Raw genomic sequence first — 144,179 nt, 5'->3', positions numbered from 1 at the left:
GCCTGCTATTATCACTGACTAGACACACAGCCTGCTATTATCACTGACTAGACACACAGCCTGTAATCATCACTGACTAGACACACAGCCTGTTATCATCACTGACTAGACACACAGCCTGTTATTATCACTGACTAGACACACAGCCTGTTATTATCACTGACTAGACACACAGCCTGCTATTATCACTGACTAGACACACAGCCTGCTATCATCACTGACTAGACACACAGCCTGCTATTATCACTGACTAGACACACAGCCTGCTATTATCACTGACTAGACACACAGCCTGTTATTATCACTGACTAGACACACAGCCTGCTATTATCACTGACTAGACACACAGCCTGCTATCATCACTGACTAGACACACAGCCTGCTATTATCACTGACTAGACACACAGCCTGCTATCATCACTGACTAGACACACAGCCTGTTATTATCACTGACTAGACACACAGCCTGTTATCATCACTGACTAGACACACAGCCTGTTATTATCACTGACTAGACACACAGCCTGCTATTATCACTGACTAGACACACAGCCTGCTATTATCACTGACTAGACACACAGCCTGCTATTATCACTGACTAGACACACAGCCTGGAAGACACACAGCCTGCTATTATCACTGACTAGACACACAGCCTGCTATTATCACTGACTAGACACACAGCCTGTAATCATCACTGACTAGACACACAGCCTGTTATCATCACTGACTAGACACACAGCCTGTTATTATCACTGACTAGACACACAGCCTGTTATTATCACTGACTAGACACACAGCCTGCTATTATCACTGACTAGACACACAGCCTGCTATCATCACTGACTAGACACACAGCCTGCTATTATCACTGACTAGACACACAGCCTGCTATTATCACTGACTAGACACACAGCCTGTTATTATCACTGACTAGACACACAGCCTGCTATTATCACTGACTAGACACACAGCCTGCTATCATCACTGACTAGACACACAGCCTGCTATTATCACTGACTAGACACACAGCCTGCTATTATCACTGACTAGACACACAGCCTGGAAGACACACAGCCTGTTATTATCACTGACTAGGCACACAGCCTGTTATTATCACTGACTAGGCACACAGCCTGTTATTATCACTGACTAGGCACACAGCCTGTTATCATCACTGACTAGACACACAGCCTGTTATCATCACTGACTAGACACACAGCCTGTTATCATCACTGACTAGACACACAGCCTGGAAGACACACAGCCTGTTATCATCACTGACTAGACACACAGCCTGTTATTATCACTGACTAGACACACAGCCTGTTATTATCACTGACTAGACACACAGCCTGCTATTATCACTGACTAGACACACAGCCTGTTATCATCACTGACTAGACACACAGCCTGGAAGACACACAGCCTGTTATCATCACTGACTAGACACACAGCCTGTTATCATCACTGACTAGACACACAGCCTGTTATCATCACTGACTAGACACACAGCCTGCTATTATCACTGACTAGACACACAGCCTGTTATCATCACTGACTAGACACACAGCCTGTTATCATCACTGACTAGACACACAGCCTGTTATCATCACTGACTAGACACACAGCCTGCTATTATCACTGACTAGACACACAGCCTGTTATCATCACTGACTAGACACACAGCCTGTTATTATCACTGACTAGACACACAGCCTGTTATCATCACTGACTAGACACACAGCCTGTTATCATCACTGACTAGACACACAGCCTGGAGGACACACAGCCTGTTATCATCACTGACTAGACACACAGCCTGTTATCATCACTGACTAGACACACAGCCTGTTATTATCACTGACTAGACACACAGCCTGTTATTATCACTGACTAGACACACAGCCTGGAAGACACACAGCCTGTTATCATCACTGACTAGACACACAGCCTGCTATTATCACTGACTAGACACACAGCCTGTTATCATCACTGACTAGACACACAGCCTGTTATTATCACTGACTAGACACACAGCCTGGAAGACACACAGCCTGTTATCATCACTGACTAGACACACAGCCTGCTATTATCACTGACTAGACACACAGCCTGTTATCATCACTGACTAGACACACAGCCTGTTATTATCACTGACTAGACACACAGCCTGGAAGACACACAGCCTGTTATCATCACTGACTAGACACACAGCCTGTTATTATCACTGACTAGACACACAGCCTGGAGGACACACAGCCTGTTATCATCACTGACTAGACACACAGCCTGCTATCATCACTGACTAGACACACAGCCTGTTATTATCACTGACTAGACACACAGCCTGTTATCACCACTGACTAGACACACAGCCTGTTATCATCACTGACTAGACACACAGCCTGTTATTATCACTGACTAGACACACAGCCTGTTATTATCACTGACTAGACACACAGCCTGTTATCACCACTGACTAGACACACAGCCTGTTATCATCACTGACTAGACACACAGCCTGTTATTATCACTGACTAGACACACAGCCTGTTATTATCACTGACTAGACACACAGCCTGTTATTATCACTGACTAGACACACAGCCTGTTATCATCACTGACTAGACACACAGCCTGTTATTATCACTGACTAGACACACAGCCTGTTATCATCACTGACTAGACACACAGCCTGCTATCATCACTGACTAGACACACAGCCTGGAGGACACACAGCCTGTTATTATCACTGACTAGACACACAGCCTGTTATCATCACTGACTAGACACACAGCCTGCTATTATCACTGACTAGACACACAGCCTGTTATCATCACTGACTAGACACACAGCCTGTTATCATCACTGACTAGACACACAGCCTGTTATTATCACTGACTAGACACACAGCCTGTTATCATCACTGACTAGACACACAGCCTGCTATTATCACTGACTAGACACACAGCCTGTTATCATCACTGACTAGACACACAGCCTGTTATCATCACTGACTAGACACACAGCCTGTTATCATCACTGACTAGATACACAGCCTGTTATCATCACTGACTAGACACACAGCCTGTTATCATCACTGACTAGATACACAGCCTGCTATTATCACTGACTAGACACACAGCCTGCTATTATCACTGACTAGACACACAGCCTGGAAGACACACAGCCTGTTATTATCACTGACTAGACACACAGCCTGCTATTATCACTGACTAGACACACAGCCTGTTATTATCACTGACTAGACACACAGCCTGTTATCATCACTGACTAGACACACAGCCTGTTATTATCACTGACTAGACACACAGCCTGTTATCATCACTGACTAGACACACAGCCTGTTATTATCACTGACTAGACACACAGCCTGTTATTATCACTGACTAGACACACAGCCTGTTATCATCACTGACTAGACACACAGCCTGCTATTATCACTGACTAGACACACAGCCTGTTATTATCACTGACTAGACACACAGCCTGTTATCATCACTGACTAGACACACAGCCTGTTATCATCACTGACTAGACACACAGCCTGTTATCATCACTGACTAGACACACAGCCTGTTATCATCACTGACTAGACACACAGCCTGTTATTATCACTGACTAGACACACAGCCTGTTATCATCACTGACTAGACACACAGCCTGTTATCATCACTGACTAGACACACAGCCTGTTATCATCACTGACTAGACACACAGCCTGTTATTATCACTGACTAGACACACAGCCTGTTATCATCACTGACTAGACACACAGCCTGGAAGACACACAGCCTGTTATTATCACTGACTAGACACACAGCCTGGAAGACACACAGCCTGTTATCATCACTGACTAGACACACAGCCTGTTATTATCACTGACTAGACACACAGCCTGTTATCATCACTGACTAGACACACAGCCTGTTATCATCACTGACTAGACACACAGCCTGTTATCATCACTGACTAGACACACAGCCTGTTATCATCACTGACTAGACACACAGCCTGGAAGACACACAGCCTGCTATTATCACTGACTAGACACACAGCCTGCTATTATCACTGACTAGACACACAGCCTGTTATCATCACTGACTAGACACACAGCCTGTTATTATCACTGACTAGACACACAGCCTGTTATCATCACTGACTAGACACACAGCCTGTTATTATCACTGACTAGACACACAGCCTGATATTATCACTGACTAGACACACAGCCTGTTATTATCACTGACTAGACACACAGCCTGGAAGACACACAGCCTGTTATCATCACTGGCTAGACACACAGCCTGGAGGACACACAGCCTGCTATTATCACTGACTAGACACACAGCATGTTATCATCACTGACTAGACACACAGCCTGTTATCATCACTGACTAGACACACAGCCTGTTAGTATCACTGACTAGACACACAGCCTGTTATTATCACTGACTAGACACACAGCATGTTATCATCACTGACTAGACACACAGCCTGTTATCATCACTGACTAGACACACAGCCTGCTATTATCACTGACTAGACACACAGCCTGTTATCATCACTGACTAGACACACAGCCTGTTATCATCACTGACTAGACACACAGCCTGTTATCATCACTGACTAGACACACAGCCTGTTATCATCACTGACTAGACACACAGCCTGTTATCATCACTGACTAGACACACAGCCTGTTATTATCACTGACTAGACACACAGCCTGTTATTATCACTGACTAGACACACAGCCTGTTAGTATCACTGACTAGACACACAGCCTGTTATTATCACTGACTAGACACACAGCCTGTTATCATCACTGACTAGACACACAGCCTGTTATTATCACTGACTAGACACACAGCCTGGAGGACACACAGCCTGCTATTATCACTGACTAGACACACAGCCTGTTATTATCACTGACTAGACACACAGCCTGGAGGACACACAGCCTGTTATTATCACTGACTAGACACACAGCCTGGAGGACACACAGCCTGTTATCATCACTGACTAGACACACAGCCTGTTATTATCACTGACTAGACACACAGCCTGCTATTATCACTGACTAGACACACAGCCTGCTATTATCACTGACTAGACACACAGCCTGTTATCATCACTGACTAGACACACAGCCTGTTATTATCACTGACTAGACACACAGCCTGTTATCATCACTGACTAGACACACAGCCTGCTATTATCACTGACTAGACACACAGCCTGTCATCACTGACTAGACACACAGCCTGTTATCATCACTGACTAGACACACAGCCTGTTATCATCACTGACTAGATACACAGCCTGTCATTATCACAGCCTGCTATTATCACTGACTAGACACACAGCCTGTTATCATCACTGACTAGACACACAGCCTGCTATTATCACTGACTAGACACACAGCCTGTTATCATCACTGACTAGACACACAGCCTGTTATTATCACTGACTAGACACACAGCCTGTTATTATCACTGACTAGACACACAGCCTGTTATTATCACTGACTAGACACACAGCCTGTTATTATCACTGACTAGACACACAGCCTGTTATCATCACTGACTAGACACACAGCCTGTTATCATCACTGACTAGACACACAGCCTGCTATTATCACTGACTAGACACACAGCCTGTTATCATCACTGACTAGACACACAGCCTGCTATTATCACTGACTAGACACACAGCCTGCTATTATCACTGACTAGACACACAGCCTGCTATTATCACTGACTAGACACACAGCCTGTTATCATCACTGACTAGACACACAGCCTGCTATTATCACTGACTAGACACACAGCCTGCTATTATCACTGACTAGACACACAGCCTGTTATTATCACTGACTAGACACACAGCCTGTTATCATCACTGACTAGACACACAGCCTGTTATCATCACTGACTAGACACACAGCCTGTTATCATCACTGACTAGACACACAGCCTGTTATCATCACTGACTAGACACACAGCCTGCTATTATCACTGACTAGACACACAGCCTGTTATCATCACTGACTAGACACACAGCTTGTTATTATCACTGACTAGACACACAGCTTGTTATTATCACTGACTAGACACACAGCCTGTTATTATCACTGACTAGACACACAGCCTGTTATCATCACTGACTAGACACACAGCCTGTTATCATCACTGACTAGACACACAGCCTGCTATTATCACTGACTAGACACACAGCCTGTTATCATCACTGACTAGACACACAGCCTGTTATTATCACTGACTAGACACAGAGCCTGTTATTATCACTGACTAGACACACAGCCTGCTATTATCACTGACTAGACACACAGCCTGTTATCATCACTGACTAGACACACAGCCTGTTATTATCACTGACTAGACACACAGCCTGTTATCATCACTGACTAGACACACAGCCTGTTATTATCACTGACTAGACACACAGCCTGTTATCATCACTGACTAGACACACAGCCTGTTATCATCACTGACTAGACACACAGCCTGCTATTATCACTGACTAGACACACAGCCTGTTATCATCACTGACTAGACACACAGCCTGTTATCATCACTGACTAGACACACAGCCTATTATCATCACTGACTAGACACACAGCCTGTTACCATCACTGACTAGACACACAGCCTGCTATTATCACTGACTAGACACACAGCCTGGAAGACACACAGCCTGTTATCATCACTGACTAGACACACAGCCTGGAGGACACACAGCCTGTTATCATCACTGACTAGACACACAGCCTGTTATTATCACTGACTAGACACACAGCCTGTTATTATCACTGACTAGACACACAGCCTGCTATTATCACTGACTAGACACACAGCCTGCTATTATCACTGACTAGACACACAGCCTGCTATTATCACTGACTAGACACACAGCCTGTTATTACCACTGACTAGACACACAGCCTGTTATTATCACTGACTAGACACACAGCCTGTTATCATCACTGACTAGACACACAGCCTGGAGGACACACAGCCTGTTATCATCACTGACTAGACACACAGCCTGGAGGACACACAGCCTGTTATCATCACTGACTAGACACACAGCCTGTTATCATAACTGACTAGACACACAGCCTGTTATTATCACTGACTAGACACACAGCCTGCTATTATCACTGACTAGACACACAGCCTGTTATCATCACTGACTAGACACACAGCCTGTTATCATCACTGACTAGACACACAGCCTGTTATCATCACTGACTAGACACACAGCCTGTTATCATCACTGACTAGACACACAGCCTATTATCATCACTGACTAGACACACAGCCTGTTACCATCACTGACTAGACACACAGCCTGCTATTATCACTGACTAGACACACAGCCTGGAAGACACACAGCCTGTTATCATCACTGACTAGACACACAGCCTGGAGGACACACAGCCTGTTATCATCACTGACTAGACACACAGCCTGTTATTATCACTGACTAGACACACAGCCTGCTATTATCACTGACTAGACACACAGCCTGCTATTATCACTGACTAGACACACAGCCTGCTATTATCACTGACTAGACACACAGCCTGCTATTACCACTGACTAGACACACAGCCTGTTATTACCACTGACTAGACACACAGCCTGTTATTATCACTGACTAGACACACAGCCTGTTATCATCACTGACTAGACACACAGCCTGTTATTATCCTGTTATTATCACTGACTAGACACACAGCCTAGACACACAGCCTGTTATCATCACTGACTAGACACACAGCCTGTTATCATCACTGACTAGACACACAGCCTGTTATTATCACTGACTAGACACACAGCCTGGAAGACACACAGCCTGCTATTATCACTGACTAGACACACAGCCTGCTATTATCACTGACTAGACACACAGCCTGTTATTATCACTGACTAGACACACAGCCTGCTATTATCACTGACTAGACACACAGCCTGCTATTATCACTGACTAGACACACAGCCTGTTATTATCACTGACTAGACACACAGCCTGCTATCATCACTGACTAGACACACAGCCTGTTATCATCACTGACTAGACACACAGCCTGTTATTATCACTGACTAGACACACAGCCTGGAAGACACACAGCCTGCTATTATCACTGACTAGACACACAGCCTGTTATCATCACTGACTAGACACACAGCCTGTTATCACCACTGACTAGACACACAGCCTGTTATCATCACTGACTAGACACACAGCCTGCTATTATCTCTGACTAGACACACAGCCTGGAAAACACAGCCTGTTATTATCACTGACTAGACACACAGCCTGTTATTATCACTGACTAGACACACAGCCTGGTATTATCACTGACTAGACACACAGCCTGGAGGACACACAGCCTGTTATTATCACTGACTAGACACACAGCCTGTTATTATCACTGACTAGACACACAGCCTGTTATTATCACTGACTAGACACACAGCCTGTTATTATCACTGACTAGACACACAGCCTGGAGGACACACAGCCTGTTATTATCACTGACTAGACACACAGCCTGTTATTATCACTGACTAGACACACAGCCTGTTATCATCACTGACTAGACACACAGCCTGTTATCATCACTGACTAGACACACAGCCTGTTATCATCACTGACTAGACACACAGCCTGTTATCATCACTGACTAGACACACAGCCTGTTATCATCACTGACTAGACACACAGCCTGTTATCATCACTGACTAGACACACAGCCTGTTATCATCACTGACTAGACACACAGCCTGTTATCATCACTGACTAGACACACAGCCTGTTATCATCACTGACTAGACACACAGCCTGTTATCATCACTGACTAGACACACAGCCTGTTATTATCACTGACTAGACACACAGCCTGTTATTATCACTGACTAGACACACAGCCTGTTATTATCACTGACTAGACACACAGCCTGTTATCACTGACTAGACACACAGCCTGTTATCATCACTGACGAGACACACAGCCTGTTATCATCACTGACTAGACACACAGCCTGTTATTATCACTGACTAGACACACAGCCTGTTATTATCACTGACTAGACACACAGCCTGTTATTATCACTGACTAGACACACAGCCTGTTATCATCACTGACTAGACACACAGCCTGCAATTATCACTGACTAGACACACAGCCTGTCATCATCACTGACTAGACACACAGCCTGTTATTATCACTGACTAGACACACAGCCTGTTATTAGACACACAGCCTGTTATTATCACTGACTAGACACACAGCCTGTTATTAGACACACAGCCTGTTATTATCACTGACTAGACACACAGCCTGTCATCATCACTGACTAGACACACAGCCTGCTATTATCACTGACTAGACACACAGCCTGTTATCATCACTGACTAGACACACAGCCTGCTATTATCACTGACTAGACACACAGCCTGGAGGACACACAGCCTGTTATTATCACTGACTAGACACACAGCCTGCTATTATCACTGACTAGACACACAGCCTGCTATTATCACTGACTAGACACACAGCCTGTTATCATCACTGACTAGACACACAGCCTGCTATTATCACTGACTAGACACACAGCCTGTTATCATCACTGACTAGACACACAGCCTGTTATCATCACTGACTAGACACACAGCCTGTTATCATCACTGACTAGACACACAGCCTGGAGGACACACAGCCTGTTATTATCACTGACTAGACACACAGCCTGTTATTATCACTGACTAGACACACAGCCTGTTATTATCACTGACTAGACACACAGCCTGTTATCATCACTGACTAGACACACAGCCTGCTATCATCACTGACTAGACACACAGCCTGTTATTATCACTGACTAGACACACAGCCTGTTATCATCACTGACTAGACACACAGCCTGTTATCATCACTGACTAGACACACAGCCTGTTATTATCACTGACTAGACACACAGCCTGCTATCATCACTGACTAGACACACAGCCTGTTATCATCACTGACTAGACACACAGCCTGTTATTATCACTGACTAGACACACAGCCTGTTATCATCACTGACTAGACACACAGCCTGTTATTATCACTGACTAGACACACAGCCTGCTTTTATCACTGACTAGACACACAGCCTGTTATCATCACTGACTAGACACACAGCCTGCTATTATCACTGACTAGACACACAGCCTGTTATCATCACTGACTAGACACACAGCCTGCTTTTATCACTGACTAGACACACAGCCTGTTATTATCACTGACTAGACACACAGCCTGCTATCATCACTGACTAGACACACAGCCTCTTATCATCACTGACTAGACACACAGCCTGTTATTATCACTGACTAGACACACAGCCTGTTATTATCACTGACTAGACACACAGCCTGTTATCATCACTGACTAGACACACAGCCTGTTATCATCACTGACTAGACACAGCCTGTTATTATCACTGACTAGACACACAGCCTGTTATTATCACTGACTAGACACACAGCCTGGAAGACACACAGCCTGCTATTATCACTGACTAGACACACAGCCTGCTATTATCACTGACTAGACACCCAGCCTGTTATTATCACTGACTAGACACACAGCCTGCTATTATCACTGACTAGACACACAGCCTGTTATCATCTCTGACTAGACACACAGCCTGTTATTATCTCTGACTAGACACACAGCCTGTTATCATCACTGACTAGACACACAGCCTGCTATTATCTCTGACTAGACACACAGCCTGCTATTATCTCTGACTAGACACACAGCCTGCTATTATCTCTGACTAGACACACAGCCTGGTATTATCACTGACTAGACACACAGCCTGGAGGACACACAGCCTGTTATTATCACTGACTAGACACACAGCCTGGTATATCAAAGTCTGTTATTATCACTGACTAGACACACAGCCTGCTATTATCACTGACTAGACACACAGCCTGTTATCATCACTGACTAGACACACAGCCTGTTATCATCACTGACTAGACACACAGCCTGTTATTATCACTGACTAGACACACAGCCTGTTATCATCACTGACTAGACACACAGCCTGCTATTATCACTGACTAGACACACAGCCTGTTATCATCACTGACTAGACACACAGCCTGTTATCATAACTGACTAGACACACAGCCTGTTATTATCACTGACTAGACACACAGCCTGCTATTATCACTGACTAGACACACAGCCTGTTATCATCACTGACTAGACACACAGCCTGTTATCATCACTGACTAGACACACAGCCTGTTATCATCACTGACTAGACACACAGCCTGTTATCATCACTGACTAGACACACAGCCTATTATCATCACTGACTAGACACACAGCCTGTTACCATCACTGACTAGACACACAGCCTGCTATTATCACTGACTAGACACACAGCCTGCTATTATCACTGACTAGACACACAGCCTGTTATTATCACTGACTAGACACACAGCCTGCTATTATCACTGACTAGACACACAGCCTGCTATTATCACTGACTAGACACACAGCCTGTTATTATCACTGACTAGACACACAGCCTGCTATCATCACTGACTAGACACACAGCCTGTTATCATCACTGACTAGACACACAGCCTGTTATTATCACTGACTAGACACACAGCCTGGAAGACACACAGCCTGCTATTATCACTGACTAGACACACAGCCTGCTATTATCACTGACTAGACACACAGCCTGTTATCATCACTGACTAGACACACAGCCTGTTATCATCACTGACTAGACACACAGCCTGGAAGACACACAGCCTGCTATTATCACTGACTAGACACACAGCCTGCTATTATCACTGACTAGACACACAGCCTGTTATCATCTCTGACTAGACACACAGCCTGTTATTATCTCTGACTAGACACACAGCCTGTTATCACCACTGACTAGACACACAGCCTGTTATCATCACTGACTAGACACACAGCCTGCTTATCTATCTCACACAGCCTGGAGGACACACAGCCTGTTACACTGACTAGACACACAGCCTGGATTATCACTGACTAGACACACAGCCTGTTATTATCACTGACTAGACACACAGCCTGTTATTATCACTGACTAGACACACAGCCTGGAAGACACACAGCCTGCTATTATCACTGACTAGACACACAGCCTGTTATTATCACTGACTAGACACACAGCCTGTTATTATCACTGACTAGACACACAGCCTGTTATTATCACTGACTAGACACACAGCCTGTTATCATCACTGACTAGACACACAGCCTGTTATCATCACTGACTAGACACACAGCCTGTTATCATCACTGACTAGACACACAGCCTGTTATCATCACTGACTAGACACACAGCCTGTTATCATCACTGACTAGACACACAGCCTGTTATCATCACTGACTAGACACACAGCCTGTTATCATCACTGACTAGACACACAGCAGCCACTGACTAGACACACAGCCTGTTATCATAGACACACAGCCTGTTATCATCACTGACTAGACACACAGCCTGTTATCATCACTGACTAGACACACAGCCTGTTATCATCACTGACTAGACACACAGCCTGTTATTATCACTGACTAGACACACAGCCTGTTATATTATCACTGACTAGACACACAGCCTGTTATCACTGACTAGACACACAGCCTGTTATCATCACTGACGAGACACACAGCCTGTTATCATCACTGACTAGACACACAGCCTGTTATTATCACTGACTAGACACACAGCCTGTTATTATCACTGACTAGACACACAGCCTGTTATCATCACTGACTAGACACACAGCCTGTTATTATCACTGACTAGACACACAGCCTGCTATTATCACTGACTAGACACACAGCCTGCTATTATCACTGACTAGACACACAGCCTGCTATTATCTCTGACTAGACACACAGCCTGCTATTATCACTGACTAGACACACAGCCTGCTATTATCACTGACTAGACACACAGCCTGTTATCATCACTGACTAGACACACAGCCTGCAATTATCACTGACTAGACACACAGCCTGTCATCATCACTGACTAGACACACAGCCTGTTATTATCACTGACTAGACACACAGCCTGTTATCATCACTGACTAGACACACAGCCTGTTATTAGACACACAGCCTGTTATTATCACTGACTAGACACACAGCCTGTTATTAGACACACAGCCTGTTATTATCACTGACTAGACACACAGCCTGTCATCATCACTGACTAGACACACAGCCTGCTATTATCACTGACTAGACACACAGCCTGTTATCATCACTGACTAGACACACAGCCTGCTATTATCACTGACTAGACACACAGCCTGGAGGACACACAGCCTGTTATTATCACTGACTAGACACACAGCCTGTTATTATCACTGACTAGACACACAGCCTGTTATTATCACTGACTAGACACACAGCCTGTTATTATCACTGACTAGACACACAGCCTGCTATTATCACTGACTAGACACACAGCCTGCTATTATCACTGACTAGACACACAGCCTGTTATCATCACTGACTAGACACACAGCCTGCTATTATCACTGACTAGACACACAGCCTGGAGGACACACAGCCTGTTATTATCACTGACTAGACACACAGCCTGTTATTATCACTGACTAGACACACAGCCTGTTATTATCACTGACTAGACACACAGCCTGTTATCATCACTGACTAGACACACAGCCTGCTATCATCACTGACTAGACACACAGCCTGTTATTATCACTGACTAGACACACAGCCTGTTATCATCACTGACTAGACACACAGCCTGTTATCATCACTGACTAGACACACAGCCTGTTATCATCACTGACTAGACACACAGCCTGTTATCATCACTGACTAGACACACAGCCTGCTATCATCACTGACTAGACACACAGCCTGTTATCATCACTGACTAGACACACAGCCTGTTATTATCACTGACTAGACACACAGCCTGTTATCATCACTGACTAGACACACAGCCTGTTATTATCACTGACTAGACACACAGCCTGCTATTATCACTGACTAGACACACAGCCTGTTATCATCACTGACTAGACACACAGCCTGCTATTATCACTGACTAGACACACAGCCTGTTATCATCACTGACTAGACACACAGCCTGCTATTATCACTGACTAGACACACAGCCTGTTATCATCACTGACTAGACACACAGCCTGCTATTATCACTGACTAGACACACAGCCTGTTATTATCACTGACTAGACACACAGCCTGTTATCATCACTGACTAGACACACAGCCTGCTATTACCACTGACTAGACACACAGCCTGTTATTATCACTGACTAGACACACAGCCTGTTATCATCACTGACTAGACACACAGCCTGGAGGACACACAGCCTGTTATCATCACTGACTAGACACACAGCCTGGAGGACACACAGCCTGTTATCATCACTGACTAGACACACAGCCTGGAGGACACACAGCCTGTTATCATCACTGACTAGACACACAGCCTGTTATCATCACTGACTAGACACACAGCCTGCTATTATCACTGACTAGACACACAGCCTGTTATTATCACTGACTAGACACACAGCCTGTTATTACCACTGACTAGACACACAGCCTGGAGGACACACAGCCTGTTATCATCACTGACTAGACACACAGCCTGGAGGACACACAGCCTGTTATCATCACTGACTAGACACACAGCCTGGAGGACACACAGCCTGTTATCATCACTGACTAGACACACAGCCTGGAGGACACACAGCCTGTTATCATCACTGACTAGACACACAGCCTGGAGGACACACAGCCTGTTATCATCACTGACTAGACACACAGCCTGGAGGACACACAGCCTGTTATCATCACTGACTAGACACACAGCCTGGAGGACACACAGCCTGTTATTATCACTGACTAGACACACAGCCTGTTATCATCACTGACTAGACACACAGCCTGCTATTATCACTGACTAGACACACAGCCTGTTATTATCACTGACTAGACACACAGCCTGCTATCATCACTGACTAGACACACAGCCTCTTATCATCACTGACTAGACACACAGCCTGTTATTATCACTGACTAGACACACAGCCTGTTATTATCACTGACTAGACACACAGCCTGTTATCATCACTGACTAGACACACAGCCTGTTATCATCACTGACTAGACACACAGCCTGTTATTATCACTGACTAGACACACAGCCTGTTATTATCACTGACTAGACACACAGCCTGGAAGACACACAGCCTGCTATTATCACTGACTAGACACACAGCCTGTTATCATCTCTGACTAGACACACAGCCTGTTATTATCTCTGACTAGACACACAGCCTGTTATTACCACTGACTAGACACACAGCCTGTTATCATCACTGACTAGACACACAGCCTGCTATTATCTCTGACTAGACACACAGCCTGCTATTATCTCTGACTAGACACACAGCCTGCTATTATCTCTGACTAGACACACAGCCTGGTATTATCACTGACTAGACACACAGCCTGGAGGACACACAGCCTGTTATTATCACTGACTAGACACACAGCCTGGTATATCAAAGTCTGTTATTATCACTGACTAGACACACAGCCTGCTATTATCACTGACTAGACACACAGCCTGTTATCATCACTGACTAGACACACAGCCTGTTATCATCACTGACTAGACACACAGCCTGTTATCATCACTGACTAGACACACAGCCTGTTATTATCACTGACTAGACACACAGCCTGTTATCATCACTGACTAGACACACAGCCTGCTATTATCACTGACTAGACACACAGCCTGTTATCATCACTGACTAGACACACAGCCTGTTATCATAACTGACTAGACACACAGCCTGTTATTATCACTGACTAGATACACAGCCTGCTATTATCACTGACTAGACACACAGCCTGTTATCATCACTGACTAGACACACAGCCTGTTATCATCACTGACTAGACACACAGCCTGTTATCATCACTGACTAGACACACAGCCTGTTATCATCACTGACTAGACACACAGCCTATTATCATCACTGACTAGACACACAGCCTGTTACCATCACTGACTAGACACACAGCCTGCTATTATCACTGACTAGACACACAGCCTGGAAGACACACAGCCTGTTATCATCACTGACTAGACACACAGCCTGGAGGACACACAGCCTGTTATCATCACTGACTAGACACACAGCCTGTTATTATCACTGACTAGACACACAGCCTGCTATTATCACTGACTAGACACACAGCCTGCTATTATCACTGACTAGACACACAGCCTGTTATTATCACTGACTAGATACACAGCCTGGAAGACACACAGCCTGCTATTATCACTGACTAGACACACAGCCTGTTATCATCACTGACTAGACACACAGCCTGCTATCATCACTGACTAGACACACAGCCTGTTATTATCACTGACTAGACACACAGCCTGCTATCATCACTGACTAGACACACAGCCTGTTATCATCACTGACTAGACACACAGCCTGTTATTATCACTGACTAGACACACAGCCTGTTATCATCACTGACTAGACACACAGCCTGTTATCATCACTGACTAGACACACAGCCTGTTATCATCACTGACTAGACACACAGCCTGTTATCATCACTGACTAGACACACAGCCTGGAGGACACACAGCCTGTTATCATCACTGACTAGACACACAGCCTGTTATCATCACTGACTAGACACACAGCCTGGAAGACACACAGCCTGTTATTATCACTGACTAGACACACAGCCTGTTATCATCACTGACTAGACACACAGCCTGGAAGACACACAGCCTGTTATTATCACTGACTAGACACACAGCCTGTTATCATCACTGACTAGACACACAGCCTGTTATCATCACTGACTAGACACACAGCCTGTTATTATCACTGACTAGACACACAGCCTGTTATCATCACTGACTAGACACACAGCCTGTTATCATCACTGACTAGACACACAGCCTGTTATTATCACTGACTAGACACACAGCCTGTTATCATCACTGACTAGACACACAGCCTGTTATTATCACTGACTAGACACACAGCCTGTTATCATCACTGACTAGACACACAGCCTGCTATTATCACTGACTAGGCACACAGCCTGTTATCATCACTGACTAGACACACAGCCTGTTATTATCACTGACTAGACACACAGCCTGTTATCATCACTGACTAGACACACAGCCTGTTATTATCACTGACTAGACACACAGCCTGTTATCATCACTGACTAGACACACAGCCTGTTATTATCACTGACTAGACACACAGCCTGTTATCATCACTGACTAGACACACAGCCTGTTATCATCACTGACTAGACACACAGCCTGTTATTATCACTGACTAGATACACAGCCTGGAAGACACACAGCCTGTTATCATCACTGACTAGACACACAGCCTGTTATCATCACTGACTAGACACACAGCCTGCTATCATCACTGACTAGACACACAGCCTGTTATCATCACTGACTAGACACACAGCCTGTTATCATCACTGACTAGACACACAGCCTGTTATCATCACTGACTAGACACACAGCCTGTTATTATCACTGACTAGACACACAGCCTGTTATCATCACTGACTAGACACACAGCCTGTTAGTATCACTGACTAGACACACAGCCTGTTATTATCACTGACTAGACACACAGCCTGTTATCATCACTGACTAGACACACAGCCTGTTATTATCACTGACTAGACACACAGCCTGTTATCATCACTGACTAGACACACAGCCTGTTATTAGACACACAGCCTGTTATCATCACTGACTAGACACACAGCCTGTTATTAGACACACAGCCTGTTATCATCACTGACTAGACACACAGCCTGTTATTATCACTGACTAGACACACAGCCTGTTATCATCACTGACTAGACACACAGCCTGTTATTATCACTGACTAGACACACAGCCTGTTATCATCACTGACTAGACACACAGCCTGTTATCATCACTGACTAGACACACAGCCTGTTATTATCACTGACTAGACACACAGCCTGTTATCATCACTGACTAGACACACAGCCTGTTATTATCACTGACTAGATACACAGCCTGGAAGACACACAGCCTGCTATTATCACTGACTAGACACACAGCCTGTTATTATCACTGACTAGACACACAGCCTGTTATTATCACTGACTAGACACACAGCCTGTTATTATCACTGACTAGATACACAGCCTGGAAGACACACAGCCTGTTATTATCACTGACTAGACACACAGCCTGCTATTATCACTGACTAGACACACAGCCTGCTATCATCACTGACTAGACACACAGCCTGTTATTATCACTGACTAGACACACAGCCTGCTATTATCACTGACTAGACACACAGCCTGCTATCATCACTGACTAGACACACAGCCTGTTATCATCACTGACTAGACACACAGCCTGTTATTATCACTGACTAGACACACAGCCTGTTATCATCACTGACTAGACACACAGCCTGCTATCATCACTGACTAGACACACAGCCTGTTATTATCACTGACTAGACACACAGCCTGCTATTATCACTGACTAGACACACAGCCTGCTATCATCACTGACTAGACACACAGCCTGTCATTATCACTGACTAGACACACAGCCTGCTATTATCACTGACTAGACACACAGCCTGTTATTATCACTGACTAGACTAGACACACAGCCTGTTATCATCACTGACTAGACACACAGCCTGTTATCATCACTGACTAGACACACAGCCTGCTATTATCACTGACTAGACACACAGCCTGTTATTATCACTGACTAGACACACAGCCTGCTATTATCACTGACTAGACACACAGCCTGCTATTATCACTGACTAGACACACAGCCTGTTATCATCACTGACTAGACACACAGCCTGTTATCATCACTGACTAGACACACAGCCTGCTATTATCACTGACTAGACACACAGCCTGTTATCATCACTGACTAGACACACAGCCTGCTATTATCACTGACTAGACACACAGCCTGGAAGACACACAGCCTGTTATTATCACTGACTAGACACACAGCCTGTTATTAGACACACAGCCTGTTATTATCACTGACTAGACACACAGCCTGTTATCATCACTGACTAGACACACAGCCTGTTATTATCACTGACTAGACACACAGCCTGTTATTATCACTGACTAGACACACAGCCTGTTATTATCACTGACTAGACACACAGCCTGTTATCATCACTGACTAGACACACAGCCTGTTATCATCACTGACTAGACACACAGCCTGGAAGACACACAGCCTGCTATTATCACTGACTAGACACACAGCCTGCTATTATCACTGACTAGACACACAGCCTGCTATTATCACTGACTAGACACACAGCCTGTTATCATCACTGACTAGACACACAGCCTGTTATCATCACTGACTAGACACACAGCCTGGAAGACACACAGCCTGCTATTATCACTGACTAGACACACAGCCTGCTATTATCACTGACTAGACACACAGCCTGTTATTATCACTGACTAGACACACAGCCTGTTATCATCACTGACTAGACACACAGCCTGTTATCATCACTGACTAGACACACAGCCTGGAAGACACACAGCCTGCTATTATCACTGACTAGACACACAGCCTGCTATTATCACTGACTAGACACACAGCCTGTTATTATCACTGACTAGACACACAGCCTGTTATTATCACTGACTAGACACACAGCCTGTTATCATCACTGACTAGACACACAGCCTGTTATCATCACTGACTAGACACACAGCCTGGAAGACACACAGCCTGTTATTATCACTGACTAGACACACAGCCTGCTATTATCACTGACTAGACACACAGCCTGCTATTATCACTGACTAGACACACAGCCTGTTATTATCACTGACTAGACACACAGCCTGTTATCATCACTGACTAGACACACAGCCTGTTATTATCACTGACTAGACACACAGCCTGCTATCATCACTGACTAGACACACAGCCTGCTATTATCACTGACTAGACACACAGCCTGTTATTATCACTGACTAGACACACAGCCTGTTATCATCACTGACTAGACACACAGCCTGTTATCATCACTGACTAGACACACAGCCTGTTATCATCACTGACTAGACACACAGCCTGCTATTATCACTGACTAGACACACAGCCTGTTATCATCACTGACTAGACACACAGCCTGCTATTATCTCTGACTAGACACACAGCCTGTTATCATCACTGACTAGACACACAGCCTGTTATTATCACTGACTAGACACACAGCCTGTTATCATCACTGACTAGACACACAGCCTGTTATCATCACTGACTAGACACACAGCCTGTTATCATCACTGACTAGACACACAGCCTGCTATTATCACTGACTAGACACACAGCCTGCTATTATCACTGACTAGACACACAGCCTGTTATTATCACTGACTAGACACACAGCCTGTTATCATCACTGACTAGACACACAGCCTGTTATCATCACTGACTAGACACACAGCCTGTTATCATCACTGACTAGACACACAGCCTGTTATCATCACTGACTAGACACACAGCCTGTTATCATCACTGACTAGACACACAGCCTGCTATTATCTCTGACTAGACACACAGCCTGTTATCATCACTGACTAGACACACAGCCAGTTATCATCACTGACGAGACACAGCCTGTTATTATCACTGACTAGACACACAGCCTGTTATCATCACTGACTAGACACACAGCCTGCTATTATCACTGACTAGACACACAGCCTGCTATTATCACTGACTAGACACACAGCCTGTTATCATAACTGACTAGACACACAGCCTGTTATTATCACTGACTAGACACACAGCCTGTTATCATCACTGACTAGACACACAGCCTGCTATTATCACTGACTAGACACACAGCCTGTTATCATCACTGACTAGACACACAGCCTGTTATTATCACTGACTAGACACACAGCCTGTTATTATCACTGACTAGACACACAGCCTGTTATCATCACTGACTAGACACACAGCCTGTTATCATCACTGACTAGACACACAGCCTGGTATTATCACTGACTAGACACACAGCCTGTTATCATCACTGACTAGACACACAGCCTGCTATTATCACTGACTAGACACACAGCCTGTTATCATCACTGACTAGACACACAGCCTGTTATTATCACTGACTAGACACACAGCCTGCTATTATCACTGACTAGACACACAGCCTGCTATCATCACTGACTAGACACACAGCCTGTTATCACCACTGACGAGACACACAGCCTGTTATTACCACTGACTAGACACACAGCCTGTTATCATCACTGACTAGACACACAGCCTGTTATTATCACTGACTAGACACACAGCCTGCTATTACCACTGACTAGACACACAGCCTGTTATCATCACTGACTAGACACACAGCCTGTTATCATCACTGACTAGACACACAGCCTGTTATCATCACTGACTAGACACACAGCCTGTTATCACCACTGACTAGACACACAGCCTGTTATCATCACTGACTAGACACACAGCCTGTTATCATCACTGACTAGACACACAGCCTGGTATTATCACTGACTAGACACACAGCCTGTTATCATCACTGACTAGACACACAGCCTGTTATCATCACTGACTAGACACACAGCCTGCTATCATCACTGACTAGACACACAGCCTGGAAGACACACAGCCTGGTATCATCACTGACTAGACACACAGCCTGTTATCATCACTGACTAGACACACAGCCTGTTATTATCACTGACTAGACACACAGCCTGGTATCATCACTGACTAGACACACAGCCTGTTATCATCACTGACTAGACACACAGCCTGTTATTATCACTGACTAGACACACAGCCTGCTATTATCTCTGACTGCCCCCCCCCCCCATTGGTTTTGGGGACCCCCCGCCCCCCCCCCACCTTGGTTTTGGGGACCACTCCCCCCCTCACCTTAGTTTTGGGGACCACCCCCGCGGTTTCGGGGACCACTCCCACCCCACCTTGATTTTGGGGACCACCCCCCTCACCTTGGTTTTGGGGACCACCCCCCCCCCCCACACCTTGGTTTTGGGACCCCCCCCCACCTCACCTTGGTTTTGGGGACCACCCCCACCCCCCCACCTCACCTTGGTTTTGGGGACCACCCCACCTCACCTTGGTTTTGGGGACCACCCCCAGTCCTAGCCTGGTATCAACGAGGGAGGCAGCAACCTCTGAGAGATAGCCCTGGTTGGGGATCAGGCAGCCACGGCCAAAACAACACGGACAGCACAGCTACACAGAGAAACAGAGGAGGAGGAGGGGGGGTGGGCAGGGGGATGATGAGGAGGAGAGAGAGGACAGAGGGGAGAGGAGGAGGAGAGAGGACAGAGGGAGGAAGGGTAGAGGGTGGGGAGAGTTAAATTAACTGTTAAAATGAATGTAAAAATAGAGAGAGAAAGGGAGGAAAGGAAGAGGAGAGAGGACGAGGGGGAGAGAGGACGAGGGGGAGAGAGGGACGAGGGGGAGAGAGGACGAGGGGGGAGAGAGGACGAGGGGGGAGAGAGGACGAGGGGGGAGAGAGGACGAGGGGGAGAGAGGACGAGGGGGGAGAGAGGACGAGGGGGGAGAGAGGACGAGGGGGAGAGAGGACGAGGGGGGAGAGAGAGGGAAATAGGACATAGTGACAGTTGAGGCGAGAGGAAGAGGAGAGAGGAAGAGGAGGAGAGAGGAAGAGGAGAGGGAAGAGAGGGAAATAGGACATAGGGACAGATGAGGAGAGGAAGAGGAGAGAGGAGAGAGGAGAGACTCAGAGAAAGACAGAGATAGAAACAGACAAGAGCATAGTGTTACCTAGGGACAGACGAGGAGAGGGGAAGAGGAGAGAGGAGACAGAGATAAAGACAGAGATAGACACAGAAACCAGAGCATAGTGAGACCTAGGGACAGACGAGGAGAGAGGAAGAGGAGAGAGGAAGAGGAGGGAGAGAGAACAGTAACAGACAGCGATAGAAACAGACCAGAGCATAGTGAGACCTAGGGACAGACGAGGAGAGAGGAAGAGGAGGGAGAGAGAGGAGAGAGGAGACAGAGATAAAGACAGAGATAGACACAGAAACCAGAACATAGTGAGACCTAGGGACAGATGAGGAGAGAGGAAGAGGAGAGAGGAGACAGAGATAAAGACAGAGATAGTAACAGACCAGAGAACAGTGAAAGACAGAGATAGTAACAGACCAGAGAACAGTGAAAGACAGAGATAGTAACAGACCAGAGATCAGTGAAAGACAGATAGTAACAGACCAGAGAACAGTGAAAGACAGAGATAGTAACAGACCAGAGATCAGTGAAAGACAGAGATAGTAACAGACCAGAGAACAGTGAAAGACAGAGATAGTAACAGACCAGAGAACAGTAAAAGACAGAGATAGTAACAGACCAGAGAAAGACAGAGATAGTAACAGACCAGAGATCAGTGAAAGACAGAGATAGTAACAGACCAGAGAACAGTAAAAGACAGAGATGGTAACAGACCAGAGATCAGTGAAAGACAGAGATAGTAACAGACCAGAGAAAGACAGAGATAGTAACAGACCAGAGAACAGTGAAAGACAGAGATAGTAACAGACCAGAGAACAGTGAAAGACAGAGATAGTAACAGACCAGAGAACAGTAAAAGACAGAGATAGTAACAGACCAGTGAAAGACAGATGGTAACAGACCAGAGAACAGTGAAAGACAGAGATAGTAACAGAACAGTAAAAGACAGAGATAGTAACAGACCAGAGAACAGTGAAAGACAGAGATAGTAACAGACCAGAGAAAGACAGAGATAGTAACAGAACAGTAAAAGACAGAGATAGTAACAGACCAGAGAACAGTGAAAGACAGAGATAGTAACAGACCAGAGAACAGTAAAAGACAGAGATAGTAACAGACGAGAGAACAGTGAAAGACAGAGATAGTAACAGACCAGAGAAAGACAGAGATAGTAACAGACCAGAGAACAGTGAAAGACAGAGATAGTAACAGACCAGAGAACAGTAAAAGACAGAGATAGTAACAGACCAGTGAAAGACAGATAGTAACAGACCAGAGAACAGTAAAAGACAGAGATAGTAACAGACCAGAGAAAGACAGAGATAGTAACAGACCAGAGATCAGTGAAAGACAGAGATAGTAACAGACCAGACAACAGGGAAAGACAGAGATAGTAACAGACCAGAGAAAGACAGAGATAGTAACAGACCAGAGAACAGTGAAAGACAGAGATAGTAACAGACCAGACAACAGGGATACCTTGTGAAAGTATTTGGTCCATTTAGGGTTGAGGTGACCGTAAGGCTCTTCAGACTTTGGTTTGAAAACACCGAGGATTTTCTGGATGGGAAAAAACGGGAATCAACAGTATTTAATAAAGATTTACAGTAACCCAGCCTAGACCCTAATGGAAGAGCTTTACAGTAACCCAGCCTAGACCCTAATGGAAGAGCTTTACAGTAACCCAGCCTAGACCCTAATGGAAGAGCTTTACAGTAACCCAGCCTTGCCTTAATGGAAGAGCTTTACAGTAACCCAGCCTAGACCCTAATGGAAGAGCTTTACAGTAACCCAGTCTAGACCCTAATGGAAGAGCTTTACAGTAACCCAGCCTAGACCCTAAACAAAGAGCTTTACAGTAACCCAGCCTAGACCCTAATGAAAATACTTTACAGTAACCCAGCCTAGACCCTAATGAAAATACTTTACAGTAACCCAGCCTAGACCCTAATGGAAGAGCTTTACAGTAACCCAGCATAGCCCTAATGGAAGAGCATTACAGTAACCCAGCCTCGACCCTAATGAAAATGCTTTACAGTAACCCAGCCTAGACCCTAATGGAAGAGCTTTACAGTAACCCAGCCTAGACCTTAATGGAAGAGCTTTACAGTAACCCAGCCTAGACCCTAATGAAAATGCTTTACAGTAACCCAGCCTAGACCCTAATGGAAGAGCTTTACAGTAACCCAGCCTAGACCCTAATGGAAGAGCTTACAGTAACCCAGCCTAGGCCCTAATGGAAGAGATTTACAGTAACCCAGCCTAGACCCTAATGGAAGAGCTTACAGTAACCCAGCCTAGACCCTAATGGAAGAGCTTTACAGTAACCCAGCCTAGACCCTAATGGAAGAGCTTTACAGTAACCCAGCCTAGACCCTAATGGAAGAGCTTTACAGTAACCCAGTCTAGACCCTAATGAAAGAGCTTTACAGTAACCCAGCCTAGACCCTAATGGAAGAGCTTTACAGTAACCCAGCCTAGACCCTAATGAAAATGCTTTACAGTAACCCAGCCTAGGCCCTAATGGAAGAGCTTTACAGTAACCCAGCCTAGACCCTAATGGAAGAGCTTTACAGTAACCCAGCCTAGACCCTAATGGAAGAGCTTTACAGTAACCCAGCCTAGACCCTAATGGAAGAGCTTTACAGTAACCCAGCCTAGACCCTAATGAAAATGCTTTACAGTAACCCAGCCTAGACCCTAATGGAAGAGCTTTACAGTAACCCAGCCTAGACCCTAATGGAAGAGCTTTACAGTAACCCAGCCTAGACCCTAATGGAAGAGCTTTACAGTAACCCAGCCTAGACCCTAATGGAATAGCTTTACAGTAACCCAGCCTAGGCCCTAATGGAATAGCTTTACAGTAACCCAGCCTAGGCCCTAATGGAAGAGCTTTACAGTAACCCAGCCTAGACCCTAATGGAAGAGCTTTACAGTAACCCAGCCTAGACCCTAATGGAAGGGCTTTACAGTAACCCAGCCTAGACCCTAATGGAAGAGCTTTACAGTAACCCAGCCTAGACCCTAATGGAACAGCTTTACAGTAACCCAGCCTAGACCCTAATGGAAGAGCTTTACAGTAACCCAGCCTAGACCCTAATGGAAGAGCTTTACAGTAACCCAGCCTAGACCCTAATGGAATAGCTTTACAGTAACCCAGCCTAGGCCCTAATGGAATAGCTTTACAGTAACCCAGCCTAGGCCCTAATGGAAGAACTTTACAGTAACCCAGCCTAGACCCTAATGGAAGAGCTTTACAGTAACCCAGCCTAGACCCTAATGGAAGAGCTTTACAGTAACCCAGCCTAGACCCTAATGGAAGAGCTTTACAGTAACCCAGCCTAGACCCTAATGGAAGAGCTTTACAGTAACCCAGCCTAGACCCTAATGGAAGGGCTTTACAGTAACCCAGCCTAGCCCTAATGGAAGAGCTTTACAGTAACCCAGCCTAGACCCTAATGGAAGAGCTTTACAGTAACCCAGCCTTGCCCTAATGGAAGAGCTTTACAGTAACCCGAACAAGACCCTAATGGAAGAGATTTACAGTAAACCGGCCTTGACCCTAATGGAAGAGCTTTACAGTAACCCAGCCTAGACCCTAATGGAAGAGCTTTACAGTAACCCAGCCAAGACCCTAATGGAAGAGCTTTACAGTAACCCAGCCTAGCCCTAATGGAAGAGCTTTACAGTAACCCAGCCTAGACCCTAATGGAAGAGCTTTACAGTAACCCAGCCTAGACCCTAATGGAAGAGCTTTACAGTAACCCAGCCTAGACCCTAATGGAAGAGCTTTACAGTAACCCAGCCTAGACCCTAATGGAAGAGCTTTACAGTAACCCAGCCTAGACCCTAATGGAAGAGCTTTACAGTAACCCAGCCTAGACCCTAATGGAAGAGCTTTACAGTAACCCAGCCTTGCCCTAATGAAAGAGCTTTACAGTAACCCAGCCTAGACCCTAATGGAAGAGCTTTACAGTAACCCGACCTAGACCCTAATGGAAGAAATTTACAGTAAACTGGCCTTGACCCTAATGGAAGAGATTTACAGTAAACCGGCCTTGACCCTAATGGAAGAGATTTACAGTAACCCAGCCTAGACCCTAATGGAAGAGCTTTACAGTAACCCGACCTAGACCCTAATGGAAGAGATTTACAGTAAACCGGCCTCGACCCTAATGGAAGAGCTTTACAGTAACCCAGCCTAGACCCTAATGAAAATGCTTTACAGTAACCCAGCCTAGACCCTAATGGAAGAGCTTTACAGTAACCCAGCCTTGCCCTAATGGAAGAGCTTTACAGTAACCCAGCCTAGACCCTAATGGAAGAGCTTTACAGTAACCCAGCCTAGACCCTAATGGAAGAGCTTTACAGTAACCCAGCCTAGACCCTAATGGAAGAGCTTTACAGTAACCCAGCCTAGACCCTAATGGAAGAGATTTACAGTAACCCAGCCTAGACCCTAATGGAAGAGCTTTACAGTAACCCAGCCTAGACCCTAATGGAAGAGCTTTACAGTAACCCAGCCTAGACCCTAATGGAAGAGCTTTACAGTAACCCAGCCTAGGCCCTAATGGAAGAGATTTACAGTAAACCGGCCTTGACCCTAATGGAAGAGCTTTACAGTAACCCAGCCTAGACCCTAATGGAAGAGATGTACAGTAACCCAGCCTAGACCCTAATGGAAGAGCTTTACAGTAACCCAGCCTAGACCCTAATGGAAGAGCTTTACAGTAACCCAGCCTAGGCCCTAATGGAAGAGATTTACAGTAACCCAGCCTAGACCCTAATGAAAGAGCTTTACAGTAACCCAGCCTAGACCCTAATGGAAGAGCTTTACAGTAACCCAGCCTAGGCCCTAATGGAAGAGCTTTACAGTAACCCAGCCTAGACCCTAATGGAAGAGCTTTACAGTAACCCAGCCTAGGCCCTAATGGAAGAGCTTTACAGTAACCCAGCCTAGACCCTAATGGAAGGGCTTTACAGTAACCCAGCCTAGGCCCTAATGGAAGAGATTTACAGTAAACCGGCCTTGACCCTAATGGAAGAGCTTTACAGTAACCCAGCCTAGACCCTAATGAAAGAGCTTTACAGTAACCCAGCCTAGACCCTAATGGAAGAGCTTTACAGTAACCCAGCCTAGACCCTAATGAAAGAGCTTTACAGTAACCCAGCCTAGACCCTAATGGAAGAGCTTTACAGTAACCCAGCCTAGACCCACATCAGGGCCAGAAAGACAACTCCATCACCTGGCATCACAGACTACAGAGAGACTGAGGACCACATCAGGGCCAGAAAGACAACTCCATCACCTGGCATCACAGACTCCAGAGAGACTGAGGACCACATCAGGGCCAGAAAGACAACTCCATCACCTGGCATCACAGACTACAGAGAGACCGAGGACCACATCAGGGCCAGAAAGACAACTCCATCACCTGGCATCACAGACTACAGAGAGACCGAGGACCACATCAGGGCCAGAAAGACAACTCCATCACCTGGCATCACAGACTACAGAGAGACCAACGACCACATCAGGGCCAGAAAGACAACTCCATCACCATCATGTAGTGCAACTCCAGGAGGTTGCCAGACGCGCCAGTCTCTGCTAGGTTCAACTCCAGCAGGTTGCCAGACGCGCCAGTCTCTGCTAGGTTCAACTCCGTTGTTATAGGAACTTCCTGAAGATGGCTTCCTCCCCATCAACATGTTCATCTACTGTAGTGGTTTCTCTCCATCTGTAGGCCTGTACTAGAACTCAGCTGTTAGCTGTGAAGGCTACAAGATTAAACTTAACCCATGAAACAATAACTTGCTCACGTAGAGAAAGCAGAAGTTAAACCACAGTGGCTCAGAAAAACCAGAAGGACTTCCTGGACATAACGAACAGGAAATGGTTTGTTGTTTAAAAAGGTTAGTGACTGTTAGAACAAAGCCCAGCTAGTAGTGATGAGGGATGACTCTCACCCCCCCCTCCTCCATACCTTCCACCTCACCTCCCCCACCCCCTCCTCCATACCTCCCTCTCCCTCCCCTATACCTTCCACTCCTCCTCCATACCTTCCACCTCATCTCCCCCACCCCCTATACCCCACCATACCTTCCACTCCTCCTCCATACCTTCCACCCCTCCTCCTCCATACCTTCCACCCCTCCTCCTCCATACCTTCCACTCCTCCTCCTCCATACCTTCCACCTCACCTCCTCCACCCCTTCCACCTCACCTAGACCTTCCCCTCACCTCCCCCACCCCTTCCACCTCACCTAGACCTTCCACCTCACCTAGACCTTCCACCTCACCTAGACCTTCCACCTCACCACCCTCCACCATACCTTCCACCTCACCTCCCCCACCCCTTCCACCTCACCTAGACCTTCCACCTCACCTCCCCCACCCCCTCCTCCATACCTTCCACCTCATCTCCACCACCCCTCCTCCTCCATACCTTCCACCTCACCTCCCCTAGACCTTCCACCTCACCTCCCCCACCCCCTATACCCCACCATACCTTCCACTCCTCCTCCATACCTTCCACCCCTCCCCCTCCATACCTTCCACCTCATCTCCACCACCCCTCCTCCTCCATACCTTCCACCTCACCCTCCCCCTCCCCTAGACCTTCCACCTCCCCCACCCCCCTATACCCCCCCCCATACCTTCCACTCCTCCTCCTCCATACCTTCCACCTCACCTATACCTTCCACCCCTCCATACCATCCACCTCACCCTCCCCCCCTCCATACCTTCCACCTCACCCCCCTATACCTTCCACACCCCCCCCACTCCTCACCCCTTTGGAGTCTTTAACGAAGTAACTCCCGCTAGAACCCTGAGAGATTCTCTCTGGGAAGACTCCGCCCTCGATGGCCTGCTCCGCCCTCTGAACGATGTCACCAAACTCTGGGTCACCGGGGAAATGGTTAAAGTCTCCACTACTGTTACCTGAATGGAGGGGAGAGAGAGAGAGAATGTTGACTTGTTTTTCCTTAAAATAGGCCATCGTCATTATATTAAAACAAAATAAACATATGTTTCCCATTACAAATGTATATTTTAACATGCCCTCTCCACAGAGAGACAGAGAGAGTCATGTTTTCTGTACATGTTTTATTGCTTTTATTTCACTTTTGCTTAATATCTAGGTCACTTGTTTTGGCAATGTTAACATATGTTTCCCATGCCAATAAAACCCTTAAAATGAATTGAGAGAGACACAGCGAGAGCAACATGGAGAGAGAAACAGAGAGACAGAGAGACTCAGAGAGCATAGCCCTGCTATTGAGAAAGGCCGCCGCAGGCAGACATGGCTCTCAAGAGAAGACAGGCTATGTGCTCACTGCCCACAAAATGAGGTAAAAAAAAAAACTGAGCTGCACTTCCTAACCTCCTGCCAAATGTATGACCATATTAGAGACACATATTTCCCTCAGAATACAAAGACCCACAAAGATTTAGAAAACAAACGCAATTTTGATCAACTCCCATATCTACTGGGTGAAATACCACAGTGTGACATCACAGCAGTAAGATGTGTGACCTGTTGCCACAAGAAAAGGTCAACCAGTGAAGCACACACACACCACTGTAAATATAACCCATATTTATGTTTATTTCCCTTTTGTACTTGAATCTATTCGAACATTTTATTTTTATTTTATTTCACCTTTATTTAACCAGGTAGGCTAGTTGAGAACAAGTTCTCATTTGCAACTGCGACCTGGCCAAGATAAAGCATAGCAGTGTGAACAGACAACACAGAGTTACACATGGAGTAAACAATTAACAAGTCAATAACACGGTAGAAAATAAAAAGGGGAGTCAATATACATTGTGTGCAAAAGGCATGAGGAGGTAGGCGAATAATTACAATTTTGCAGATTAACACTGGAGTGATAAATGATCAGATGGTCATGTACAGGTAGAGATACTGGTGTGCAAAAGAGCAGACAAGTAAATAAATATAAACAGTGTGGGGATGAGGTAGGTGAAAATGGGTGGGTTATTTACCAATAGACTATGTACAGCTGCAGCGATCGGTTAGCTGCTCAGATAGCTGATGTTTGAAGTTGGTGAGGGATTACATCATTACAATGCTGTATATATACACATAATATAACATTTTAAATGTCTTTATTATTTTGGAAAGTCTGTGAGTATAATGTTTACAGTTCATTTGTTATTGTTTATTTAACTTTTGTTTATTATCTATTTCACTTGCTTTGTTAATGTTAACATATTTTACCCATGACCCCCCCCCCCCAAAAAGGCCCTTAAATTGCAAGTGAACTTGAATTGAAAGAGAGATCAGTACATGTGTATGTAACTAGCTAAAGCAGCATCTATCGCTGTGGTATCAGATCAACTCTGCAGCGTCAACATTTGTTTGCTTTGGTTGTGGTCGACTCTGGTGGAGGGTGCCTCCCAAACAGCACCCTATTCCCTACATTGGGCTCTGATCAAAAGTAGTGCACTGTGTAGGGAATAGGGTGTTGTTTGGGAGGCAGACGCACTGTGAGCTAGGTGCAAAGTCAAGAGAAACACGGCTCCATAGTTCTATGGAGGTTAAACACACAGGGCCACACACACACACACACACACACACACAGTCTAAGTGGATGACACTTCCTTTCCCCTCCTCCATTTAGAAAGCAAAGGAGAACAATTGATGACATCAACAACACAGCTTCATATATACCCATCAGACAGAGAGCTGGGGGGAGAGAGAGAGCTGGGGGGAGAGAGAGAGAACTGGGTAGAGACTCAGAGAGGGGGAACTGGGTAGAGACACAGAGAGGGAGAACTGGGTAGAGACACAGAGAGGGAGAACTGGGTAGAGACACAGAGAGGGAGAACTGGGTAGAGATACACAGAGAGGGAGAACTGGGTAGAGATACACAGAGAGGGAGAACTGGGTAGAGACACAGAGAGGGAGAACTGGGTAGAGACACAGAGAGGGAGAACTGGGTAGAGACACAGAGAGGGAGAACTGGGTAGAGACACAGAGAGGGAGAACTGGGTAGAGACACAGAGAGGGAGAACTGGGTAGAGACACAGAGAGGGAGAACTGGGTAGAGACACAGAGAGGGAGAACTGGGTAGAGACACACAGAGAGGGAGAACTGGGTAGAGATACACAGAGAGGGAGAACTGGGTAGAGACACACAGAGAGGGAGAACTGGGTAGAGACACACAGAGAGGGAGAACTGGGTAGAGACACAGAGAAGGAGAACTGGGTAGAGACACAGAGAGGGAGAACTGGGTAGAGACACAGAGAGGGAGAACTGGGTAGAGACACAGAGAGGGAGAACTGGGTAGAGACACAGAGAGGGAGAACTGGGTAGAGACACAGAGAGGGAGAACTGGGTAGAGACACAGAGAGGGAGAACTGGGTAGAGACACAGAGAGGGAGAACTGGGTAGAGACACAGAGAGGGAGAACTGGGTAGAGACACAGAGAGGGAGAACTGGGTAGAGACACAGAGAGGGAGAACTGGGTAGAGACACAGAGAGGGAGAACTGGGTAGAGATACACAGAGAGGGAGAACTGGGTAGACACAGAGAGGGAGAACTGGGTAGACACAGAGAGGGAGAACTGGGTAGAGACACAGAGAGGGAGAACTGGGTAGACACACAGAGAGGGAGAACTGGGTAGAGACACAGAGAGAGAACTGGGTAGAGACACAGAGAGGGAGAACTGGGTAGAGACAGAGAGGGAGAACTGGGTAGAGACAGAGAGGGAGAACTGGGTAGACACACAGAGAGGGAGAACTGGGTAGAGACAGAGAGGGAGAACTGGGTAGAGACACAGAGAGAGGGAGAACTGGGTAGAGACACAGAGAGGGAGAACTGGGTAGACACACAGAGAGAGGGAGAACTGGGTAGAGACACAGAGAGAGAACTGGGTAGACACACAGAGAGAGGGAGAACTGGGTAGAGACACAGAGAGGGAGAACTGGGTAGACATAGAGAGAGGGAGAACTGGGTAGACACAGAGAGGGAGAACTGGGTAGAGACACAGAGAGGGAGAACTGGGTAGAGACACAGAGAGGGAGAACTGGGTAGAGACACAGAGAGGGAGAACTGGGTAGAGACAGAGAGGGAGAACTGGGTAGAGAGACAGAGAGGGAGAACTGGGTAGAGAGACAGAGAGGGAGAACTGGGTAGAGACACAGAGAGGGAGAACTGGGTAGAGACACAGAGAGGGAGAACTGGGTAGAGACACAGAGAGGGAGAACTGGGTAGACACAGAGAGGGAGAACTGGGTAGAGACAGAGAACTGGGTAGAGACAGAGAGGGAGAACTGGGTAGAGACACAGAGAGGGAGAACTGGGTAGAGACACAGAGAGGGAGAACTGGGTAGACACAGAGAGGGAGAACTGGGTAGACACAGAGAGGGAGAACTGGGTAGACACAGAGAGGGAGAACTGGGTAGAGACACAGAGAGGGAGAACTGGGTAGAGACACAGAGAGGGAGAACTGGGTAGAGACACAGAGAGGGAGAACTGGGTAGAGACACAGAGAGGGAGAACTGGGTAGAGACACAGAGAGGGAGAACTGGGTAGAGACACAGAGAGGGAGAACTGGGTAGAGACACAGAGAGGGAGAACTGGGTAGACACACAGAGAGGGAGAACTGGGTAGACACACAGAGAGGGAGAACTGGGTAGAGACACAGAGAGGGAGAACTGGGTAGAGACACAGAGAGGGAGAACTGGGTAGACACAGAGAGGGAGAACTGGGTAGAGACTCAGGACAACAACACAAATTGACCCAATGAAATCATAAGAAACCAAAAAGATGAGTCAAGTAATTGGAAAGAATTAAAACAAAAAAAACTGTGCAAACTAGAATGCTATTTGGCTCTAAATAGTGGCAGAATACCTGACCACTGTGACTGACCCAAACTTAAGGAAAAGAGAAAGGCCACAGTAGGCAGACAAGGTTCTCAAGAGAAGACAGGCTATGTGCTCACTGCCCACAAAATGAGGTGGAAACTGAGCTGCCTAACCTCCTGCCAAATGTATGACCATATTAGAGACACATATTTCCCTCAGATTACACAGATCCACAAAGAATCTCCCATATCTACTTGGGGTAGCAAGATTTGGGGAAATACCAGTGTGGCATCACAGCAGCAAGATTTGTGACCTGTTGCCACAAGAAAAGGGCAACCAGTGAAGAACAAACACCAGTGTTAAAACACATGTGTATTTTCCCTTTTGCACTTTAAATAGTTAAAAAAGCACAAAATAGAGAGAGAGAGAGAGAGAGAGACGCCATGTCTAGCAAGCTACTAACATGAAGGAATTATTGTATTCTCCTCCGGTCACCACCGGCTCTTTACCTGGCGAGGTAAGGTTATCTTTATCCGACGATGAACTCCGTCGGTTCCGCCTCGTCCTCTTCTGCCTCTCGCCCCGAGGTGACGACGTGCCTCCGGATAAACACGGTAACAACAGAGTCTCTTCCCCAGAACCGTCCGTCTCCAATTCGGTAAGAACACTTTCACACGAACCCGAGATCCGAATCGCGACCCCCGGGTTTGTCCCAGACCCGACTGTGTTCCTAGCGAACAACGTCGACAGTGGCTCCTGTGCCCGAAAGTTGAGATCCGTGGTAGAAGCAGCGGCGGACGCTACCGGGGCTATGTCATCCGCCACCACCGGATCGGTCTCGTTTGGTTCGCATTCTGACATCATTGTTGATCGCTTATTTATTTTTATTCCAGATCTTACAAATTTTTAAAATTGTTTAGTTCAAACGCTACATATTTTCATCGCTCCATTGTTAAAAAAAAATGTATTTCTTTGACACCGGCTTGCTCGACAGTCGCTAGTTACTTAGCGGGAGATTATTTCACCCGTTAAATTGTCCACATCAGCCAAAGATCGCTTCCTGTTTCTACCGCGCATGCGCTTTGATACCAACGCAGCCTGACCAGATTTAAAGGGACCGTGTAGCAAATGTCTCTCTGCCTGAGGGGAGGAGGAAGGGGGGATGAAGAGAGATGAGAAGGATGTGATTGCAGCCCGTAATTTGGGGTGTTCCTATATGTGGGCATTACTGCATTTGCAGGAAACAATATTTATACTTCTATGGGGACATGTTTAAACTAGGATGGAGGCTGGGGAGACACTGTTAGCTAGGACTCTGGTACATGTGGGAGGCAAATTGTGAAACACAAGCTAGCTAACTAGCTAGGACTCTGGTACACACAGGAGGGAGTCTGAGAAGACACTGCTAGCTAACTAGGACTCTGGTACACACAGGAGGGAGTCTGAGAAGACACTGCTAGCTAACTAGGACTCTGGTACAGACAGGACAGAGGCTGGGGAGACACTGCTAACTAACTAGGACTCTGGTACAGACAGGACAGAGGTTGGGGAGACACTGCTAGCTAACTAGGACTCTGGTACAGACAGGACAGAGGCTGAGGAGACACTGCTAACTAGCTAGGACTCTGGTACACACAGGGCAGAGCCTGGGGAGACACTGCTAACTAACTTGGACTCTGGTACAGACAGGAGGGAGTCTGAGAAGACACTGCTAGCTAACTAGGACTCTGGTACAGACAGGACAGAGGTTGGGGAGACACTGCTAGCTAACTAGGACTCTGGTACAGACAGGACAGAGGCTGAGGAGACACTGCTAACTAGCTAGGACTCTGGTACAGACAGGACAGAGGTTGGGGAGACACTGCTAACTAACTAGGACTCTGGTACAGACAGGACAGAGGCTGAGGAGACACTGCTAACTAGCTAGGACTCTAGTACACACAGGAGGGAGGCTGAGGAGACATAGCTAGCTAGGACATTGGTACACACAGGACAGAGGCTGGGGAGACACTGCTTGCGAGAATCCAGTGGGTTCTGGTAGTCTTTAATAACTGATTCTAAAATGTGGATTTGATCATGTATATGTTTTTGCTGTTTGTTATTTGTTATAGAGCCAACAAAACCAACAAAAGTGGTTTATACATACATCTCCGTTTTGAACTGATTACTCTGTGTGTTGCTGTTAGTGAGTTCCTATTTTAGAATATATATATACATGGTTAGAATATATATATATATATATATATATACATGGTTAGAATATATATATATATACGTGGTTAGAATATATATATATATATATATACGTGGTTAGAATATATATATACATACATGGTTAGAATATATATATATACATGGTTAGAATATATATATACATGGTTAGAATATATATATATATATATATATATATATATATATATATATATATATATATACATGGTTAGAATATATATATATATACGTGGTTAGAATATATATATACATACATGGTTAGAATATATATATATACATGGTTAGAATATATATATACATGGTTAGAATATATATATATATATATATATATACATGGTTAGAATATATATATATATACATGGTTAGAATATATATATATATATATATATATATATATATATATATATATATATGTATGGTTAGAATATATATATACATGGTTAGAATATATATATATATACATGGTTAGAATATATATATATACATGGTTAGAATATATATATATATATATATATACACATTTTAAAATGTAACCTTTATTTAACTAGGCAAGTCCGTTAATATTATTTACAACGACGGCCTATCTGATATTCTATGGATTCCTCATTGAGCTGATTTCTGACGTGCTGTTCCTTCTTTTCCTCCGTTGTGTATATCTGTATCATTTTAGTGATTCACCGTAGTGAAGGCTCAGGTTTTCTGTGTTTTGGGTTGGACAGGTTTCTCAGAAATGTTTTTTGTTTTTTTTTGCGTTCTTCCTCAAACCATTTGTCATTGATATTCATTTTCCTATGTTGTCTGCTTGGAAATGTTAGATTCTCCTCTCGCTCTCTCTCTCGATCTGTCTGTCTCCTCAGATCTCCAGGCTCAAAGCTTCAGCCCACCAGGTTGGTAGAGTATAAATCTACAGTGATTATAGCAGTTCTATATCAGTCAACTTTATACCACATGTAGAATTTCCTGGGTCCATACACACCATCCAGTCCAAACAAAACAACAATATGAATAAGTCCTGTTCCATGGAACTACTAACACTTGTCAACCACAAAGCACTACTGCTGCTAGAATAACAGAAACACTGTCATAATCTGTCAAATCAAATTTAGTTATATAGCCCTTCCAACATCAGCTGATATCTCAAAGTGCTGTACAGAAACCCAGCCTAAAACCCCAAACAACAAGCAATGTGCGGGTGTAGAATCACTGTCATCATCTGTCCTCGCCACTGCGTTTCACTCTCTGCTGTTTACAGCTGAACACTCTTTTTCTCCAGAGTCTGTGCAGCTTGTGGATGGAGCTGGTCTCTGCTCTGGGAGAGTGGAGGTGAAGTCCAATCAGTCCTGGGCCTCAGTGTGTGAAGCTGACTTTGACCGGCAGATGCAGAGGTAGTCTGTGGGGAGCTTGGCTGTGGGGCTCCTGCAGCTCTACAGGGGGGGCTCTATGGAGAAGGTGAGGGTCAGACCTGGGATAAAGAGTTCCAGTGTAAAGGCAAAGACTCCCTTCTCCTGGACTGTGACACCTCAGACAGAGAGAACAACACCTGCCTACCTGGTAATGCTGTTGGACTCACCTGCTCAGGTAAGAAACAGTTTGTCACTCAGTCAACATTGTTTCTCACCTGGAGTGAAGAATATGAGAGACAATATAGGTGTGTTTTAGTGAGAAAATAGTAAGATTACTGTCTCTCTCTTTTCTTTTCTCGGACCCTGATGATGTGAGGCTGGTGGGAGGAGGCAGTCGCTATGCTGTCGACCAGGGAGAGGGGAGGACAGCTGCATTAGTGTGTAGACAGCTGTGCTGTGCAGTGGTACGACCAGGACAGTGGGAGCTGAAGACTGGGACTTGGCCAGGACGCCTGCAGCTGCAATAGTGTGTAGACAGCTGGGTTGTGGCTCCACTGTTTCAGAACTACTTGGAAACATCACTAGAGGGTTTGGAGTTTACTGTTATGGGATCTGAACCTTCACTGAGGGAATGTTGAAGAACACATGAACTCCTTCGTGGACTCACAGTGATCTGTAATAACAGAGATATTATCATTAATATTCATCTAATTTCCTTCATTCATACAACTTCATCTGCAAACAGTGACTGTTTAGCTCTTCAGTGGGAATCAAACGCAACTTAAATATCCCAGAATGCTTATCTCAGTGAATGTCTCTACTCATCTCCACGGTCACATGTCATGTGGTTGTCATATGTAAATGAGGGAAAGTAGCTACGTTTTCTATTTCTCTCCTGTTGTTCCACATGTCCATCTTAAGCCTGATATCAACATGTGTTGTCTCAGTGACTGTAGGCCCACTAGACCACCAGGAGGCAGAAGAGAGTGAACAGGGTGAGCAGCATGGATCTTTGTGACTGTAGGCCCACTAGACCACCAGGAGGGTGAACAGGGTGAGCAGTATGGATCTTTCTGTGACTGTAGGCCCACTAGACCACCAGGAGAGTGAACAGGGTGAGCAACATGGATCTCTGTGACTGTAGGCCCACTACTCATGTTGCCCTGTGAGGGAGGGTGGCTGGCACTGTTACATGACCACATCACATCACCACCTCCTACCTGTACTACAACGTGAAGACATTTACTCAGCCGTGACAGTAAATGTCTGACTCTTATTAATGTCTGACAGTTGGTGCTGTGTCTCCCTAGACCACCAGGGGGCAGAAGAGAGTGAACAGGGTGAGCAGCATGGATCTTCGTGTCAATGCCATGGAGCTCCAGAGCTGAGGCTGAGAGAGGAGAGAGCAGCCCAGGGTAGGATGAAGCTGACCCTACACACTGATCTCAGGCCAGTGTTGTGTTTTAACATCGGAGTAGGATGAAGCTGACCCTACACACTGATCTCAGGTCAGTCTTGTGTTTTAAATCGATGGTCAGGAAAGCAACGGTGTAACACTGTAATGGGTAACACGGGGGTTGGGATAACATGGGGTTGGGATAACATGGGGTTTGGGGTAACACGGGGGTTGGGATAACACGGGGTTTGGGGTAACACGGGGTTTGGGATAACATGGGGTTTGGGATAACACGGGGTTTGGGATAACACAGGGTTTGGGGTAACACGGGGTTTGGGGTAACACAGGGTTTGGGGGTAACACAGGGTTTGGGGTAACACAGGGTTTGGGGGTAACACAGGGTTTGGGGTAACATTGGGTTTGGGGTAACACGGGGTTTGGGGTAACACGGGATTTGGGGTAACACGGGGTTTGGGGTAACACGGGGTTTGGGGTAACACAGGGTTTGGGGTAACACGGGATTTGGGATAACACGGGATTTGGGGTAACACGGGGTTTGGGATAACACGGGGTTTGGGATAACACGGGGTTTGGGGTAACATGGGGTTGGGATAACACGGGGTTTGGGGTAACACGGGGTTTGGGGTAACACGGGGTTTGGGGTAACACGGGGTTTGGGGTAACACGGGGTTTGGGGTAACATGGGGTTTGGGGTAAATGGGGTTTGGGGTAACACAGGGTTTGGGGGTAACACAGGGTTTGGGGTAACACAGGGTTTGGGGGTAACACAGGGTTTGGGGGTAACACAGGGTTTGGGGTAACACAGGGTTTGGGGGTAACACAGGGTTTGGGGTAACACAGGGTTTGGGGGTAACACAGGGTTTGGGGGTAACACAGGGTTTGGGGTAACACAGGGTTTGGGGATAACACAGGGTTTGGGGTAACACAGGGTTTGGGGTAACACAGGGTTTGGGGTAACACAGGGTTTGGGGGTAACACAGGGTTTGGGGGTAACACAGGGTTTGGGGTAACACAGGGTTTGGGGGTAACACAGGGTTTGGGGTAACACAGGGTTTGGGGGTAACACAGGGTTTGGGGGTAACACAGGGTTTGGGATAAGACAGGGTTTTGATTATTTAAGAGCGTTCCAGTATTTACTGCTTTTTGTTTTTGTCTTTATTTTGTAAATCTTATTTAGTTTCCTTTTAGATGTTTTATTTTGAAGTGTTATCATGTTTCATTAGTCCATGTAATCAGCTGTTTATTCGTTATAGATGTCTCCTTTCCATCAAGTCAAGTTTGCGAGTTGTTGCGAGCTTGTTAATTAAAGGTAATTTCCCATCAAGACAACCTCTGCAGCGTTTACCATGACTGTGATCTCCACCTGTCTATAATCAGCCCGAGGAGGTCTATAACCAGCCCGAGGAGGTCTAAAACCAGCCCGAGGAGGTCTAAAACCAGCCCGAGGAGGTCTATAACCAGCCCGATGAGGTCTATAACCAGCCCGAGGAGGTCTATAACCAGCCCGAGGAGGTCGATAACCAGCCCGAGGAGGTCTATAACCAGCCCGAGGAGGTCTATAACCAGCCCGAGGAGGTCTATAACCAGCCCGAGGAGGTCTATAACCAGACCGAGGAGGCCTATAACCAGCCCGAGAAGGTCTATAACCAGCCCGAGGAGGTCTATAACCAGCCCGAGGAGGTCTATAACCAGCCCGAGGAGGTCTATAACCAGCCTGAGGAGGTCTATAACCAGCCTGAGGAGGTCTATAACCAGCCTGAGGAGGTTATAACCAGCCTGAGGAGGTCTATAACCAGCCTGAGGAGGTCTATAACCAGCCTGAGGAGGTTATAACCAGCCTGAGGAGGTCTATAACCAGCCTGAGGAGGTTATAATCAGTCTGAGGAGGTCTATAACCAGCCTGAGGAGGTCTATAACCAGCCTGAGGAGGTCTATAACCAGCCTGAGTAGGTCTATAACCAGCCCGAGTAGGTCTATTACCAGCCCGAGGAGATCTATAACCAGCCTGAGGAGGTCTATAACCAGCCTGAGTAGGTCTATAACCAGCCTGAGGAGGTCTATAACCAGCCTGAGGAGGTCTATAACCAGCCTGATGAGGTCTATAACCAGCCTGAGGAGGTCTATAACCAGCCTGAGGAAGTCTATAACCAGCCTGAGGAGGTCTATAACCAGCCTGAGGAGGTCTATAACCAGCCTGAGGAGGTTATAATCAGCCTGAGGAGGTCTATAACCAGCCTGAGGAGGTCTATAACCAGCCTGAGGAGGTCTATAAACAGCCTGAGGAGGTCTATAACCAGCCTGAGGAGGTTATAACCAGTCTGAGGAGGTCTATAACCAGCCTGAGGAGGTCTATAACCAGCCTGAGGAGGTTATAACCAGTCTGAGGAGGTCTATAACCAGCCTGAGGAGGTCTATAACCAGCCTGAGGAGGTTATAACCAGTCTGAGGAGGTCTATAACCAGCCTGAGGAGGTCTATAACCAGCCTGAGGAGGTCTATAACCAGCCTGAGTAGGTCTATAACCAGCCCGAGTAGGTCTATTACCAGCCCGAGGAGGTCTATAACCAGCTTGAGGAGGTCTATAACCAGCCTGAGTAGGTCTATAACCAGCCTGAGGAGGTCTATAACCAGCCTGAGGAGGTCTATAACCAGCCTGAGGAGGTCTATAACCAGCCTGATGAGGTCTATAACCAGTCTGAGGTCTATAACCAGCCTGAGGAGGTCTATAACCAGCCTGAGGAGGTCTATAACCAGCCTGAGGAGGTCTATAACCAGCCTGAGGAGGTCTATAACCAGCCTGAGGAGGTCTATAACCAGCCTGAGGAGGTCTATAACCAGTCTGAGGTCTATAACCAGCCTGAGGAGGTCTATAACCAGCCTGAGGAGGTCTATAACCAGCCTGAGGAGGTCTATAACCAGCCTGAGGAGGTCTATAACCAGCCTGAGGAGGTTATAACCAGCCTGAGGAGGTCTATAACCAGCCTGAGTAGGTCTATAACCAGCCTGAGGAGGTCTATAACTCCATTCCTGTTCTATTCCTATTTTATAGAAATTGATCTCACTGGAAATGAGCTACAATCAGGCTGGTTGCTCTGATGCATGTCTGTTGAATTTGGAAAAATACACTCGCACTCGGCCCCGCCCCACCTACTCAGCCAATCACGAGCCGTTACTGCGTTGCGGGCCGTAGCATACTGCGTAACATTTGCTAAACGGTACGTGCTAAATAGCATGCAATAGTATGCGACGATGAGTGCATAGTATGCAATTGAAGTATGTAGTTCACTGGTATGAGTATTCAGACCTCCCTCTCTCTCTCCTCTCCTCTCGTTCTCTCCACTGTTCCCTCTGCCGGTCACTTCCCTCTCATCACCTGCAGTGGGCGGAGTCGTGACTGAGAGCTGTGCTCTGGTTGGCTAAGCTGGAAAGAGGCTGCAGCCACAGACCCACAGCATCTTCTACTCTCGCTTTCTCCCTCTCTCTCGTTTTCGCTCATCCCGCCACCCTTCTCTCTCTCTCTCCCTCTCCCTCTCTCTCTCTCTCTCTCTCTCTCTCTCTCCTTTCCACACAGAGACACACGTGCCCCTGCCTGCCTGCCTGCTCAGTGACACTGCAGTACAGAGGACATAGCAGCAGCAGACAGACAGACAGGCAGAGAGACACGCAGGCAGAGAGACACGCAGGCAGAGAGACAGGCAGGCAAAACAAGCCGACAGGCAGAACGTAGGAAGGTGTGTCGAGGCCTTGTCTCCTCTTCCTCCTCCTCCTCCTCCTCGAGTAGCAGAGATCCTGTTCTCCTGCGCTCTCCTTCAAGGACTTCCTGAGACCAAGAACTACTGCTGCTACACTTCCTCTTCCTGTTTGTTACCAAGGAATACTGCTGCTACTACTACTGCTACAGTTCCTCTTCCTGTTTGTTACCAAGAACTACTGCTGCTACTACTGCTGCTACAGTTCCTCTTCCTGTTTGTTACCAAGGAAATACTGCTGCTACTACTGCTACTACTACACTTCCTGTTCCTGTTTGTTACCAAGGAAATACTGCTACTACTACTGCTACTACTACACTTCCTGTTCCTGTTTGTTACCAAGGAAATACTGCTGCTACTACCGCTACTACTACACTTCCTGTTCCTGTTTGTTACCAAGGAAATACTGCAGCGCAGTGGATATTATCACGCACACGGAGGAGTGCTACTCTCTCCCTCTCTTTCTCTCTCACAGTCACAGGCAGACAAATGGACTACTCTCTCTAACAGCGTATCAGTGGAGTTCTCATTGTTTTGGGACTTCTCTTGCCGGCCTGGTGTGTGTAGTGGTGTGTGTAGTGGTGTGTGTAGTGGTGTGTGTAGTGGTGTGTGTAGTGGTGTGTGTAGTGTGTGTTTTTATCAGAGGTCACGCCGCGTGCTGTGGGAGTGTGTGTGGGCGATCCACCTTCTCTCAGGTCCCCTCCCCTCTCATCCTTTTCTACCTAATCTCACTCTCTCTCTCTCTCTCTCTCTCTCTCTCTCTCTCTCTCTCTCTCTCTCTCTCCACCCCCTCTCCTGTTCACCCTTCTCTCGCTCTCCACACCTCACCAAACTCCTTCCCTCTCCTCCCCCTCTCTCTCTCTCTCCACCACACCTCTCACTCTCTTCCCTCTATCCTCTCTATACCTCCGTCCCTCCATATCCCATGATGCCTTGCCCCAGGCCGCTACGCTAGGCCCCAGCAGTATGGGCAGAGCCTGGGCGGGGAGAGAGAGCTCTGATTGGTCCAGGTCGGGTCCCCCTTCCTTTGCTTCCAATGGGGGAGGACACCGAGAGCTCCAAAGTCAACCACAGCTTCCTGCGAGACTACGTCACCGAAGGTAGGCTCATAACCTTTTTTACCTTAAGTAGGTTTATAACACCTCTGTTATCTTAAGTAGGTTTATAACACCTCTGTTACCTTAAGTAGGTTTATAACACCTCTGTCACCATATGTAGGTTTATAATATCACTATATTACCTTACATAGGTTTATAACAGCTCTATGTCACCTTAAGTAGATTTATAACATCTATTCTCCCTTAAGTAGGTTTATAACACCTCTGTCACCTTAAGTAGGTTTATAACACCTCTGTTACCTTAAGTAGGTTTATAACACCTCTGTTGTCTTAAGTAGGTTTATAACACCTCTGTTACCTTAAGTAGGTTTATAACACCTCTGTTACCATATGTAGGTTTATAATATCACTATATTACCTTAAGTAGGTTTATAACACCTCTGTTACCTTAAGTAGGTTTATAACACCTCTGTTACCTTAAGTAGGTTTATAACACCTCTGTCACCATATGTAGGTTTATAATATCACTATATTACCTTACATAGTTTATAACAGCTCTATGTCAACTTAAGTAGATTTATAACACCTCTGTTATCTTAAGTAGGTTTATAACACCTCTGTTACCTTAAGTAGGTTTATAACACCTCTGTTACCTTAAGTAGGTTTATAACACCTCTGTAACCTTAAGTAGGTTTATAACACCTATGTTACCTTAAGTAGGTTTATAACACCTCTGTCACCATATGTAGGTTTATAACAGCTCTATGTCACCTTAAGTAGATTTATAACATCTATTCTACCTTAAGTAGGCTTATAACACCTCTGTTATCTTAAGTAGGTTTATAACACCTCTGTTATCTTAAATAGGTTTATAACCCTTCTGTTGTCTTAAGTAGGTTTATAACACCTCTGTTATCTTAAGTAGGTTTATAACACCTCTGTTATCTTAAGTAGGTTTATAACACCTCTGTTATCTTAAGTAGGTTTATAACACCTCTGTTACCTTAAGTAGGTTTATAACACCTCTGTTACCTTAAGTAGGTTTATAACACCTCTGTCACCATATGTAGGTTTATAATATCACTATATTACCTTACATAGGTTTATAACAGCTGTATGTCACCTTAAGTAGGTTTATAACACATCTATTCTACCTTAAGTAGGTTTATAATACCACTATATAATCAAAGATTATAATACATATATTTTACCTTAAGTAGGTCTACAATGGCTCTATGTCGCATTAGGTAGGTTTATAATACCTCTATGTTAGATTAAGTTCACGTTTATAACTCTGTCAAGTTACGTAGACCTAGAGCGCCACTTAGTTTCCAAAGATGAGCTTCCAATATATCTCTGTTACCGAGGGTAGGCTTCCAACATATCTCTGTTACCGAATGTAGGCTTCCAATATATCTCTGTTACCGAAGGTAGGCTTCCAATATATCTCTGTTACCGAAGGTAGGCTTCCAACATATCTCTGTTACGGAATGTAGGCTTCCAACATATCTCTGTTACCGAATGTAGGCTTCCAATATATCTCTGTTACCGAAGGTAGGCTTATAGCATATCTCTGTTACCGAAGGTAGGCTTATAGCATATCTCTGTTACCGAAGGTAGGCTTCCAACATATCTCTGTTACCGAAGGTATTCTTATAGCATATCTCTGTTACCGAAGGTAGGCTTATTTCATATCTCTGTTACCGAAGGTAGGCTTCCAATATATCTCTGTTACCGAAGGTAGGCTTCCAATATATCTCTGTTACCGAAGGTAGGCTTATAGCATATCTCTGTTACCAAAGGTAGGCTTCCAATATATCTCTGTTACCGAAGGTAGGCTTATAGCATATCTCTGTTACCGAAGGTAGGCTTATAGCATATCTCTGTTACCGAAGGTAGGCTTCCAACATATCTCTGTTACCGAAGGTAGGCTTCCAACATATCTCTGTTACCGAAGGTAGGCTTCCAATATATCTCTGTTACCGAAGGTAGGCTTATAGCATATCTCTGTTACCGAAGGTAGGCTTATAGCATATCTCTGTTACCGAAGGTAGGCTTATTTCATATCTCTGTTACCAAATGTAGGCTTCCAATATATCTCTGTTACCAAAGGTAGGCTTATAGCATATCTCTGTTACCGAAGGTAGGCTTCCAATATATCTCTGTTACCGAAGGTAGGCTTCCAACATATCTCTGTTACCAAAGGTAGGCTTATAGCATATCTCTGTTACCGAAGGTAGGCTTCCAATATATCTCTGTTACCAAATGTAGGCTTCCAACATATCTCTGTTACCGAAGGTAGGCTTATAGCATATCTCTGTTACCGAAGGTAGGCTTATAGCATATCTCTGTTACGGAATGTAGGCTTCCAACATATCTCTGTTACCAAATGTAGGCTTCCAACATATCTCTGTTACCGAAGGTAGGCTTATAGCATATCTCTGTTACCGAAGGTAGGCTTATAGCATATCTCTGTTACCGAAGGTAGGCTTCCAACATATCTCTGTTACCAAAGGTAGGCTTATAGCATATCTCTGTTACCGAAGGTAGGCTTCCAATATATCTCTGTTACCAAATGTAGGCTTCCAACATATCTCTGTTACCGAAGGTAGGCTTATAGCATATCTCTGTTACCGAAGGTAGGCTTATAGCATATCTCTGTTACGGAATGTAGGCTTCCAACATATCTCTGTTACCAAATGTAGGCTTCCAACATATCTCTGTTACCGAAGGTAGGCTTATAGCATATCTCTGTTACCGAAGGTAGGCTTATAGCATATCTCTGTTACCGAAGGTAGGCTTATAGCATATCTCTGTTACCGAAGGTAGGCTTACAACACCTCTTTTGGCAATTTTGGTAGGTTTATAATACCTCTCTGTCCCCTTAAGTACACTTATAATGTAGGCGTACAACGGCAATATATGACAAAAGGCCAACAACTAGTTTAGAATCAGAGATGTTTGTTTGAGAGAGAGAGAGTTAGGGGTTCAGAGCTGGTCTCCTCCATGTTGCTGGCTGTCTCTGAACGTACATTATTAAGGACATTACCAGATATTGAGGTAATTTACTGAAAACTGAGCCCAGAATAGACCTGCTTGTTGAAGCTTCACCTCTCATTAGGACTGTGTGTGTTTTCTAGTCCACATCTGTGTGATGTGTGATCAATCAGTTTATTCCAGTTCAGAATGAAAATTATTTATTGTATTTTAGCAGCAACAGCTCCAATCTAGACAGATATGTAAGAGTGTTTTTAATGGGGGGGGGGGGGTAAACACGAATATACAGTATATTCATATGAATATTTAACTTAATTGTTATTTGTTTTGGTTTATATTGCATTTGTTTTAGGCATAAGGGCATAAAAATGTACCTATATTTACATATACCCCTAATGGGGTAGTAATGGTAGAATAGTAGGATGCTGACTCAGTGGTTTTGAACCCTTATGGGGTAGTAACGGTAGGGTAGCAGGATGCTGACTCAGTGGTTCTGATCCCTTATGGGGTAGTAACAGTAGGATGCTGACTCAGTGGTTCTTAACCCTTATGGGGTAGTAACGGTATGATAGTAGGATGTTGACTCAGTGGTTCTGAACCCTTATGGGGTAGTAACAGTATGATAGTAGGATGCTGACTCAGTGGTTCTGAACCCTTATGGGGTAGTAACGGTATGATAGTAGGATGCTGACTCAGTGGTTCTGAACCCTTATGGGGTAGTAACAGTAGGACGCTGACTCAGTGGTTCTGAACCCTTATGGGGTAGTAACAGTAGGATGCTGACTCAGTGGTTCTGAACCCTTATGGGGTAGCAACGGTATGATAGTAGGATGCTGACTCAGTGGTTCTGAACCCTTATGGGGTAGTAACAGTAGGATGCTGACTCAGTGGTTCTTAACCCTTATGGGGTAGTAACAGTATGATAGTAGGATGCTGACTCAGTGGTTCTGAACCCTTATGGGGTAGTAACAGTATGATAGTAGGATGCTGACTCAGTGGTTCTTAACCCTTATGGGGTAGTAATGGTAGGACAGTAGGATGCTGACTCAGTGGTTCTGAACCCTTATGGGGTAGTAACAGTATGATAGTAGGATGCTGACTCAGTGGTTCTGAACCCTTATGGGGTAGTAACAGTAGGATGCTGACTCAGTGGTTCTTAACCCTTATGGGGTAGTAACGGTATGATAGTAGGATGCTGACTCAGTGGTTCTGAACCCTTATGGGGTAGTAACAGTAGGATGCTGACTCAGTGGTTCTTAACCCTTATGGGGTAGTAACAGTATGATAGTAGGATGCTGACTCAGTGGTTCTGAACCCTTATGGGGTAGTAACAGTAGGATGCTGACTCAGTGGTTCTGAACCCTTATGGGGTAGTAACGGTATGATAGTAGGATGCTGACTCAGTGGTTTTGAACCCTTATGGGGTAGTAACAGTATGATAGTAGGATGCTGACTCAGTGGTTCTGAACCCTTATGGGGTAGTAACAGTATGATAGTAGGATGCTGACTCAGTGGTTCTGAACCCTTATGGGGTAGTAACAGTTGGATGCTGACTCAGTGGTTCTGAACCCTTATGGGGTAGTAACAGTGTGATGCTGACACAGTGGTTCTTAACCCTTATGGGGTAGTAACAGTATGATAGTAGGATGCTGACTCAGTGGTTCTGAACCCTTATGGGGTAGTAACGGTAGGACAGTAGGATGCTGACTCAGTGGTTCTGAACCCTTATGGGGTAGTAACGGTAGGACAGTAGGATGCTGACTCAGTGGTTCTGAACCCTTATGGGGTAGTAACAGTAGGATGCTGACTCAGTGGTTCTGAACCCTTATGGGGTAGTAACAGTAGGATGCTGACTCAGTGGTTCTGAACCCTTATGGGGTAGTAACAGTATGATAGTAGGATGCTGACTCAATGGTTCTGAACCCTTATGGGGTAGTAACAGTAGGATGCTGACTCAGTGGTTCTGAACCCTTATGGGGTAGTAACAGTAGGATGCTGACTCAGTGGTTCTGAACCCTTATGGGGTAGTAACAGTATGATAGTAGGTTGCTGACTCAGTGGTTCTGAACCCTAATGGGTTAGTAACATTAGGATGCTGACTCAGTGGTTCTGAACCCTTATGGGTTAGTAACATTAGGATGCTGACTCAGTGGTTCTGAACCCTAATGGGTTAGTAACATTAGGACGCTGACTCAGTGGTTCTGAACCCTTATGGGGTAGTAACAGTATGATAGTAGGATGCTGACTCAGTGGTTCTGAACCCTTATGGGGTAGTAACAGTATGATAGTAGGATGCTGACTCAGTGGTTCTGAACCCTTATGGGGTAGTAACGGTATGATAGTAGGATGCTAACTCAGTGGTTCTGAACCCTTATGGGGTAGTAACGGTAGGACAGTAGGATGCTGACTCAGTGGTTCTGAACCCTTATGGGGTAGTAACGGTAGGACAGTAGGATGCTGACTCAGTGGTTCTGAACCCTTATGGGGTAGTAACAGTAGGATGCTGACTCAGTGGTTCTGAACCCTTATGGGGTAGTAACAGTATGATAGTAGGATGCTGACTCAGTGGTTCTGAACCCTTATGGGTAGTAACAGTATGATAGTAGGATGCTGACTCAGTGGTTCTGAACCCTTATGGGGTAGTAACAGTAGGATGCTGACTCAGTGGTTCTGAACCCTTATGGGGTAGTAACAGTATGATAGTAGGATGCTGACTCAGTGGTTCTGAACCCTAATGGGGTAGTAACAGTAGGATGCTGACTCAGTGGTTCTGAACCCTAATGGGTTAGTAACATTAGGATGCTGACTCAGTGGTTCTGAACCCTTATGGGGTAGTAACGGTATGATAGTAGGATGCTGACTCAGTGGTTCTGAACCCTTATGGGGTAGTAACAGTAGGATGCTGACTCAGTGGTTCTGAACCCTTATGGGGTAGTAACAGTATGATAGTAGGATGCTGACTCAGTGGTTCTGAACCCTTATGGGGTAGTAACAGTAGGATGCTGACTCAGTGGTTCTGAACCCTTATGGGGTAGTAACAGTATGATAGTAGGATGCTGACTCAGTGGTTCTGAACCCTTATGGGGTAGTAACATTAGGATGCTGACTCAGTGGTTCTGAACCCTAATGGGTTAGTAACATTAGGATGCTGACTCAGTGGTTCTGAACCCTTATGGGGTAGTAACAGTAGGATGCTGACTCAGTGGTTCTGAACCCTTATGGGGTAGTAACAGTATGATAGTAGGATGCTGACTCAGTGGTTCTGAACCCTTATGGGGTAGTAACAGTAGGATGCTGACTCAGTGGTTCTGAACCCTTATGGGGTAGTAACAGTAGGATGCTGACTCAGTGGTTCTGAACCCTTATGGGGTAGTAACAGTAGGATGCTGACTCAGTGGTTCTGAACCCTTATGGGGTAGTAACAGTAGGATGCTGACTCAGTGGTTCTGAACCCTTATGGGGTAGTAACAGTATGATAGTAGGATGCTGACTCAGTGGTTCTGAACCCTTATGGGGTAGTAACAGTAGGATGCTGACTCAGTGGTTCTGAACCCTTATGGGGTAGTAACGGTATGATAGTAGGATGCTGACTCAGTGGTTCTGAACCCTTATGGGGTAGTAACAGTAGGATGCTGACTCAGTGGTTCTGAACCCTAATAGGTTAGTAACATTAGGATGCTGACTCAGTGGTTCTGAACCCTTATGGGTTAGTAACATTAGGATGCTGACTCAGTGGTTCTGAACCCTTATGGGGTAGTAACAGTATGATAGTAGGATGCTGACTCAGTGGTTCTGAACCCTAATGGGGTAGTAACAGTAGGATGCTGACTCAGTGGTTCTGAACCCTTATGGGGTAGTAACAGTAGGATGCTGACTCAGTGGTTCTGAACCCTTATGGGGTAGCAACGGTATGATAGTAGGATGCTGACTCAGTGGTTCTGAACCCTAATGGGGTAGTAACAGTAGGATGCTGACTCAGTGGTTCTGAACCCTTATGGGGTAGTAACAGTAGGATGCTGACTCAGTGGTTCTGAACCCTTATGGGGTAGCAACGGTATGATAGTAGGATGCTGACTCAGTGGTTCTTAACCCTTATGGGGTAGTAACGGTAGGATGCTGACTCAGTGGTTCTGAACCCTTATGGGGTAGTAACGGTATGATAGTAGGATGCTGACTCAGTGGTTCTGAGGTAATTAATATTGTTGATATTTTACTCTGATGTCTCTCTCTCTCTCTCTCTCTCTCTCTCTCTGCCCCTCTCTCTCTCTGTATCCCTCTCTCTCTCTCTCCACCACCTTCCCCTCCCCCTCCCTCTCTCCTAGCTGATGTAATCTCTACAGTGGAGTTCAACCACACAGGAGATCTGCTGGCTACGGGGGACAAGGGAGGCAGAGTCGTCGTCTTCCAGAGAGAGACCGTGGTTGGTCACAAGGTGCTCATAGAGGGGTCATAGAGCGGTCATAGAGGGGTCACAAGGTGCTCATAGAGGGGTCATACTGGTCATAGAGTGGTCATAGAGGGGTCATAGAATGGTAGTAGTGGTCATACTGGGGTCATAGAGTGGTCATGAATGGTCATAGAGGGGTCATAGAATGGTCTTAGTGGTCATAGAGTGGTCATAGAGTGGTCATAGTGGTCACAGAGGGGTCATAGAGTGGTCATAGAGGGTTCATAGAGGGGTCATAGAATGGTCGTAGTGGTCACAGAGTGGTCATAGAGTGGTCATAGAGTGGTCCTATTGGTCATAGAGGGGTTATAGAATGGTCATAGAATGGTCATAGATTGGTCGTAGTGATCACAAGGTGCACATAGAATGGTCATAGAATGGTAGTAGTGGTCAAAGAGTGGTCATAGAGGGGTCATAGAGTGGTCATAGAATGGTAGTAGTGGTCATAGAGGGGTCATAGAGTGGTCATAGAATGGTCATAGAGTGGTCATAGAATGGTCATAGAATGGTCATAGAGTGGTCATAGAGTGGTCATAGAATGGTCATAGTGGTCATAGAGTGGTCACAGGTCATGTCCTTGTTATCTCTACTTCCACCTAATGTGTTTACTTGTTCACCTTCACTGGCTGGTGTAGACTGATCGTCAGTGTACTAGCTAGTGTCTGGTCAGTATATCGTCAGTGTACTAGCTAGTGTCTGGTCAGTATATCGTCAGTGTACTAGCTAGTGTCTGGTCAGTATATATCATCAGTGTGCTAGCTAGTGTCTGGTCAGTATATCATCAGTGTACTAGCTAGTGTCTGGTCAGTATATCATCAGTGTACTAGCTAGTGTCTGGTCAGTATATCGTCAGTGTGCTAGCTAGTGTCTGGTCAGTATATCATCAGTGTACTAGCTAGTGTCTGGTCAGTATATCGTCAGTGTGCTAGCTAGTGTCTGGTCAGTATATTGTCAGTGTACTAGCTAGTGTCTGGTCAGTATATCATCAGTGTGCTAGCTAGTGTCTGGTCAGTATATTGTCAGTGTGCCAGCTAGTGTCTGGTCAGTATATTGTTAGTGTGCTAGCTAGTGTCTGGTCAGTATATTGTCAGTGTACTAACTAGTGTCTGGTCAGTATATCGTCAGTGTGCTAGCTAGTGTCTGGTCAGTATATTGTCAGTGTACTAGCTAGTGTCTGGTCAGTATATCATCAGTGTGCTAGCTAGTGTCTGGTCAGTATATCGTCGGTGTGCTAGCTAGTGTCTGGTCAGTATATATCATCAGTGTACTAGCTAGTGTCTGGTCAGTATATATCATCAGTGTGCTAGCTAGTGTCTGGTCAGTATATCATCAGTGTGCTAGCTAGTGTCTGGTCAGTATATTATCAGTGTGCTAGCTAGTGTCTGGTCAGTATATCGTCAGTGTGCTAGCTAGTGTCTGGTCAGTATGTCGTCAGTGTGCTAGCTAGTGTCTGGTCAGTGTGCCAGCTCGCGTCTGGTCAGTATATTGTCAGTGTGCTAGCTAGTGTCTGGTCAGTATATCGTCAGTGTACTAGCTAGTGTCTGGTCAGTATATATCATCAGTGTGCCAGCTAGTGTCTGGTCAGTATATATCATCAGTGTGCTAGCTAGTGTCTGGTCAGTATGTCGTCAGTGTGCTAGCTAGTGTCTGGTCAGTATATCGTCAGTGTGCTAGCTAGTGTCTGGTCAGTATGTCGTCAGTGTGCTAGCTAGTGTCTGGTCAGTATGTCGTCAGTGTGCTAGCTAGTGTCTGGTCAGTATATATCATCAGTGTGCTAGCTAGTGTCTGGTCAGTGTGCCAGCTCGCGTCTGGTCAGTATATTGTCAGTGTGCTAGCTAGTGTCTGGTCAGTATATCGTCAGTGTACTAGCTAGTGTCTGGTCAGTATATATCATCAGTGTGCTAGCTAGTGTCTGGTCAGTATATTGTCAGTGTGCCAGCTAGTGTCTGGTCAGTATATATCATCAGTGTGCTAGCTAGTGTCTGGTCAGTATATCGTCAGTGTACTAGCTAGTGTCTGGTCAGTATATTGTCAGTGTGCCAGCTAGTGTCTGGTCAGTATATATCTTCACTGTACTAGCTAGTGTCTGGTCAGTATATATCATCACTGTATTAGCTAGTGTCTGGTCAGTATATCATCAGTGTGCTAGCTAGTGTCTGGTCAGTATATCATCAGTGTGCTAGCTAGTGTCTGGTCAGTATATCATCAGTGTGCCAGCTAGTGTCTGGTCAGTATATATCATCAGTGTGCTAGCTAGTGTCTGGTCAATATATATCATCAGTGTGCTAGCTAGTGTCTGGTCAGTATATATCATCAGTGTACTAGCTAGTGTCTGGTCAGTATATATCATCAGTGTGCTAGCTAGTGTCTGGTCAGTATATATCATCAGTGTGCTAGCTAGTGTCTGGTCAGTAAATTGTCAGTGTGCTAGCTAGTGTCTGGTCAGTATATCATCAGTGTGCTAGCTAGTGTCTGGTCAGTATATTGTCAGTGTGCTAGCTAGTGTCTGGTCAGTAAATTGTCAGTGTGCTAGCTAGTGTCTGGTCAGTATATATCATCAGTGTACTAGCTAGTGTCTGGTCAGTATATCATCAGTGTACTAGCTAGTGTCTGGTCAGTATATTGTCAGTGTACTAGCTAGTGTCTGGTCATTGTGCTAGCTAGTGTCTGGTCAGTATATTGTCAGTGTGATATGGAAGTGGTTACTATATCATTATATTCTCTCTCCTCTCCTCTCCTCTCCTCTCCTCTCTCCTCCCCCTACCTCATCTTCTCTCCTCTCCTCTCCCCCTACCTCCTCTCCTCTCATCTCCTCTCCTCTCCTCTCCTCTCTCCTCCCCCCTACCTCCTCTCCTCTCCTCTCCTCTCTCCTCCCCCTACCTCCTCTCATCTCCTCTCCTCTCTTCTCCCCCTACCTCCTCTCCTCTCCCAGCCTAAAGGGGAGTTGGAGCAGGTGGGGGAGACGGGTGAGTCGGGGGAGTATAATGTGTACAGTACCTTCCAGAGCCACGAGCCTGACTTTGACTACCTGAAGAGTCTGGAGATCGAGGAGAAGATCAACAAGATCCGCTGGCTGCCTCAACAGAACGCCGCCCACTTCCTGCTCTCCACCAACGGTGAGTAGACTAACGACGCATAATCCTGCTCTCCACCAACGGTGAGCAGACTAACTACCCATAATCCTCCTCTCCACCAACGGTGAGTAGACTAACTACCCATTATCCTCCTTTCCACCAACGGTGAGTAGACTAACCACCCATAATCCTCCTCTCCACCAACGGTGAGTAGACTAACTACCCATAATCCTCCTCTCCACCAACGGTGAGTAGACTAACCACCCATAATCCTCCTCTATCAGAACACTACCCATAGTCCTCCTCTATCTGAATACTACCCATAGTCCTCCTCTATCAGAATACTACCCATAGTCCTCCTCTATCAGAATACTACCCATAGTCCTCTATCAGAAAACTACCCGTAGTCCTCCTCTATCAGAACACTACCCGTAGTCCTCCTCTATCAGAACACTACCCGTAGTCCTCCTCTATCAGAAAACTACCCGTAGTCCTCCTCTATCAGAATACTACCCATAGTCCTCCTCTATCAGAATACTACCCGTAGTCCTCCTCTATCAGAATACTACCCGTAGTCCTCCTCTATCAGAACACTACCCATAGTCCTCCTCTATCAGAATACTACCCATAGTCCTCCTCTATCAGAATACTACCCATAGTCCTCCTCTATCAGAACACTACCCATAGTCCTTCTCTATCAGAATACTACCCATAGTCCTCCTCTATCAGAATACTACCCATAGTCCTCCTCTATCAGAACACTACCCATAGTCCTCCTCTATCAGAATACTACCCATAGTCCTCCTCTATCAGAATACTACCCATAGTCCTCCTCTATCAGAACACTACCCATAGTCCTTCTCTATCAGAATACTACCCATAGTCCTCCTCTATCAGAATACTACCCATAGTCCTCTATCAGAACACTACCCATAGTCCTCCTCTATCAGAACACAACCCATAGTCCTCCTCTATCAGAATACTACCCATAGTCCTCCTCTATCAGAATACTACCCATAGTCCTCCTCTATCAGAATACTACCCATAGTCCTCCTCTATCAGAATACTACCCATAGTCCTCCTCTATCAGAATACTACCCATAGTCCTCCTCTATCAGAAAAATGCCCATAATCTTCCTTTCCATCGACTGTGAGTAGACACACTACCCATAATTCCTCTTTTCCACCAACAGTCCGTAGACTACACATCCCATAATCCTCCCCTAGCAGAAGACTACCAATAATTCCTCCTTTCCACAAACAGTGAGTTGACTACATTTCCCATAATCCTTCTTGCCACAAACTGTCAGTTGACCTCACTACCTTTAATCCGACATTCCACCAACGATCAGTTGAGTTGATTACCAAAATCGTTCCCCTAATAGAACACTGAGAATGGTAAATAAACTACATGACCCATAATTCCCACTTCCTGCTCAACGCAAACTCACACGTAAACTTGCATTTGCTACCATCAACATTCAGAAAAGACAGAGATTTATATTATATTTCAAAATATATTATATTTAAATATTGTGCAACGTCTTATAGTTGTGAATGTCCACTCCTCTCCTGGTGGTGTCAAATGAAAAGGAGGAAACTGAAGCATTGACATGTTTCATCCAGAATATATCATGACCCTGAAACTCTAACACAGATAAGAGCACTGTCAACCAGCCAGACTTGGTCTCAAACATCATCTCTCTCTCTCTGTGTGTGTGTGTGTGTGTGTGTGTGTGTGTGTGTGTGTGTGTCTGTGTCTGTGTCTGTGTCTGTGTGTGTGTGTGTGTGTGTGTGTGTGTGTGTGTGCGTCAGATAAGACCATCAAGCTGTGGAAGGTGAGTGAGCGAGACAAGCAACCGGAGGGCTACAACCTGAAAGATGAGGAGGGCAGGGTGAAGGACATCTCTACAGTCACATCACTACAGGTATACACACACACACACACACACACACACACACACACACACACACACACACACACACAGGCACACACACACACACAGGCACACACACACACACACACACAGGCACACACAGACACACACAGACACACACACACACCTCTTGTTTTGTCCCTCATTCAGCCCATCCCCTGGTCCCTAACCCTCCCTCTCTCTCCCCCCTCCTGCCATCCCTCCCTCTCTCCAACCTCCTACCCTCCCTCCCTCCGCCCCTCTCTCTCCTCCCTCTCTCACTCCCCCCTCCTGCCCTCCCTCCCTCTCTCCAACCTCCTACCCTCCCTCCCTCCGCCCCTCTCTCTCCTCCCCCTCTCTCACTCCCCCTCCTGCCCTCCCTCCCTCTGTCCCTCTCTCTCTCCAACCTCCTACCCTCCCTCCATCTGTCCCTCTCCAACCTCCCTCCCTCCCTCTGTCCCTCTCCAACCTCCTACACTCCCTCCCTCTGTCCCTCTCCAACCTCCTACCCTCCCTCCCTCTGTCCCTCTCCAACCTCCCTCCCTCCCTCTGTCCCTCTCCAACCTCCTACACTCCCTCCCTCTGTCCCTCTCCAACCTCCTACCCTCCCTCCCTCTGTCCCTCTCCAACCTCCCTCCCTCCCTCTGTCCCTCTCCAACCTCCTACCCTCCCTCCCTCTGTCCCTCTCCAACCTCCCTCCCTCCCTCTGTCCCTCTCCAAACTCCTACCCTCCCTCCCTCTGTCCCTCTCCAACCTCCTACACTCCCCCTCTGTCCCTCTCCAACCTCCTACCCTCCCTCCCTCCTCTGTCCCTCTCAACCTCCTACCCTCCCTCTGTCCCTCTCCAACCTCCCTCCCAGGTTCCTGTGTTGAGACCTACAGACCTGATGGTGGAGGTACGTCCTAGGAGGGTGTTCTCCAATGGTCATACCTACCATGTTAACTCCATATCGGTCAACAGCGACGGAGAGACCTACCTGTCAGCTGATGACCTGAGGATCAACATGTGGCACCTGGGGATCACAGACCGCAGCTTTAGTATCCTTCACTGGGAGAGGGACACACACACACACACACACACACACACACACACACACACACACACACACACACACACATGTACAGAGACATACACACACACACACACACACACACACACACACACACACACACACACACACACATGTACAGAGACACACACACACACACACACACACACACACACACATGTACAGAGACATACACACACACACACACATGTACAGAGACACACACACACACACACACACACATGTACAGAGACACAGACAACACACACACACACACACACACACACACACACACACACACACACACACACACACACACACATGTACAGAGACACACACACACACACACACACACACACACACACACATGTACAGAGACACACACACACACACACACACACACACACACACACATGTACAGAGACATACACACACACACACACACACACACACACACACACACACACACACACACACACACACACACACACACACACACACACACACATTTACAGAGACATACACACACACACACACACACATGTACAGAGACATACACACACACACACACACATGTACAGAGACATACACACACACACACACACACACACACACACACACACACACACACACACACACACACACACACACACACACACACACACACACACACACACACACACACACATGTACAGAGACATACACACACACACACACACACATGTACAGAGACATACACACACACACACACACACATGTACAGAGACATACACACACACACACACACACACACACACACACACACACACACACACACACACACACACACACACACACACACACACACACACACACATGTACAGAGACATACACACACACACACACACACATGTACAGAGACATACACACACACACACACATGTACAGAGACATACACACACACACACACATGTACAGAGACATACACACACACACACACACATGTACAGAGACATACACACACACACACACACACACACACACACATGTACAGAGACATACACACACACACACACACACACACACACATGTACAGAGACATACACACACACACACACATGTACAGAGACATACACACACACACACACACACACACACACACGTACGTACAGAGACATACACACACACACACACACATGTACAGAGACATACACACACACACACACACATGTACAGAGACATACACACACACACACACATGTACAGAGACATACACACACACACACACACATGTACAGAGACATACACACACACACACACACACACACACACACACACACACACACACACACACACACACACATGTACAGAGACATACACACACACACACACACACACACACATGTACAGAGACATACACACACACACACATGTACAGAGACATACACACACACACACACACACACATGTACAGAGACATACACACACACACACACATGTACAGAGACATACACACACATGTACAGAGACATACACACACACATGTACAGAGACATACACACACACACACACACACACACAGGAAAGCAGACACACACACACACACACACAGGAAAGCAGACACACACACACACACACACACACACACACACACACACACACACACACACACACACACACACACACACACACACACACACACACACACACACACAGTTGTGGAGACCCACACACACACACACAGGAAAGCAGACACACACACAAACATACACACACACAAACACTCAAACACACACACACAGGATTTAGGTGCTGTCCCGGTACTGTTTATATTGAGGTGCTGGCCCGGTACTGTTTATATTGAGGTAGTGGCCCGGTACTGTTTATATTGAGGTAGTGTCCCGGTACTGTTTATATTGAGGTAGTGGCCCGGTACTGTTTATATTGAGGTGCTGGCCCGGTACTGTTTATATTGAGGTAGTGGCCCGGTACTGTTTATATTGAGGTAGTGGACCGGTACTGTTTATATTGAGGTAGTGGCCTGGTACTGTTTATATTGAGGTAGTGGACCGGTACTGTTTATATTGAGGTAGTGGACCGGTACTGTTTATATTGAGGTGCTGGCCCGGTACTGTTTATATTGAGGTAGTGGCCCGGTACTGTTTATATTGAGGTAGTGGCCCGGTACTGTTTATATTGAGGTAGTGGCCCGGTACTGTTTATATTGAGGTGCTGGCCCGGTACTGTTTATATTGAGGTGCTGGCCCGGTACTGTTTATATTGAGGTAGTGGCCCGGTACTGTTTATATTGAGGTAGTGGACCGGTACTGTTTATATTGAGGTAGTGGCCCGGTACTGTTTATATTGAGGTGCTGGCCCGGTACTGTTTATATTGAGGTAGTGGCCCGGTACTGTTTATAGTGAGGTAGTGGCCCGGTACTGTTTATAGTGAGGTAGTGGCCCGGTACTGTTTATATTGAGGTGCTGGCCTTGTACTGTTTATATTGAGGTAGTGGCACATTACTCCACATTACTTTTAATCTTATAATCTATAAGAGGAACAGGAAGTAGAACATTTGAGTTGCTGGAACTCAGCTCTGACTCTCTATGGCTCTGTGCCAGTCTTCCTGCCCAATCACTGACTCTATATGGCTCTGTGCCAGTCTTCCTGTCCAATCACTGACTCTATATGGCTCTGTGCCAGTCTTCCTGCCCAATCACTGACTCTATATGGCTCTGTGCCAGTCTTCCTGCCCAATCACTGACTCTATATGGCTCTGTGCCAGTCTTCCTGCCCAATCACTGACTCTCTATGGCTCTGTGCCAGTCTTCCTGCCCAAACACAGACTCTCGATGGCTCTGTGCCAGTCTTCCTGCCCAATCACTGACTCTATATGGCTCTGTGCCAGTCTTCCTGCCCAATCACAGACTCTCTATGGCTCTGTGCCAGTCTTCCTGCCCAATCACTGACTCTCTATGGCTCTGTGCCAGTCTTCCTGCCCAATCACTGACTCTCTATGGCTCTGTGCCAGTCTTCCTGCCCAATCACTGACTCTCTATGGCTCTGTGCCAGTCTTTCTTCCCAAGCACTGACTCTCTATGGCTCTGTGCCAGTCTGGGTAGGAAGGTCCAGATGTAAGATCTTAATTTGAAGCAGTTTGATAAAGCAGGAAACTAATCTTGCAGTAACAGTAAATGTTTTGGGGTGTCAGGTAGCCTAGTGGTTAGAGCGTTGTGCCAATAACCAAAAGGGTTGCTAGATCTGTACGCTTGTTTACTCCACGTGTAACTCTGTGTTGTTGTCTGTTCACACTGCTTTGCTTTATCTTGGTCAGGTCGCAGTTGTTCTGCAACAAGGTGATCAAATTACGCTCCTCCATCTGTAGGCTGTAGTGTTTAAACAGGCTCTACCATAACAGGACCCTGACCTAGAAAACATCTACAGAGAAGTTTAAATAATTCACTCAGTGTCAACTCCCTACTCTCTACTCCACTAAGACACATGGGGCCCGCTGCAAATAGAATGTGTGTGTGTGTGTGTGTGTGTGTGTGTGTGTGTGTGTGTGTGTGTGTGTGTGTGTGTGTGTGTGTGTGTGTGTGTGTGTGTGTGTGTGTGTGACAGGGTTGATTAAGTTCAGTAGCTGAGGCTAAAAACAATCATTGCATATTTATAGTGTGTCTGTGTACAACCACCACATCTACTACTGTACAGCTAATCAGGCTACTACTGTACAGTTAATCAGGCTAGCTACAACCACCACATCCATCTACTGTACAGCTAATCAGGCTAGCTACAACCACCACATCCATCTACTGTACAGCTAATCAGGCTAGCTACAACCACCACATCCATCTACTGTACAGCTAATCAGGCTAGCTACAACCACCACACCCATATACTGTACAGCTAATCAGGCTAGCTACAACCACCACATCCATCTACTGTACAGCTAATCAGGCTAGCTACAACCACCACACCCATCTACTGTACAGCTAATCAGGCTAGCTACAACCACCACATCCATCTACTGTACAGCTAATCAGGCTAGCTACAACCACCACATCCATCTACTGTACAGCTAATCAGGCTAGCTACAACCACCACACCCATCTACTGTACAGCTAATCAGGCTAGCTACAACCACCACATCCATCTAATGTACAGTTAATCAGGCTAGCTACAACCACCACATCCATCTACTGTACAGCTAATCAGGCTAGCTACAACCACCATTACCATCTACTGAACAGCTAATAAGGCTAGCTACAACCACCACATCCATCTACTGTACAGCTAATCAGGCTAGCTACAACCACCACATCTACTACTGTACAGTTAATCAGGCTACTACTGTACAGTTAATCAGGCTAGCTACAACTACCACATCCATCTACTGTACAGCTAATCAGGCTAGCTACAACCACCACATCCATCTACTGTACAGCTAATCAGGCTAGCTACAACCACCACATCCATCTACTGTACAGCTAATCAGGCTAGCTACAACCACCACACCCATCTACTATACAGCTAATCAGGCTAGCTACAACCACCACACCCATCTACTGTACAGCTAATCAGGCTAGCTACAACCACCATTACCATCTACTGAACAGCTAATAAGGCTAGCTACAACCACCACTACCATCTACTGAACAGCTAATCAGGCTAGCTACAACAACCACAGCCATCTACTGTACAGTTAATCAGGCTACTACTGTACAGTTAATCAGGCTAGCTACAACTACCACATCCATCTACTGTACAGTTAGTCAGGCTAGCTACAACCACCACACCCATCTACTCCTCCAGACACAGTCCTGTGTTGTTCTACCTGAGTATCTCTCCTCCAGACACAGTCCTGTGTTGTTCTACCTGAATATCTCTCCTCCAGACATAGTGGACATCAAGCCAGCCAACATGGAGGAGCTAACAGAGGTGATAACAGCAGCAGAGTTTCATCCTCACCACTGTCACCTGTTTGTCTACAGTAGCAGCAAAGGATCTCTACGTCTCTGTGACATGAGGGCCTCGGCACTTTGCGACAGACACACCAAACGTGAGTTGGCTACACACGGGGAGATAAAGGCCTCTGCTGTCGGTCTCTAAATCATGTGTATTCGGATCTTACCCTTCGAGGTCCAGAGTACGACTACTGCTGGTTCTGATAATTAATTGCTCCCACATGGTGTCCCAGGTCTAAATCAGTCCTTCATTTAAATCAGCAGTAGATCTGGCTTCCACCCACATGTTGTCCCAGGTCTAAATCAGTCCTTAATTTAAATCAGGAGTAGAACTGGATTCCACCTACATGTTGTCCCAGGTCTAAATCAGTCCTTTATTTAAATCAGCAGTAGATCTGGCTTCCACCCACATGTTGTCCCAGGTCAATCAGTCCTTCATTTAAAATCAGCAGTACAACTGGCCTCAGGTCCAGATTGGAGTTTACACCCCCTTATATTGTGATATCCATCTTTCCTCTTCCTAAACTCCTCCCACTCTCCCTTCATCTCCTCTCCTCCCCCCTGTCTCCTTCCTCTCCTCTCCCGCTCCTCCCTATCTACCTCTCCTCCCACTCTCCCTTCATCTCCTCTCCTCCCCCTGTCTCCTTCCTCTCCTCTCCCGCTCCTCCCTATCTACCTCTCCTCCCCCTCTCCTCATCTCCTCTCTCCTCATCTCCTCTCCCTCCTCTCATCGCCTCTCCTCCTCCCCTCGTATCTTCTCTCCTCCTCCCCTCTCCTCTCCTCTCCCTCCTCTCTCCTCTCTCCTCTCCTCGCCTCTCCTCCTCTCTCCCTCCCCCTCTTCTCTCCTCCCCTCGTATATTCTCTCCTCCTCTCTCCTCCCCCTCTCCTCTCCTCCCCTCGTCTCCTCTCTCCTCCCCTCTCCTCTCCTCCCCCTCTCCTCTCCTCTCCTCCCCTCGTATCCTCTCTCCTCCCCCATCGTCTACTCTCTCCTCCCCCTCTCCTCTCCTCTCCTCCCCTCGTATCCTCTCTCCTCCCCCATCGTCTACTCTCTCCTCCCCCTCTCCTCTCCTCCCCTCGTATCCTCTCTCCTCCTCTCCTCCCCTCGTATCCTCTCTCCCTCCCCCATCGTCTACTCTCTCCTCCCCCTCTCCTCTCCTCTCCTCCCCTCGTATCCTCTCTCCTCCCCCATCGTCTACTCTCTCCTCCCCCTCTCCTCTCCTCCCCTCGTATCCTCTCTCCTCCTCTCCTCCCCTCGTCTCCTCTCTCTCCCCCCCATCGTCTACTCTCTCCTCCCCCTCTCCTCTCCTCTCCCTCCCCTCGTATCCTCTCTCCTCCCCCATCGACTACTCTCTCCTCCCCCTCTCCTCTCCTCCCCTCGTATCCTCTCTCCTCCTCCATCGTCTACTCTCTCCTCCCCCTCTCCTCTCCTCCCCTCGTATCCTCTCTCCTCCTTCTCTCCTCTCCTCCTCTCCTCCCCTCGTCTACTCTCTCCTCCCCCTCTCCTCTCCTCCCCTCGTATCCTCTCTCCTCCCCTCGTATCCTCTCTCCTCCTCTCCTCCCCTCGTCTCCTCTCCTCCTCTCCTCCCCTCGTCTCCTCTCACCCCCCTCGTCTCCTCTCCTCCTCTCCTCCCCCTCTCCTCTCCTCCCCTCGTATCCTCTCTCCTCCCCCCCCATCGTCTACTCTCTCCTCCCCCTCTCCTCTCCTCCCCTCGTCTACTCTCTCCTCCCCCTCTCCTCTCCTCCCCTCGTATCCTCTCTCCTCCCCTCGTATCCTCTCTCCTCCTCTCCTCCCCTCGTCTCCTCTCACCCCCCTCGTCTCCTCTCCTCCTCTCACCCCCCTCGTCTCCTCTCCTCATCTCCTCTCCCCTGTATTTTGTCATCTCTCTCTCTCTTCCTTTAGTCTTTGAGGAACCAGAGGACCCAGGAAGTCGTTCATTCTTCTCTGAGATCGTGTCGTCGGTGTCGGATGTGAAGTTCAGTCACAACGGGCGGTACCTGCTGACCAGGGATTACCTGACGGCCAAGGTGTGGGACTTACACATGGAGAAAGGCCCTGTCGAAACCTACCAGGTCAGCCCGCTAAACAAACACACACACACTAGTCACACGCAGAAACACACATACATTCACACACTCACGCACGCATGTACACACACACACAAATTAAATGAAAGCCTTGGAAAAACCTGTCAACACTCTCTCCTGCCCCCCCCCCTCCCTTCTCCCATGTCTGTCTCTCTGTAGGTTCATGACTACCTGAGGACTAAGCTGTGCTCTCTGTACGAGAACGACTGCATATTTGACAAGTTCGAGTGTGTCTGGAACAGCTCCGACAGGTGTGTGCGTCTTCGTCTCCTCTGAGGCTTTATCCCACAGATAAATCAGTCCCAGAGAAGAGCTTTGGAGATGTCAAAATCAATCCCTTCTCTCCTTCCCTCTCTCTCCTTCCCTTCTCTCCTTTCCTCTCTCTCCTTCCCTTCTCTCCTTCCCTCTCTCCTTCTCTTCTCTCCTTCCCTCACTCTCCTTCCCTTCTCTCCTTCCCTCTCTCTCCTTCCCTTCTCTCTTCTTCCTGTTCCAACCCAACCCTTCCCTCTCTCCATCCCTCCTCCACTTCCTGTCCCAACCCCACCCTTCCCTCTCTCCATCTCTCTTCCTCTTCCTGTCCCAACCCCACCCTTCCCTCTCTCTCCATCTCTCCTCCTCTTCCTGTCCCAACCCCACCCTTCCCTCTCTCTCCATCTCTCCTCCTCTTCCTGTCCCAACCCCACCCTTCCCTCTCCATCTCTGCTCCTCTTCCTGTCCCAACCCCACCCTTCCCTCTCTCTCATCTCTCCTCCTCTTCCTGTCCCAACCCCACTCTTTTCTCTCTCTCATCCCTTCCTTTTCTTCTCCCTCTCTTTGTCCCTCTTTCATTCCCCCCTTCCATCTTCTCTCCTCCTACTACCTCTCTCTCTCTCCTCCTCTCCCTCCTCCTCTCTCTCCTCCTCCTCTCCCTCCTCCTCTCTCTCCCTCCTCCTCTCCCCCCCTCCTCCTCTCCCCAGTGTCATAATGACTGGGGCGTACAACAGCTTCTTCCGGATGTTTGACAGGGAGACGGGGCGGGGCGTGACCCTGGAGGTAAGCATATATACAAACACACAAGTTTCTAACGTAAGCCGCTAACGTAAGCCGCTAAAGTAAGTCGCTAACGTAAGCCGCTAATGTAAGCCGCTAATGTAAATCGCTAACATAAGCCATTAACGTAAGTCTCTGTGCTACTGAAATCCCAGTGTGGAGAACTGCTGGTTGATGATGTCACTCACCAGGTCTAATCTGATCAGAGAGAAATAATGAAACCACTTTCTGGTCCAGATTTCAATTTGCCTGTTCTAAACGTGTCCTCTCTCCTCTCCTCTCCTCTCCTCTCCTCTCCTCTCCTCTCCTCTCTCCTCTCCTCTCCTCTCCTCTCCTCTCCTCTCCTCTCCTCTCCTCTCCTCTCCCCTCCTCTCCTCTTTCTCTCCTCCTCTCTCTCTCCTCTCCTCTCCTATCCTCTTTCTCTCCTCTTTCTCTCCTCTTTCTCTCCTCTCCTCTTTCTCTCCTCTCGTCTTTCTCTCCTCCTCTCCTCTCCTCTTTCCCTCCCCTCCTCTCCTCTCCTCTCTCTCTCTCTCTCCTCTTTCTCTCTTCTCCTCTCCTCTCCTCCTCCCTCCCTGGAGGCGTGGCGAGAGACCAGTAAGCCGCGAGCTGTACTGCGGACGCGACGAATCTACACCGGGGGCAAGCGTCGTCGCGGCGATGTGGGGGTGGACAGTCTGGACTTCACTAAGAAGATCCTCCACATGGCCTGGCACCCCGAGGAGAACATCATCGCTATAGCCTCCACCAACAACCTCTACATCTTCCAGGACCGGGTCGGCCCCGACACACAGGGTCCAGACCTGGGTTCAAATACCATTTAACACCGGGTCGGCCCCGACACACAGGGTCCAGACCTGGGTTCAAATACCATTTAACACCGGGTCAGCCCCGATACACAGGGTCCAGACCTGGGTTCAAATACCATTTAACACCGGGTCGGCCCCGACACACAGGGTCCAGACCTGGGTTCAAATACCATTTAACACCGGGTCGGCCCCGACACACAGGGTCCAGACCTGGGTTCAAATACCATTTAACACCGGGTCGGCCCCGACACACAGGGTCCAGACCTGGGTTCAAATACCATTTAGGTCCATTTAGGACAGGGTCCACACACAGACACAGAAACAGGATTGAGAAGTAGTCGTTAAACGCACACACACACACACACACACACACACACACACACACACACACACACACACACACCCTAACCCTAAACACACACACACACACATCCTAACCCTAAACACACAAACACACACACACACACATCCTAACCCTAAACACACACACACACACACACACACACACACACACACACACACTGATTGTTGCACACAAATTGAGTTGGAGTTGGACAGGCCTGAGATCAGTCTATAAGATGAATGAGTTGGACAGGCCTGAGATCAGTCTATAAGATGAATGAGTTGGACAGGCCTGAGATCAGTCTATAAGATGAATGAGTTGGACAGGCCTGAGATCAGTCTATAAGATGAATGAGTTGGACAGGCCTGAGATCAGTCTATAAGATGAATGAGTTGGACAGGCCTGAGATCAGTCTATAAGATGAATGAGTTGGACAGGCCTGAGATCAGTCTATAAGATGAATGAGTTGGACAGGCCTGAGATCAGTCTATAAGGGGAGTTGGACAGGCCTGAGATCAGTCTATAAGATGAATGAGTTGGACAGGCCTGAGATCAGTCTATAAGGTGAATGAGTTGGACAGGCCTGAGATCAGTCTATAAGATGAATGAGTTGGACAGGCCTGAGATCAGTCTATAAGATGAATGAGTTGGACAGGCCTGAGATCAGTCTATAAGATGAATGAGTTGGACAGGCCTGAGATCAGTCTATAAGGTGAATGAGTTGGACAGGCCTGAGATCAGTCTATAAGATGAATGAGTTGGACAGGCCTGAGATCAGTCTATAAGATGAATGAGTTGGACAGGCCTGAGATCAGTCTATAAGGTGAATGAGTTGGACAGGCCTGAGATCAGTCTATAAGATGAATGAGTTGGACAGGCCTGAGATCAGTCTATAAGATGAATGAGTTGGACAGGCCTGAGATCAGTCTATAAGGTGAATGAGTTGGACAGGCCTGAGATCAGTCTATAAGATGAATGAGTTGGACAGGTCTGAGATCAGTCTATAAGATGAATGAGTTGGACAGGCCTGAGATCAGTCTATAAGATGAATGAGTTGGACAGGCCTGAGATCAGTCTATAAGATGAATGAGTTGGACAGGCCTGAGATCAGTCTATAAGGGGAGTTGGACAGGCCTGAGATCAGTCTATAAGATGAATGAGTTGGACAGGCCTGAGATCAGTCTATAAGGAGAATGAGTTGGACAGGCCTGAGATCAGTCTATAAGGGGAGTTGGACAGGCCTGAGATCAGTCTATAAGGGGAGTTGGACAGGCCTGAGATCAGTCTATAAGATGAATGAGTTGGACAGGCCTGAGATCAGTCTATAATGTGAATGAGTTGGACAGGCCTGAGATCAGTCTATAATGTGAATGAGTTGGACAGGCCTGAGATCAGTCTATAAGGGGAGTTGGACAGGCCTGAGATCAGTCTATAAGGGGAGTTGGACAGGCCTGAGATCAGTCTATAAGGTGAATGAGTTGGACAGGCCTGAGATCAGTCTATAAGGGGAGTTGGACAGGCCTGAGATCAGTCTATAAGGTGAATGAGTTGGACAGGCCTGAGATCAGTCTATAAGGGGAGTTGGACAGGCCTGAGATCAGTCTATAAGGGGAGTTGGACACCCCTGAGTTCACTATCTAAGGTGTCTGAAGACAGAGGTAGGTGGTGTGTGTGTCCCAGACCGCAGTGACCCAGTGTGTGGATCCAATCACTGTTTATATTGTTATTTTAGTCAACAGTCACGAGACGTCCCGTTTAACAGATTCCCTTTATGATCACAAGACCTCAGCACACCTGGAAACACAGGACACCTTAACACACACCTGGATACACAGGACCCCTTTACACACACCTGGTGAGAGTGGACACTTCGGACACCTGGTGACCCATCTGGATTAATCTAGACACCTGGTGAGAGTGGACACTTCTGGACACCTTTACACACACCTGGTGAGAGTGGACACTTCTGGACACCTTTACACACACCTGGTGAGAGTGGACACTTCTGGACACCTGGTGACCCATCTGGATTAATCTAGACACCTGGTGAGAGTGGACACTTCTGGACACCTGGTGACCCATCTGGATTAATCTAGACACCTGGTGAGAGTGGACACGTCTGGACACCTTTACACACACCTGGTGAGAGTGGACACTTCTGGACACCTGGTGACTCATCTGGACACTTCTAGACATCTGGATGAATCTAGACACCTGGTGACCCATCAAGACACCTGATGACCCATCTGGATGAATCTAGACACCTGGTGACCCATCTGGATGAATCTAGACACCTGGTGACCCATCTTGACACCTGGTGACCCATCTGGATGAATCTGGACACCTGGTGACTAATCTAGATTAATCTAGACACCTGGTGACTCACCTAGATTAATCTAGACACCTGGTGACTCACCTGGTTTAATCTAGACACCTGGTGACCCATCTAGATTAATCTAGACACCTGGTGACCCATCTTGACACCTGGTGACCCATCTGGATGAATCTAGACACCTGGTGACCCATCTGGGTGAATCTAGACACCTGGTGACCCATCTGGATGAATCTAGACACCTGGTGAGTCATCTGGATTAATCTAGACACCTGGTGACCCATCTGGATTAATCTAGACACCTGGTGACCCATCTGGATTAATCTAGACACCTGGTGACCCTTCTAGACACCTGGTGACCCATCTGGATTAATCTAGACACCTGGTGACCCATCTGGATGAATCTAGACACCTGGTGACCCATCTGGATTAATCTAGACACCTGGTGACCCATCTAGACACACCTAGACACCTGGTGGGACATCTGGACACATCTAGACACCTGGTGACTCATCTGGATTAATTTAGACACCTGGTGACCCATCTGGATTAATCTAGACACCTGGTGACCCATCTGGATCAATCTAGACACCTGGTGACCAATCTGGATTAATCTAGACACCTGGTGACCCATCTGGATTAATCTAGACACCTGGTGACCCATCTGGATTAATCTAGACACCTGGTGACCCATCTGGATTAATCTAGACACCTGGTGACCCATCTGGATTAATCTAGACACCTGGTGACCCATCTGGATTAATCTAGACACCTGGTGACCCATCTGGATTAATCTAGACACCTGGTGACACATCTGGACTAATCTAGACACCTGGTGACCCATCTGGATGAATCTAGACACCTGGTGACCCATCTGGATGAATCTAGACACCTGGTGACCCATCTAGACACACATAGACACCTGGTGGGACATCTGGACACATCTAGACACCTGGTGACTCATCTGGATTAATCTAGACACCTGGTGACCCATCTGGATTAATCTAGACACCTGGTGACCAATCTGGATTAATCTAGACACCTGGTGACTCATCTGGACACATCTCGACACCTGGTGACTCATCTGGATTAATCTAGACACCTGGTGACTCATCTGGATTAATCTAGACACCTGGTGACCCATCTGGATTAATCTAGACACCTGGTGACCAATCTGGATTAATCTAGACACCTGGTGACTCATCTGGACACATCTCGACACCTGGTGACTCATCTGGATTAATCTCGACACCTGGTGACTCATCTGGATGAATCTAGACACCTGGTGACTCATCTGGATGAATCTAGACACCTGGTGACCCATCTAGACACACATAGACACCTGGTGGGACATCTGGACACATCTAGACACCTGGTGACTCATCTGGATTAATCTAGACACCTGGTGACCCATCTGGATTAATCTAGACACCTGGTGACCAATCTGGATTAATCTAGACACCTGGTGACTCATCTGGACACATCTCGACACCTGGTGACTCATCTGGATTAATCTAGACACCTGGTGACTCATCTGGATTAATCTAGACACCTGGTGACCCATCTGGATTAATCTAGACACCTGGTGACCAATCTGGATTAATCTAGACACCTGGTGACTCATCTGGACACATCTCGACACCTGGTGACTCATCTGGATTAATCTCGACACCTGGTGACTCATCTGGATTAATCTAGACACCTGGTGACTCATCTGGATTAATCTAGACACCTGGTGACCCATCTGGATTAATCTAGACACCTGGTGACCAATCTGGATTAATCTAGACACCTGGTGACTCATCTGGACACATCTCGACACCTGGTGACTCATCTGGATTAATCTAGACACCTGGTGACTCATCTGGATTAATCTAGACACCTGGTGACACATCTGGATTAATCTCGACACCTGGTGACTCATCTGGATTAATCTAGACACCTGGTGACCCATCTGGATTAATCTAGACACCTGGTGACTCATCTGGATTAATCTAGACACCTGGTGACTCATCTGGATTAATCTAGACACCTGGTGACTCATCTGGATTAATCTAGACACCTTGTGACACATCTGGATTAATCTAGACACCTGGTGACCCATCTGGATGAATCTAGACACCTGGTGACCCATCTGGATGAATCTAGACACCTGGTGACCCATCTAGACACACCTAGACACCTGGTGGGACATCTGGACACATCTAGACACCTGGTAACTCATCTGGATTAATCTAGACACCTGGTGACCCTTCTAGACACCTGGTGACCCATCTGGATTAATCTAGACACCTGGTGACCCATCTGGATTAATCTAGACACCTGGTGACCAATCTGGATTTATCTAGACACCTGGTGACTCATCTGGACACATCTAGACACCTGGTGACTCATCTGGATTAATCTAGACACCTGGTGACACATCTGGATGAATCTCGACACCTGGTGACACATCTGGATGAATCTAGACACCCGGTAACCCATCTGGATTAATCTAGACACCTGGTGACACATCTGGATTAAACTAGACACCTGGTGACACCTGGACACTCCTGGACAAGCTGATCCTAGATCTGTGCCTAAGAGCAACTTCTACCCCGAGCTACTAAATCACTTGTGCTTCCATCCATCCACTCATATAGGCCCAAATTGACCTTTTTCCCTATATAGTGCACTACCTTTGACATGGGACCATATGACTCTGGTCAGAAGTAGTGCCCTATAAAGGGAATACTCGGTTGATCATATTCTCATGTCTCTCTGTCTGTCTGTCTGTAACCTAGTTATCTCAGTGGTCAACCCTTACATAGAGTCATAGCTATGTAGTGAAACTATACAGGATTTTGTTCCTGACCACCACCAACACACTTTGAATATAGCTAATCAAATGGATGAGTCAAAATCAGGTGGGTTAGTGCAGGGCTGGAACTAAAGCCTGCACATCTTGTACTGATGGTCTTCTAGGGTTGGTGGCCACTGGTTTTAAGGGGCAATATGGGACTGATGCACTTCTAGGGTTGGTGGCCACTAGTTTAAAGGGGCAATCTGGGACTGATGCTCGTCCGGGGTTGGTGGCCACTAGTTTAAAGGGGCAATCTGGGACTGATGCACTTCTAGGGTTGGTGGCCACTAGTTTAAAGGGGCAATATGGGACTGATGCACTTCTAGGGTTGGTGGCCACTAGTTTAAAGGGGCAATGTGGGATTGATGCTCGTCCGGGGTTGGTGGCCACTAGTTTAAAGGGGCAATCTGGGACTGATGCACTTCTAGGGTTGGTGGCCACTAGTTGAAAGGGGCAATGTGGGATTGATGCTCGTCCGGGGTTGGTGGCCACTGGTTTAAAGGGGCAATCTGGGACTGATGCACTTCTAGGGTTGGTGGCCACTAGTTTAAAGGGGCAATATGGGACTGATGCACTTCTAGGGTTGGTGGCCACTAGTTTAAAGGGGCAATTTGGGACTGATGCACTTCTAGGGTTGGTGGCCACTAGTTGAAAGGGGCAATGTGGGATTGATGCTCGTCCGGGGTTGGTGGCCACTGGTTTAAAGGGGCAATGTGGGACTGATGCACTTCTAGGGTTGGTGGCCACTAGTTTAAAGGGGCAATTTGGGACTGATGCACTTCTAGGGTTGGTGGCCACTAGTTGAAAGGGGCAATGTGGGACTGATGCACTTCTAGGGTTGGTGGCCACTAGTTTAAAGGGGCAATTTGGGACTGATGCACTTCTAGGGTTGGTGGCCACTAGTTTAAAGGGGCAATCTGGGACTGATGCACTTCTAGGGTTGGTGGTCACTAGTTTAAAGGGGCAATGTGGGACTGATGCTCGTCCGGGGTTGGTGGCCACTGGTTTAAAGGGGCAATATGGGACTGATGCACTTCTAGGGTTGGTGGCCACTAGTTTAAAGGGGCAATCTGGGACTGATGCACTTCTAGGGTTGGTGGCCACTAGTTTAAAGGGGCAATGTGGGATTGATGCTCGTCCGGGGTTGGTGGCCACTAGTTTTAAGGGGCAATATGGGACTGATGCACTTCTAGGGTTGGTGGCCACTAGTTTAAAGGGGCAATGTGGGATTGATGCTCGTCCGGGGTTGGTGGCCACTGGTTTAAAGGGGCAATATGGGACTGATGCACTTCTAGGGTTGGTGGCCACTAGTTTAAAGGGGCAATGTGGGATTGATGCTCGTCCGGGGTTGGTGGCCACTGGTTGAAAGGGGCAATATGGGACTGATGCACTTCTAGGGTTGGTGGCCACTAGTTTAAAGTGGCAATGTGGGATTGATGCTCGTCCGGGGTTGGTGGCCACTGGTTTAAAGGGGCAATATGGGACTGATGCACTTCTAGGGTTGGTGGCCACTAGTTGAAAGGGGCAATCTGGGACTGATGCACTTCTAGGGTTGGTGGCCACTAGTTTAAAGGGGCAATATGGGACTGATGCACTTCTAGGGTTGGTGGCCACTAGTTGAAAGGGGCAATGTGGGACTGATGCACTTCTAGGGTTGGTGGCCACTGGTTTAAAGGGGCAATGTGGGACTGATGCACTTCTAGGATTGGTGGCCACTGGTTTAAAGGGGCAATCTGGGACTGATGCACTTCTAGGGTTGGTGGCCACTAGTTTAAAGGGGCAATGTGGGACTGATGCACTTCTAGGGTTGGTGGCCACTAGTTTAAAGGGGCAATTTGGGACTGATGCACTTCTAGGGTTGGTGGCCACTAGTTTAAAGGGGCAATCTGGGACTGATGCACTTCTAGGGTTGGTGGCCACTAGTTGAAAGGGGCAATGTGGGACTGATGCACTTCTAGGGTTGGTGGCCACTAGTTGAAAGGGGCAATTTGGGACTGATGCATTTCTAGGGTTGGTGGCCACTAGTTTAAAGGGGCAATCTGGGACTGATGCACTTCTAGGGTTGGTGGCCACTAGTTTAAAGGGGCAATCTGGGACTGATGCACTTCTAGGGTTGGTGGCCACTGGTTGAAAGGGGCAATGTGGGACTGATGCATTTCTAGGGTTGGTGGCCACTAGTTTAAAGGGGCAATCTGGGACTGATGCACTTCTAGGGTTGGTGGCCACTAGTTTAAAGGGGCAATGTGGGACTGATGCTCGTCCGGGGTTGGTGGCCACTGGTTGAAAGGGGCAATATGGGACTGATGCACTTCTAGGGTTGGTGGCCACTAGTTTAAAGGGGCAATATGGGAATGATGCACTTCTAGGGTTGGTGGCCACTGGTTTAAAGGGGCAATCTGGGACTGATGCACTTCTAGGGTTGGTGGCCTCTAGTTTAAAGGGGCAATATGGGATTGATGCTCGTCCGGGGTTGGTGGCCACTAGTTTAAAGGGGCAATATGGGACTGATGCACTTCTAGGGTTGGTGGCCGCTGGTTTTAAGGGGCAATATGGGACTGATGCACTTCTAGGGTTGGTGGCCACTAGTTTAAAGGGGCAATGTGGGATTGATGCTCGTCCGGGGTTGGTGGCCACTAGTTTTAAGGGGCATTATGGGACTGATGCACTTCTAGGGTTGGTGGTCACTAGTTTAAAGGGGCAATGTGGGACTGATGCTCGTCCGGGGTTGGTGGCCACTGGTTTAAAGGGGCAATATGGGACTGATGCACTTCTAGGGTTGGTGGCCACTAGTTTAAAGGGGCAATGTGGGACTGATGCACTTCTAGGGTTGGTGGCCACTAGTTTAAAGGGGCAATATGGGACTGATGCACTTCTAGGGTTGGTGGCCACTGGTTTTAAGGGGCAATATGGGACTGATGCACTTCTAGGGTTGGTGGCCACTGGTTTTAAGGGGCAATATGGGACTGATGCACTTCTAGGGTTGGTGGCCACTAGTTTAAAGGGGCAATGTGGGATTGATGCTCGTCCGGGGTTGGTGGCCACTAGTTTAAAGGGGCAATCTGGGACTGATGCACTTCTAGGGTTGGTGGCCACTAGTTTAAAGGGGCAATGTGGGACTGAAGCACTTCTAGGGTTGGTGGCCACTGGTTTTAAGGGGCAATATGGGACTGATGCACTTCTAGGGTTGGTGGCCACTAGTTTAAAGGGGCAATGTGGGATTGATGCTCGTCCGGGGTTGGTGGCCACTAGTTTTAAGGGGCAATATGGGACTGATGCACTTCTAGGGTTGGTGGCCACTAGTTTAAAGGGGCAATGTGGGACTGATGCACTTCTAGGGTTGGTGGCCACTAGTTTAAAGGGGCAATGTGGGATTGATGCTCGTCCGGGGTTGGTGGCCACTGGTTTAAAGGGGCAATATGGGACTGATGCACTTCTAGGGTTGGTGGCCACTAGTTTAAAGGGGCAATGTGGGACTGATGCACTTCTAGGGTTGGTGGCCACTAGTTTAAAGGGGCAATGTGGGACTGATGCACTTCTAGGGTTGGTGGCCGCTGGTTTTAAGGGGCAATATGGGACTGATGCACTTCTAGGGTTGGTGGCCACTAGTTTAAAGGGGCAATGTGGGATTGATGCTCGTCCGGGGTTGGTGGCCACTGGTTGAAAGGGGCAATATGGGACTGATGCACTTCTAGGGTTGGTGGCCACTAGTTTAAAGGGGCAATGTGGGATTGATGCTCGTCCGGGGTTGGTGGCCACTGGTTGAAAGGGGCAATATGGGACTGATGCACTTCTAGGGTTGGTGGCCACTAGTTTAAAGGGGCAATGTGGGACTGATGCTCGTCCGTGGTTGGTGGCCACTGGTTTAAAGGGGCAATCTGGAGTTCTGCAACATCACACCGCTTGAGTTCTCTCTCCTCCAATCATACACAGTAGTGTAGTGACGTCAGCGCGGCAACCTCACGGCTAACCAATCAGTAAGAGTGTTGTTGTGCTGTGGTTAGGACCATTGCAACAGTAGCATGTTATCCAGTGTTACTGTCGTTGTATATCTATCATACCTGTATAACTAGCAGTTATCTGAACACTCCAAATGAACACTTGATGAAGGAATGTGTACAACAAAATAAATTAAATGATATGAACCTGAGGATCAATCGTGGTGTTGATTATTTGATGAAACTGTGTTTTTGTGTGACATTCTTTGTTTGTGGGCGACTGTCTTCTTCATCACATCCTACAGGAGGCCTGGTGCTGTAAAAGAGCTTTACAGTAACCCAGCCTAGGCCCTAATGAAAGAGCTTTACAGTAACCCAGCCTAGACCCTAATGAAAGAGCTTTACAGTAACCCAGCCTAGACCCTAATGAAAGAGCTTTACAGTAACCCAGCCTAGACCCTAATGAAAATGCTTTACAGTAACCCAGCCTAGACCCTAATGAAAATGCTTTACAGTAACCCAGCCTAGACCCTAATGAAAATGCTTTACAGTAACCCAGCCTAGACCCTAATGAAAATGCTTTACAGTAACCCGGCCTAGACCCTAATGAAAGAGCTTTACAGTAACCCAGCCTAGACCCTAATGAAAGAGCTTTACAGTAACCCAGCCTAGACCCTAATGAAAGAGCTTTACAGTAACCCAGCCTAGACCCTAATGAAAGAGCTTTACAGTAACCCAGCCTAGACCCTAATGAAAATGCTTTACAGTAACCCAGCCTAGACCCTAATAAAAGAGCTTTACAGTAACCCAGCCTAGACCCTAATGGAAGAGCTTTACAGTAACCCAGCCTAGACCCTAATGAAAGAGCTTTACAGTAACCCAGCCTAGACCCTAATGAAAATGCTTTACAGTAACCCAGCCTAGACCCTAATGAAAGAGCTTTACAGTAACCCAGCCTAGACCCTAATGAAAGAGCTTTACAGTAACCCAGCCTAGACCCTAATGAAAGAGCTTTACAGTAACCCAGCCTAGACCCTAATAAAAGAGCTTTACAGTAACCCAGCCTAGACCCTAATGGAAGAGCTTTACAGTAACCCAGCCTAGACCCTAATGGAAGAGCTTTACAGTAACCCAGCCTAGACCCTAATGAAAATGCTTTACAGTAACCCAGCCTAGACCCTAAAGAAAGAGCTTTACAGTAACCCAGCCTAGACCCTAATGAAAATGCTTTACAGTAACCCAGCCTAGACCCTAATGAAAATGCTTTACAGTAACCCAGCCTAGACCCTAAAGAAAGAGCTTTACAGTAACCCAGCCTAGACCCTAATGAAAATGCTTTACAGTAACCCAGCCTAGACCCTAATGAAAATGCTTTACAGTAACCCAGCCTAGACCCTAATGGAAGAGCTTTACAGTAACCCAGCCTAGACCCTAATGAAAATGCTTTACAGTAACCCAGCCTAGACCCTAATGAAAGAGCTTTACAGTAACCCAGCCTAGACCAAGAGCAAGAAAAGCAGAAGCCAGACCACAGTGTCTGTAAGGCGTGCGTAGTGAGGTGCGTAGTGAGGTGCGTACTGGCGGCAGAGAAGTCAGGCGCAGGAGAGTGTTAAGACTGTGTTACAACGGTGCAGTTTAATAATAAAAATCACAGTGAACAAAAACAATAAATAAATACAATGGAACGAAACCCTTCGCACATGAGACATAACGTGCACAAACTCTTACAAATCAACAATACCCGGACAAGGACATGGAGGGGGAACAGAGGGTTAAATACACCACATGTAATTGATGGAACTGAAACCAGGTGTGAGGGAAGACGAGACAAAACAAATGGAAAATCAAAAAGGTGGATCGGCGATGGCTAGAAGGCCGGTGACGTCGACCGCCGAACGAACAAGGAGAAGGACCGACTTCGGCTGAAGTCTTGACAGTGACATATTTGGCACAACGGTTGGGATGCCAGTTGTATCAGAGTTTTTCTGCACACAAATAAAAATACACAAGCGTTTGGAGACACTGCTCAATGGATCTGCAACAAACTCTTCATTGCATCACACAAAAAAAAAAAAAAATCAGATCACAACCATTGTGTCCAATGTGTTTTAGATCAGTTGGCAGGAACCTGAGTGTGAACGGGACCCAAAACTACAAAACACAAACCTAAGCTGTGACTGAGTTGAACAGACAGTGAAACTGAGACTCAGGGCTAACGGATGGCTGATACCTCTCACTGCGCCAGGGAGAGGACCAAATATACATCAAAAAAACGTGTTTCAGTTTCTCAAAGACGTGTTTGAACATGGCATGGTTCTTGTCAGTGTAGTCTATATCTGTGTGTGTAAGGTTGTAAAATTCAAGTAACTTTCAATTAAATTCTCAGGATTTCCTGCTTGTCTCCCCACCCCCTGATTCCGGGAATCTCCCAAACTGGAAAACCTGGGAATCTTGGGAAAATGACTGGAATTTTCCAAACTTTTCTGTGTGCTTCACTACACTGCCCTGACCAGTTGTAAGACAGTGCAGTGAATGTATCCGGTGCTACATGGTACATTATTGCATCAGTATAATATGTCTCGTTATTTAAAAAAAGAGAGAATTCATTCATTCATTCGACATTCATTCTAATTTAATTTAAAGTTTGTACATTTAAAAAAAAAAAAAGTACCAATTTTAAATTTACACACTTAACAAGATAAGAGCATAGAGAGTGTTTTGTAGATGCTGAGAAAGCAATGTATGTTTTTAAATAACATTCTTACAACATACTAATGTTTTTAAATAGCATTCTTTTTTTTTAATGTTCTGAGAACAGGACTTTAAATTAAAACCATGAGGAAACGTTATGCTGAAGTACTGAAATTAAATATTTTAATGTTCTCTGAACGTGACTAAGTAGAACCATGAGGAAACCTGTAGAAAACGTTATGCTGAAGTACTGATATTAATTATTTGTATGTTCTCTGAACATTCTCTGAGACCATGACTAAATAAAGCAATGAGGAAACCTGTAGGAAACGTTATGCTGAAGTACTGAAATTAAATAGTTTTATGTTCTCTGAACATTCTCTGAGACCATGACTAAATAGAACAATGAGGAAACCTGTAAAAACCTGTAGAAAATATTATGCTGAAGAACTGACATTCCCAAAAGAAGAACGTTGTTTCTTAACGTTTTCTGAACAAATTTGAGAACATTAATTTATATCGAACCGTGAGGAAACGTTATTGGAAAGTTGTATGCAATATAACAACCACTAGACATTCTGCAACCACTAGACATTCTTCAACCACTAGACATTCTTCAACCACTAGACATTCTTCAACCACTAGACATTCTAGAACCACTAGACATTCTTCAACCACTAGACATTCTTCAACCACTAGACATTCTAGAACCACTAGACATTCTAGAACACACTCTCACCAAGCTCAAAGATGTTTGCCTTTCCTTTATTTAACTAGGCAAGTCACTGAAGAACTAATTCTTATTTTACATTGACGGCCTACCCCGGGCCAAACCCGGGCCAAACCCCGGCCGGCGCTGGGACAATTGTGCGCCGCGCTATGGGACTTCACGATAACGGCCGGTTGTGATACAGGCCCCGGATCGAACCAGGGTCTTTAGTGACGCCTCTAGTGCTGCGACGCGGTGCCTTTAAACCGCTGCGCCACTCGGGTTAACATATGGTTTTCAGAACGTTATGTGCTAGCTGGGAAACATCCAAAAGTTACTAAGTGCTACATTTCAGATAAACCACTGCAAATACATACATACATACATACATACATACATACATACATACATACATACATACATACATACATACATACATACATTACGTAGTTGTAGTACTATATAGATACATAGATATTCTACATACACAAGTCATCAGTGTGTTCCTAAGACAGTTAAATACACAACTCTTAATACTATATTTGTAAGGGCTGTTCCTCTGAAATCTTCATGCACCATGATTCCCTCGGGTCTTCCGCCAGTTATCCCCGTTTTAAAAAGACCACTCTGGCTATTTGTGAACCGTTTCCCATTGAGAAAAGACAGCGCCAGTGGAAATGCATTCAGGTAATGCAGTTTACAGATGACCCACTTCCTCGTTTGATTTCAGCTCTCCGGGTGTTTCTGCCCGATAAGATACAATCTGACCCAACCATCCATTCCCGTCGTTAAAACGCTGACGTTGCCGTGGTAACGAGCCGCCTCATGAAGAAAAAAATAAAAATACAAAATGGCTTCCAGAAGAGAACAGCAGCAACTGTGTGTAACTGTAGCAACCGTTCTCTTTCGGGTGTTCCAACCAGAGACACGCCCCTTTTCACGCCTCCGTCCATCAACCCATCCCTCTAATCACTACGTTGCTCTACAAATGAAGGTGTATTGAATTGAATTCCTTCATTCATCCATTTCCTATTCCCCCCCCAGGTCCATTTTGAAAAATGGCTGCCACTGTCTCTTCCACCACTAGTTGGTCACACGTTGATGCTTTAGGACAGGAAGGGGGGGGGGGAAGGCAAGGTCCAAGACAAACTATTGTAAACATTAAAACATTCCAAGACAAAAATAAAGTTGTGCTGAATTGAAATCCTTCTATCCATCTATTCCTCTTTGTATTTTTCACACTGTCACCACATCTCTCTCCTTCCTCGTCCTGTCACTACATCTCTCTCCTTCCTCGTCCTGTCACTACATCTTTCTCCTTCCTCGCCCTGTCACACGTCGATACGTGCCGAGAGGAAGGGAGAGAAGAAGAAGTCGAACGCGAACTTGACGGAGTTGAGTGTGGTCCGTCTCCAGTCTCTCTCGATCTTCACCTGCAGAGAGGAAAGTACAGACACATGGTCCTCCGTAAGGCAGTTGGGTAGGAGCTTGCAAAAGCTAGGAGAGTGGGTTCGATTCCCGGGGCCTCCCATGTGTAAAATGTATGCCAGCATGACTAACTGTCTCCGGGGAGAATTATCTGCTAAATGGCACTATATGTTACCTGTCCGGCAGAGGTCAGAAGGGAGGAGTCACAGTCCAGACAGTAGATGGCCTTCAGCTCGAATGACGGGACCTGGCCCCCCAGACGACCCTCCAACGTAGTGCTGAACTCCACCAGGCTGCCGGGCTGCAGGCGCAGCAACACCTAGACAACACCAACATCATTTAGGATAATCATAATAGCAGCAACACCAACAGCTTCATCATTTAGCCATTTAGGATAATCATAATCAATTAGGATAACCACTTAGGATAATCATAATCAATTAGGATAACCACTTAGGATAATCATAATCAATTAGGATAACCATTTAGGATAATCATAATCAATTAGGATAACCATTTAGGATAATCATAATCAATTAGGATAACCACTTAGGATAATCATAATCAATTAGGATAACCACTTAGGATAATAATTTAGGATAATAATTTAGGATAATCAAAATCATTTAGGATAACCATAATAGCAGCAACACCTAGACAACACCAACAGCTTCATCATTTAGCCATTTAGGATAATCATAATCATTTAGGATAACCATTTAGGATAATCAAAATCATTTAGGATAACCATTAAGGATAATCATAATCATTTAGGATAACCATTTAGGATAATCAAAATCAATTAGGATAACCACTTCGGATAATCATAATCAATTAGGATAACCATTTGGGATAATCATAATCAATTAGGATAACCACTTAGGATAATCATAATCAATTAGGATAACCACTTCGGATAATCATAATCAATTAGGATAACCACTTCGGATAATCATAATCAATTAGGATAACCACTTAGGATAATCATAATCAATTAGGATAACCACTTAGGATAATCATAATCAATTAGGATAACCACTTAGGATAATCATAATCAATTAGGATAACCACTTCGGATAATCATAATCAATTAGGATAACCATTTAGGATAATCAAAATCATTTAGGATAACCATTTAGGATAATCAAAATAATTTAGGATAACCATTTAGGATACTCATAATCATTTAGGATAACCATTTAGGATAATCAAAATCATTTAGGATAACCATTTAGGATAATCAAAATCATTTAGGATAACCATTTAGGATAATCAAAATAATTTAGGATAACCATTTAGGATACTCATAATCATTTAGGATAACCATTTAGGATAATCAAAATCATTTAGGATAACCATTTAGGATAATCAAAATCATTTAGGATAACCATTTAGGATAATCAAAATCATTTAGGATAACCATTAAGGATAATCATAATCATTTAGGATAACCATTAAGGATAATCATAATCAATTAGGATAACCACTTAGGATAATCATAATCAATTAGGATAATCAATTAGGATAACCACTTAGGATAATAATTTAGGATAATAATTTGGGACAGTAATTTAGGATAATCAAAATCATTTAGGATAACCATTAAGGATAATAATTTCGGATAATCATAATAATTTAGGTTAATAATTTAGGATAATCATAACCATTTCAGATAACCATTTAGGCATTTTAGCAGATGCTTTTTTACAAAGTTACTTACGGTCATGCATACATACATTTTACATTCGGGAGACCCCAGTAGGTTAATCATTTTAATGTAAAGTTATTTAATGAGAACACCGAGATACCAACAGAGTGGTGTATTTAGAGTGTAAAGACAGTGAGGTTTATGCACAATGAAAAGGCCGAGCTCTGTCAATGCATGGCTTTGGACAACACCAACAGCAACAGGTTAATAATGATCATCGTTAGAACAGGGTTTACCTGTCTGAACTCGTGACTGGCCACCAGTTTGATGTCTCTGGCCCGGTCCTCTGGAATCCCGTCTTCCTCGGGCATCCCCACGCCCACCTCAAATCAAATCAAACTTTGATTATAGTACATTTAAAAAATGTAAAAATATAACACTTTACATTAAAACAATAAAAAACAATAAAATGAAAAGCAGTAAAATTGGATAAGTAACAGCTCATAAAACATATATAGTATGTTCACAACTGTTACTGAATCAAGTAAACTGTTACTGAATCAAGTAAACTGTTACTGAATCAACTAAACTTTTACTGAATCAACTAAACTGTTACTGAATCAAGTAAACTGTTACTGAATCAACTAAACTGTTACTGAATCAAGTAAACTGTTACTGAATCAAGTAAACTGTTACTGAATCAAGTAAACTGTTACTGAATCAAGTAAACTGTTACTGAATCAAGTAAACTGTTACTGAATCAAGTAGACTGTTACTGAATCAAGTAGACTGTTACTGAATCAAGTAAACTGTTACTGAATCAAGTAAACTGTTACTGAATCAAGTAAACTGTTACTGAATCAAGTAAACTATCAGCGGGTAGAACAGAGTGTATCTACAACTATTACTGATTAAAGGTCCTGGTCCCTTGGGGCCCAGCGGGTAGAACAGAGTATATCTACAACTATTACTGGTCCCTTGGGGCCCAGCAGGTAGAACAGAGAGTATCTACAACTATTACCGGTCCCATGGGGCCCAGCGGGTAGAACAGAGTATATCTACAACTATTACTGGTCCCTTGGGGCCCAGCGGGTAGAACAGAGTATATCTACAACTATTACTGATTAAAGGTCCCGGTCCCATGGGGCCCAGCGGGTAGAACAGAGTATATCTACAACTATTGCTGGTCCCTTGGGGCCCAGTGGGTAGAACAGAGTATATCTACAACTATTACTGATTAAAGGTCCCGGTCCCATGGGGTCCAACGGGTAGAACAGAGTATATCTACAACTATTGCTGGTCCCTTGGGGCCCAGCGGGTAGAACAGAGTATATCTACAACTATTGCTGGTCCCTTGGGGCCCAGCGGGTAGAACAGAGTATATCTACAACTATTACTGGTCCCTTGGGGCCCAGCAGGTAGAACAGAGAGTATCTACAACTATTACTGGTCCCTTGGGGCCCAGCGGGTAGAACAGAGAGTATCTACAACTATTACTAGTCCCTTGGGGCCCAGCGGGTAGAACAGAGTATATCTACAACTATTACTGGTCCCTTGGGGCCCAGCAGGTAGAACAGAGAGTATCTACAACTATTACTGGTCCCTTGGGGCCCAGCAGGTAGAACAGAGAGTATCTACAACTATTACTGGTCCCTTGGGGCCCAGCGGGTAGAACAGAGTATATCTACAACTATTACTGATTAAAGGTCCCGGTCCCATGGGGTCCAACGGGTAGAACAGAGTATATCTACAACTATTGCTGGTCCCTTGGGGTCCAACGGGTAGAACAGAGAGTATCTACAACTATTACTGATTAAAGGTCCTGGTCCCTTGGGGCCCAGCGGGTAGAACAGAGAGTATCTACAACTATTACTGGTCCCTTGGGGCCCAGCAGGTAGAACAGAGAGTATCTACAACTATTACTAGTCCCTTGGGGCCCAGCGGGTAGAACAGAGTATATCTACAACTATTACTGGTCCCATGGGGCCCAGCAGGTAGAACAGAGTATATCTACAACTATTACTGGTCCCATGGGGCCCAGCGGGTAGAACAGAGTATATCTACAACTATTACTGGTCCCTTGGGGCCCAGCGGGTAGAACAGAGTATATCTACAACTATTACTGGTCCCTTGGGGCCCAGCGGGTAGAACAGAGTATATCTACAACTATTACTGGTCCCTTGGGGCCCAGCAGGTAGAACAGAGTATATCTACAACTATTACTGGTCCCATGGGGCCCAGTGGGTAGAACAGAGTATATCTACAACTATTACTGGTCCCATGGGGCCCAGTGGGTAGAACAGAGAGTATCTACAACTATTACTGGTCCCTTGGGGCCCAGCAGGTAGAACAGAGAGTATCTACAACTATTACTGGTCCCATGGGGCCAGCGGGTAGAACAGAGAGTATCTACAACTATTACTGGTCCCATGGGGCCCAGCAGGTAGAACAGAGAGTATCTACAACTATTACTGGTCCCATGGGGCCCAGCGGGTAGAACAGAGAGTATCTACAACTATTACTGGTCCCATGGGGCCCAGCAGGTAGAACAGAGAGTATCTACAACTATTACTGGTCCCTTGGGGCCCAGTGGGTAGAACAGAGAGTATCTACAACTATTACTAGTCCCTTGGGGCCCAGCAGGTAGAACAGAGTATATCTACAACTATTACTGGTCCCTTGGGGCCCAGTGGGTAGAACAGAGAGTATCTACAACTATTACTGGTCCCATGGGGCCCAGCAGGTAGAACAGAGTATATCTACAACTATTACTGGTCCCATGGGGCCCAGCGGGTAGAACAGAGTATATCTACAACTATTACTAGTCCCTTGGGGCCCAGCAGGTAGAACAGAGTATATCTACAACTATTACTGGTCCCAAGGGGCCCAGCGGGTAGAACAGAGTATATCTACAACTATTACTGGTCCCTTGGGGCCCAGCGGGTAGAACAGAGAGTATCTACAACTATTACTGGTCCCTTGGGGCCCAGCGGGTAGAACAGAGTATATCTACAACTATTACTGGTCCCATGGGGCCCAGCGGGTAGAACAGAGTATATCTACAACTATTACTGGTCCCATGGGGCCCAGCGGGTAGAACAGAGTATATCTACAACTATTACTGGTCCCTTGGGGCCCAGCGGGTAGTACAGAGTATATCTACAACTATTACTGGTCCCTTGGGGCCCAGCGGGTAGAACAGAGAGTATCTACAACTATTACTGGTCCCGTGGGGCCCAGCGGGTAGAACAGAGTATATCTACAACTATTACTGGTCCCGTGGGGCCCAGCGGGTAGAACAGAGAGTATCTACAACTATTACTGGTCCCTTGGGGCCCAGCGGGTAGAACAGAGTATATCTACAACTATTACTGGTCCCTTGGGGCCCAGCAGGTAGAACAGAGAGTATCTACAACTATTACTGGTCCCATGGGGCCCAGTGGGTAGAACAGAGTATATCTACAACTATTACTGGTCCCTTGGGGCCCAACGGGTAGAACAGAGTATATCTACAACTATTACTGGTCCCTTGGGGCCCAACAGGTAGAACAGAGAGTATCTACAACTATTACTGGTCCCTTGGGGCCCAGCAGGTAGAACAGAGTATATCTACAACTATTACTGATTAAAGGTCCCAGTCCCTTGGGGCCCAGCGGGTAGAACAGAGTATATCTACAACTATTACTGGTCCCTTGGGGCCCAGCGGGTAGAACAGAGTATATCTACAACTATTACTGATTAAAGGTCCCGGTCCCATGGGTCCCAGCGGGTAGAACAGAGTATATCTACAACTATTGCTGGTCCCTTGGGGCCCAGCAGGTAGAACAGAGTATATCTACAACTATTACTGGTCCCATGGGGCCCAGCGGGTAGAACAGAGAGTATCTACAACTATTGCTGGTCCCTTGGGGCCCAGCGGGTAGAACAGAGTATATCTACAACTATTACTGGTCCCATGGAGCCCAGCGGGTAGAACAGAGTATATCTACAACTATTACTGGTCCCATGGGGCCCAGCAGGTAGAACAGAGTATATCTACAACTATTACTGGTCCCATGGGGCCCAGCGGGTAGAACAGAGAGTATCTACAACTATTGCTGGTCCCTTGGGGCCCAGCGGGTAGAACAGAGTATATCTACAACTATTACTGGTCCCATGGGGCCCAGCGGGTAGAACAGAGAGTATCTACAACTATTACTGGTCCCATGGGGCCCAGTGGGTAGAACAGAGAGTATCTACAACTATTACTGGTCCCTTGGGGCCCAACGGGTATAACAGAGTATATCTACAACTATTGCTGGTCCCTTGGGGCCCAGTGGGTAGAACAGAGAGTATCTACAACTATTACTGGTCCCTTGGGGCCCAGCAGGTAGAACAGAGTATATCTACAACTATTACTGGTCCCTTGGGGCCCAGCGGGTAGAACAGAGTATATCTACAACTATTACTGGTCCCTTGGGGCCCAGCGGGTAGAACAGAGTATATCTACAACTATTGCTGGTCCCTTGGGGCCCAGCGGGTAGAACAGAGTATATCTACAACTATTACTGGTCCCATGGGGCCCAGCGGGTAGAACAGAGAGTATCTACAACTATTACTGGTCCCATGGGGCCCAGCGGGTAGAACAGAGTATATCTACAACTATTACTGATTAAAGGTCCCGGTCCCATGGGGTCCAACGGGTAGAACAGAGTATATCTACAACTATTGCTGGTCCCTTGGGGTCCAACGGGTAGAACAGAGAGTATCTACAACTATTACTGATTAAAGGTCCTGGTCCCTTGGGGCCCAGCGGGTAGAACAGAGAGTATCTACAACTATTACTGGTCCCTTGGGGCCCAGCAGGTAGAACAGAGAGTATCTACAACTATTACTGGTCCCTTGGGGCCCAGCAGGTAGAACAGAGAGTATCTACAACTATTACTAGTCCCTTGGGGCCCAGCGGGTAGAACAGAGTATATCTACAACTATTACTGGTCCCTTGGGGCCCAGCAGGTAGAACAGAGAGTATCTACAACTATTACTGGTCCCATGGGGCCCAGCGGGTAGAACAGAGTATATCTACAACTATTACTGGTCCCTTGGGGCCCAGCAGGTAGAACAGAGTATATCTACAACTATTACTGGTCCCATGGGGCCCAGCGGGTAGAACAGAGAGTATCTACAACTATTACTGGTCCCATGGGGCCCAGCAGGTAGAACAGAGTATATCTACAACTATTACTGGTCCCTTGGGGCCCAGCAGGTAGAACAGAGTATATCTACAACTATTACTGGTCCCATGGGGCCCAGCGGGTAGAACAGAGAGTATCTACAACTATTACTGGTCCCATGGGGCCCAGCAGGTAGAACAGAGAGTATCTACAACTATTACTGGTCCCATGGGGCCCAGCGGGTAGAACAGAGTATATCTACAACTATTACTGGTCCCATGGGGCCCAGTGGGTAGAACAGAGAGTATCTACAACTATTACTGGTCCCTTGGGGCCCAGCAGGTAGAACAGAGAGTATCTACAACTATTACTGGTCCCATGGGGCCCAGCGGGTAGAACAGAGAGTATCTACAACTATTACTGGTCCCATGGGGCCCAGCAGGTAGAACAGAGAGTATCTACAACTATTACTGGTCCCATGGGGCCCAGCGGGTAGAACAGAGAGTATCTACAACTATTACTGGTCCCATGGGGCCCAGCAGGTAGAACAGAGAGTATCTACAACTATTACTGGTCCCTTGGGGCCCAGTGGGTAGAACAGAGAGTATCTACAACTATTACTAGTCCCTTGGGGCCCAGCAGGTAGAACAGAGTATATCTACAACTATTACTGGTCCCTTGGGGCCCAGTGGGTAGAACAGAGAGTATCTACAACTATTACTGGTCCCATGGGGCCCAGCAGGTAGAACAGAGTATATCTACAACTATTACTGGTCCCATGGGGCCCAGCGGGTAGAACAGAGTATATCTACAACTATTACTAGTCCCTTGGGGCCCAGCTGGTAGAACAGAGTATATCTACAACTATTACTGGTCCCAAGGGGCCCAGCGGGTAGAACAGAGTATATCTACAACTATTACTGGTCCCTTGGGGCCCAGCGGGTAGAACAGAGAGTATCTACAACTATTACTGGTCCCTTGGGGCCCAGCGGGTAGAACAGAGTATATCTACAACTATTACTGGTCCCATGGGGCCCAGCGGGTAGAACAGAGTATATCTACAACTATTACTGGTCCCTTGGGGCCCAGCGGGTAGAACAGAGAGTATCTACAACTATTACTGGTCCCATGGGGCCCAGCAGGTAGAACAGAGTATATCTACAACTATTACTGGTCCCTTGGGGCCCAGCGGGTAGAACAGAGAGTATCTACAACTATTACTGGTCCCTTGGGGCCCAGCGGGTAGAACAGAGAGTATCTACAACTATTACTGGTCCCTTGGGGCCCAACGGGTAGAACAGAGAGTATCTACAACTATTACTGGTCCCTTGGGGCCCAGCGGGTAGAACAGAGAGTATCTACAACTATTACTGGTCCCTTGGGGCCCAGCAGGTAGAACAGAGTATATCTACAACTATTACTGGTCCCTTGGGGCCCAACAGGTAGAACAGAGAGTATCTACAACTATTACTGGTCCCTTGGGGCCCAGCAGGTAGAACAGAGTATATCTACAACTATTACTGATTAAAGGTCCCAGTCCCTTGGGGCCCAGCGGGTAGAACAGAGTATATCTACAACTATTACTGGTCCCTTGGGGCCCAGCGGGTAGAACAGAGTATATCTACAACTATTACTGATTAAAGGTCCCGGTCCCATGGGTCCCAGCGGGTAGAACAGAGTATATCTACAACTATTGCTGGTCCCTTGGGGCCCAGCAGGTAGAACAGAGTATATCTACAACTATTACTGGTCCCATGGGGCCCAGCGGGTAGAACAGAGAGTATCTACAACTATTGCTGGTCCCTTGGGGCCCAGCGGGTAGAACAGAGTATATCTACAACTATTACTGGTCCCATGGGGCCCAGCGGGTAGAACAGAGTATATCTACAACTATTACTGGTCCCATGGGGCCCAGCGGGTAGAACAGAGAGTATCTACAACTATTGCTGGTCCCTTGGGGCCCAGCGGGTAGAACAGAGTATATCTACAACTATTACTGGTCCCATGGGGCCCAGCGGGTAGAACAGAGAGTATCTACAACTATTACTGGTCCCATGGGGCCCAGTGGGTAGAACAGAGAGTATCTACAACTATTACTGGACCCTTGGGGCCCAACGGGTATAACAGAGTATATCTACAACTATTGCTGGTCCCTTGGGGCCCAGTGGGTAGAACAGAGAGTATCTACAACTATTACTGGTCCCTTGGGGCCCAGCAGGTAGAACAGAGTATATCTACAACTATTACTGGTCCCTTGGGGCCCAGCGGGTAGAACAGAGTATATCTACAACTATTACTGGTCCCTTGGGGCCCAGCGGATAGAACAGAGTATATCTACAACTATTACTGGTCCCTTGGGGCCCAGCGGGTAGAACAGAGTATATCTACAACTATTACTGGTCCCTTGGGGCCCAGCGGGTAGAACAGAGAGTATCTACAACTATTACTGGTCCCTTGGGGCCCAGCAGGTAGAACAGAGAGTATCTACAACTATTACTGGTCCCTTGGGGCCCAGCGGGTAGAACAGAGAGTATCTACAACTATTACTGGTCCCTTGGGGCCCAGCGGGTAGAACAGAGAGTATCTACAACTATTACTGGTCCCTTGGGGCCCAACGGGTACAACTATTACTGATTAAAGGTCCCGGACCCACGGGGCCCAGCAGGTAGAACATGGCGCTTGCAACACCAGGAAGTGAGTTCGATTCCCGCTGGGGACCAGTATGAAAAATGACGAAAAAAAATATTCACTCAATACTGTAAGTCGCTCCGGAGAAGAGTGTCTGTTAAATGACTAACAATGTCAAAGCTAAAAAACGTAAACGTTGCCTGTATCTCTTACCTCCAACACATAGCTGTCGTATCGCTTCACGTGACACGTGTGTTTGGCCAAAGCCTTAATCACACACAGCTCCTCCTCTTCCTGCTGCCGGAGGAGGACGGCCGTAGGCGCGGCAACGCCAAGCTCTGTGTCGTTGGCGTAGTCGGCGGCGGTGAGGTTAGCATTAGCGACGGTTGCCGTGGCGTCGGGGGTGTTGGGGTTGGCGGTTGAGGATGTGGAGGTGTTGGTAGAGTTGTTCCGCAGCGGGTCACATTTAGGATAGGTCTCTCCGTAAAGACAGCGTAACCAATCTCCCATGAACACCGGCAGCAGGTTGATGACGGACTGGGCTCCGTTCTCAGTTTCCGCTACACGCACCTGCCTGAACCTCCCCGTCCACGTCACCTGGAAATTATTTAAAAATAAAAAAGTTTTTGTTGAAAATGGCACAATATTCCCTTTACATACAGTATAGCTGGTGTCAGTGTTTAAGTGATGTACCTGGTGTCCATCCAGGTGTGTACAGAAGATCTGTGTCTGAGCCACACCTTTCACCTTCCAGGCAGGAGGACCACAGAGCTGCCCGTACTGTCTCCAGGTCAACGTAGAGTTATACCCCTAAACATCAACATTGCATTTCATTCAATTCAACTAAAGGTTAAATAAAATGAAATAAAATATGTAATTAAATCAGAGGAGTGCATTTAGCCATCTCTACACACTTTCCAGTACAAAGCCAAGTACAGCCCCAGTTACCATCCCATCCAGTACAAAGCCAAGTACAGCCCCAGTTACCATCCCATCCAGTATAAAGCCAAGTACAGCCCCAGTTACCATCCCATCCAGTATAAAGCCAAGTACAGCCCCAGTTACCATCCCATCCAGTATAAAGCCAAGTACAGCCCCAGTTACCATCCCATCCAGTATAAAGCCAAGTACAGCCCCAGTTACCATCCCATCCAGTATAAAGCCAAGTACAGCCCCAGTTACCATCCCATCCAGTATAAAGCCAAGTACAGCCCCAGTTACCATCCCATCCAGTGTAAAGCCAAGTACAGCCCCAGTTACCATCCCATCCAGTATAAAGCCAAGTACAGCCCCAGTTTCCATCCCATCCAGTACAAAGCCAAGTACAGCCCCAGTTACCATCCCATCCAGTACAAAGCCAAGTACAGCCCCAGTTACCATCCCATCCAGTATAAAGCCAAGTACAGCCCCAGTTACCATCCCATCCAGTACAAAGTGAGCCAAGTACAGCCCCAGTTACCATCCCATCCAGTCCAAAGCCAAGTACAGCCCCAGTTACCATCCCATCCAGTCCAAAGCCAAGTACAGCCCCAGTTACCATCCCATCCAGTATAAAGCCAAGTACAGCCCCAGTTACCATCCCATCCAGTATAAAGCCAAGTACAGCCCCAGTTACCATCCCATCCAGTATAAAGCCAAGTACAGCCCCAGTTACCGTCCCATCCAGTCCAAAGCCAAGTACAGCCCCAGTTACCATCCCATCCAGTATAAAGCCAAGTACAGCCCCAGTTACCGTCCCATCCAGTCCAAAGCCAAGTACAGCCCCAGTTACCATCCCATCCAGTATAAAGCCAAGTACAGCCCCAGTTACCATCCCATCCAGTCCAAAGCCAAGTACAGCTCCAGTTACCATCCCATCCAGTATAAAGCCAAGTCCAGCCCCAGTTACCATCCCATCCAGTCCAAAGCCAAGTACAGCCCCAGTTACCATCCCATCCAGTCCAAAGCCAAGTACAGCCCCAGTTACCATCCCATCCAGTACAAAGCCAAATACAGCCCCAGTTACCGTCCCATCCAGTACAAAGCCAAGTACAGCCCCAGTTACCATCCCATCCAGTACAAAGCCAAATACAGCCCCAGTTACCATCCCATCCAGTATAAAGCCAAGTACAGCCCCAGGTACCATCCCATCCAGTCCAAAGCCAAGTACAGCCCCAGTTACCATCCCATCCAGTATAAAGCCAAGTACAGCCCCAGTTACCGTCCCATCCAGTACAAAGCCAAGTACAGCCCCAGTTACCATCCCATCCAGTACAAAGCCAAGTACAGCCCCAGTTACCACCCCATCCAGTACAAAGCCAAGTACAGCCCCAGTTACCATCCCATCCAGTACAAAGCCAAGTCCAGCCCCAGTTACCATCCCATCCAGTACAAAGCCAAGTACTGCCCCAGTTACCATCCCATCCAGTACAAAGCCAAGTACAGCCCCAGTTACCATCCCATCCAGTATAAAGCCAAGTACAGCCCCAGTTACCATCCCATCCAGTATAAAGCAAAGTACAGCCCCAGTTACCATCCCATCCAGTCCAAAGCCAAGTACAGCCCCAGTTACCATCCCATCCAGTATAACGCCAAGTACAGCCCCAGTTACCATCCCATCCAGTCCAAAGCCAAGTACAGCCCCAGTTACCATCCCATCCAGTACAAAGCCAAGTACAGCCCCAGTTACCATCCCATCCAGTATAACGCCAAGTACAGCCCCAGTTACCATCCCATCCAGTATAACGCCAAGTAAAGCCCCAGTTACCATCCCATCCAGTACAAAGCCAAGTACAGCCCCAGTTACCATCCCATCCAGTATAAAGCCAAGTACAGCCCCAGTTACCATCCCATCCAGTACAAAGCCAAGTACAGCCCCAGTTACCATCCCATCCAGTATAAAGCCAAGTACAGCCCCAGTTACCATCCCATCCAGTCCAAAGCCAAGTACAGCCCCAGTTACCATCCCATCCAGTATAAAGCCAAGTACAGCCCCAGTTACCATCCCATCCAGTCCAAAGCCAAGTCCAGCCCCAGTTACCATCCCATCCAGTATAAAGCCAAGTACAGCCCCAGTTACCATCCCATCCAGTACAAAGCCAAGTACAGCCCCAGTTACCATCCCATCCAGTACAAAGCCAAGTACAGCCCCAGTTACCATCCCATCCAGTACAAAGCCAAGTACAGCCCCAGTTACCATCCCATCCAGTACAAAGCCAAGTACAGCCCCAGTTACCATCCCATCCAGTATAAAGCCAAGTACAGCCCCAGTTACCGTCCCATCCAGTATAAAGCCAAGTACAGCCCCAGTTACCATCCCATCCAGTACAAAGCCAAGTACAGCCCCAGTTACCATCCCATCCAGTATAAAGCCAAGTACAGCCCCAGTTACCGTCCCATCCAGTATAAAGCCAAGTACAGCCCCAGTTACCGTCCCATCCAGTATAAAGCCAAGTACAGCCCCAGTTACCATCCCATCCAGTATAAAGCCAAGTACAGCCCCAGTTACCGTCCCATCCAGTACAAAGCCAAGTACAGCCCCAGTTACCATCCCATCCAGTACAAAGCCAAGTACAGCCCCAGTTACCATCCCATCCAGTATAAAGCCAAGTACAGCCCCAGTTATCATCCCATCCAGTACAAAGCCAAGTACAGCCCCAGTTACCATCCCATCCAGTCCAAAGCCAAGTCCAGCCCCAGTTACCATCCCATCCAGTACAAAGCCAAGTACAGCCCCAGTTACCATCCCATCCAGTACAAAGCCAAGTACAGCCCCAGTTACCATCCCATCCAGTACAAAGCCAAGTACAGCCCCAGTTACCATCCCATCCAGTACAAAGCCAAGTACAGCCCCAGTTACCATCCCATCCAGTATAAAGCCAAGTACAGCCCCAGTTACCGTCCCATCCAGTATAAAGCCAAGTACAGCCCCAGTTACCATCCCATCCAGTACAAAGCCAAGTACAGCCCCAGTTACCATCCCATCCAGTATAAAGCCAAGTACAGCCCCAGTTACCGTCCCATCCAGTATAAAGCCAAGTACAGCCTCAGTTACCGTCCCATCCAGTATAAAGCCAAGTACAGCCCCAGTTACCATCCCATCCAGTATAAAGCCAAGTACAGCCCCAGTTACCGTCCCACCCAGTACAAAGCCAAGTACAGCCACGGTTACCATCCCATCCAGTACAAAGCCAAGTACAGCCCCAGTTACCATCCCATCCAGTATAAAGCCAAGTACAGCCCCAGTTATCATCCCATCCAGTACAAAGCCAAGTACAGCCCCAGTTACCATCCCATCCAGTCCAAAGCCAAGTCCAGCCCCAGTTACCATCCCATCCAGTACAAAGCCAAGTACAGCCCCAGTTACCATCCCATCCAGTACAAAGCCAAGTACAGCCCCAGTTACCATCCCATCCAGTACAAAGCCAAGTACAGCCCCAGTTACCGTCCCATCCAGTATAAAGCCAAGTACAGCCCCAGTTACCGTCCCATCCAGTATAAAGACAAGTACAGCCCCAGTTACCGTCCCATCCAGTATAAAGCCAAGTACAGCCCCAGTTACCATCCCATCCAGTCCAAAGCCAAGTACAGCCCCAGTTACCATCCCATCCAGTACAAAGCCAAATACAGCCCCAGTTAACATCCCATCCAGTCCAAAGCCAAGTACAGCTCCAGTTACCATCCGATCCAGTATAAAGCCAAGTACAGCACCAGTTACCATCCCATCCAGTATAAAGCCAAGTACAGCCCCAGTTACCATCCCATCCAGTACAAAGCCAAGTACAGCTCCAGTTACCATCCCATCCAGTATAAAGCCAAGTACAGCACCAGTTACCATCCCATCCAGTCCAAAGCCAAGTACAGCCCCAGTTACCATCCCATCCAGTACAAAGCCAAATACAGCCCCAGTTACCATCCCATCCAGTATAAAGCCAAGTACAGCCCCAGTTACCGTCCCATCCAGTACAAAGCCAAGTACAGCCCCAGTTACCATCCCATCCAGTACAAAGCCAAATACAGCCCCAGTTGTATTTGGCTTTGGGTGCAGGCCAGGCAGCAGGCTGTTAGCCAGCCTGCCAGCATAGTGGAGTCTGCCACTAGCATAGTCAGTGTAGTCAGCTCAGCTATTACCATTGAGACCGTGTCTGTGCCTCGACCTAGGTTGCGCAAAACTAAACATGGCGGTGTTCGCCTTAGCAATCTCACTAGGATAAAGACCACCTCCATTCCTGTCATTATTGAAAGAGATCATGATACCTCACATCTCAAAATAGGGCTACTTAATGTTAGATCCCTTACTTCAAAGGCAATTATAGTCAATGAACTAATCACTGATCATAATCTTGATGTGATTGGCCTGACTGAAACATGGCTTAAGCCTGATGAATTTACTGTGTTAAATGAGGCCTCACCTCCTGGCTACACTAGTGACCATATCCCCGTGCATCCCGCAAAGGCGGAGGTGTTGCTAACATTTACGATAGCAAATTTCAATTTACAAAAAAAAAAATGACGTTTTCGTCTTTTGAGCTTCTAGTCATGAAATCTATGCAGCCTACTCAATCACTTTTTATAGCTACTGTTTACAGGCCTCCTGGGTCATATACAGCGTTCCTCACTGAGTTCCCTGAATTCCTATCGGACCTTGTAGTCATAGCAGATAATATTCTAATCTTTGGTGACTTTAATATTCACATGGAAAAGTCCACAGACCCACTCCAAAAGGCTTTCGGAGCCATCATCGACTCAGTGGGTTTTGTCCAACATGTCTCTGGACCCACTCACTGTCACAGTCATACGCTGGACCTAGTTTTGTCCCATGGAATAAATGTTGTGGATCTTAATGTTTTTCCTCATAATCCAGGACTATCGGACCACCATTTTATTACGTTTGCAATTGCAACAAATAATCTGCTCAGACCCCAACCAAGGAACATCAAAAGTCGTGCTATTAATTCACAGACAACACAAAGATTCCTTGATGTCCTTCCAGATTCCCTCTGTCTACCCAATGACACCAGAGGACAAAAATCAGTTAACCACCTAACTGAGGAACTCAATTTAACCTTGCGCAATACCCTAGATGCAGTTGCACCCCTAAAAACTAAAAACATTTCTCATAAGAAACTAGCTCCCTGGTACACAGAAAATACCCGAGCTCTGAAGCAAGCTTCCAGAAAATTGGAACGGAAATGGCGCCACACCAAACTGGAAGTCTTCCGTCTAGCTTGGAAAGACAGTACCGTGCAGTACCGAAGAGCCCTTACTGCTGCTCGATCATCCTATTTTTCTAACTTAATTGAGGACAATAAGAACAATCCAAAATTCCTTTTTGATACGGTCGCAAAGCTAACTAAAAAGCAGCATTCCCCAAGAGAGGATGACTTTCACTTTAGCAGTGATAAATTCATGAACTTCTTTGAGGAAAAAATTATGATTATTAGAAAGCAAATTACAGACTCCTCTTTAAATCTGCGTATTCCTTCAAAGCTCAGTTGTCCTGAGTCTGCACAACTCTGCGTGGACCTAGGATCAAGAGAGACGCTCAAGTGTTTTAGTACTATATCTCTTGACACAATGATGAAAATAATCATGGCCTCTAAACCTTCAAGCTGCATACTGGACCCTATTCCAACTAAACTACTGAAAGAGCTGCTTCCTGTGCTTGGCCCTCCTATGTTGAACATAATAAACGACTCTCTATCCACCGGATGTGTACCAAACTCACTAAAAGTGGCAGTAATAAAGCCTCTCTTGAAAAAGCCAAACCTTGACCCAGAAAATATAAAAAACTATCGGCCTATATCGAATCTTCCATTCCTCTCAAAAATCTTAGAAAAGGCTGTTGCTCAGCAACTCACTGCCTTCCTGAAGACAAACAATGTATATGAAATGCTTCAGTCTGGTTTTAGACCCCATCATAGCACTGAGACGGCACTTGTGAAGGTGGTAAATGACATTTTAATGGCATCGGACCGAGGCTCTGCATCTGTCCTCGTGCTCCTAGACCTTAGTGCTGCTTTTGATACCATCGATCACCACATTCTTTTGGAGAGATTGGAAACCCAAATTGGTCTACACGGACAAGTTCTGGCCTGGTTTAGATCTTATCTGTCGGAAAGATATCAGTTTGTCTCTGTGGATGGTTTGTCCTCTGACAAATCAACTGTAAATTTCGGTGTTCCTCAAGGTTCCGTTTTAGGACCGCTGTTGTTTTCACTATATATTTTACCTCTTGGGGATGTTATTCGAAAACATAATGTTAACTTTCACTGCTATGCGGATGATACACAGCTGTACATTTCAATGAAACATGGTGAAGCCCCAAAATTGCCCTCGCTAGAAGCATGTGTTTCAGACATAAGGAAGTGGATGGCAGCAAACTTTCTACTTTTAAACTCGGATAAAACAGAGATGCTTGTTCTAGGTCCCAAGAAACAAAGAGATCTTCTGTTGAATCTGACAATTAATCTTAATGGTTGTACAGTCATCTCAAATAAAACTGTGAAGGACCTCGGCGTTACTCTGGACCCTGATCTCTCTTTTGAAGAACATATCAAGACCATTTCAAGGACAGCTTTTCTCCATCTACGTAACATTGCAAAAATCAGAAACTTTCTGTCCAAAAATGATGCAGAAAAATTAATCCATGCTTTTGTCACTTCTAGGTTAGACTACTGCAATGCTCTACTTTCCGGCTACCCGGATAAAGCACTAAATAAACTTCAGTTAGTGCTAAATACGGCTGCTAGAATCCTGACTAGAACCAAAAAATTTGATCATATTACTCCAGTGCTAGCCTCCCTACACTGGCTTCCTGTCAAAGCAAGGGCTGATTTCAAGGTTTTACTGCTAACCTACAAAGCATTGCATGGGCTTGCTCCTACCTATCTCTCTGATTTGGTCCTGCCGTACATACCTACACGTACGCTACGGTCACAAGACGCAGGCCTCCTAATTGTCCCTAGAATTTCTAAGCAAACAGCTGGAGGCAGGGCTTTCTCCTATAGAGCTCCATTTTTATGGAACGGTCTGCCTACCCATGTCAGAGACGCAAACTCGGTCTCAACCTTTAAGTCTTTACTGAAGACTCATCTCTTCAGTGGGTCATATGATTGAGTGTAGTCTGGCCCAGGAGTGGGAAGGTGAACGGAAAGGCTCTGGAGCAACGAACCACCCTTGCTGTCTCTGCCTGGCCGGTTCCCCTCTTTCCACTGGGATTCTCTGCCTCTAACCCTATTACAGGGGCTGAGTCACTGGCTTGCTGGGGCTCTCTCATGCCGTCCCTGGAGGGGGTGCGTCACCTGAGTGGGTTGATTCACTGATGTGGTCATCCTGTCTGGGTTGGCGCCCCCCCCTTGGGTTGTGCCGTGGCGGAGATCTTTGCGGGCTATACTCAGCTTTGTCTCAGGATGGTAAGTTGGTGGTTGAAGATATCCCTCCAGTGGTGTGGGGGCTGTGCTTTGGCAAAGTGGATGGGGTTATATCCTTCCTGTTTGGCCCTGTCCGGGGGTGTCCTCGGGTGGGGCCACAGTGTCTCCTGACCCCTCCTGTCTCAGCCTCCAGTATTTATGCTGCAGTAGTTTATGTGTCGGGGGCTGGGGTCAGTTTGTTATATCTGGAGTACTTCTCCTGTCCAATTCGGTGTCCTGTGTGAATCTAAGTGTGCGTTCTCTAATTCTCTCCTTCTCTCTCTCGGAGGACCTGAGCCCTAGGACCATGCCCCAGGACTACCTGACATGATGACTCCTTGCTGTCCCCAGTCCACCTGGCCGTGCTGCTGCTCCAGTTTCAACTGACCTGAGCCCTAGAACCATGCCCCAGGACTACTTGACATGATGACTCCTTGCTGTCCCCAGTCCACCTGGCCGTGCTGCTGCTCCAGTTTCAACTGTTCTGCCTTATTATTATTCGACCATGCTGGTCATTTATGAACATTTGAACATCTTGGCCATGTTCTGTTATAATCTCTACCCGGCACAGCCAGAAGAGGACTGGCCACCCCACATAGCCTGGTTCCTCTCTAGGTTTCTTCCTAGGTTTTGGCTTTTCTAGGGAGTTTTTCCTAGCCACCGTGCTTCTACACCTGCATTGCTTGCTGTTTGGGGTTTTAGGCTGGGTTTCTGTACAGCACTTTGAGATATCAGCTGATGTACGAAGGGCTATATAAATAAATTTGATGATGATTTGATGAGTTACCATCCCATCCAGTATAAAGCCAAGTACAGCCCCAGGTACCATCCCATCCAGTACAAAGCCAAGTACAGCCCCAGTTACCATCCCATCCAGTACAAAGCCAAGTACAGCCCCAGTTACCATCCCATCCAGTCCAAAGACAAGTACAGCCCCAGTTACCATCCCATCCAGTATAAAGCCAAGTACAGCCCCAGTTACCATCCCATCCAGTATAAAGCCAAGTACAGCCCCAGTTACCATCCCATCCAGTACAAATCCAAGTACAGCCCCAGTTACCATCCCATCCAGTATAAAGCCAAGTCCAGCCCCAGTTACCGTCCCATTCAGTATAAAGCCAAGTACAGCCCCAGTTACCGTCCCATCCAGTATAAAGCCAAGTACAGCCCCAGTTACCGTCCCATCCAGTATAAAGCCAAGTACAGCCCCAGTTACCGTCCCATCCAGTATAAAGCCAAGTACAGCCCCAGTTACCATCCCATCCAGTCCAAAGCCAAGTACAGCCCCAGTTACCATCCCATCCAGTACAAAGCCAAGTACAGCACCAGTTACCATCCCATCCAGTATAAAGCCAAGTACAGCCCCAGTTACCGTCCCATCCAGTACAAAGCCAAGTACAGCCCCAGTTACCATCCCATCCAGTACAAAGCCAAATACAGCCCCAGTTACCATCCCATCCAGTATAAAGCCAAGTACAGCCCCAGGTACCATCCCATCCAGTACAAAGCCAAGTACAGCCCCAGTTACCATCCCATCCAGTACAAAGCCAAGTACAGCCCCAGTTACCATCCCATCCAGTCCAAAGACAAGTACAGCCCCAGTTACCATCCCATCCAGTATAAAGCCAAGTACAGCCCCAGTTACCATCCCATCCAGTATAAAGCCAAGTACAGCCCCAGTTACCATCCCATCCAGTACAAAGCCAAGTACAGCCCCAGTTACCATCCCATCCAGTACAAATCCAAGTACAGCCCCAGTTACCATCCCATCCAGTACAAAGCCTAGTACAGCCCCAGTTACCATCCCATCCAGTATAAAGCCAAGTACAGCCCCAGTTACCATCCCATCCAGTATAAAGCCAAGTACAGCCCCAGTTACCATCCCATCCAGTATAAAGGCAAGTACAGCCCCAGTTACCATCCCATCCAGTGTAAAGCCAAGTACAGCCCCAGTTACCATCCCATCCAGTATAAAGCCAAGTACAGCCCCAGTTACCATCCCATCCAGTACAAAGCCAAGTACAGCCCCAGTTACCATCCCATCCAGTACAAAGCCAAGTACAGCCCCAGTTACCATCCCATCCAGTATAAAGCCAAGTACAGCCCCAGTTACCGTCCCATCCAGTACAAAGCCAAGTACAGCCCCAGTTACCATCCCATCCAGTACAAAGCCAAATACAGCCCCAGTTACCATCCCATCCAGTACAAAGCCAAGTACAGCCCCAGTTACCGTCCCATCCAGTCCAAAGCCAAGTACAGCCCCAGTTACCATCCCATCCAGTATAAAGCCAAGTACAGCCCCAGTTACCATCCCATCCAGTATAAAGCCAAGTACAGCCCCAGTTACCATCCCATCCAGTACAAATCCAAGTACAGCCCCAGTTACCATCCCATCCAGTATAAAGCCAAGTCCAGCCCCAGTTACCGTCCCATTCAGTATAAAGCCAAGTACAGCCCCAGTTACCGTCCCATCCAGTATAAAGCCAAGTACAGCCCCAGTTACCGTCCCATCCAGTATAAAGCCAAGTACAGCCCCAGTTACCGTCCCATCCAGTATAAAGCCAAGTACAGCCCCAGTTACCATCCCATCCAGTCCAAAGCCAAGTACAGCCCCAGTTACCATCCCATCCAGTACAAAGCCAAGTACAGCACCAGTTACCATCCCATCCAGTATAAAGCCAAGTACAGCCCCAGTTACCGTCCCATCCAGTACAAAGCCAAGTACAGCCCCAGTTACCATCCCATCCAGTACAAAGCCAAATACAGCCCCAGTTACCATCCCATCCAGTATAAAGCCAAGTACAGCCCCAGGTACCATCCCATCCAGTACAAAGCCAAGTACAGCCCCAGTTACCATCCCATCCAGTACAAAGCCAAGTACAGCCCCAGTTACCATCCCATCCAGTCCAAAGACAAGTACAGCCCCAGTTACCATCCCATCCAGTATAAAGCCAAGTACAGCCCCAGTTACCATCCCATCCAGTATAAAGCCAAGTACAGCCCCAGTTACCATCCCATCCAGTACAAAGCCAAGTACAGCCCCAGTTACCATCCCATCCAGTACAAATCCAAGTACAGCCCCAGTTACCATCCCATCCAGTACAAAGCCTAGTACAGCCCCAGTTACCATCCCATCCAGTATAAAGCCAAGTACAGCCCCAGTTACCATCCCATCCAGTATAAAGCCAAGTACAGCCCCAGTTACCATCCCATCCAGTATAAAGGCAAGTACAGCCCCAGTTACCATCCCATCCAGTGTAAAGCCAAGTACAGCCCCAGTTACCATCCCATCCAGTATAAAGCCAAGTACAGCCCCAGTTACCATCCCATCCAGTACAAAGCCAAGTACAGCCCCAGTTACCATCCCATCCAGTACAAAGCCAAGTACAGCCCCAGTTACCATCCCATCCAGTATAAAGCCAAGTACAGCCCCAGTTACCGTCCCATCCAGTACAAAGCCAAGTACAGCCCCAGTTACCATCCCATCCAGTACAAAGCCAAATACAGCCCCAGTTACCATCCCATCCAGTACAAAGCCAAGTACAGCCCCAGTTACCGTCCCATCCAGTCCAAAGCCAAGTACAGCCCCAGTTACCATCCCATCCAGTATAAAGCCAAGTACAGCCCCAGTTACCATCCCATCCTGTCCAAAGCCAAGTACAGCTCCAGTTACCATCCCATCCAGTATAAAGCCAAGTACAGCCCCAGTTACCATCCCATCCAGTCCAAAGCCAAGTACAGCCCCAGTTACCATCCCATCCAGAACAAAGCCAAATACAACCCCAGTTACCATCCCATCCAGTATAAAGCCAAGTACATCCCCAGTTACCATCCCATCCAGTATAAAGCCAAGTACAGCCCCAGTTACCATCCCATCCAGTATAAAGGCAAGTACAGCCCCAGTTACCATCCCATCCAGTGTAAAGCCAAGTACAGCCCCAGTTACCATCCCATCCAGTATAAAGCCAAGTACAGCCCCAGTTACCATCCCATCCAGTACAAAGCCAAGTACAGCCCCAGTTACCATCCCATCCAGTACAAAGCCAAGTACAGCCCCAGTTACTATCCCATCCAGTATAAAGCCAAGTACAGCCCCAGTTACCGTCCCATCCAGTACAAAGCCAAGTACAGCCCCAGTTACCATCCCATCCAGTACAAAGCCAAATACAGCCCCAGTTACCATCCCATCCAGTACAAAGCCAAGTACAGCCCCAGTTACCGTCCCATCCAGTCCAAAGCCAAGTACAGCCCCAGTTACCATCCCATCCAGTATAAAGCCAAGTACAGCCCCAGGTACCATCCCATCCTGTCCAAAGCCAAGTACAGCTCCAGTTACCATCCCATCCAGTATAAAGCCAAGTACAGCCCCAGTTACCATCCCATCCAGTCCAAAGCCAAGTACAGCCCCAGTTACCATCCCATCCAGAACAAAGCCAAATACAACCCCAGTTACCATCCCATCCAGTATAAAGCCAAGTACATCCCCAGTTACCATCCCATCCAGTATAAAGCCAAGTACAGCCCCAGTTACCATCCCATCCAGTATAAAGCCAAGTACAGCCCCAGTTACCATCCCATCCAGTACAAAGCCAAGTACAGCCCCAGTTACCATCACATCCAGTATAAAGCCAAGTACAGCCCCAGTTACCGTCCCATCCAGTATAAAGCCAAGTACAGCCCCAGTTACCATCCCATCCAGTCCAAAGCCAAGTACAGCCCCAGTTACCATCCCATCCAGTATAAAGCCAAGTACAGCCCCAGTTACCATCCCATCCAGTACAAAGCCAAGTACAGCCCCAGTTACCATCCCATCCAGTACAAAGCCAAGTCCAGCCCCAGTTACCATCCCATCCAGTACAAAGCCAAGTACAGCCCCAGTTACCATCCCATCCAGTATAAAGCCAAGTCCAGCCCCAGTTACCATCCCATCCAGTATAAAGCCAAGTACAGCCCCAGTTACCATCCCATCCAGTACAAAGCCAAGTACAGCCCCAGTTACCATCCCATCCAGTACAAAGCCAAGTACAGCCCCAGTTACCATCCCATCCAGTCCAATGCCAAGTACAGCCCCAGTTACCATCCCATCCAGTGATACATTCACATAACTGCAATAGAATGAGCTCCCACATTATTGGGGACTGTGACACATGTTACTGTCCCAACACTATTGTTGTTTTGGCTTTGTACTCCAGCACTTTGGATTTGAAATGATACAATGACTAAGAGGTCAAAGTGCAGACTGTCAGATTTAATTTAAGGGTGAACTGTTTTTTGAAAATACAGTAATTTTTGCACATAGTCACCCCCATTTTAGGGGAACCAAAGCATTGGGAAAATGCACTTATATGTGTATTAATGTAGTACAAAGTGTAGTATTTGGTCCCATATTCCTAGCACGTAATGAATTCCTAGCACGTAATGACCACATCAAGCTTGTGACTCCACAAAACTTGTTGGATACATTTGCAGTTTTTTTTTTAGTTGTGTTTCAGATTATTTAGTGCCCGATAAAAATGAATGATAAATAATGTAGTGTCATTGTGAGCAAACTTTTATTGTGAATAATGTTGGTGCTACCATAGTTACGGAGAGTCCTAAATTGTTTGTGAATAAATGAAGAGTGAGGAAGTTACAGACACACAAATATCCTAGCCCCCCCCCCACCCCACCCTAAAATGCTAACCTCTCCTGTAATGGTAGCATGAGGGTAGCATGTTTTGGGGGTAGGATATTTCTGAACTTTCTCTCTCATCATTATTCACGATTCATTCAGGATTATCTGAGATCATGGTGGCGTCCACATTCATGTAGAAGTGTTTAGAAACATCATCTATTCTCATGTACAATAAAAGTGACTCCAAAATGACACAATACATTATTTACCATTCATTTCTATTGGGCACTAAATAATCTGAAACACAACCAAAAACAAACAGCAAATGTATCCAACAAGTTTGTAGAGTCACAAGCTCCAGGAATATGGGACCAAATACTACACTTTTTACTACTTAAAATATACATAAGTGAATTTATCACAATACCTTTGGTCTCCTAAAAATGGGGCGGACTATGTAGAAAAAGGGCTATAATTTCTATATGTTTCATATGGATGAAAATACCCTAAAATTAAAGCTGACAGTCTGACCTTTAACCTTGAAATAATATTAGCATATTTCAAATCTGAAGTGCTGGAGGACAGTCAGAAAAATCTAAAATGTGTCACTGTCCCAATAGTTTTAGATCTCACTTTATGTCTTGCCCCCCCCCTCCCCACACTTTTTATGTCTTTTTAAATTACTGTATTATTCATTTGCACACAAGGAAATACAAAACAATGTGATGAGGGTTTTAAAAAAGACAAGAGAAAAGTAAAAACCCTCAGGGATTTATAAGGCACCTCCCCCTTTCAAATATTCATAGAATTAACCCCTCCCCCTTTCAAATATTCATATAATTAACCCCTCCCCTTTCAAATATTCATATAATTAGCCCCTCCCCCTTTCAAATATTCATATAATTAGCCCCTCCCTCTTTCAAATATTCATAGAATTAACCCCTCCCAAATATTCATGGCAATTAACCCCTCCCCCTTTACCTGCAGTCCCTCGGAGTGGAACACGTACATCCAGAAGAACAGCATCACCATGGTGACGCAGCACAGGATGAGCTTGACGGCGCCGCGTTGCGACATGGAGTGGAACACGTCCATGAGAGACAGGCCGAAGCGCGTCCACAGCCTCAGTGTCACCGGCACCGCACACACGGCCAGCGTCACAATCATCTGACAATTATAGAACAAAACTTTATTGACCCAACGCAATGTGGACATTATAGTGACACCGCACACACGACCAGCGTCACAATCATCTGACAATTATAGAACAAAACTTTATTGACCCAACGCAATGTGGACATTATAGTGACACCGCACACACGACCAGCGTCACAATCATCTGACAATTAGAGAACAAAACTTTATTGACCCAACGCAATGTGGACATTATAGTGGTGTTATAGTGATATTATAGTAGTATTATAGTGGTGTCATAGTGGTGTCATAGTGACACCGCACACACGGCCAGCGTCACAATCATCTGACAATTATAGAACAAAACTTTATTGACCCAACGCAATGTGGACATTATAGTGGTGTTATAGTGGCGTTATAGTGGTATTATAGTGGTATTATAGTGGTGCTATAGTGGTATTATAGTGGTATTATAGTGGTATTATAGTAGTGTCATAGTGGTGTTATAGTGACACCGCACACACGGCCAGCGTCACAATCATCTGGCAATTATAGAATGAAACTTTGACCCAACGCAATGTGGACATTATAGTGGTGTTATAGTGATATTATAGTGGCATTATAGTGGTGTTATAGTGGTATTATAGTGGTATTATAGTGGCATTATAGTGGTGTTATAGTGGTATTATAGTGGTGTTATAGTGGTGTCATAGTGACACCGCACACACGGCAAGTGTCACAATCATCGGACAATTAGAACAAAACTTTATTGACCCAATGCAATGTGGACATTATAGTGGTGTTATAGTGGTGTCATAGTGACACCGCACACACGGCAAGTGTCACAATCATCTGACAATCAGAACAAAACTTTATTGACCCAACGCAATGTGGAAATGTGTCCCGAGTCAGACTACAGTGATTATAGTGGTATTATAGGGGTATTATAGTGACAGTGGTGTTATAGTGGCGTTATAGTGGCGTTATAGTGGCGTTATAGTGGCGTCATAGCGGCGTCATAGCGGCGTCATAGCGGCGTCATAGCGGCGTCATAGCGGCGTTATAGTGACATTATAGTGGTGTTATAGTGGTATTATAGTGGTGCTATAGTGGCATTATAGTGGTATTATAGTGACATTATAGTGGTGTTATAGTGGTATTATAGTGGTGCTATAGTGGCATTATAGTGGCATTATAGTGGTATCATAGTGGTATTATAGTGGTATTATAGTGGTATCATAGTGGTATTATAGTGGCGTTATAGTGGTGTTATAGTGGTGTTATAGTGGTGTTATAGTGGTGTTATAGTGGTATTATAGTGGTATTATAGTGTATTGATTTGTGTATTTTGTAAACTGACCTCACTAAATGAAACGAATGCAAATGGACAATAAAGTTATGGTATCGCCATTTGGGAACACAACAGAAACGAATACCTAGGATAGGATAAAGTAATCCTTCTCACCCCCCCCCCCTTAAATGATTTAGATGCACTATTGTAAAGTGGCTGTTCCACTGATGTCAGAAGGTGAATTCATCAATTTGTAAGTCGCTCTGGATAAGAGCGTCTGCTAAATGACTTAAATGTAATGTAAATGTAATGTAAATGTAATGTTAAATGATCCCCGTCGTGTTTTTCAACTGTATGTACAGCGTGCATGTCTCTTTAAACTGCCGACCAATCATCACCTTGGTGAGCTCCAGCTCCAGGAACCATTTGACCAGCTGGATGAGGACCATGGCGGCCAGTCCTACGGCCAGCACGGGCAAGGCAAACAGGAACAGGAAGTAGCCAACGCAGGTCCGGATGAGCCCCACGGGGGAAGAGTTTTGGAGAAGCACCACAGAGAACTCACACCACAGGAAGCAGACCAAGTAGGGGACCAGGAAACAGTAGGTCCCACGGAAACCACGCTGCCTAGCCATACTGGGGGAGGAGAGGGAGAGGGGGGGAGGAGAGGAGGGGGAGAGGTGGTGAGGAGAGGAGAGGAGGGGGAGGGGTGGTGAGGAGAGGAGAGAGGGGTGGTGAGGAGAGGAGGGATGGGTGGTGAGGAGAGGAGAGGCGAGATGGGAGGATGAGAAACCAACATGTTACGGTGAAGCTGCAAATAGCATATTTTGGCCTGGATGACTTAGGGGTACTGACCTGAAGAACAGGAAGTAGAGGTACTGACCTGTAGAACAGGAAGTAGAGGTAGAGGTACTGACCTGAACAACAGGAAGTAGAGGTATTGACCTGAAGGACAGGAAGTAGAGGTATTGACCTGAAGGACAGGAAGTAGAGGTACTGACCTGAACAACAGGAAGTAGAGTTAGAGATACTGACCTGAAGAACAGGAAGTAGAGGTACTGACCTGAACAACAGGAAGTAGAGGTACTGACCTGAACAACAGGAAGTAGAGTTAGAGATACTGACCTGAAGAACAGGAAGTAGAGGTACTGACCTGAACAACAGGAAGTAGAAGTAGAGGTACTGACCTGAACAACAGGAAGTAGAGGTAGAGGTACTGACCTGAAGAACAGGAAGTAGAGGTAGAGGTACTGACCTGTAGAACAGGAAGTAGAGGTAGAGGTACTGACCTAAAGAACAGGAAGTAGAGGTAGAGGTACTGACCTGAAGAACAGGAAGTAGAGGTACTGACCTGAACAACAGGAAGTAGAGGTACTGACCTGAACAACAGGAAGTAGAGTTAGAGATACTGACCTGAAGAACAGGAAGTAGAGGTAGAGGTACTGACCTGTAGAACAGGAAGTAGAGGTAGAGGTACTGACCTAAAGAACAGGAAGTAGAGGTAGAGGTACTGACCTGAAGAACAGGAAGTAGAGGTACTGACCTGAACAACAGGAAGTAGAGGTACTGACCTGAACAACAGGAAGTAGAGTTAGAGATACTGACCTGAAGAACAGGAAGTAGAGGTAGAGGTACTGACCTGTAGAACAGGAAGTAGAGGTAGAGGTACTGACCTGTAGAACAGGAAGTAGAGGTACTGACCTGAAGAACAGGAAGTAGAGGTAGAGGTACTGACCTGTAGAACAGGAAGTAGAGGTAGAGGTACTGACCTGAACAACAGGAAGTAGAGGTAGAGGTACTGACCTGAAGAACAGGAAGTAGAGGTAGAGGTACTGACCTGAACAACAGGAAGTAGAGGTAGAGGTACTGACCTAAAGAACAGGAAGTAGAGGTAGAGGTACTGACCTGAAGAACAGGAAGTAGAGGTAGAGGTACTGACCTGAACAACAGGAAGTAGAGGTAGAGGTACTGACCTAAAGAACAGGAAGTAGAGGTAGAGGTACTGACCTGTAGAACAGGAAGTAGAGGTAGAGGTACTGACCTGAAGAACAGGAAGTAGAGGTAGAGGTACTGACCTGAAGAACAGGAAGTAGAGGTAGAGGTACTGACCTGAACAACAGGAAGTAGAGGTAGAGGTACTGACCTGAACAACAGGAAGTAGAGGTAGAGGTACTGACCTGAAGAACAGGAAGTAGAGGTAGAGGTACTGACCTGAACAACAGGAAGTAGAGTTAGAGATACTGACCTGAAGAACAGAAAGTAGCAGTACTGACCTGAAGAACAGGAAGTAGAGTTAGAGATACTGACCTGAAGAACAGGAAGTAGAGGTAGAGGTCCAGCAGACAGGGCAGACTGATCTTCATCACCACTGAGTCCCCTAGTGGCAGGGTAGTGAAGGTGTGACTCAGCATCCTCAGCAGAACAGCACTCTGGGGCAGGAGACTGGTCAGGGAACACAAGGACGTTGCCACCTACAGACAGAACCAGACATAGGACCAGCAGTAATATGTGTTATTATATATATGGTCTCTGGTCTAAAGTAGTGCACTATATAGGGAGTAGGCCTCTGGTCTAAAGTGGTGCACTATATAGGGAATAGGGTGCCATAGGGCTTTGGTTTAAAGGTGTGCACTATATAGGGAATAGGGTGCCATAGGGCTTTGGTTTAAAGGTGTGCACTATATAGGGAATAGGGTGCCATAGGGCTTTGGTTTAAAGGTGTGCACTATATAGGGAATAGGGTGCCATAGGTCTCTGGTCTAAAGTAGTGCACTATATAGGGAATAGGGTGCCACAGGTCTCTGGTCTAAAGTGGTGCACTATATAGGGAATAGTGCTCTGGTCTAAAGTGGTGCACTATATAGAGAATAGTGCTCTGGTCTAAAGTAGTGCACTATATAGGGAATAGGGCTCTGGTCTAAAGTAGTGCACTATATAGGGAATAGGGCTCTGGTCTAAAGTAGTGCACTATATAGGGAATAGGGCTCTGGTCTAAAGTAGTGCACTATATAGGGAATAGGGCTCTGGTCTAAAGTAGTGCACTATATAGGGAATAGGGCTCTGGTCTAAAGTAGTGCACTATATAGGGAATAGGGTGCCATTTGGTCTGTGCCTGACCTCAGTGATGAGCGCCCGTTTGGCGTAGGTGGCGCCCGAGGGACTCAGGCTCTTGTAGCTGACCACCGTGAACAAGATGGCTACCGTGGACAGCTCCGAGCAGGGGATCCATCCTATAATACAGACACACTGGTTAGCCTCTTATAGACACACACTACACACACTACACACACTACACACACTACACACACACACCTTTATCAGCGACGGGAAAGGAGAAGACGATGAAGAACACCGATATCAGGAAGTAGAGGTAGGGTTCTAGATTGTTCCAGCCAAAGTTCGACTCTGCTTGCTCCACATCCAGGCCAGGCTCAAACCGGGTCAGCAGGGTTGTTAGGGCACTGAAGTTCTCCCACGCCTGGAGAGGAGGAGGGGGAGGAGGAGGAGGAAGAGGAGGAGGAAGACAAAGAATAAGATGAGAGAAGAGTGTAATGTTAGTATTAAGGAGAAGAGAAGAGGAGAGGAGAGTGTAATGTTAGTTTGAGGAGAGGAGAGGGTAATGTGTGTGGTGTCAGGAAAATAACCTCACACTCAACGTCAACAAAACTAAGGAGATGGATTGTGGACTTCAGGAAACAGCAGAGGGAACACCCTCCTATCCACATCGATGGAACAGTAGTGGAGAGAGTAGCAAGTTTTAAGTTCCTCGGCGTACACATCACAGACAAACTGAATTGGTCCACTCACACAGACAGCATCGTGAAGAAGGCGCAGCAGCGCCTCTTCAACCTCAGGAGGCTGAAGAAATTCGGCTTGTCACCAAAAGCACTCACAAACTTCTACAGATGCACAATCGAGAGCATCCTGGCGGGCTGTATCACCGCCTGGTACGGCAACTGCTCCGCCCTCAACCGTAAGGCTCTCCAGAGGGTAGTGAGGTCTGCACAACGCATCACCGGGGGCAAACTACCTGCCCTCCAGGACACCTACACCACCCGATGTTACAGGAAGGCCATAAAGATTATCAAGGACATCAACCACCCGAGCCACTGCCTGTTCACCCCATTATTATCCAGAAGGCGAGGTCAGTACAGGTGCATCAAAGCTGGGACCGAGAGACTGAAAAACAGCTTCTATCTCAAGGCCATCAGACTGTTAAACAGCCACCACTAACATTGAGTGGCTGCTGCCAACACACTGACACTGACTCAACTCCAGCCACTTTAATAATGGGAATTGATGGGAAATGATGTAAATATATCACTAGCCACTTTAAACAATGCTACCTTATATAATGTTACTTACCCTACATTATTCATCTCATATGCATACGTATATACTGTACTCTATATCATCGACTGCATCCTTATGTAATACATGCATCACTGGCCACTTTAACTATGCCACTTTGTTTACATACTCATCTCATATGTATATACTGTACTCGATACCATCTACTGTATCTTGCCTATGCTGCTCTGTACCATCACTCATTCATATATCCTTATGTACATATTCTTTATCCCCTTACACTGTGTATAAGACAGTAGTTTAGGAATTATTAGTTAGATTACTTGTTGGTTATTACTGCATTGTCGGAACTAGAAGCACAAGCATTTCGCTACACTCGCATCAACATCTGCTAACCATGTGTATGTGACAAATAAATTTGATTTGATTTGATGTTAGTTTGAGGAGAGGGTAATGTTAGTTTGAGGAGAGGAGAGGGCAATGTTAGTTTGAGGAGAGGAGAGGGTAATGTTAGTTTGAGGAGATGGCAACGTTAGTTTGAGGAGAGGAGAGGGTAATGTTAGTTTGAGGAGAGGAGAGGGTCATGTTAGTTTGAGGAGAGGAGAAGGTAATGTTAGTTTGAGGAGATGGCAACGTTAGTTTGAGGAGAGGAGAGGGGTGGGTAATGCTAGTATGAGTATAGGAGAGGGGAGGGTAATGCTAGTATGAGGATAGGATAGGAGAGTGGAGGGTAATGTTAGTTTGAGGAGAGGAGAGGGGAGGGTAATGCTAGTATGAGGAGAGGGGAGGGTAATGCTAGTATGAGGATAGGAGAGGAAAGGAGAGGGCAATGTTAGTTTGAGGAGAGGGTAATGTTAGTTTGAGGAGAGGGTAATGTTAGTTTGAGGAGATGGCAACGTTAGTTTGAGGAGAGGAGAGGGGCGGGTAATGCTAGTATGAGGATAGGAGAGGGGAGGGTAATGCTAGTATGAGGATAGGAGAGGAGAGTGGAGGGTAATGTTAGTTTGAGGAGAGGAGAGGGGAGGGTAATGCTAGTATGAGGAGAGGGGAGGGTAATGCTAGTATGAGGATAGGAGAGGAAAGGAGAGGGCAATGTTAGTTTGAGGAGAGGGTAATGTTAGTTTGAGGAGAGGGTAATGTTAGTTTGAGGAGATGGCAACGTTAGTTTGAGGAGAGGAGAGGGGTGGGTAATGCTAGTATGAGGATAGGAGAGGGGAGGGTAATGCTAGTATGAGGATAGGAGAGGAGAGTGGAGGGTAATGTTAGTTTGAGGAGATGAGAGGGGAGGGTAATGCTAGTATGAGGAGAGGGGAGGGTAATGCTAGTATGAGGATAGGAGAGGAAAGGAGAGGGCAATGTTAGTTTGAGGAGAGGGTAATGTTAGTTTGAGGAGAGGGTAATGTTAGTTTGAGGAGAGGGTAATGTTAGTTTGAGGAGAGGAGATGGCAACGTTAGTTTGAGGAGAGGGTAATGTTAGTTTGAGGAGAGGAGAGGGTAATGTTAGTTTGAGGAGAGGAGATGGTAATGTTAGTTTGAGGAGAGGAGAGGGTAATGTTAGTTTGAGGAGACGAGAGGGGTGGGTAATGCTAGTATGACGATAGGAGAGGGGAGGGTAATGCTAGTATGAGGATAGGAGAGGAGATGGGAGGGTAATGTTAGCTTGAGGAGAGGGGAGGGTAATGCTAGTATGAGGATAGGAGAGGAGAGGGGAGGGTAATGTTAGCCTGAGGAGAGGAGAGGGGAGGGTAATGCTAGTATGAGGATAGGAGAGGAAAGGAGAGGGTAATGTTAGTTTGAGGAGAGAGTAATGTTAGTTTGAGGAGAGGGTAATGTTAGTCTGAGGTGAGTGTAATGTTAGTTTGAGGAGAGGGTAATGTTAGTTTGAGGATAGGAAAGGAGAGAGTAATGTTAGTTTGAGGAGAGGGTAATGCTAGAATGAGGAGAGGAAAGGAGAGGAGAGGGTAATGTTAGTTTGAGGAGAGGAGAGGGTAATGTTAGTATGAGGAGAGGGTAATGTTAGTTTGAGGAGAGGGGAGGAGAGGGTAATGTCAGTTTGAGGAGAGGAGAGGGTAATGTCAGTTTGAGGAGAGGAGAGGGTAATGTCAGTTTGAGGAGATGGTAATGCTAGTTTGAGGAGAGGGGAGGGTAATGCTAGTATGAGGATAGGAGAGGAAAGGAGAGGGTAACGCTAGTATGAGGATAGGATAGGAGAGGAGAGGGTAATGTTAGTTTGAGGAGAGGGTAATGCAAGTATGAGGAGAGGAGAGGAAAGGAGAGGAGAGGGTAACGTTAGTTTGAGGAGAGGGTAATGTTAGTTTGAGGAGAGTAATGTTAGTTTGAGGAGATGGTAACGTTAGTTTGAGGAGATGAGAGGGGAGGGTAATGTTAGTTTGAGGAGAGGGGAGGGTAATGCTAGTATGAGGATAGGAGAGGAGAGGGTAATGTTAGTTTGAGGAGAGGATAGGGTAATGTTAGTTTGAGGAGAGGAGAGGGTAATGTTAGTTTGAGGATAGGAGAGGGTAATGTTAGTTTGAGGAGAGGGTAATGTTAGTTTGAGGAGAGGAGAGGGTACTACTAGTTTGAGGAGAGGAGAGGGTAATGATAGTATGAGGAGATGGTAATGCTAGTATGATGAGAGGGTAATGCTAGTATGAGGAGAGGAGATGGTAATGTTAGTTTGAGGAGAGGAGAGGGTAATGTTAGTATGTTAGTTTGAGGAGAGGAGAGGGCAATGTTAGTTTGAGGAGAGGGTAATGTTAGTTTGAAGAGAGGGTAATGCTAATACGAGGATAGGAGAGGGTAATGCTAGTACGATGAGATGAGATGGTAATGTTAGTTTGATGAGAGGAGAGGGTAATGCTAGTTTGATGAGAGGAGAGGGTAATGTTAGTATGATGAGAGGGTAATGTTAGTATGAGGATAGGGTAATGTTAGTATGAGGAGAGGGTAATGTTAGTATGAGGAGAGGACAGAGTAGTGTTAGTTTGAGGAGAGGGGAGGGTAATGTTAGTTTGAGGAGAGGAGAGGGTAATGTTAGTTTGAGGAGAGGGTAATGTTAGTTTGAGGAGAGGATAGGGTAATGTTAGTTTGAGGAGAGTGTAGGGTAATGTTAGTTTGAGGAGAGTGTAGGGTAATGTTAGTTTGAGGAGAGGGTCATGTTAGTCTGAGGAGAGGGTCATGTTAGTTTGAGGAGAGGAGGGGGTAATGTTAGTTTGAGGAGAGGGTAATGTTAGTTTGAGGAGAGTAGAGGGTGATGTTAGTTTGAGGAGAGTGTAGGGTAATGTTAGTTTGAGGAGAGTGTAGGGTAATGTTAGTTTGAGGAGAGGGTCATGTTAGTCTGAGGAGAGGGTCATGTTAGTTTGAGGAGATGAGAGGGTAATGTTAGTTTGAGGAGAGGAGAGGGTAATGTTAGTTTGAGGAGAGGAGAGGGTAATGTCAGTTTGAGGAGAGGAGAGGGTAATGTCAGTTTGAGGAGATGGTAATGCTAGTTTGAGGAGAGGGGAGGGTAATGCTAGTATGAGGATAGGAGAGGAAAGGAGAGGGTAACGCTAGTATGAGGATAGGATAGGAGAGGAGAGGGTAATGTTAGTTTGAGGAGAGGGTAATGCAAGTATGAGGAGAGGAGAGGAAAGGAGAGGAGAGGGTAACGTTAGTTTGAGGAGAGGGTAATGTTAGTTTGAGGAGAGTAATGTTAGTTTGAGGAGATGGTAACGTTAGTTTGAGGAGATGAGAGGGGAGGGTAATGTTAGTTTGAGGAGAGGGGAGGGTAATGCTAGTATGAGGATAGGAGAGGAGAGGGTAATGTTAGTTTGAGGAGAGGATAGGGTAATGTTAGTTTGAGGAGAGGAGAGGGTAATGTTAGTTTGAGGATAGGAGAGGGTAATGTTAGTTTGAGGAGAGGGTAATGTTAGTTTGAGGAGAGGAGAGGGTACTACTAGTTTGAGGAGAGGAGAGGGTAATGATAGTATGAGGAGATGGTAATGCTAGTATGATGAGAGGGTAATGCTAGTATGAGGAGAGGAGATGGTAATGTTAGTTTGAGGAGAGGAGAGGGTAATGTTAGTATGTTAGTTTGAGGAGAGGAGAGGGCAATGTTAGTTTGAGGAGAGGGTAATGTTAGTTTGAAGAGAGGGTAATGCTAGTACGAGGATAGGAGAGGGTAATGCTAGTACGATGAGATGAGATGGTAATGTTAGTTTGATGAGAGGAGAGGGTAATGCTAGTTTGATGAGAGGAGAGGGTAATGTTAGTATGATGAGAGGGTAATGTTAGTATGAGGATAGGGTAATGTTAGTATGAGGAGAGGGTAATGTTAGTATGAGGAGAGGACAGAGTAGTGTTAGTTTGAGGAGAGGGGAGGGTAATGTTAGTTTGAGGAGAGGGTAATGTTAGTTTGAGGAGAGGGTAATGTTAGTTTGAGGAGAGGATAGGGTAATGTTAGTTTGAGGAGAGTGTAGGGTAATGTTAGTTTGAGGAGAGTGTAGGGTAATGTTAGTTTGAGGAGAGGGTCATGTTAGTCTGAGGAGAGGGTCATGTTAGTTTGAGGAGAGGAGGGGTAATGTTAGTTTGAGGAGAGGGTAATGTTAGTTTGAGGAGAGTAGAGGGTGATGTTAGTTTGAGGAGAGTGTAGGGTAATGTTAGTTTGAGGAGAGTGTAGGGTAATGTTAGTTTGAGGAGAGGGTCATGTTAGTCTGAGGAGAGGGTCATGTTAGTTTGAGGAGATGAGAGGGTAATGTTAGTTTGAGGAGAGGAGAGGGTAATGTTAGTTTGAGGAGAGGAGAGGGTAATGTTAGTTTGAGGAGAGGAGAGGGTAATGTTAGTTTGAGGAGAGGGTAATGGTAGTTTGATGAGAGGGTAATGTTAGTTTGAAGAGAGGGTAATGTTAGTTTGAGGAGAGGAGAGGGTAATGTTAGTTTGAGGAGATGAGAGGGTAATGTTAGTTTGAGGAGATGGCAACGTTAGTTTGAGGAGAGGGTAATGTCAGTTTGAGGAGAGGAGAAGGTAATGTTAGTTTGAGGAGAGGGTAATGTTAGTTTGAGGAGAGGAGAAGGTAATGTTAGTTTGAGGAGAGGTTAATGTTAGTTTGAGGAGAGGGTAATGTTAGTTTGAGGAGAGGAGAGGGTAATGTTAGTTTGAGGAGAGGGTCATGTTAGTCTGAGGAGAGGGTAATGTTAGTTTGAGGAGAGGAGAGGGTCATGTTAGTTTGAGGAGAGGGTAATGGTAGTTTGATGAGAGGGTAATGTTAGTTTGAAGAGAGGGTAATGTTAGTTTGAGGAGAGGAGAGGGTAATGTTAGTTTGAGGAGATGAGAGGGTAATGTTAGTTTGAGGAGATGGCAACGTTAGTTTGAGGAGAGGGTAATGTCAGTTTGAGGAGAGGAGAAGGTAATGTTAGTTTGAGGAGAGGGTAATGTTAGTTTGAGGAGAGGAGAAGGTAATGTTAGTTTGAGGAGAGGTTAATGTTAGTTTGAGGAGAGGGTAATGTTAGTTTGAGGAGAGGAGAGGGTAATGTTAGTTTGAGGAGAGGGTAATGTTAGTTTGAGGAGAGGGTCATGTTAGTTTGAGGAGAGGGTAATGTTAGTTTGAGGAGAGGGTCATGTTAGTTTGAGGAGAGGGTCATGTTAGTTTGAGGAGAGGAGAGGGTAATGTTAGTTTGAGGAGAGGAGAGGGTAATGTTAGTTTGAGGAGAGGAGAGGGTAATGTTAGTTTGAGGAGAGGAGAGGGTAATGTTAGTTTGAGGAGAGGAGAGGGTAGTGTTAGTTTGAGGAGAGGAGAGGGTAACGTTAGTTTGAGGAGAGGGTAATGTTAGTTTGAGGAGAGGGTAATGTTAGTTTGAGGAGAGGAGAGGGTAATGTTAGTTTGAGGAGATGAGAGGGTAATGTTAGTTTGAGGAGATGGCAACGTTAGTTTGAGGAGAGGAGAGGGTAATGTTAGTTTGAGGAGAGGGTAATGTTAGTTTGAGGAGAGGGTAATGTCAGTTTGAGGAGAGGAGAGGGTAATGTTAGTTTGAGGAGAGGGTAATGTTAGTTTGAGGAGAGGAGAGGGTAATGTTAGTTTGAGGAGAGGGTAATGTTAGTTTGAGGAGAGGAGAGGGTAATGTTAGTTTGAGGAGAGGGTAATGTTAGATGAGCTGTACCTTGCTGCTCTGGAAGATGCGTAGCGTGCAGATCACCATGGAGATGAAGGAGAGGTAGAATACAAGGAGTGGGATGAAGAAGGCAAACAGGTCAACAGTCAGATTACTGATGATGAAGAAGAAGATGAGCGCGTTGACGTGGTGCGTGGGGATCACTGTGCTCAGCCATTGGACGCCGGCGCGAGACGCCCAATCAATGAGCTGATCCTTCACCTCGATGACCGCAGTTATAGGGTACTGCAACACCTGGAGATGGAGGAGGGGTGAGGGAGGAGAGAGGGAGGAGGGAGGGGTGAGGGAGGGAGGGAGGCAGGGAGAGGGGAGGGGTGAGGGAGGGGTGAGGGAGGCAGGGAGAGGGGAGGAGGGAGGGGTGAGGGAGGGAGGGAGGCAGAGAGAGGGGAGGAGGGAGGGGTGAGGGAGACAGGGAAAGGGGGAAGGGAGGGGTGAGGGAGTGAGGGAGACAGGGAGAGGGGAGGAGGGAGGGGTGAGGGAGGCAGGGAGAGGGGAGGAGGGAGGGGTGAGGGAGACAGGGAGAGGGGAGAAGGGAGGGGTGAGGGAGTGAGGGAGGGGGTGAGGGAGGCAGGGAGAGGGGAGGAGGGAGGGGTGAGGGAGGCAGAGGGGAGGAGGGAGGGAGGGAGGGAGGGAGGGAGGGAGGGAGGGGTGAGTATTTGAACCAATTTTGAAGAGATGTTAGCTGATTGGGTGTGATGTCATACTAACCAGGAAGTGTCGTCTGGTGTCCATCAACATGTCACTCTGACCCATCCCCCACACTCCCTTCTGAGGCTTCTTGGGGACCAGGCCACTCTGCTAATGTACAAATGCACAGACACACACCAGGAACACACACACAGGAGCACATATACACACACCAGGAACACACACACGGGAGCACGTATACACACACACACACACACAGGAGCACGTATACACACACACACACACCTCTTTACTCAAAAAGGTCAGCTGTAGATTCATTTAGGATGCTGACGAGATGTTGTGTCATTTAGGATGCTGACTAGATGTTGTGTCATTTGGGATGCTGACGAGATGTGTCATTTAGGATGCTGACTAGATGTAGTGTCATTTAGGATGCTGACTAGATGTAGTGTCATTTAGGATGCTGACTAGATGTAGGGTCATTTGGGATGCTGACTAGATGTAGTGTCATTTAGGATGCTGACTAGATGTAGATTCATTTAGGATGCTGACTAGATGTAGTGTCATTTAGGATGCTGACTAGATGTAGTGTCATTTAGGATGCTGACTAGATGTAGATTCATTTAGGATGCTGACCAGATGTAGTGTCATTTAGGATGCTGACTAGATGTAGTGTCATTTAGGATGCTGACTAGATGTAGTGTCATTTAGGATGCTGACCAGATGTAGTGTCATTTAGGATGCTGACCAGCTGTAGTGTCATTGAGGATGCTGACTAGATGTAGTTTCTCTCCAGAGGCCTGTTGTGCTCTGACTCACTGTGTGTGTGTGTGTGTGTGTGTGTGTGTGTGTGTGTGTGTGTGTGTACCTTCTCTCCAGAGGTTTGGGCAGGGCCCTGGCTCTGGGTAGAGCCCGTGCTGGGGGCCATGCCCTGGGTATACCTCTTAGTGATCTCTACAAAGTCATCCAGGTCAACAAACTGACCAGCTATATAGAGAGAGGGAGAAGAGGGGGAGAGAGACGAGGGGAGAGAAGGGGAGAGAGAGAGAGAGAGAGAGAGAGAGAGAGAGAGAGAGAGAGAAGGGGGAGAGAGACGATGGGGAGAGAGAGAGACGAGGGGAGAGAAGGGGGGAGAGAGAGATGATGGGGAGAAAGAGAGACGAGGGGGGAGAGAGAGACGAGGGGAGAGAGAGAGACGAGGGGAGAGAGAGAGACGAGGGGAGAGAGAGAGACGAGGGGGAGAGAGAGACGAGGGGAGAGAGAGAGACGAGGGGAGAGAGAGAGAGAAGGGATAGAGGGGAGAGAGAGGGAGAGAGAGAGAGGGGGGGGTAGAGGGGAGAGAGAGAGGGGTAGAGGGTAGAGGGGAGAGAGAGAGAGAGAGCGAGAAAGGTAGAGAGAGATGAAGAGAGAGAGATGAGTCATTAAATCTTCACTTCTCTCTCACCTAGAGAACACAACACCCACACACACACTTACTCTCTCCAGTGACCATGTTCTCCAGGACCTTCTGGGTTTGGTCCGTGGTGGCGCCACCTGTTGGCCGACATTACAGAGTCACTTACACTTAAAGGTGCAACACAGAACGTTCCGGAAAACATAGTGGAATGTTTTAATAATATTTTTTGGACCGGCATACAACATGTGTTTTGAATGCAGCCTAGTGCTGTTGCAATTCACTTAGTAGTTAGTTAGTTAAGTGTGTGTGTGTGTGTGTGTGTGTGTGTGTGTGTGTGTGTGTGTGTGTGAGGGTATCCAGGTGTGTGCGTGTGTGTGTGTGCGTGTGTGTGTGCGTGTGTGTGTGTTTCCAGGTGTGTGTGTGTACATCCAAGTGTGTGTGTACATCCAGGTGTGTGTGTGTGTGTGTGTGCGTGTGTGTGTGTTTCCAGGTGTGTATGTGTGTGTGTTTCCAAGTGTGTGTGTGTGTACATCCAGGTGTGTGTGTGTGTTTCCATTATTGTGTGTGTGTGTGTGTGTGTGTGTGTGTGTGTGTGTGTGTGTGTATCCAGCTGTGTGCGTGTGTGTGTGTGTGCGCGTGTGTGTGCGCGTGTGTGTGCGTGTGTGTTTCCAGGTGTGTGTGTGTACATCCAGGTGTGTGTGTACATCCAGGAGTGTGTGTGTGTTTCCAGAATTGTGTGTGTGTGTCGTACCGTGCACAGCGTTGACCTGTCCAACGTTCTCCATCATCTCAGACACCGCCATCTTCTCCTTCCTGTCGGGGTTCAGCTTCCTGAACATCATCATGGCCGCCTTCCGGACCGTCTGCTCAAACCTGCTCTCTGTCGACAGACGACGCACCTCCTCCTCATTGTCCTCACCGATACCTGGAAGGTTCACACACACACACACACACACACACACACACACACACACACACACACACACACACACACACACACACACACACACACACACACACACACACACACACACACACACACACACACACACACACACACAGGTAGAGTAAACACACGCGCACACACACACACACAGGTAGAGTAAACACACACACACACACACACACACACACACAGGTAGAGTAAACACACGCGCACACACACAGGTAGAGTAAACACACACAGGTAGAGTAAACACACGCGCACACACACACACACACACAGGACATTGGTAACCAGTGAACTACAGGGTGGTATTCAGGACCTGGGTAACCAGTGAACTACAGGGTGGCATTCAGAACGTGGGTAACCAGTGAACTACAGGGTGGTATTCAGGACGTGGGTAACTACAGGGTGGTATTCAGGACGTGGGTAACCAGTGAACTACAGGGTGGTATCCAGGACGTGGGTAACTACAGGGTTGTATTCAGGACGTGGGTAACCAGTGAACTACAGGGTGGTATCCAGGACGTGGGTAACCAGTGAACTGCAGGGTGTTATTCATGACGTGGGTAACCAGTGAACTACAGGGTGGTATCCAGGACGTGGGTAACCACAGGGTGGTATTCAGGACGTGGGTAACCAGTGAACTACAGGGTGGTATTCAGGACGTGGGTAACTACAGGGTGGTATTCAGGCCGTGGGTAACCAGTGAACTACAGGGTGTTATTCAGGACGTGGGTAACCAGTGAACTACAGGGTGGTATTCAGGACGTGGGTAACTACAGGGTGGTATTCAGGACGTGGGTAACCACAGGGTGGTATTGAGGATGTGGGTAACTACAGGGTGGTATTCAGGACATGGGTAACCACAGGGTGGTATTCAGGACCTGGGTAATCAGTGAACTACAGGGTGGTATTCAGGATGTGGGTAACCAGTGAACTACAGGGTGGTATTCAGGATGTGGGTAACCACAAGGTGGTATTCAGGACGTGGGTAACCAGTGAACTACAGGGTGGTATTCAGGACATGGGTAACCACAGGGTGGTATTCAGGACGTGGGTAACCAGTGAACTACAGGGTGGTATTCAGGACGTGGGTAACCAGTGAACTACAGGGTGGTATTCAGGACGTGGGTAACCAGTGAACTACAGGGTGGTATTCAGGACCTGGGTAACCAGTGAACTACAGGGTGGTATTCAGGACGTGGGTAACCAGTGAACTACAGGGTGGTATTCAGGACCTGGGTAACCAGTGAACTACAGGGTGGTATTCAGGACCTGGGTAACCAGTGAACTACCGGGTGGTATTGAGGACGTGGGTAACCAGTGAACTACAGGGTGGTATTCAGGACGTGGGTAACCGGTGAACTACAGGGTGGTATTCAAGACGTGGGTAATCACAGGGTGGTATTCAGGATGTGGGTAACCAGTGAACTACAGGGTGGTATTCAGGACGTGGGTAACCAGTGAACTACAGGGTGGTATTCAGGACGTGGGTAACCAGTGAACTACAGGGTGGTATTCAGGACGTGGGTAACCAGTGAACTACAGGGTGGTATTCAGGACGTGGGTAACCAGTGAACTACAGGGTGGTATTCAGGACGTGGGTAACCAGTGAACTACAGGGTGGTATTCAGGACGTGGGTAACCGGTGAACTACAGGGTGGTATTGAGGACGTGGGTAACCAGTGAACTACAGGGTGGTATTCAGGACGTGTGTAACCAGTGAACTACAGGGTGGTATTCAGGACGTGGGTAATCACAGGGTGGTATTCAGGATGTGGGTAACCAGTGAACTACAGGGTAGTATTCAGGACGTGGGTAACCAGTGAACTACAGGGTGGTATTCAGGAAGTGGGTAACCAGTGAACTACAGGGTGGTATTCAGGACATGGGTAACCAGTGAACTACAGGGTGGTATTCAGGACGTGGGTAACCAGTGAACTACAGGGTGGTATTCAGGACGTGGGTAACCACAGGGTGGTATTCAGGATGTGGGTAACCAGTGAACTACAGGGTGGTATTCAGGACGTGGGTAACCAATGAACTACAGGGTGGTATTCAGGACGTGGGTAACCAGTGAACTACAGGGTGGTATTCAGGATGTGGGTAACCAGTGAACTACAGGGTGGTATTCAGGACGTGGGTAACCAGTGAACTACAGGGTGGTATTTCTTTCCTCCTCTACCTGTCCTCTGGATCCAGCAGCGCTGTAGAAGACGGGCTGCACTCTTCCGTCCCTGCTTAGCGGCCTGCACCAGCCAATCAACTGCCAGGCGGTTATTAAGCTCCGCCTCCTTCTCCTCAGCCAACCCCAGGTAGTATCTGCCCAGCTAAATGAGGAGACATGTTAGTTACAGTAATGAACCAACAACTGGAGCCATCTCTACAGACATGTTAGTTACCGTCATACACCTAAAACTGGAGCCAACTCTACAGACATGTTAGTTACCGTAATACACCTAAAACTGGAGCCATCCCTACAGACATGTTAGTTACTGTAATCTACCTAAAACTGGAGCCAACTCTACAGACATGTTAGTTACCGTAATCTACCTAAAACTGGAGCCAACTCTACAGACATGTTAGTTACCGTAATACACCTAAAACTGGAGCCAACCCTACAGACATGTTAGTTACCGTAATACACCTAAAACTGGAGCCATCCTTACAGACATGTTAGTTACCGTAATACACCTAAAATTGGAGCCATCCCTACAGACATGTTAGTTACCGTAATACACCTACAATTGGAGCCATCCCCAGGTAGGGGTTTCCTACAATACCTAGCATGCCTACAGAAGCCCAGTCAGAACTACCCAGACTTCTTCCTACATTACCCAGCATGCCTAGAGACAGATCAAGTGAAAGACATTTTCCAATCTTAACTTTCACTGCTCAACCTCTCCCTCTCCTCTCTCTCCCTCTCCTCCCTCCCTCCCTCTCCTCTCTCTCTCCCTCCCTCTCCTCTCTCTCTCCCTCTCTCCTCTCTCTCTTCCCCTCCTCTCTCTCTGCCCCTCCTCTCTCTCTGCCCCTCCTCTCTCTCTCCCTCAACTGCATGCCTGTCTGTGTGTATGTGTGGGACACTGTCGCAGTGGGGAATGTGTATGATTTGAGCGCTGGCCAGGGCAGACGTTCTCACTAACTGGAACCCAGCACTCAGAAATGTACCCTTTTAGAACGGAGGGTGCTACTCAGATCATCTTCCACTGGTGTGTGTGTGTGTGTGTGTGTGTGTGTGTGTGTGTGTGTGTGTGTGTGTGTGTGTGTGTGTGTGTGTGTGTGTGTGTATGAGGGTGTGTGTGTGTGTGTGTGTGTGTGTATGTGTGTGTGTGTGTGTGTGTGTGTGAGTGTGTGTGGGTGTGTGTGTGTGAGTGTGTGTATTACATTCAGAGCACAGGCTCTGAATATTCCAGAAGGCTGAGAATAGACGCAGACATGATCAGACAACCAGTGAGCATTAAAACATCACTGCGTGTGTTCACTCACACTGGTCTGTGCTCTGGCATCTCCAGACGTGGCCTTCTCCTCCATCTCCTCAAACGACAAGTCCTCCTCAGGATCCTCGTCTGTAGCGGAGGAGACACGAAGAGAGACAAAGGAGAGGAGAGGAGAAATAGAGGAGAGATAGAGGAGAGGAGAGACAGAGGGGAGGAGAGACAAAGGAGAGGAGAGACAGAGGAGAGATAGAGGAGAGGAGACATAGAGGAGAGGAGAGATAGAAGAGAGACAGGAGAGGAGAGACAGAGGAGAGACAAAGGAGAGGAGAGAGAGGAGAGATAGAAGAGAGACAGAGGAGAGGAGAGACAGGAGAGGAGATAGCAGAGAGACAAAGGAGAGGAGAGATAGCGGGGATACAAAGGAGAGGAGAGACAGAGGAGAGGAGAGACAGAGGAGAGGAGATAGAGGAGAGACAAAGGAAAGGAGAGATAGAGGAGAGGAGAGAGAGGAGAGACAGAGGAGAGGAGAGACAGAGGAGAGGAGAGACAGAGGAGAGGAGAGACAGAGGAGAGGAGAGACAGAGGAGAGGAGAGGAGAGAGAGGAGAGACAGAGGAGAGACAAAGGAGAGGAAAGGAGAGACAGAGGAGAGGAGAGACAGAGGAGAGGAGAGACAGAGGAGAGATAGAGGAGAGGAGAGACAGGAGAGACAGAGGAGAGGAGAGACAGAGGAGAGGAGAGACAGAGGAGAGACAAAGGAGAGGAGAGACGAAGGAGACGAGAGATAGAGGAGAGGAGAGACAGAGGAGAGGAGAGATAGAGGAGAGGAGAGACAGAGGAGAGGAGAGATAGAGGAGAGGAGAGACAGAGGAGAGGAGAGATAGAGGAGAGGAGAGAGAGGAGAGACAGAGGAGAGACAGAGGAGAGGAGAGACAGAGGAGTGGAGAGACAGAGGAGAGGAGAGACAGAGGAGAGGAGAGACAGAGTAGAGGAGAGACAGAGGAGAGATAGAGAGAGGAGAGACAGGAGAGACACAGGAGAGGAGAGGGAGAGATAGAGGAGAGGAGAGATAGAGGAGAGATAGAGGAGAGGAGAGATAGAGGAGAGGAGAGATAGAGGAGAGGAGAGATAGAGGAGAGATAGAGGAGAGGAGAGACAGAGGAGAGGAGAGACAGAGGAGAGGAGACAGAGGAGAGGAGAGACAGAGGAGAGACAGAGGAGAGGAGAGACAGAGGAGAGGAGATAGAGGAGAGACAGAGGAGAGGAGAGACAGAGGAGAGGAGAGACAGAGGAGAGGAGACAGAGGAGAGGAGAGACAGAGGAGAGACAGAGGAGAGGAGACAGAGGAGAGACAAAGGAGAGGAAAGGAGAGACAGAGGAGAGGAGAGACAGAGGAGAGACAGGAGAGACAGAGGAGAGGAGAGACAGAGGAGAGGAGAGACAGAGGAGAGACAAAGGAGAGGAGAGACGAAGGAGACGAGAGATAGAGGAGAGGAGAGACAGAGGAGAGGAGAGATAGAGGAGAGGAGAGACAGAGGAGAGGAGAGATAGAAGAGAGGAGAGATAGAGGAGAGGAGAGACAGAGGAGAGGAGAGATAGAGGAGAGGAGAGAGAGGAGAGACAGAGGAGAGACAGAGGAGAGGAGAGACAGAGGAGTGGAGAGACAGAGGAGAGGAGAGACAGAGGAGAGGAGAGACAGAGTAGAGGAGAGACAGAGGAGAGATAGAGAGAGGAGAGACAGGAGAGACACAGGAGAGATAGAGGAGAGATAGAGGAGAGATAGAGGAGAGATAGAGGAGAGATAGAGGAGAGATAGAGGAGAGGAGAGATAGAGGAGAGATAGAGGAGAGGAGAGACAGAGGAGAGGAGAGACAGAGGAGAGGAGACAGAGGAGAGGAGAGGAGAGACAGAGGAGAGACAGAGGAGAGGAGAGACAGAGGAGAGGAGAGACAGAGGAGAGGAGATAGAGGAGAGACAGAGGAGAGGAGATAGAGGAGAGACAGAGGAGAGGAGAGACAGAGGAGAGGAGAGACAGAGGAGAGGAGACAGAGGAGAGGAGAGACAGAGGAGAGACAGAGGAGAGGAGACAGAGGAGAGGAGAGACAGAGGAGAGACAGAGGAGAGGAGAGACAGGAGAGACAGAGGAGAGGAGAGACAGAGGAGAGGAGATTAATAAAAGTATTAATAAGATGAATGAATACCCTGTACCTTAGAGACTGTTGTAGTCAGCTACCACCTGGTACTATACCCTGTACCTTAGAGACTGTTGTAGCCAGCTACCACCTGGTACTATACCCTGTACCTTAGAGACTGTTGTAGCCAGCTACCACCTGGTGCTATACCCTGTCCCTTAGAGACTGTTGTAGTCAGCTACCACCTGGTACTATACCCTGTACCTTAGAGACTGTTATAGTCAGCTACCACCTGGTGCTATACCCTGTACCTTAGAGACTGTTGTAGTCAGCTACCACCTGGTACTATACCTTAGAGACTGTTATAGTCAGCTACCACCTGGTGCTATACCCTGTACCTTAGAGACTGTTGTAGTCAGCTACCACCTGGTACTATACCTTAGAGACTGTTATAGTCAGCTACCACCTGGTGCTATACCCTGTACCTTAGAGACTGTTGTAGTCAGCTACCACCTGGTACTATACCCTGTACCTTAGAGACTGTTGTAGATAGCTACCACCTGGTACTATACCCTGTACCTTAGAGACTGGTGTAGACAGCTACCACCTGGTACTATACCCTGTCCCTTAGAGACTGTTATAGTCAGCTACCACCTGGTGCTATACCCTGTACCTTAGAGACTGTTGTAGACAGCTACCACCTGGTACTATACCCTGTACCTTAGAGACTGTTGTAGACAGCTACCACCTGGTACTATACCCTGTACCTTAGAGACTGTTGTAGTCAGCTACCACCTGGTGCTATACCTTAGAGACTGTTATAGTCAGCTACCACCTGGTACTATACCTTAGAGACTGTTATAGTCAGCTACCACCTGGTACTGTACCCTGTACCTTAGAGACTGTTATAGTCAGCTACCACCTGGTACTGTACCCTGTACCTTAGAGACTGTTATAGTCAGCTACCACCTGGTACTGTACCCTATACCTTAGAGACCGTTGTAGTCAGCTACCACCTGGTGCTATACCCTGTCCCTTAGAGACTGTTATAGTCAGCTAACACCTGGTGCTATACCCTGTACCTTAGAGACTGTTGTAGACAGCTACCACCTGGTACTATACCCTGTACCTTAGAGACTGTTGTAGACAGCTACCACCTGGTACTATACCCTGTAACATAGAGACTGTTGTAGTCAGCTACCACCTGGTGCTATACCTTAGAGACTGTTATAGTCAGCTACCACCTGGTACTATACCTTAGAGACTGTTATAGTCAGCTACCACCTGGTACTGTACCCTGTACCTTAGAGACTGTTATAGTCAGCTACCACCTGGTACTGTACCCTGTACCTTAGAGACTGTTATAGTCAGCTACCACCTGGTACTGTACCCTGTACCTTAGAGACCGTTGTAGTCAGCTACCACCTGGTGCTATACCCTGTACCTTAGAGACTGTTATAGTCAGCTACCACCTGGTACTATACCTTAGAGACTGTTATAGTCAGCTACCACCTGGTACTATACCTTAGAGACTGTTATAGTCAGCTACCACCTGGTACTGTACCCTGTACCTTAGAGACTGTTATAGTCAGCTACCACCTGGTACTGTACCCTGTACCTTAGAGACTGTTATAGTCAGCTACCACCTGGTACTATACCCTGTACCTTAGAGACTGTTATAGTCAGCTACCACCTGGTACTGTACCCTATACCTTAGAGACTGTTGTAGTCAGCTACCACCTGGTGCTATGCCCTGTCCCTTAGAGACTGTTATAGTCAGCTACCACCTGGTACTATACCTTAGAGACTGTTAAAGTCAGCTACCACCTGGTGCTATACCCTGTACCTTAGAGACTGTTAGAGTCAGCTACCACCTGGTACTATACCTTAGAGACTGTTATAGTCAGCTACCACCTGGTACTATACCTTAGAGACTGTTATAGTCAGCTACCACCTGGTACTGTACCCTGTACCTTAGAGACTGTTATAGTCAGCTACCACCTGGTACTGTACCCTGTACCTTAGAGACTTATAATCAGCTTCCACCTGGTACTATACCCTGTACCTTAGAGACTGTTGTAGACAGCTACCACCTGGTACTATACCCTGTACCTTAGAGACTGTTGTAGTCAGCTACCACCTGGTGCTATACCTTAGAGACTGTTATAGTCAGCTACCACCTGGTACTATACCCTGTACCTTAGAGACTGTTGTAGTCAGCTACCACCTGGTGCTATACCTTAGAGACTGTTATAGTCAGCTACCACCTGGTACTGTACCCTGTACCTTAGAGACTGTTATAGTCAGCTACCACCTGGTACTGTACCCTATACCTTAGAGACCGTTGTAGTCAGCTACCACCTGGTGCTATACCCTGTCCCTTAGAGACTGTTATAGTCAGCTACCACCTGGTGCTATACCCTGTACCTTAGAGACTGTTGTAGACAGCTACCACCTGGTACTATACCCTGTACCTTAGAGACTGTTGTAGACAGCTACCACCTGGTACTATACCCTGTACCTTAGAGACTGTTGTAGTCAGCTACCACCTGGTGCTATACCTTAGAGACTGTTATAGTCAGCTACCACCTGGTACTATATACCTTAGAGACTGTTATAGTCAGCTACCACCTGGTACTGTACCCTGTACCTTAGAGACTGTTATAGTCAGCTACCACCTGGTACTGTACCCTATACCTTAGAGACCGTTGTAGTCAGCTACCACCTGGTGCTATACCCTGTACCTTAGAGACTGTTATAGTCAGCTACCACCTGGTACTATACCTTAGAGACTGTTAAAGTCAGCTACCACCTGGTGCTATACCCTGTACCTTAGAGACTGTAGTAGACAGCTACCACCTGGTACTATACCCTGTACCTTAGAGACTGTTGTAGACAGCTACCACCTGGTACTATACCCTGTCCCTTAGAGACTGTTATAGTCAGCTACCACCTGGTGCTATACCCTGTACCTTAGAGACTGTTGTAGACAGCTACCACCTGGTACTATACCCTGTACCTTAGAGACTGTTGTAGACAGCTACCACCTGGTACTATACCCTGTACCTTAGAGACTGTTGTAGTCAGCTACCACCTGGTGCTATACCTTAGAGACTGTTATAGTCAGCTACCACCTGGTACTATACCTTAGAGACTGTTATAGTCAGCTACCACCTGGTACTGTACCCTGTACCTTAGAGACTGTTATAGTCAGCTACCACCTGGTACTGTACCCTATACCTTAGAGACCGTTGTAGTCAGCTACCACCTGGTGCTATACCCTGTACCTTAGAGACTGTTATAGTCAGCTACCACCTGGTACTATACCTTAGAGACTGTTAAAGTCAGCTACCACCTGGTGCTATACCCTGTACCTTAGAGACTGTTAGAGTCAGCTACCACCTGGTACTATACCTTAGAGACTGTTATAGTCAGCTACCACCTGGTACTATACCTTAGAGACTGTTATAGTCAGCTACCACCTGGTACTGTACCCTGTACCTTAGAGACTGTTATAGTCAGCTACCACCTGGTACTGTACCCTGTACCTTAGAGACTGTTATAGTCAGCTACCACCTGGTACTATACCCTGTACCTTAGAGACTGTTGTAGACAGCTACCACCTGGTACTATACCCTGTACCTTAGAGACTGTTGTAGTCAGCTACCACCTGGTGCTATACCTTAGAGACTGTTATAGTCAGCTACCACCTGGTACTATACCTTAGAGACTGTTATAGTCAGCTACCACCTGGTACTGTACCCTATACCTTAGAGACCGTTGTAGTCAGCTACCACCTGGTGCTATACCCTGTACCTTAGAGACTGTTATAGTCAGCTACCACCTGGTACTATACCTTAGAGACTGTTAAAGTCAGCTACCACCTGGTGCAATACCCTGTACCTTAGAGACTGTTGTAGACAGCTACCACCTGGTACTATACCCTGTACCTTAGAGACTGTTGTAGACAGCTACCACCTGGTACTATGCCCTGTCCCTTAGAGACTGTTATAGTCAGCTACCACCTGGTGCTATACCCTGTACCTTAGAGACTGTTGTAGACAGCTACCACCTGGTACTATACCCTGTACCTTAGAGACTGTTGTAGACAGCTACCACCTGGTACTATACCCTGTACCTTAGAGACTGTTGTAGTCAGCTACCACCTGGTGCTATACCTTAGAGACTGTTATAGTCAGCTACCACCTGGTACTATACCTTAGAGACTGTTATAGTCAGCTACCACCTGGTACTGTACCCTGTACATTAGAGACTGTTATAGTCAGCTACCACCTGGTACTGTACCCTATACCTTAGAGACCGTTGTAGTCAGCTACCACCTGGTGCTATACCCTGTACCTTAGAGACTGTTATAGTCAGCTACCACCTGGTACTATACCTTAGAGACTGTTAAAGTCAGCTACCACCTGGTGCTATACCCTGTACCTTAGAGACTGTTATAGTCAGCTACCACCTGGTACTATACCTTAGAGACTGTTATAGTCAGCTACCACCTGGTACTATACCTTAGAGACTGTTATAGTCAGCTACCACCTGGTACTGTACCCTGTACCTTAGAGACTGTTATAGTCAGCTACCACCTGGTACTGTACCCTGTACCTTAGAGACTTATAGTCAGCTACCACCTGGTACTATACCCTGTACCTTAGAGACTGTTATAGTCAGCTACCACCTGGTACTGTACCCTATACCTTAGAGACTGTTGTAGTCAGCTACCACCTGTTGCTATACCCTGTACCTTAGAGACTGTTGGAGACAGCTACCACCTGGTACTGTACCCTGTACCTTAGAGACTGTTATAGTCAGCTACCACCTGGTACTGTACCCTATACCTTAGAGACTGTTGTAGTCAGCTACCACCTGGTGCTATACCCTGTACCTTAGAGACTGTTGTAGACAGCTACCACCTGGTGCTATACCTTAGAGACTGTTATAGTCAGCTACCACCTGGTGCTATACCCTGTACCTTAGAGACTGTTGTAGACAGCTACCACCTGGTACTATACCCTGTACCTTAGAGACTGTTATAGTCAGCTACCACCAGGTACTATACCCTGTACCTTAGAGACTGTTGTAGTCAGCTACCACCTGGTGCTATAACTTAGAGACTGTTGTAGACAGCTACCACCTGGTGCTATACCTTAGAGACTGTTGTAGACAGCTACCACCTGGTACTATACCCTGTACCTTAGAGACTGTTGTAGACAGCTACCACCTGGTGCTATACCCTGTACCTTAGAGACTGTTGTAGTCAGCTGCCACCAGGTACTATACCCTGTACCTTAGAGACTGTTGTAGACAGCTACCACCTGGTACTATACCTTAGAGACTGTTGTAGTCACCTACCACCTGGTACTATACCTTAGAGACTGTTATAGTCAGCTACCACCTGGTACTATACCCTGTACCTTAGAGACTGTTATAATCAGCTACCACCTGGTACTATACCCTGTACCTTAGAGACTGTTGTAGTCAGCTACCACCTGGTACTATACCCTGTACCTTAGAGACTGTTGTAGTCAGCTACCACCTGGTACTATACCTTAGAGACTGTTGTAGTCAGCTACCACCTGGTACTATACCCTGTACCTTAGAGACTATTGTAGTCAGCTGCCACCTGGTACTATACCCTGTACCTTAGAGACTATTGTAGTCAGCTGCCACCTGGTACTATACCCTGTACCTTAGAGACTATTGTAGTCAGCTGCCACCTGGTGCTATACCTTAGAGACTGTTATAGTCAGCTACCACCTGGTGCTATACCCTGTACCTTAGAGACTGTTGTAGACAGCTACCACCTGGTACTATACCCTGTCTTCACCTTCCTTCCTCCTCTCAGCTGCATCTCCAATAACCTCTAGTGGCTTCCTCCTCTCGGCTGCATCTCAATAACCCTCTAGTGGCTTCCTCCTCTCGGCTGCATCTCCAATAACCTCTAGTGGCTTCCTCCTCTCGGCTGCATCTCAACCTCTAGTGGCTTCCTCCTCTCGGGCTGCATCTCCAATAACCTCTAGTGGCTTCCTCCTCTCGGCTGCATCTCAATAACCTCTAGTGGCTTCCTCCTCTCGGCTGCATCTCCAATAACCTCTAGTGGCTTCCTCCTCTCGGCTGCATCTCAATAACCTCTAGTGGCTTCCTCCTCTCGGCTGCATCTCAATAACCTCTAGTGGCTTCCTCCTCTCGGCTGCATCTCCAATAACCTCTAGTGGCTTCCTCCTCTCGGCTGCATCTCCAATAACCTCTAGTGGCTTCCTCCTCTCGGCTGCATCTCAATAACCTCTAGTGGCTTCCTCCTCTCGGCTGCATCTCAATAACCCTCTAGTGGCTTCCTCCTCTCGGCTGCATCTCCAATAACCTCTAGTGGCTTCCTCCTCTCGCTGCATCTCAATAACTTCTACCTTTTAAATGTCAGATTTGAGTCATTTAGCTGACGCTGTAATCAAGAGCGATTTACAGGAGCAATTAGGGTTAAGTGCCTTGCTCACCTAGTCGGCTCGGGGGATTTGAACCAGCAACCTTTTGGTTACGGGCTTAACACTCTTAACCGCTAAGCTTCCTCCTCTCGGCTGCATCTCAATACCTATGGTGACTTCCTCCCCGACTACCAGCTACCTAGCTTCCTGCAACCAAAAATGTCCAATGGAAGGATGAGACACTCGGAGACACACAGCGACTTAACGGTTGAGCGATCAGAGTTTAACAATTTTGTACATTTCAGCGAGGCAACAGCCAATCAGGGCGGAGGACAGCTCTAACTTTGACATAAAGGCCAACGACCAAACTCCCTTCATGCATGCTGTTTGGTAGATAGACCCACGATGGATGATTTCAGAGACTTGGTAGCTAGCTTTATGGCCAAGTCTAAACGACAGGATACTTCCTTCCTCCCCCTCTGTCTGTCTGTGTCTCTCTCTCTCCCTCCTTCCTTCCTTCCTTCCCTCCTCCCCCCTCTGTCTGTCTGTCTCTCTCTCTCCCTCCTTCCTTCCTTCCTTCCTACCTTCCTTCCTCCCCGTCTGTCGCTCTCTCCCTCCTTCCTTCCTCCTCCCTCTGTCTGTCTCTGTCTGTCTGTGTCTCTCTCTCTCCCTCCTTCCTTCCTTCCTCCCCCCTCTGTCTGTCGCTCTCTCCCTCCTTCCTTCCTCCCCTCTCTGTCTGTCTCTCTCTCTCCCTCCTTCCTTCCTACCCCCTCTGTCTATCGCTCTCTCCCTCCTTCCTTCCTCCCCCCTCTGTCTGTCTCTCTCTCTCTCTATATATATATCCTTCCTTCCTCCCCCTCTGTCTGTCTCTCTCTCCCTCTCTCTCTCTCTCTCTCTCTCCCCTTCCTTCCTTACCTTCCTCACCCGCTTCAGCCTCCTCCAGCTCAGCTTTCTTCAGTCTTTCCTGCATCACCACACGTTTAGCCAGATCAGCAAAGCCCCGACGTCGGGGGGCAGGAGAGGACGAGGGGGCTAGAGAGGTGGAGGGGGCCGCAAAGCCCCAACGGCGGGGGGCAGGAGAGGTGGATGGGGTAGAGGTAGAGGGAGATGGGGTGGAGGTGGTGGCAGTGGGTGAATGAACGGATGATTTTGGGGTGATGGACAGAGGAGAAGAAGGAGAGGAAGTGGGAGGAGGAGGACGAGAGGCAGACAATGGGATGAATTTGGGGGAGTCTGAGGGAGTCGGGGTTAGGGAGGGTTGGGAGGCAGTTGGGAGGGGGTTAGGGGAGGGAGGTGAGGCAGTGTCCAGGGTAGAGGGAGACCCCGGGGAGATGAGGGAGGTGGAAGGGAGGAGTGGGGAGGGAGGAGGGGGGAGATCCACGTCCATCTCACCTGTAATGACAAGAGAAGATAAGAGATGTTAAGATGAGGCTGTAGTCATTACAGGACATGGGACAGATGGTGTTGTAGTCATTACAGGACAGACGATGTTGTAGTCATTACAGGACATGGGACAGATGGTGTTGTAGTCATTACAGGACATGGGACAGATGATGTTGTAGTCATTACAGGACATGGGACAGAAGGTGTTGTAGTCATTACAGGACATGGGACAGAAGGTGTTGTAGTCATTACAGGACATGGGACAGATGGTGTTGTAGTCATTACAGGACATGGGACAGATGGTGTTGTAGTCATTACAGGACATGGGACAGATGATGTTGTAGTCATTACAGGACATGGGACAGATGATGTTGTAGTCATTACAGGACAGATGGTGTTGTAGTCATTACAGGACAGATGCTGTTGTAGTCATTATAGGACATGGGGCAGATGGTGTTGTAGTCATTACAGGACAGATGATATTGTAGTCATTATAGGACATGGGACAGATGATGTTGTAGTCATTACAGGACATGGGACAGACGATGGTGTAGTCATTACAGGACAGATGGTGTTGTAGTCATTACAGGACAGACAATGTTGCAGTCATTACAGGACATGGGACAGATGTTGTAGTCATTGCAGGACATGGGACAGATGGTGTTGTAGTCATTACAGGACATAGGACAGATGTGTTGTAGTCATTACAGGACATAGGACAGACGTGTTGTAGTCATTACAGGACATGGACAGACGATGTTGTAGTCATTACATGACATGGGACAGATGATGTAGTCATTAAACGACATGGGACAGATGATGTTGTAGTCATTACAGGACAGATGATGTTGTAGTCATTACAGGACATGGGACAGATGGTGTTGTAGTCATTACATGACATGGGACAGATGATGTTGTAGTCATTACAGGACAGATGATGTTGTAGGTCAATACAGGACAATGGACAGATGATGTTGTAGTCATTACAGGACATGGGACAGATGGTGTTGTAGTCATTACAGGACATGGACAGATGTTGTAGTCATTACAGGACATGGACAGATGATGTTGTAGTCATTATGGGACAGACGATGCTGTAGTCATTACAGGACATGGACAGATGGTGTTGTAGTCATTACAGGACTTGAGACAGATGGTGTTGTAGTCATTACAGGACATGGGACAGATGGTGTTGTAGTCATTACAGGACATGAGACAGATGGTGTTGTAGTCATTACAGGACATGGAACAGATGGTGTTGTAGTCATTACAGGACATGGAACAGATGGTGTTGTAGTCATTACAGGACATGAGACAGATGGTGTTGTAGTCATTACAGGACATGGGACAGATGATGTTGTAGTCATTACAGGACAGATGATGTTGTAGTCATTACAGGACATGGACAGACGATGTTGTAGTCATTACAGGACAGATGGTGTTGTAGTCATTACAGGACATGGACAGACGATGTTGTAGTCATTACATGACATGGGACAGATGTTGTAGTCATTACACGACATGGGACAGATGATGTTGTAGTCATTACACGACATGGGACAGACGATGTTGTAGTCATTAAAGGACATGGACAGACGATGTTGTAGTCATTACATGACATGGGACAGATGATGTTGTAGTCATTAAACGACATGGGACAGATGATGTTGTAGTCATTACAGGACAGATGATGTTGTAGTCATTACATGACATGGGACAGATGATGTTGTAGTCATTACAGGACAGATGCTGTTGTAGGTCAATACAGGACAATGGACAGATGATGTTGTAGTCATTACAGGACAATGGACAGATGATGTTGTAGTCATTACAGGACATGGACAGATGATGTTGTAGTCATTATGGAACAGACGATGCTGTAGTCATTACAGGACATGGACAGATGGTGTTGTAGTCATTACAGGACATGGAACAGATGGTGTTGTAGTCATTACAGGACATGGACAGATGATGTTGTAGTCATTACATGACATGGGACAGATGTTGTAGTCATTACACGACATGGGACAGATGATGTTGTAGTCATTACAGGACAATGGACAGATGATGTTGTAGTCATTACAGGACATGGACAGATGATGTTGTAGTCATTATGGAACAGACGATGCTGTAGTCATTACAGGACATGGACAGATGGTGTTGTAGTCATTACAGGACATGGAACAGATGGTGTTGTAGTCATTACAGGACATGGACAGACGATGTTGTAGTCATTACATGACATGGGACAGATGTTGTAGTCATTACACGACATGGGACAGATGATGTTGTAGTCATTACACGACATGGGACAGACGATGTTGTAGTCATTAAAGGACATGGACAGACGATGTTGTAGTCATAACATGACATGGGACAGATGATGTTGTAGTCATTAAACGACATGGGACAGATGATGTTGTAGTCATTACAGGACAGATGATGTTGTAGTCATTACATGACATGGGACAGATGATGTTGTAGTCATTACATGACATGGGACAGATGATGTTGTAGTCATTACAGGACAGATGCTGTTGTAGGTCAATACAGGACAATGGACAGATGATGTTGTAGTCATTACAGGACAATGGACAGATGATGTTGTAGTCATTACAGGACATGGACAGATGATGTTGTAGTCATTATGGAACAGACGATGCTGTAGTCATTACAGGACATGGACAGATGGTGTTGTAGTCATTACAGGACATGGAACAGATGGTGTTGTAGTCATTACAGGACATGGACAGATGATGTTGTAGTCATTACAGGACATGGACAGATGATGTTGTAGTCATTACAGGACATGGACAGATGATGTTGTTGTCATTATGGGACAGACGATGCTGTAGTCATTACAGGACATGGACAGATGGTGTTGTAGTCATTACAGGACTTGAGACAGATGGTGTTGTAGTCATTACAGGACATGGGACAGATGGAGTTGTAGTCATTACAGGACATGGAACAGATGGTGTTGTAGTCATTACAGGACATGGAACAGATGGTGTTGTAGTCATTACAGGACATGAGACAGATGGTGTTGTAGTCATTACAGGACATGGGACAGATGATGTTGTAGTCATTACAGGACAGATGATGTTGTAGTCATTACAGGACATGGACAGACGATGTTGTAGTCATTACAGGACAGATGGTGTTGTAGTCATTACAGGACATGAACAGACGATGTTGTAGTCATTACATGACATGGGACAGATGTTGTAGTCATTACACGACATGGGACAGATGATGTTGTAGTCATTACACGACATGGGACAGACGATGTTGTAGTCATTACAGGACATGGACAGACGATGTTGTAGTCATTACATGACATGGGACAGATGATGTTGTAGTCATTAAACGACATGGGACAGATGATGTTGTAGTCATTACAGGACAGATGATGTTGTAGTCATTACATGACATGGGACAGATGCTGTTGTAGTCATTACAGGACAGATGCTGTTGTAGGTCAATACAGGACAATGGACAGATGATGTTGTAGTCATTACAGGACATGGGACAGATGATGTTGTAGTCATTATGGGACAGACGATGCTGTAGTCATTACAGGACATGGACAGATGGTGTTGTAGTCATTACAGGACATGAGACAGATGGTGTTGTAGTCATTACAGGACATGGAACAGATGGTGTTGTAGTCATTACAGGACATGGAACAGATGGTGTTGTAGTCATTACAGGACATGGAACAGATGGTGTTGTAGTCATTACAGGACATGGGACAGATGATGTTGTAATCATTACAGGACATGGACAGATGGTGTTGTAGTCATTACAGGACAGATGATGTTGTAGTCATTACAGGACATGGGACAGATGGTGTTGTAGTCATTACAGGACATGGGACAGATGGTGTTGTAGTCATTACAGGACATGGGACAGATGGTGTTGTAGTCATTACAGGACATGGACAGATGGTGGCTAGCTGGCTAACTGAAGCTGTCTAACTGAAGCTGGCTAGCTTCATTAAACCCTGACTAGATCTAACTGGCTAACTCAAGCTGGCTAGGTGTATTAAACCCTGACTAGATCTAGCTGGCTAACTGAAGATGGCTAACTGAAGCTGGCTAGCTTTATTAAACCCTGACAAGATCTAGCTGGCTAACTGAAGATGGCTAAGTGAAGCTGGCTCGCTTTATTAAACCCTGACTAGATCTAGCTGGAGATGGCTAATTGAAGCTGGCTAGCTTTATTAAACCCTGATGAGATCTAGCTGGCTAACTGAAGATTGCTAACTGAAGCTGGCTAGCTTTATTAAACCCTGAGTAGATCGAACTGGTTAACTGAAGATGGCTAGCTTTATTAAACCCTGACTAGATCTAGCTGGCTAACTGAAGATGGCTAACTGAAGCTGGCTAGCTTTATTAAACCCTGACGAGATCTAGCTGGCTAACTGAAGATGGCTAACTGAAGCTGGCTAGCTTTATTAAACCCTGAGTAGATCTAGCTGGTTAACTGAAGCTGGCTCGATTTATAAACCCCCTGACTCGATCTAGCTGGCTAACTGAAGCTGGATAGCTTTATTAAACCCTGACTAGATCGAGCTGGCTAGTATATCCTACCTGGGATTTTCTAACTGTTCCAGAAATAGCACACCTGATTCAACTAGTCCACTAATGACCAAACCCTTGACTAGATCTAGCTGGCTAACTGTAGCTGGCTAGCTTTATTAAAAACCTCTTGATACTCCCCATCCCGTGTCCGGGATCGTGAATAAAGCCTCAGGCTCATTAGCATAACGCAACGTTAACGATTTCTGAAAATCGCAAATAAAATGAAAATAATGCGTCTGCTCTCAAGCTTAGCCTTTTCTTAACAACACTGTCATCTCAGATTTTCAAAATATGCTTTTGAACCATAGCAAATCACTAATTTGCGTAAGAGTATGCTAAGCTAGCTTAGCATTTTGAGTAGCATTTAGCACGCAACATTTTCACAAAAACCAGAACCAAATAAATAAAATAATTTACCTTTGAAGAGCTTCGGATGTTTTCAATGAGGAGACTCTCAGTTACATAGCAAATGTTCAGTTTTTCCTGAAAGAATCTTTGTGTAGGAGAAATCGCTCCGTTTTGTACATCACATTTGGCTACCGAAACAAACCGAAAATTCAGTCACCAAAACGTCAAACCTTTTCCGAATTAACTCCATAATATCGACCGAAACATGGCAAACGTTGTTTGGAATCAATCCTCAAGGTGTTTTTTCACATATCTCTTCATTGATATGCAGTTCGTGGAAGCCTGCTTTCCCCTCAGAATCGCATGGAAAAATACCAGCAGCTGAAAAAGACGCGCCAATTTCGACGGAGGACACCGGGCGGACACCTGGAAAATGTAGTCTCTTATGGTCAATCTTCCAATGATATGCCTACAAATACGTCACAATGCTGCAGACACCTTGGGGAAACGATAGATAGGGCAGGCTCATTCCTCTCGCATTCACAGCCATATAAGGAGACAATGGAAAACGGAGCCTCAAAAATCCTGCTGGTTCCTGGTTGCCGTTTCATCTTGGTTTTGCCTGTAGCTCCCGTTCTAGGGCACCCACAGAAAATATCTTTGCAGTTCTGGAAAATTCAGTGTTTTCTTTCCAAAGCTATCAATTATATGCATAGTCGAGCATCTTTTTGTGACAAAATATCTTGTTTAAAACGGGAACGTTTTTCATCAAAAAATGAAATTGCGCCCCTAGAGTTTCAAGAGGTTAATTAATTAAACCCTGACTAGATCTAGCTGGCTAACTGAAGCTGACTAACTGTAGCTGGCTAGTATATTCTACCTGGGGTTTTCTAACTGTTCCAGAAATAGCACACCTGATTCAACTAGTCCACTAATGACCAAACCCTTGACCAGATGAATTTTGAGCTGGTTCAGGACTACTAAAATGCATGAACTGGTGGTCGCCCCCAACAATGTTAGCGGAGGGGGTGACTAACGGAGAGTCTAAAACAGACAGAGAGAGTCCCTTTCCCAAATGAACAGGTGAACCTGACAATGTCTTGGCCTAGTTCAGGGCTGCAACGACATGGGGAAATGTCTGGGGTCCTGGAGAGGTTTGAGAACCCCTGTCGTAGATATCTGATCATCTAACAGAGTCTCTTATGTCCTCTTCAAACACTGGGAACTCTGCACCAATATCAGGAAGGAAGCTAGGCCCTACATTTACCAGCCCGCACCCTGCTCACCCTGGGCCAGTGGACCAACCCTACCCAGGCCTGGGCAAGTGGACTAACCGTACCCACCCTGGGCCAGTGGACTAACCCTACCCACCCTGGGCCAGTGGACTAAACCTACCCACCCTGGGCCAGTGGACTAAACCTACCCACCCTGGGCAAGTGGACCAACCCTACCCACCCTGGGCCAGTGGACCAACCCTACCCACCCTGGGCCAGTGGACCAACCCTACCCACCCTGGGCCAGTGGACCAACCCTACCCACCCTGGGCCAGTGGACTAACCCTACCCACCCCCTGGGCCAGTGGACCAACCCTACCCACCCCTGGGCCAGTGGACCAACCCTACCCACCCTGGGCCAGTGGACTAACCCTACCCACCCTGGGCCAGTGGACTAACCCATCCTACCCACCCTGGGCCAGAGGGCCAACCCACCCTACCCACCCTGGGCCAGAGGGCCAACCCACCCTACCCACCCTGGGCCAGTGGACTAACCCACCCTACCCACCCTGGGCCAGAGGGCCAACCCACCCTACTCACCCTGGGCCAGAGGGCCAACCCACCCTACTCACCCTGGGCCAGAGGGCCAACCCATCCTACCCACCCTGGGCCAGAGGACTAACCCACCCTGGGCCAGTCAGCCAACCCACCCTGCCCACCCTGGGCCAGTGGACTAACCCACCCTACCCACCCTGGGCCAGAGGGCCAACCCACCCTACTCACCCTGGGCCAGAGGGCCAACCCACCCTACTCACCCTGGGCCAGAGGGCCAACCCATCCTACCCACCCTGGGCCAGTGGACCAACCCACCCTGGGCCAGTGGACCAACCCACCCTACTCACCCTGGGCCAGTGGACTAACCCACCCTGGGCCAGTGGACCAACCCACCCTGGGCCAGATGACCAGCCCACCCTGGGCCAGTGGACCAACCCACCCTACTCACCCTGGGCCAGTGGACTAACCCACCCTGGGCCAGTGGACCAACCCACCCTGGGCCAGTGGACCAACCCACCCTGGGCCAGTGGACCAACCCACCCTGGGCCAGTGGACCAACCCACCCTGGGCCAGTGGACTAACCCACCCTGGGCCAGTGGACCAACCCACCCTGGGCCAGTGGACCATCCCACCCTGGGCCAGTGGACTAACCCACCCTGGGCCAGTGGACCAACCCACCCTGGGCCAGTGGACCAACCCACCCTGGGCCAGTGGACCAACCCACCCTACTCACCCTGGGCCAGAGGACCATCCCACCCCGGGCCAGTGGACCATCCCACCCTGGGCCAGCCCACCCTTCCCTACCCTTGCCTAAAATATGCCCCCCCCCCCACCTCCCTGTGAGAGAAGGAGTTGCAGTGACACACAGACAGGCCCCCAAACTGTCCCCAGTTTAGATTATGTTAACTTTGAGGTTTTAAAAATAAACCGTTACGAAATAAATGATCTAATTGTCAGAACAGCTGCTCTACAAATCCTGGACTGACACAGAATAACATATCCTATATACAACTATTCAACAGAACGCACTAGGCTACCGCAATGGAACACGTTCCACATAGCCTAACTAAAACAAAACGTTTCGGCTACTTGGAATGTTGAATGGAATTATTTTTTGAAGTAGACTACATGTGTTTTTAGATTGGTATTCTACTGCAAACATACGAAAGATAATAAAAACGCCTGTTGCGTTATTACAACCTGCCTCATTTCTGTCAATCTGGAATAGCGCAACGCGCAACCGGTATATCTTGTCAGCTCATGCCACCTAAATTAAGCTTTTTTTTAAACAAGTAGCCCAAAGGAAAAGCGACTTACTCATGGTCCGAACGAACAGTTTTACTCAAGACATAAAATGAAGTAAGCCTCTTCTCAGGTCAAAAGTTTGGATAGAAGTCTTCGCAGCGGATCCATGTCACTCTCAACAGCCAACGTCGCGAAAGAAGAGATGGGAGCTCCGACAGTTGAGTCTTGACGTGCAGCCATTGGCCAAGGTGCATAAAGATGGCGCCCGCATGTATTTATCACAATTCAGGGCCGGCATAATGTAGGGGATTACTGGGGCTGAGGCCCCTGGGCCCCCTGGCCTGTGGGACGTCCAAAGGACAGCAAGAAATATAAATGAAATATATACAGTAGTTATTATGCATGTAGCATATATACACTACTGGTCAAAAGTTCTAGAACACCTTCTCATTCCAGAGTTTTCCTTGATTTTTGTTTACTATTTTCTACATTGTAGAATAATAGTGAGGACATCACAACTATGAAATAACACATATGGATTCATGTAGTAACCAAAAAAAAGTGTTAAACAAATTAAAATATATTTTATATTTGAGATTCTTCAAATAGCTACCCTTTGCCTTGATGACAGCTTTGCAAAATACAATATATATTATGCATGTAGTATATATATATATACTGTCACACCCTGACCTTAGTGTTCTTTGTTTTCCTTGTTATTTTGGTTAGGTCAGGGTGTGACATGGGTGATGTATGTGTTATCCTTGTCTAGGGGTTTTGTAGGTTTATGGGGCTGTGTCCTTTCTAGGTAGTTTGTATGTCTATGGTTATCTAGATTGGTTCTCAAATAGAGGCAGCTGTCTATCGTTGTCTCTGATTGGGTACCATATTTAGGCAGCCATATTCTGTGGGTGGTTGTCTTCTGTCTATGCACCAGATAGGACTGTTTCGTTTTTTTTCAAATTTTTTGTTGTTTTGGTATTTTGTAGTGTTCAAGTTTATGGTCTTTATTAAACATATTGAACTCTTACCACGCTGCGCTTTGGTCCGATCCTTCGGCCACAGACGAAAGCCGTTACACACAGGTTTTACTGCGTCGGCCAATCACAGAAGGACTCAGGAACCCACTCTCAATGAGTGTAGGCAGCCTAATCATCAGATGGGGGAGGAGACGAGGTAGAGGACTCACCTTGGTAACTGGGTGATTTACATTCTTTTTTTAAAATGGCTACCTCATTTCTGTACCCAACACAAGGTCCCTCAGTCGAGCAGTGAATTTCAAATGAAGATTCAAAATGACTAGACGTGAAATAACTGAAACGTACCAAAAAACAGACGGAAACGTGAAAAACTATACAGCCTATCTGGTGATATAAACACAGAGACAGGAACAATCACCCACGACACAATAAATGAAGATAAACATAAAATATTTTGACCCAAGGCGTGACACTACCTCATTTCTGTACCCAACACACAGAATTATCTGTAAGGTCCCTCAGTCGAGCAGTGAATTTCAAGCGAAGATTCAACCACAAAGACCAGGGAGGTTTTCCAACGCCTCGCTAAGAAGGAGTATAGCATAATGATACTGCGGATGATGTGTTAAACCCACCCAGTCGTTCATCTGAACTGAGCTGCAGGAGAGGAAGGAAACTGTCAGCATGAGGCCATTTGTCACGTTGGTATTAAGGATCGGGAGACAGGCGCAGGAATGTGTAATAGGAGTTTTTATTGCTCTACCCAAATTACATGTAAAAGGTCACGGGGACGAAGACCAAACAAACACGTACACAAAAGAACAGGGTTAAAACCCAAAAGAAAAGAGCGAGGAGTACCTCGAATAAATAACACAATGATTAACACACGGGACGAGACCCGTAATCAATATATACATGGCACAAAAGCCCAAAACAGCACAGATTACTCACACGAAACAACGGACATTGTAACAATAATCGCCAGGACAACGGTAAACAAAAGGGCGGCACACTTATACAATTACTAATCAATGGGAATAGAGACCAGGTGTGCGTAATGACAGTTCCGGAAGGATCCGTGACACCATTGGTGATTTTTAAAACAGTTACAGAGTTCAATGTCTGTGATGGGAGATAACTGAGGATGACAGAGTGAAAAGAAGGATACAGATATATAAATATAGAGACTATGAACCAACCCATGCAGCTTGTATGATGCATCAAGACATTAAAGTTAATTACTGATGAAAAAAGCATAGCAAAGGAATGCACCTTATGGCATAAATGTAAAGTCTTTTTGCTTCGGGACAAATCCAACACATCACTGAGTAACTGAGGATGGATCAACAACATTGTAGTGACTCCATCATAACGACTTAAATGACAGAGTGAAACACAACACATCACTGAGTAACTGAGGATGGATCAACAACATTGTAGTGACTCCATCATAACGACTTAAATGACAGAGTGAAACACAACACATCACTGAGTAACTGAGGATGGATCAACAACATTGTAGTGACTCCATCATAACGACTTAAATGACAGAGTGAAACACATCACATCACTGAGTAACTGAGGATGGATCAACAACATTGTAGTGACTCCATCATAACGACTTAAATGACAGAGTGAAACACATCACATCACTGAGTAACTGAGGATGGATCAACAACATTGTAGTGACTCCATCATAACGACTTAAATGACAGAGTGAAACACATCACATCACTGAGTAACTGAGGATGGATCAACAACATTGTAGTGACTCCATCATAACGACTTAAATGACAGAGTGAAACACATCACATCACTGAGTAACTGAGGATGGATCAACAACATTGTAGTGACTCCATCATACGACTTAAATGACAGAGTGAAACACATCACATCACTGAGTAACTGAGGATGGATCAACAACATTGTAGTGACTCCATCATAACGACTTAAATGACAGAGTGAAACACATCACATCACTGAGTAACTGAGGACGGATCAACAACATTGTAGTGACTCCATCATAACAACTTAAATGACAGAGTGAAACACAACACATCACTGAGTAACTGAGGATGGATCAACAACATTGTAGTGACTCCATCATAATGACTTAAATGACAGAGTGAAACACATCACATCACTGAGTAACTGAGGATGGATCAACAACATTGTACTGACTCCATCATAACGACTTAAATGACAGAGTGAAACACATCACATCACTGAGTAACTGAGGATGGATCAACAACATTGTAGTGACTCCA

At 46.7% G+C, this 144,179-nt stretch overlaps 3 protein-coding genes across 3 annotated transcripts in view; 1 reads left to right on the top strand and 2 right to left on the bottom strand.

The window, feature by feature from the left end:
- Nucleotides 1–34,919, bottom strand: part of LOC135507208 (phosphatidylinositol 4-kinase type 2-beta-like) — a 59,629-nt gene extending 24,710 nt beyond the window's left edge. The window contains exons 1-4 of the mRNA XM_064926798.1: nt 34,379–34,919; nt 29,828–29,979; nt 24,516–24,596; nt 22,392–22,511 (exon numbers count right to left, since the gene is read on the bottom strand). Coding sequence (XP_064782870.1) covers nt 22,392–22,511; nt 24,516–24,596; nt 29,828–29,979; nt 34,379–34,733 — 708 coding nt within the window. The 5' untranslated portion in view covers nt 34,734–34,919. The remainder of the gene's footprint in view (nt 1–22,391; nt 22,512–24,515; nt 24,597–29,827; nt 29,980–34,378) is intronic.
- A 7,537-nt stretch (nt 34,920–42,456) lies between these two features.
- LOC135507200 (serine/threonine-protein phosphatase 2A 55 kDa regulatory subunit B gamma isoform-like) lies at nt 42,457–66,677 on the top strand. Its single transcript, XM_064926793.1, has 10 exons — nt 42,457–43,709; nt 50,987–51,096; nt 54,044–54,227; nt 56,001–56,113; nt 56,962–57,139; nt 62,025–62,189; nt 63,995–64,164; nt 64,339–64,430; nt 65,136–65,211; nt 65,787–66,677. The coding sequence occupies exons 1-10, from the start codon at nt 43,646–43,648 to the stop codon at nt 66,027–66,029; spliced, it is 1,395 nt and encodes a 464-aa protein (XP_064782865.1). The 5' UTR covers nt 42,457–43,645; the 3' UTR covers nt 66,030–66,677.
- An 11,405-nt stretch (nt 66,678–78,082) lies between these two features.
- On the bottom strand, nt 78,083–132,586 carry LOC135507199 (wolframin-like). The gene is made up of 18 exons (XM_064926792.1): nt 132,517–132,586; nt 123,086–123,165; nt 121,785–121,929; nt 119,405–119,578; nt 118,734–118,790; nt 118,126–118,244; nt 117,318–117,407; nt 116,598–116,843; nt 109,465–109,630; nt 109,270–109,382; nt 108,460–108,623; nt 106,551–106,788; nt 104,709–104,894; nt 90,417–90,533; nt 89,937–90,320; nt 82,239–82,325; nt 80,470–80,613; nt 78,083–80,299 (listed from the first exon to the last, which is right to left on the bottom strand). The coding sequence occupies exons 1-18, from the start codon at nt 132,569–132,571 to the stop codon at nt 80,198–80,200; spliced, it is 2,667 nt and encodes an 888-aa protein (XP_064782864.1). The 5' UTR covers nt 132,572–132,586; the 3' UTR covers nt 78,083–80,197.
- Between the last annotated feature and the right edge of the window lie 11,593 nt (nt 132,587–144,179).

The sequence above is a fragment of the Oncorhynchus masou genome, chromosome 20 (assembly GCF_036934945.1).
Source record: "Oncorhynchus masou masou isolate Uvic2021 chromosome 20, UVic_Omas_1.1, whole genome shotgun sequence".
Taxonomy (NCBI): Eukaryota; Metazoa; Chordata; class Actinopteri; order Salmoniformes; family Salmonidae; genus Oncorhynchus; species Oncorhynchus masou.
This window is presented reverse-complemented; position numbering and strand designations above follow the sequence as displayed.

Bases quoted from the DNA above. Each gene is read 5' to 3' on its own strand.
- LOC135507199 (XM_064926792.1), bottom strand. From the start codon at position 132,571: ATGCAGGAAAGACTGAAGAAAGCTGAGCTGGAGGAGGCTGAAGCGGGT. The intron at 117,408-118,125 runs GTACACACACAC...TTTGTACATTAG, and splicing joins CCCAAACCTCTGGAGAGAAG to CAGAGTGGCCTGGTCCCCAA. The intron at 90,534-104,708 runs GTAAAGGGGGAG...GTTGATGTTTAG, and splicing joins TCCACTCCGAGGGACTGCAG to GGGTATAACTCTACGTTGAC.
- LOC135507200 (XM_064926793.1), top strand. From the start codon at position 43,646: ATGGGGGAGGACACCGAGAGCTCCAAAGTCAACCACAGCTTCCTGCGA. The intron at 51,097-54,043 runs GTGCTCATAGAG...CTCCTCTCCCAG, and splicing joins AGACCGTGGTTGGTCACAAG to CCTAAAGGGGAGTTGGAGCA. The intron at 56,114-56,961 runs GTATACACACAC...CCTCCCTCCCAG, and splicing joins CTACAGTCACATCACTACAG to GTTCCTGTGTTGAGACCTAC.